Below are 144,179 nucleotides of genomic sequence, written 5' to 3' on the forward strand. Positions count from 1 at the left end.
CAATCATGCTGTCTATTCAGAATAAATGCTCCTGGGAGCTTTAAAAAGTTGTTTTCAAACTGATATGGAATATTGCTATGATTATAGGTAAAAGTAGTGGTAACAGAGTTGATGTTGGAGCCATAGTCGGGCATATGTTTGCTGCATTAGCCTGTGTCGCTCTCATCGTATGATTATTACCTTGTTTTTTGTCTACATTGAAAAAAGGAAAACTGAAGGTAATATAAATTTATTTGTTATTTATTACATTTCCAAAGTATCATGAAATGGTTTGTTGTTCCTACAATCAAAATTGCAGTTTACGGGTAGACACATTTAACCCTTAACAAAAATTCGGCTGACAAATATTGAAATATTGCTTAAGAAATTACATCTCTCTGACCGGTTTTAACCGGCTATTTAACACATTTGTGACGTTTCATACACATTAAAACTCCAAACCAGTGTTGTACAGCCAATAAGTGATGCTCAGATCAATAATTCTTCGATTTAAACATTATTACGAAATGAAATGATAAAGATAACTAACGCAACCGCTTTTTATACATAGGTATTCTATTTCGCATACTGTGGTCGCTAAATTAATAAGCAAAAAAAGTTAAAGTACGGTGGCATAGAGGGGAACATTAGAAATATTTTTCTATCACGTGCGCACGCGATGGAGGACATCGGAAATATTTTATCTTTCACGTGCGCACGCGATGGATGACATCAGAAATATTTTATCTATCACGTGCGCACGCGATGCCACCGTAAATGAGGGAAAAAGCTGTTTAATTTATGTATCGTTGTTCTATTTTTGACTGTTTGATATAAACAATGTCTACCAGAATTTACGGATTTGAGTCATGCAATAGCAAATGGTTACTAAAGAAAAATCCGACAATTTTGATATTACAAAAAATTATATTTATTTACAAAGAATATATTGTATACACGATAAAAACGATCCCATGACTTATAAGAATAGATATATTAATACATAACTTATTTAAAATGTTTTTTTTTTTTTAAATGATGAATTATTATAGTAGAGTAACATTGTATAACGTAAATGGCAAATAAAGCTCACTGTTGTTATGAAATGATTTCGAACTTTGATATGACGTTTTAAATCCGTTCATTCATATATATATTTTCAGTCAATAAAAGTATGAGATACTCGGACAGGGAACAGTTGCACCTCACATTTTAATCTCCTACGCAGTGATATTATCACCTTATCAGTACAGTTATCTATGCGACCACAAACATATTATAACAATATTTTGTTAAAAATATTCTTCAGCTTCTGATTTTTTATTTATTATTTTGTATACTTTGGATTATTGTTTCCATAATGTAGGTACGAAACGTGAAAAAAATTAGATAAAAATGACTTTGGATTTTCTATGTATCGGTCGCTATTTACATTTTAATTTTAATGATACGTCATGTGACTTTCATCATCATATCACGTCTGTGAAAGCAGTGATTACAATGTGCAAAGGGAGGCAATCACTGTGAGAAGTTGTTTGTCATAGATGTAAAACATGGCCAAAAACATTTGTTTACATAAGTGACAACTGTCTAGGACGTCTAAGATTTTTACTTTACATACTTAAACAACCTATATCTTACCTATGATTTGTTCATATTAAATTGTAAGGTTCTGACAAGAAAATAATATGTAAATGCATCTATTTTTGTTTTCAGGCATTCAAATCATCTTTATAGAGTGATAAGATTATAGTTTTAATAGACCTGACTGTGCATTATTTTACTTTAAATTAATAAACATCTTAAGTCTTAATATACGAAAAAGAAATTGTTTAAGGACTTTTTATTTTGATGTTTGCATAATATACATGCTTTTTGTGACGGTTAGTTAATTTGGTTAACAACCTTCTTTGTCCAATTTTTGACATATTACAAATAAGGTTTATATTTATTATGCTTTAAACATGTATTTTGCTGAATAATATGCATGCATTATAACCAAAAACTTTTTCTATTTATTCATTTACATATTAATTAATTGATTAATTAGTTATTTTTATTTTCTTATTTTTTTTTGTTGTTGCTTTCCTCGTGAAACATTTTCAGGTGTCATTATTTTATTATAGAATGTGTATGTCGGTGTTTAAGATAATTCAAAATCATTTTACACTCATGTAACTTATATTACGGTTTATTTGTGCTTCAATAGAGCAATACAATAAGTTCGCTCTGAACCAAATAATTTAAAAAGATTTCCAGCATTTAATAAATGTTATAATGTTACAATAATAATAGAATTTTTAGCATAAATTGCAGGATTTTAAAACTTGCTTGTTGTATTTACCTTTTGATTTACGGGAATATCAACTGCAGTTTATAAACATTCAATCAAATGTTTTGTACAGATATACAACAAGCCTTTTAAGGGTCTCCAATTAGGTCAATAGTCTTAAAATATAACATTAGAAACTCTGGTATAGGTAAACTGGTGTAACGTCAACGGAAGAATTTGGAATAAAGTCAAGAAATTTGTTTTATCATGTAGAATTTAAATCGTTTTAAAGTTTAATGTTTATTCTTCTACTTAGAGCAAAAACCATTTATTAATAAACTCTTCATATTTTGTCATTTTCACAATAAATAATTGCTATGCAGAAAGAGAAAACATCATATGAAATCTTGCATGAAAGTAATAGGGTTATGTCTGCATGAAATCGTATACAAATCTCGAAAAAAATATTTTCAGGTACTTAATGTAAACAAACCTCTATTGAGTCCCTTTTAGTGCATTGCGTTTGATTGTATAATTATGATTGAAGAGAGATTTGTCATTCTGTACAAGAATTTTGTGAGAAATATTTCTAGTGTATTAATTTAGATGTTCATATCAATAAAACTAATCAGAATAAAGTGTTTTTGTCCTTTTTTGTCCATGTATTGTTTAAAAGAACTTCAGCAGAACAATACTGAAATTCACGAATATGTATAAAGAAAATACAACACTCAAATACTTGAATTATGTCAACACACATTTTTATGACTAAACGTACTAAACAATTTTGTTTTCTACGATTATTCAAAAATGTGTTTTTTTCAATGTTCAATACAAAACAGTTTTAATAAACATATGAGATAAATACTTTATTAGATATACTCTGTACTAAATCATTTGAGTCATTTTTGCTGATTATGTCATTATAATGAGCTTTACTTCTCTTATAAGATTAACATGAACAAAGAAAAAGATCTTCTCAATGTCACAATTTCTTGTTGAAACAACATGCACGTTAACAAAGATGTACTTAAACTGTACAATAACAAATCAGCTTTTGTAGACACTGTTCTTGATGATATAAATTAACACGCATTTGTAAGTCTTGGCAACATCACTTTCTTAATTTTGAATTTTCATGGATTGTATTTGCAAGGGTTATACAGACTAATGCTCCCCAAGCAGAATTATGTTGGTTTATTTTGTTGTTGTTTTTTCATTTACATTTCAATCTGTATTCAATTCTAATATCGGTTTGTTCTAATTGACTTTCAGCTATACTATTCCGGTAACTGTGATTTGTGTTTCTGAAACGATTTTTTAATTTTATTCAGAATATATGGATATTGAAAACATGTCCAACAACTATTTATTTGATATCATATACTATTGTCATTTTTCCTGCACTAATAACCAAGACATTCAAAAATGCATGAAAAGAATAGCTTTACTTGGTGGTATAAGATTACTAATACTTTGTTTTTCTAACAGTTAATTATTTAAGTGGCACCGTAGAGTGTATATGGTATATGCAGTGTTAATTTAAACAATTGTATGGACATCTTGTTATAGACAGAACTACCATTAGACTTGTCTCTCTTTTTTTTGAAAATCAATGTGGAAGCTATTTCTTGAACGATGATATCTTAATATGTTATAAATCGCCTATTGATTATAAACATCGTACTTTAATCAAAAGGGAATGCTGAGATTTTGTATGAAAAAAAAAATAGATATAGATAATTCAGTAAGGAATATTACGGGCAAGAATGGAAGGAAAAGAATACTTATCGTTAAGGTGAATTAAAACCTGTGCACCAAACCTAACATATCCCGAAATACGAGGTAGTATACATATAATGAAGTGCCGTCATATTAAATTCTAACAATTGTATTGGTAAGAGCAAGCTAAATGATATTGCATGAAAGTAAAAAAAGTCACAAAGTCGTAGAAAGTCGTTAAAGAGTTGTAATAAAATTTGGTAGTAATTCTGAATAATACGATGGCTAAAGGAGAAAAAATATGATTTGTACAAATCGTTACAGACATCATCAGTAGAAGATTGTTCTCTGTATTTGGTTAAATTGTCATTGCAAACATCTGTTTCAGTAAGAAAAAAAGGTAAGAAAAAAACTAAAAAGAATAAACTTTCATGTTCAAATTTTAGAAATATCTGTATACACATATGTTCAAACGTTAGTGATTATTTCACCTTAAGTGCAACATTATAGTGCTCTTCTACTAATATCGTCATATGCCTGTGTTCAATAAGGAAACTAAGTAGAATGACCTTTGAAAAAAGTTCAGAGTCTATAAAGCCTGCATATTACAGACGTCAAAGTGCAAATAATGAAATCAAGCGCCATATCACATAAATGATAATATAGTGCTCAATTAGGAATACTGGAACCGCCAAAGAAGAATAACAATTAGGATCAAATGAAGAAATTTATATAACAACTAACTCAACAATAATGTCGTGCTAAATTATCATTACGGGTTATTAGTATAACATCCAGAACTGATTGAATAATTGGTGTGATTTTACGGGCTACATACGGCATAAACAAAAGCTGACGTGACATTCAAATGGAAAATCTGCCATCTCTATAAATATAAAAAAATGATGCAGACTAAGCTTTATGTGAAGTTGATACAAAATAAATGTAGCAATCTGACCATCTTTATCAATAATTACAGACATATTGTATTTCCAACATACTCGTACCTTAAAACATCAACATTTCTTCCAATCTGTAGTTTTCCATTATAAAACCTACATCTGTACTACACAAACCAGGAAAATATTGTTATTAAAGTTGAATAAAATAAATTATATAATCGGATTAAGAAGATAAGAATTCTGAATCGAAACTCATCGAAAGAATTTTTTTGACATCAACATTAAACATTTACTAATATTCGCTGTTATAGTTACTGTAACGTTGAAACATTACTCTTTATATAAACTATATGAACAGTATGTTCTTGACATGACGTAGCAGGTAATTTGCTAGGTTGAAATTGCAATACCACTCCTCCAACATGGTTCTTAACATCCTATCAACTATTACGGGAACTTAATGATACTGACCAACATGCCAAGGATACGTACAAAGTACAAACCATTTTAGTCTTTCATCAGTACTTTTAATTAATTCATTAATCACTTTATCTATTTATTTATTTATTTATTTATTTATTTATTTATCTCATTACATAATTGGCAAAATTATATAGTACAGAACATCAATTACAAAATGTCTTTAGACAGCGCTTATGTGATATGATGATTTCAAAAAATCATCAAAACCCAGGATTTTTAACTCAACGGTGGAAGTGTAATTAGCCCATTATCTGGTTTTGTCTCGAAAAGTATAAGGAAACTTTCATGTGGCGAGTTCTATTTTATTTTCATAATTGTCCAAGGCACTTGTAATTAGGCCTAATCGTGTAGTTACATCTCAATAATCAAATATCTTTAACGCAACGAATGATCTCGCGATTATCATTTTCAATATTTTGTTCATCCAATCAATATTGAGATGAAGTGATAATTTGTAACTGAATCTATAGTTGACAGCATTGTTATAACATAGTTGATCTTGAGGCATTGTTGTGTTTTGGGATTATTTTGATAATGATATTTTCCTTGTGTATCAATGTTACACATATTATTTCCTCAATCCGTGACCTTTGGCAGACAAACACCAGTAAAGGATTAGAGATCTTTAATAATGAAATTATTACACCTATAACAATCGTTGTCCGATTTCTATTATCAATGATCTAAGATATTATAATATTCGAACGAAATAACAGTGACACAAGCATCACTTTTTCCGATCATACTTAAATAACAGCGGAAATATTTAAGAAGTCACAAATTATATTGCTCTTATATCAGCAAGTAAATTTATGATAGAAACAGCGGATATTAGCCAGAAGACCTCATGTTAATAATTCATATGTAGTCTTAAAATGTTGACATGTTTAAGATATTTATTTAATGACTGTATGTTTAAAATGAAAAGCATCATTCGTTTCTCTTTCGGATTGTTTACAATCATTTTGGAAATATGTGCTATCACGGAATCGAGTAGGTAATTAATATTTTAAAGAAGGCTATTTCAAATTATCCTATTTCTACGTTTAATATATTTAAAACTGAAATAATGATGACGGTGATGATAAGATGATGATGAGTATTTTGTCAATATCATTGCCCGATTGGTAATCTTAACGATGACGATAACTGTGATACTAATACGTTGGTGGTTCTGACACTTGTTACCAGTCACGCGTAACAAGAAAGAAAAGCCAGCAACAAATGTTTAACAATTACTATTATTATAACACAATTTATTATAGAAAAGTTACAAATAAATAAATCAAAAGTACTTAAAGTCCACAACAACATGAAATAATATACAAAAGCTGTAGTTTGCTCCTAAAAATATCTCAATATCCAATGAGCAATAAATCAAATATCCTAAACACTTTTGAAAATATTTCCCACACAATATTAATCCTCACGTGTGTTTTTCTGTCTAAAGTGTGTTTTTCACTTGACATCCAAAAATAACCTAAAGATACCCCCTTGAAAAATGTGCACTTATATATACCAATTAAGAACTTTCCAGAACTTTAGATAATATTCTTTTCCTCGAAGCATCCATCAGATTCTCAATTATTTGACTGTTAATCTTGAATATTCCTTAGAAATCTAGATATCTATAAATAACTTTTATTGTTAAATATAACTACATGACATCAAACATGGATAAAATAAAACAATACAACATAACACACTGGTCATCTCGGTGTGGCGATCATGATGGTTGGAATACATTAACGATGATGTCGATGCTGATGATTTTGATATTGGTAATCGTGATAAAAAAGATTATCACAATAGCGGTGTTTTTATTATCAGCAATGATAACAAAAGGCATAGTGATAATTATCATTATTTAAGTGCTTGTGACGAAGATGATAATGTAAAAGAACTTTCGATTTTTGATTAAATGATAACAGCTTCAAAACCGTGTGTTTATGTCGATGTTCTTTTAAAAAGCCTAAAGTGATTAAAGCGAAAAGTATAACATATTGATAACTACATAAAAAAAACTTTCAGGCGTGTTAATAGACTGCTATACTACAACGCCAGATAAGTACATTGGACACCAGCAGACGACAAAGACCGGGAAGCCTTGCATGAGATGGGATTCTCCTGTTAACAATTACACAGACAGTCAATTCCCTGATGCCACAGTATCAGATGCAGCCAATTTTTGTCGTGCTGTCGGATCGAATTATGTATGGTGTTGGACGTCAAATGCATTGCTTCAATGGAGCACCTGTGGAATTAAAAAATGTGGTAAATGAATAATTGGCAGTAACTGACTACATATAAAAATGTGTATGCATTTGCTCAGTGAATATATTTTTATTCCATAATGTATCGTTTATAAATAAATGTTTAAGGTTTTGCGATTCCTCCAATTCTTATTACTGGACACTTGTAATCCTTTGAAATCAATTAAACTTAATAAAATAGTCAATTTCTGAAGAGTATAAGTTACGAAATTTTTTTTTTCAAATTCTATTGTAAAGGGGCGAAATTGTGTGTTTTTAGTTACTTCACTGCTTTTCATATCTTTAAATCCATATTTACAGACGCTAACGGTTTAAGCAAATTTGGAACTTTAAAAATCCAACGACCTGTTTTCCTAGGAGGGATCGTTAATTTTACCTTTACCCCAGATTCGTATGATCCAAATGCTATTCTGGAATGGCAATATGCGCGTAAAGAAGTTTCATGGTTTACCTTACCTTTGACATATAAATACAGACAATTTTATGAAAATAATGCGTATGAACACATCTGCGGATGTTTCTAAATTCAAAATTTTACTATTTCACGTTTAAATGTTGAATTCTGCTTAAGCCGGTGCTAGGGGGCGTGGACGGTTACTTGCACTTTCCACTACCGTCCATGAACAGGCTCAATCTAACCGAGCCTGCAACATTTTCAATTTTGCCGTGTTGGGCTTTCTTTAGGGATTCTGTATTTATCTATTTTATGATCACATCCCTGTTATTTGTGCCGTGTGGCGGCTGTAAAAAGTCTCCCCGTACATTTAATCAATGATGTTATATTTTCGATCCTTGAAGATCGTTCAGCACGGCATTGTTGTTGTGCTTGGGTATTTTTAGTTTCAACTTTTCGGCATTTTCTAGTTGGTAGGTTCCAATATTCCTACTTGAATAATGTCGAATCGCCCTTAGGATATGTTGCCTGCTTTTTAAACTTGTCTTTTGACGTCTTATCTGTGATACGCAGGCTTTATAACCTCTGATCCCCTTTCAAAATTCCATTTTATTTAGTTCCTCCCATTGTTTTCTCGTTTAGGGCACACGCTTTTTATTACTTGGGGACCATACGCCGCTTTTCATGGAATGGCACGGAAGTGTCACATTGAAGGTTCCATGATAACCGCCGTATGAACACATCTGCGGATGTTTCTAAATTCAAAATTTTACTATTTCACGTTTAAATGTTGAATTCTGCTTAAGCCGGTGATAGGGGGCGTGTACGGTAACTTGCACTTTCCACTACCGTCCATGAACAGGCTCAATCAAACCGAGCCTGCAACATTTTCAATTTTGCCGTGTTGGGCTTTCTTTAGGGATTCTGTATTTATCTATCGTATGGTCTTATCGGACAGTGTATCCGGGATTGATGAAGTGCATTTCAGAATACATTATTATAACGAAAGTATGCACTTCTGGATGAAAGCAGGAAAAATCAAACTAATTGGTTTGTAAATAATAATTTCATATTAATTATCCCTATCTAAAGTGCTATCAATATTGTATTTTGTTTATTCAAATTCTAAAATGAATTATGAATATAATAACATAATGACAAAGCATATGTTTACATTGTAACTCTGCTTGTTACCTAACAAATGTGATGATTACGCCCAAATTTGTTACTACATATATTTCATCAATTCTGATTCTCGTAAATCGTGCAAATATAATAAAGAATTTCCTGTCTGCATGTTTAAATTCCTCATATTAAAGTATTAACAGAAAACGACGCAAGGAGGCGAAATAAGGATTTCAACGTCAATCTTTCATAGCAGCTTCGTCATAAAGTGCCCTTGTGCATACTTTCAGCATTTCGAAATTCAAACTTTTGTGCGGAAATTATGGCTTTTTATCATTTTACAAATACATGTATGATATATGGATACATATTTATTTCCATCTTTAATGTTTGTACAGTTTTAAAAAAGGTTGTTGTATCTTTTTAGATGCATAGTATTACAAACAACGAACTTGAAAACAATTTCATTTCTTTGATAATACTAATCTATCTATTAGATTATAATACTATATTATGCTGCACGGATATCATGCATTGGTGTGATATACTAGCATAGCAGAAATTCAACCGGAGCTATAAGTGAGAGTGACTTACTCCTATAACAGTAACCACGTCTTTAAACCCCACTTAAAATCCTGCGCTGAAATATTATATGATGATTATACAAATATGATCTGATTTTAAAGCTTGAGTTGTTTCTAAAATCAAAGAAAAGTTGCACACAGACCGTGTATAAGTATTTTCCATAATTTATATGTTATACAAAAAAGTGGCCTAATTCTGCCAACAATATACTCTAGGGCTCTTAATAATAATGTATGTGTAAATGTTGAGTAAAAAGCTTAAGGAATGTTGTAGGAGTTGAGAAAAAGAACGTAGGTGTATTTGATATGTTATTGTTCTCCCCTTAAAAGCAAAATTCTGCCAAAAAGTGTGCAGCAAAAAATCGACAATTGCGCCACACCAGGGCAATTTATGACAAAACTACTGTAGAAAGACGAAGAACCTTATTAGACTGATGTTAAATGATAAATGCTTATGGCGATTGACAGTACGATTGGCAGTGCAGCATACTGTAGAAAAATACCGTGAATACCCACTCAAGAAAAAAGAAGAAAAATTAAATAAAAACGACACATCGAAACAAAATATGTCAATGTCATAAATGACATACACAATGCTGTCTCTCGTGTGAGGAATATTCCTACGTCGTACTTGAAAAAGAGATAGTGCTGCTTCAAGTTAAAACATGAAACAAAACTACACAGAATGATCTTAATTTTCAGAACATGGTTTTCTTTTACAGCTTATCCAAGCGGTGGCACAGAGAGTACAGAAGGTACAAATTTAAAATTGTTCAGTACACTGTGCTTTTTTTGTTTGCAATGTGTTATTGATTGTGGATATTTTTTTTAAGTTATTCAACTGTGATATTAAACACAATGTTTTTCTATAGCTTTCAACAAAGAACAAACTTCAAGGAAAAGGCTTTAAGACAGCACATCTAAATATGTGTGATAAATTTTATGGAAACTTATAAAATGTTCTAAATGAGGTTACATGTGGTCGAATGTTCAAGATAGAAATTCATAAAGCCTATTTTGCCATGTTACAGATAATAAATTTTACACTTTCGATATGGGCCTTTGTCAGACTGTTCAAGAGTAAAATTTGAGACATTCTGGTTGCTAGAAAAAGATATTAACGTATAATAAAAATATGTTTAATTATAACGTGCTGACATGTTATTTATAATTTTAACATTTGGCACATCTTAAGGCCAGAAGTGTATAATCACGTTTTCTACAGAAGTTATAGCTACTTGTTGTATAACATGTGGTATAAGAGTTGAAGAATAAGATTGGTAATTTTGAATCAATTGGCCCGTTTTGTTTTGAAATATGCTACGTACCCTGCTAGCTTCAAAATCGGCGGTTCTACTCATAAAAAAGACTTATATACCTTTAGTCTTCATCTAACAGTTCATAAGGTGGAAGATCATTTGCATGTATTGTAAGTAACTGCCTATCTATAACTGTCTGTATTTAAGACATTAATACAGATGAACAAGCAAGTTACTTGAAAACAAGATGTATTTGTTTGTTAATCTACAATTACATCATATCAAATTATTTTGACAGGTACAACGCCACCTGACACTCTTATCACAAAGGTACATTGTAAAACATCTTAATCTGATAACAAGATATTCTTACTTATCTTAATTTCATAAGTCAAAAAAGGTTTAATATTAGCTACGGTTAACTTTACTTAATATATCATTAAAGATAATTGTTACACGTGTGAGGCTAAACATAGCGAACACTAATAAAATCTATATCACCTTGTTAACCGGGAAATACCAACCAACCAGTGTTATAATGTTTAAGTTGAGTCAGTAGAGACAAACATAAACAAATCGTCGCACTAATTCCATAATGATGTAAGTAGTATTTTTACCATTTTGAGAAAATCGACTTCAAAGTTTTAACAGGCTATATCTTCACACTTACTCAACCAATTTTAATATAAAAAACATCATATTGTGCAAAATTATTTTAACCTTTACACTTTTAATTACTAAAAGTTCCTGTAGATAGTTTTTTCCAAACGCAAAATAAAAAAAAACACGAAAAATCACTGAAAAATATATTATCTTGACAAAAATACAAGAACCAGAATGCTGTAATAAGTTACAGCAATGTGACCCTAAAATAACATTACATTTAGGGGTTACAACAGTGTGAAATAATAACTATTTTACTGTTTTATACTAAAATTATATTAAATTTAGACGTAACTAGAAATTGAATGCTTTAACGAATAGTCTGGATCCACATTTATTTAGGCACCAGAGAGCATGTTATATGATCAGGATCAAAACAGTAAATTTAGTCTTAAAAGTCAATAATAGAAATCCAGACAATGCGGTGAAGTGTGAATAGCCACGAACAGGCATTTTAAGGTTGAAATTGAACTCGGGTTTCATTATCTTATGACCATTTACATGAAATAGTGAGCCTTGCAAATGTACAAAAAATAAAATATCACTGATTTTGTAAAATTAATGTATCACATTGAGTTAAACAAAACGAAATCAAAATTTAGAAACATCGTCATTGTACTGATATTTACCACATTGAATAGCAAAACTTTTATCATATGATATGTTATTTTCACATTAACACTGTACACACTTTAAAATATTTGGAATTCAGATTTCCTTTTTGTTTCGTTTATTATTTCATTAATTAATTTCAAATTCAATTTTGAATACCTGTTACTTGCAGACAAACAGCATGTTGAACACAATTTGACTTACAAAAATGTTTGAAAGATGTAACTGCTTAAACTTTAATAAACAACATCAACAATGAGTTCATTTCTCTGTAACATGAAAAAGAATAAACCTATGTATTTTAATTTTCTAAGAACAGCATTACTTTATGTTTTGTTTAAAAAAAATGAAAAATATGAAACACAACTCAAAGCTCAAAAATTTTCAAAGATGCTACAGATCTGGATTTTGTGTTTCAATGAACTACTGTACTTCAATTACTACATGTATTTATATATCAAGTGGCATACACCTTCTTTACATACAATAACAATTAAGTATACGTTTGCTTTTAATGTTTTTAACTGAACTGTTTACATCAATAACTCATTCGTTTAAAAGCAATGCTCAATATCTAAGAGTTTCAGTCAAATATTAATTCTATTTTATTTCAACAAACATTTGATGAAACAAATGTGACAATCTAAAGATTCCTTAATGTTTTATAGGTCTTAAGACTTTGTAACATTTTTTTCACAAAATCATTTTTCTACGTTTCAATCGAATGACAATTTTTAACTAAGCATATATTTTTTTTCTTTTTAAAAAATAGTTTTGGTAATGGATAATTTTCAGTTCAAAGGTTCAAATCACTTGATAATTACAGGTAGTATTACCTTACGAGTTTGAAGTAGATGTACAAGAATTATTTTTAACTTAGAAACTTAGATTAATTTTGCTTTGCATGTTCCAATTACATAAGAAATTTTAGCATAAGATTGAAAATGATTATGTTGACAAAATTGTATAGACTGACATCCTGTTGATTTATGCAAAAATTACTGAGTAGGTCAACAGGGTGGCATTCTGTTTAATAAGTATTTGTTGTGCAAATGACGTCTCTTATTCAACGCTAAATGGTGCATCTGAGACAACTCTCAGCTTTTAAACCTTTGTTATAGGGATATTGTCAACTTTAACCCACCATATAGTCTTTGACGTTTGGACGTACTGTTTTAAAAACACAAACGAGTGATGTAGGACTGAACACTTCTGTCATTTTAAAAGTGTTTTGTCTTTCCTTCTTTATGACAGTGGGTATTGTAAACCACTCTGGATTAATAATGCCCTTAACAGCAAAACTTTTGATATTTTTGTGATCGTTATATGAAAGTCCAGAATCTTAAAATTATGAAAATTATGAAATTATGAATTATGAAATAAACATGATTAACTTAATTTAACATCAGTTATGAGTGGTAAAGTTATATGTGTAAATTTTATTCGAATCACTTAGCACCAGTACGGTAATTTGTCTTATATAGTTAAAAAAACATTGTACAAACTGTAACAATGGCAGAAGTATGTTTCTATTTGATGAGTTTTGTTTGTAAGTTAAAATTATAAACAATCTTATGCAAAACCTGATTGTCCGTTTTTAACGGTAACATTGATCAATCAATCATATAATCAATCACATATCAAGTTATTAACAGCTTATACTTGTGAATATTGAACGTTTGTATCAATTTATCCGATTTCCATGCTATCCGAATTTCATAACACAGCATGGTGCTTTGAATTTAGCTCAAGGGTTAATAGTAGTTATAATTTCTTTTTAAGGTTTGAAACAGTTCAATAAAGTATCAATGTATAGATAATTAGATAACATCTAAAGCAAAACACTTACATGTTATCAAGAAATATAAAACGTAACATGTTATTCCTGATACCTTGAAAAATCTGCCATTTTGTCAAAACAGTATCACGTGACTAGAATCTTAACAAACTGTTGGTTCAGAAGTTACGATATTATGGACTGTATTTTTATCACAATTTTTGGACTTACAGCACTCTGACCCATTCAATATATTGTTACAGGCAAGAACCAGAGATAGAGAAAAAAATTACGAACATTTTGATACCAAACACTCATTTTTTATCAAAATTGGAGTTACGACACTCTGGAATTAGGGTGACGAAATACCTTAAAACTACAAAACAATTTGTGTGTCACTCACAGTTATGTAATAATTATCAAAACAAAGTTCAGGTACAACTACGTGACCGCCGCCGTGGTCGAGGGGTTAGAGTCGATGACTTCTAATCCAGTTACCTCTCTGGCTTGGGTTCGATCCCCGGCAGATCCTTTGGTAGTTTAGCGCAGAGGAAGGTAGTCTAGTACTGGTGTAACTCTCCAGGAACGATGGTTAGGAAACTACCCATCTATATGACTGAAATACTGTTGAAAAAGGTGTAAAATGAAACAAACAAACAAACAAAAGGTACAACTAAACAGGAGACCTCAATCACAAAAGATAGATAATAAATAAATATAAATTGCATTAATGGGGTTTGTTCTTATCATGGGAATGATTAACACTCGTTAAAATTTAGATTTACCAAAGAATGTTCAATAAATTATTCGAAATTCCAAATTTAAATTCTATAACTATTACTTATACATTTATTTAGTTATATATGTTAATGATTAAGATATGATATTTACGCATATTTAATCAGAAAAAATGAATACAAGTTACCAATAAAAACCACGTTTAGAGTTTTACTGTATGACATGCATATGGTATATTCAGCATAGTTCTCCTCAGAAGTAATAAAGTTACTTCCGATAATTTTGTGATTGTAGGCAAAAAAGAAGATGGTGAAAGAATCGGAGCTGTGTTAGACTATGTGTTTGCTGCATTAGGTGTTGGTATTATTATTGGGTCGATTTGTACTTGGCTTGTTCTTCACAGACAAGGGCAAATAAAAGGTATACTTATTCAATTTGTTGGTTCTCTTTTCTACGATGTTCTTATTAGCTTAAAAATATTGAAGAATTGCAACGGGAAAATTGCACTGGAACATTAGTACCGGCTGTAAGCTGTTTGTTTTGAAATTAATTTCCGATTCCGATAAATATACTGGCTATTCACAATAATGTTCCCAGTATATTCCGGACACGAACTTGTGCGGGTTTACAATATTTTTTTCAGCACCGACGGTCTATGTGCATTGCCTTTATTGATATCCAAAAACTGAAGTGCAATAACGTTTATAAACAAATAATGAGACATTACTGACAGTTATTACTTGGTTTAATTATCATGTTAATTCGTTGACAATATTCAGATAAACTTTTTTGAATATAGCATGCATTGTCCCTTCCCTCTAAATATATATTATTTCTTCCCTCTAGATATATAAGTCTGTTATTTCGACCACCTATAACCCACTGCAACACTTAACGACTAATTGAAGTAAGTTACGATATCAGGTTTAACTGAAGTGCAATAACGTTTTTGTGTTAATAAACAAATAATGAGACATTACTGACAGTTATTACTTGGTTTAATTATGTTAATTCGTTGATAATATTCAAATAAACCTTTTTGAATATAGCATGCACTGTCCCTTCCCTCTAAATATATATTATTTCTTCCCTCTAGATAGATTAGTCTGTTATTTCGACCACCTATACCCCACTGCAACACTTAACGACTAATTGAAGAAAGTTCCGATATCAGGTTTAGGTTTAACAATGTTAATCTCTTTGTTCAGAAAAATGCTCCAAGAACAGCTTGGCAAACTGAACAGAAATTTGTTTGTTATGACATTACATAGACTTTTTGTAAATTTTTATTTCTGTCAAATTCTGTATCAACAATATTGTCCTGCTTTGAATACTTTGGGCAGAATCTTTCACAACAGGGAATATCTAGATGAAACTAGAACTGCCACTGTCGTGGTGTGAATACCCCCGCATATCACTTTGTCAGAAGTTTTTTTTAAGTCAATGCCCCCGTGACCTTGAACTTTGACCCAGTGACCTCAAAATTAATAGGGGTCATCTACTAATCAGGACTAACCTCCATGCCAAATATGAAGACTGTGGATCAAAGGAATCTCAAGTTATTGGACGGACTAGCTTTATTTTAGTCAAGGCCCCTGTGACCTTGACCTTTGACCCGGTGACATCAAAATCAAAAGGGGACATCTACTTATCACGACTAACCTCCATGCCAAATATGAAGACTGAGGGTCAAAGGAATCTCAAGTTATTGGGCGGACAGGCTTTTTAAAGTCAAGGCCCCTGTGACCTTGACCTTTGACCCAGTGACCCCAAAATCAATAGGGGCCATCTACTAATTATGACTAACCTTCATGCCAAATATGAAGACTGTGGGTCAAAGGAATCTCAAGTTATTGGGCGGACAAGGTTTTTTAGTCAAGGCCCCTGTGACCTTGACCTTTGACCAAGTGACCTCAAAATCAATATGTCATTTACTAATCAGGACTAACCTCCATGCCAAATATGAAGACAGTGGGTCAAAGAAATCTCAAGTAATTGGGCGGACACGTATTTTAAGTCAAGGCCCCTGTGGCCTTGACCTTTGACCCAGTGACCTTAAAGTCAAAAGGGGTCATTTACCAATCAGGACTAACCTCCATGCAAAATATGAAGACTGTGGGCCAAAGGAATTTTAAGTTATTGGGCGGACAAAGTAAAAGCGACGGACGGAGAGACGTCCGGACGTCCGGACCGCCGGACGGACAAGCTGATTCCAATATTAACCCCCTTACAACTTCGTTGTGGGTGGGGGGGGTATAAAAATATTAGACCATTTAATCCACTTTTCCAGCTTTTATTTTATACTTGCCAACGCATAATGTCATTTATCAGACAGAATGATCTAGTATCAAAACATTTTTATGATATTGAATTTAACATTTCAATGATTTAAATGTACATAAACTGATAACTTAGAAATAAATAGTATGCAAGTAATCAAGTTACACGGTACCTTAAATTCTTAACGGAAATTTAAGCATACCTTTCAATTAGTCAAGAAGAGCAGCTTAATGTGCTTGACTAAATTCTAGTCATTAAGCATTTAACGTTTACAAAATTGACATAGTATAAAATACAATCTATCAAGATATAAAAATATAAGAATTTTTGATCCGCTTTTCTTTCTTGCTATTATTTAATTTTTGCTAACACAAATGTCATGTATTTATTTGTCAGGCAAAATGATACTGCCTGCTTAGAAAGAGATCTTTTAAGAAAACATTTGTGAAATAACCTTTTATAGCATGGCAATATAACCAGAACTATTACGAATAAGTTTCTGTTTTAAAAACTGAAATTAAAATATTTATTAGGTTACCCGATTTATGCAGCACCACCGAGGACCATTTTCATATGAATAATAATGTATTTAACACTGATCTGACTTATCTAATTTATTATTTGCTTTAAACTATTTTTAAGCTATGAACATGGCTTTTACTTCAATATAAACAGTTCTAAAAATGTTGCTTTCTCTGTCGTATGTTAAAAAAAAACGGGAGATTAAAATATCAATTACGTTATCTCATTGCTTATGGGGGAAACAGCTTTTTAAGAATTTGTTTTATATTTTAAACATTTTTGATATGCTTTTTCATTAAACAGGCTCGGAGAAACAAAATCAACCTCAGCCAACAGTGTCTCAAGAAATAGGCTTTACTGGAGCGACATCTACACTGTAGGTTTCAAATTTCATGTTGTTAAAATATTTGAATTAACGTTTCAAGTGGATAATTTTTTTGAATGGTAGTTACCACCATTATATCCATAATTGATAAAATCTAAAATGTTTATTTTTTTCTGATATTTTTGTAGTTGTCATCGCATGAAGTAAAATGATTCTTTGAATCTGAAATTGTAATCCACTTAAAAAATTATTTATTCTAGGAATACCTACGAACAACTGCAAGACAGAACAGATACTGAACACAGAGATGCTTATGATTCCCTTGATGGTATGCTGTCGTTTACTGTCGCGATTTTAATTGCATTCTTGAAAATTACAGACTGACTTCAGCATTAAATAGATTTATGATGATTTTGTGGATAAGACATTTCAAAAATATGACACGTATGATATATACAGTGAAATGAAGTATGATATTATATAACTTATTGCCAAAACCGATAATAGTAATTAGAAATATTTCAATTAAAAACAATTCTTAAAGCATAATGCAAGGGTGCTCGATGATTACGCTGTTATTTATATTCATAACTGATGCAAGTGCTAGGTAGCAACACTTGAAGTCATTTTATTTGGATTATATTCCACAATTATGTAACTTTTCTTAATTGCCTTTTCACTTTAAACGCAGTTTTTATTTTTAATTAATAGGAAAAGATCTTAAATAAATTCCATTTCCGTTTGTATTCATTGCAAACTTCGGCGTATTTAATATATAAATGATTGTCTTATTACTTATGGCCAACAGCTTAGTTTTTTAATATTTCTAACTTTTTGATATGCTTATTAGTTTTAGGCCCGGATAATCAAAGTCATCCTCCACCAACAGAGTTTACTGGAGCGATATCTACGCTGTATGTTACAAATTTTAAAATATAGTATTAGAATTAACGCTACCAGTGAATTTCTCTTTTGCATCGTATTTGCCACCATTATATCAATAATTAATAATATCTAAAATAATTTTTATGATATATGTTTGCAATATTCATCACATAAAGGAAAATGATCATTAAAAACTAAAATTGTAATCATATGAAAATTATTTATTATAGGAATACCTACGAACAACTGCAAAACAGAACAAATACTGAAAACCGGGAGGCGTATGATTCACTTGATGGTATGATGTCATTTTCATTCGCGACTTTTATTATTCTAGGTTCTTAACAATTACATACTGACTTCAGCATTCATTTTATTAATGACAGGTTGGTTTGATACGATATCATGAAACTATAATATGTAGAATAATTATATTAATGGATAACTTACGAGCAAAATTAAGATAATTCGCTGTACATGTATTTTATTTTTTCTATAACTGACCTTTAGTTTATTTCAAATTATCTTAATATATTATATATTCAAAGAAATTCAAATTGGATTGAACATTGATTCTGAAAATCAATAGTACGTAAACTGGTCATGAAAATAAATAACACTGATGCCATGAAATGGATATAATTCAAGATGTTTTTATATGACAGCTACTGGCTATTTTAATTTAACGCTTTAAATGTCTTTTCTTTCCAGCCAATCACATTATGAGTGTCTGGAACAGGGAGATGAGAAATTGCACACTTATACAGATCTAAATCAGAGTCGATAAAACATAAATATGTTAAATGAAGAAATCAACCTCAGTCGCTCGGATTACAGCCGTCTTATCTTTGATAGAGAAATAACACTGTCTAATGATAAATCAAGACTATCTGTATGCTTAGTTGTGTAATTAAAATAGGCTTTATCCATTGTCCTTCTATGTACAATAATTCTAGCTTTCAAGGACTATTTTTTTAAGATTTCATTCTTTAGCTTTGTTTAACTAGAAAATATCATGAGAGCCATTTTTGGCAGTTAGAGTAAATAGAATAATAAAGGCTTTTGCTTGCGCATTAATTATCGTTTGAATTTTTTGAAATTTTCATTGTCTTCGAAGGATATTTCCAATTTCAGATTTTTACAAGTTAATTATCGGTTTTGCTCTTCCAGTCAGAAAACAACTGCATACATAGGTTTATTACATTAAGATATTGTATTGCGTGTTCCGTTGATATGATAAACCATTATAATTGTATGTTAGGTCAAATATATAATCGGTAATTAAAAACCAAATGTCTTTTTTTGCAATAACAAAATGTTATTAATAAGTTATATAGTTTGCAATTATCATAATTTGTGTGATATTTCTATTTAGACTTACACATACTAAAAGATCCTGTTACTCAATCGTTATGGTTTTATTACACAAATGTGATGCTCAAATGAAGATTGATCAATATTATAAGTTCCATGAAGCATTACTTGTAAAGATATTACCGAATTTACATTTCATGTAAATAAAGGCAGGTAATTAGAAAACTATTTTCGATGAAGTCTAAGCCAAAGTTTAAATAAGAAATGAATGTATGTATATAAACAATTACTTATAATGCGTGTAAACATTTTCAGTACATATCTAACATATTCTTGGATGTTTTGATTTTTTTTAGAAGAACGTACATTTATAAACTTTCATTTAAACGTTGTTAAACCCTTAATCACAACATACAGGATCTGTTTTACATCTGTTAATTTATTAACTTACCTGCATTGTAAAGCAGCACGCACCAAGATTCATGTTAATTTTTATGAAAATTTTAAAATGTATAGAAAAGTAAAATATTGTGAGGTGATCAAATAAAGTTATTAATATATTGCAATCGGCACTAACAATCCACGAAACTTACCAAAAAGTGGTCAACATATGCATAAAAACAGCCCTACTGCGATAGTAATGCTGTGTTCTCACCGATCAGATCAACTCGATTAAGCACGATCAAGCGATCGGGTACCGGTCTAGCTCGGTCTGCATGCGTGATCGGGGGTGGTCGGAGCGGTCTATCTTAGTCGGCATGACTCAGGTTTCCTACCAAATCTTTTTTGGCATGTTAAATTAATCATTATTTTATAACTCGATTTTTGTAATTGTATGAATGAGCTGTATTACATTTGTAGAATTTCGATTGCGTTCTGCCTGCTTACCTTTAAAAATAAAACGACTCTTTTCTGCGCTTAAATCATTGTTTCATCATCTTATCAACGTAACTGTTCTATAAATTTACCCTACACTTGTGGCCAAGAATATTCTAAATTTTTAAATATAGTAAAAATTTAAGGAAAAAAACTTTAGTAATACCAAATGTACTCCTCCCACTTCTTATGAGGAACTTTCATTCTCTTTTGAAAACACACTGAAATTGTTCTTTATTTTCAGAAATAGTAAAAAAAACACAATACCAATGGTTAGTTCGTTAGTTTTGAAATTTAGTTAACTTTCATAACTCAAGTGTATTTTATTCTGAATTAGAAAGTATTAAGTACAATTGTTTTTGAAAAAAAAAAAAAAAATGGTTTCTTTCTTTCGTGTGACTTTATTTCATATAAGGCATGACGGTAAAAACATTGACGTTCTTTCAAAATCAACACAAAATTGAAATGTGAAATTAAAACACAAACACATACATCGACGTAGTTCTAAAGAAATCCAAGTGATAGCTTTATCATGTTCAAGTCATTCCAAGGTTATAAGAACTTCATTTTTTTTTCAAAACATGCATTTTTACAATTAAGTATGTATATTCAAAGCATTAAAGATATATTTTGATCATTTTTGTGTAAAATAATTTTATTGCAGACATTTATTGAAATCATGAATATGTCTTATATGAGTAAGTATACTATAACCTATGTTTCTTTTCTATTACTTGTCAACTTAGTTTTGTCTATTCTTATAAAAAAACTGTCAATTTTTGTAATGACACTGTTATCATACTGTTGATGCCTGTACTTTGTATAGTTTAAAACGTATCATATTTTCTCTTTGTGTATTAAAAAGGTGTTTATTTAACATTTCTAAAACAACTAAAAAGTAATTAAATGTATCAGTATTACAATAATCATATTTTTAAACTTATAATGTTGATAATGATGATGAAAATAATATATTTTCAAACATTGAACATGGTCGGATTATGAAACAAAAAAACAAAACAATATTGGAACTGCTTTCCTGAATCATTCAAATAAATACGGCAGAAAAAAGACAAAGCCGTGACGTATTATATACATTTGTATCTAGAGACACCAATTACACGATCTCTACTACAGTTAACAAATACCTACCAGAGCGAAGAAACCTACGATGGCATCAGAAAAATGACAACATCAACCATCAGCTACCTCCATTCTATATCAAAGAAACATTGCGTTTTCGAGCAGAATTTGAATTAAACTAATATTATATATGACAGCAATATTATGACATAATAAAATAATGCACTTTGTTTAATTCATTTAAGTACTAAAAGGCCTCAATATATGTAATATCAAATTGTTGTGAAAGTATAACAAATAAACATTAAAATCTTTAGTTTTTTTTTTATTTTCCTTCATACAATTTAAGCAGAAATAGGCAACAAAAACTATCTATAGATTATTTGTTTACCTGCTGCCTTTCTAAGATCAAATTCAACGGTGTTTTGGAATATGCGCTGATTCGCATGTCAATGAAACTATTCATTTTCAATAAGACTACTCATTTTTATGAATAAGTAAAATTTACAACCGTTTTACAGTATTCTTGAGTTTCTTTGTGTGAATATGTCCATAAAAAGATATGGCATTCCATTTTAAATTTAAAAATTGGCTAATCGTGCAATAAAACTTGATGTATCAAGACCCATCAAACTAATTTAGATAAACACTTTTCAAATATATCTAATCATTTACATGAAAGAGTAAAGAAAGATGAATGAATATTATAAATTTTCACATATATGAGATTAAGATAGCGTTGGAAACAATTTATATTTTGACAGTGAAACTTCTAGAGCCGTCTTTGCACTATGCTTTTTAACATAGTGAATCAAACAATGCATGTTTCTTCTCCGTTAAAAAAAAAATTAAAAAAATATCATTTTGTTCTTTGTGTTGCTAAGTACATATAAATTACAAACTAGAAGTGATATGTATCATTACTTAAATATCAATTAAACAATTGCATGTTCGGTAATATCAAAGCAGAATTGGCAGAATTTCTTTGCTATATGTCTTTTTTTATATTGTTATGTTTTCATTTGCGTGATAATAAAAAGATGATAAGTATGTCTTTTAAGTTTATTTTCTACTAAAAGCTGGTCTTTGGTTTTAGCTACAATGAGAACAATCAGATCTATCCTACTATTTGTGTCAATTTTGTAATATTGTGTTTAACAAATGAATTATAAAAACGTTACGTAAATAACGGTCATTATTAACTTTTTTCGAAACGCTATGCTATGTGCCGATTACGTGCCGCTCGAATAAACATTAAAAACTCCGGGTACGAACTTCTGCTTATAATTAATTTTATACTATTTGATTATTTGTTAGTTTTAGGAATATACTTTGTAAAAAAAATCAATGTCCTGGAAGGGGTCTGTGTTTTTATCCCCCTTATCAACCACCTTAATATTACACAAGTGTTATTTATTGGTTACATTTTTCTTTGTAAATTAAGTGATTATTTCTGAATAATAATAAAGCTGAAAACTAATTCTTTGGTTGAAATTAGGCATGTCATATAAAATGCTGTAACATTCGTTTTCATTTGCTGATAATAAATTCCGATTTCATGTTAGGTATACTTAAACTTATCGCTGTTTTATTAAATTTCCTCTTTCTCATTTCCTGCAATAATAGCTATTTGTTTTAGATGACATTTCGTTAGAATAGATTTTTTGAAGTTGTCTCGAAACTATGCACAAAAAATTTAAAGTGTAAGCCATTCAGTCAATTCTTTGGTATATATGAACCATCCATCTGTGAAAGGGTCATCATTTTAGCGTTAGAAACCTCTGCTGATGTTTTATGCTACAGGTGCGGTGTGGCACATTGTTCAATTTATATTCCTTAAAGAGAGAAGTAGTATAGGGGTCGGTTTGGGGGCACGACTGCGCATGCGCGACGCCATATTGGATTCTATTTTTAGAATGACATCATCGTTCTATTTTAAGAATGACATTTTTTTAAACATTAAATGGGTATCACACCATAAAACAGCGAAAACTATAAACTTATAATTTCAGTCACTTCCTTACCTATTCAATTCATTATTATATTGAAATAATTTTTTTTTTATCTAACCACCTATTCAAGTTTAATCAAACCTGTTAAATTGTTTCCAGTGTGTTTTAAATGTGAAGAGATTTTCCAGGTATTTTTAAAATCACATAAAACTTACCATATGCTGAGAAAGTGGCATTCCTTTCAACACTAGCAATAGTTCCAGATGTGGTGCTTTTATATGAGAAAAAACATTTATAAGTCCTAGCTTCATCACAGACTAGCTTCTCCATGTTCAAAGACAATGTAAGAAACGTGTTAGCAGGTGTGTCAGAATCCCATAATCCTCCAGCAACATAATCTTTAGTATCAGCTATTGCTGTTATTTCTGGTGCTAATGTAGGACTTTCATTGTCTTTTAGCTGCATTAATGCTAATGTTTGCCAATCATTAGGATCTGATCCAGAACTTGTTGTTGATTTAGTTCGTCTTATCTGTATGAGGTAGACAGTATCAACATCTGTTTCAGAGACATCGCATGTCATAGTTAATGTTCCTGTGCTGCCTAGTAAAACTCTCTCCCTGCTAATAGTAAAATCCACACCAGTTACTGTAAACGTAACAATTGAAATGAATACAGTATTTTAAAGTATGAAAAAGTGGAATTGTAATTTGACTCTATTTCTTGTTCTAACAAGATAATTGTTTGTAAAAGAAAAAATTGCTTGCACTCATTAAATGTACTTTTTTAAACACTCAATGAAAATGAATCAATATTTCAAGAGAGTTTAGAAAAATATAGTATAAAATAAAGAGATATACATGAAAGATATTGTCTAAACATACAGGTTCTAGTATTCTTAAAAATATAATAGTATTAAATATAAGATATACACAAACATATACACGCACGCAATATATCCGTTAAAAGTTGCACAGTTAAACAATGGAGATAAACAATGAATATAACTATTATAGAATTTAAAGTGAATTCAATATAACATCAGACTTCTTACCTTTAAAATTAGTGAAAACGATAACAAAGACAACACTTTTAAAATAAATCGACATCTTTAAGATTTAAATAATCCACGTTCCCTTTATAAATCTCACTTTAACATAAAATGTAATTTTAGATTGGAAAAGGAAGTATCGTTATTGAAAAATATTAGTATGAAATAATAGCAATATATCTATTTACATATACGGGATAAATATAACATTTTACACACATCGACGTACAGGTAGGACTTGTGTTTACCACGGTTGATCCAGATTTTTGTTTAATAACAAGGAAGTACTCCAAAGGAAGTTTAAATATAAGTTCAGAAGTTTTAAATGAAAAGGAAATTGTTAATCTTAAATTGCGCACAGTCTATTTAACATAACGCTTTATTATTTCAACTGCACATATTTGTTTATTCGGAATACATTTTTCATTGTTATTCAGACATAAGTAACTTTGTATACAGAATTTGTAATGAATGCGACATAATTTTTATATAAGATTGTTTTAGCAATAATAACTAAGAATCACCTGTTTGAATTTATTTACTTCACAACTTCACAACAGCAGATGTCATGTACTGTGTGGCAGCTCCCATACTTTGACGTAGTTATATTTTCCCGGTCCTCCGGGATCATTGATAACGTGAAGAGTTAATGCCACCCAAGATCATGCTAGGGACCTAAGAAATGTTGAACTTCTACGTTATCTCTCATGAACAGACTCAATTATACAGAGTCTGCATTTTTTATATAATTTTGTTGATTGCATTGCTCCGAAGGATCATCCCTTTTCCAGATTTGATTGTTAATTGACAATTTATTTATAATGTTTTAGTCCTTCAACACAATTTAGATCATATAGCCGTGACACAAAATCCAATCAAACAAAAAAAACCCGAAACAAACGATAATTAATGCATTAGTCCAAAAGAATAATGAACACGTTAACGCAGATTAAATTAGACTATGACAGGTTGTTTTTTATAATAACTAAGCACCTCCTAGCCACGGTAGTATTATACAAACAGATTTTTAGAGCTACAGAGAGACTTTTTAATACCATATATAAAAGCTAATCAATAAAACAATAGTTCTTATAATCTCTCAGTAGTATAGGGGTCGGTTTTGGGGCACGACTGCGCATGCGCGACGCCATATTGGATTCTATTTTTAGAATGACATCATCGTTCTATTTTAAGAATGACATTATCGTTCTATTTTAAGAATGTGATCATCCGTCTATTTTTATAAATTTATTTTTAATCTCCCGGAAGTATACGGAGCTGACTCGTTTACACGATTGAGGGCTTGAATCGCGGACATTGAGGGTCAGGTCCTCGGCCCTAGACGGAGAGATAATTACCATCATGACAGATAAAAGAAATGTTTGTAAATAGATACGTACTTAACATTTTAATTTATAAAAAATAGTTTTTTAATAGGTTCAAAATAATATTGATACAAATATAACTCGTTTACTTACCTACATTTAGTAAGGAAATGACTGTCATAGCGTAACGTTCTTGTAGACTGCGCATGATCTATTTTTAGTCGCGGTATTTCACAACCACCAGGAGCTATTTCATCAGCCCCACGCGGGTGTCATTGAAAGAAAAAGGCATTAAGTACAGTCGCCGCTCAGTCTAGATTCACAATACCTAGCGGCACTATGTTGAACAAAAACCCTTTATCCTTCGTTACTAAATATAACTTTTTATTAATCACAAAAGAATCTATTATCCTTTCAAACGCAGCGACCGTCAAGTACAGTCGCCACTTAGTCTAGATTTACAATACCTAGCGGAACTATGTTGAACAAAAACCCTTTATCCTTCGTTACTAAATATAGCTTTTCATTAATCACAAAAGATTAATAGAATTGACGGACCTTTTTTGTTACGGTTGATAAACCGGAGGGGATGAATTAATTGAAATATGGACCAATGAAGATGGTTTATTTTTACAACGCATCAATTATACAGATTCTGCCGAACTAAGGCGTGTTTGGTATCAAATGAAACGTCTTAAGCCGCTCTTTATGAATACGGACTAAAATCGAAATTAAAATCACTCATGCGTAAAAATCATTAAAATAACTAAAATAAGCTTACCCCCAGTCTTTACTCCTTGCCTATCAAACTATTTATGACAAGTTACTATAGCCTATCGTTAAACGGTCCAGTTACGACAGGTTTAAACCGGTATTGCTATTTTTGATTAGCCAATGAAATTGAAGAACGAGGTTTTTAAACCATTTTTTTAAAGTTCATAAAACCCTTAGATTTATATGCCGTTTGAAAGATCTCTGCCAGTAGATACAGAAAATGTATTATTATATAGATCTATCTTTTACTGTTTCTGAGATAGGAGAGTTTCAATATGGCAGACAAAATCACTCATGCGGAAAAACGCGCATAACTTTTTCGTTTATGAACGAAACATAGTCATGTTTGTTATCAAATTGAAGGTCTTGACGAGTACATTCTGACGCTGGCGATAGTAAAGTTCATACTGGAAGTCAAAATCACTCATGCGTAAAAAATATATATTTTGGTTACTAGAGCAACCGAATCCGATATGATTTTTAATTGTTGACTACCAATTGAAAGAACAGTTCATTACCTTTAATGTACACCCCATTGTCGATTCGATTTTCAGCCGTTTTTGAGTTATGACGCAAGAGCGATTTTAAACCCTAAATTGCGAAAGTCAATAAAAACGTTACAACTGTTTTCCAATCGATTCGTCTCGTCGCGCTGATAAAGAAAATATATAGTTTTATGGGTTTATCTTTTACCGTTTTTGTGTAATTCGAGTTTAAAGTCACCGGAAGTGACGTCACAGAAATTTCAAAATCGATTTCTTCGTTATTACTTGACCGAATATATACGTGTTTGGTATCGTTGGAAAGCATTTTACCACACCTGTTACCTGACGCTATTTAAAAAGCCATTGGACCGGAACTGAAATCACTGAAGCGTAAAAACGTGTTTTCTGTACCACGCCTGGACCGATCTTAGGCGTGTTTGGTATCAAATGAAATGTCTCAAGCCGCTCTTTATGAATACGGACTAAAATCGAAATTAAAATCACTCATGCGTAAAAATCATTAAAATAACTAAAATAAGCTTACCCCCAGTCTTTACTCCTTGCCTATCAAACTATTTATGACAAGTTACTATAGCCTATCGTTTTCGGTCCAGTTACGACAGGTTTAAACCGGTATTGCTATTTTTTATCAACCAATTAAAATGGAGAACGATGACGTTCTTACCAAAAAATAGATATGACTTGCCCAGTGGAGAGTATATAAGAGAGCACTTTAGCCCCTTTCGTCATTCTGACTTCAGAACTCTAGCGGCGGTGATTGGCAACCAGAAACACTTAATGATTGGCTATGACAATGCGTCAAATCTTGGAAAATGTTGACGTTGAGGAAAGTGTTTCATTTCGAAACACATCCCTGCATTATCATTTAAACTTTATCAAATGGATAGGGATTATTGTGATTGCCTTGATATGTACTATACCTGTTTTCTTGATTTACGTGTACTCGGATTGTGGTGTACCAGCCAACGATGGAAACATACGACCAAACTTGAACCAAACTGTATGTACTTTTGTTGAGCAGTTTCATCTTCAAGACAATTTATATGCTACAGTGTGCAGTCAGGCTAATTATGTATTCCTAGATATTAGAGAGTTCATTAATGGAACGGCTACAATTCGCGGCATAGACTTGAACCTACTTCAGTGGATAAGCCTAAAGAGGTTTACTTCAAGTATAGACAAGGTCATGACACTACGGAAAGAGTAAAGTATAATAAGTAAATACATATTTCCGTTTATATTGTAGCGGAGAGATTACATGAATTAAGAGTGTAATTCTTTTAGTCACCGCTGCCACCGCCGCCGCCGCCGCCGCCACCGCCGCCGCCGCCACCTCCACCGCCGCCATCACAAAGAAAACTGTCTACAGCGTAAGAAGGATGATCATATCAATAGATGGAAGAATACCGCAGTGTACTTCTGTGACCACTTTAATAATGAATCAGTGTTCTGTTTGCCAGCAATCTTTCTCAAGACGTGACGTCATGCTGAGACATCAACGTTATGTACATGGGAGTGATGACACTGTTAAAAGTGATTCTTTATCGCAACAAATCACTCATAGGGACACTTCAGAAAAGATGAATTTTCAACACCCATTTTCCATGGTCGTCTCCGGGCCTAGTGGTAGTGGAAAAACTGAATGGACTAAAACACTGCTTTTATCCGATCTAGTAAATCCGCCACCAGAGCGCATCATATGGTGTTACGGGCAATGGCAGCCTCTGTACGATGAACTTCAACGTAGAATACCCTGGATAGAATTTGTACGAGGTATCCCCGACTACTTGAATAGTCAAGAGTATATTAATACCCGTAAAAGGAACTTGATTGTTTTTGACGATTTAATGACAGAAGCCAAATGCGATCAAAGAATTGCTGATCTTTTTACCAAGGGCAGTCACCACAGAAACATATCTATTATATATCTCACCCAGAATTTATTTCCTCAAGGAAAAGCTTGCAGGGACATATCTTTAAATACCCAGTACCTGATATTGTTCAATAATCCTATCGACAGACAGCAAGTGGCGACATTGGCCAAAAGAATATATCCCACATCAAGTGCCATTTTTATGAAACGGTTCGAACAAGCTACGTCGAAACGTTACGGTTATTTGGTAATAGATCTTAAATCCAGTACACCTGAACATAATCGTTTACGTAATGACATTTTTGAGGCCAACAATCCTGAACTTAGAAAACGGATGGATATACCTCCGGAGAACCAGTTACACGGTGAAGGTAATTCGTTTGACACGACGATAAATGATGATGATGATGATGATGAAGATGCAAATGATGATGAAGATGCAGATGATGATACTGATAAAGAGCATATAGAGGGTGGTGATAGAGGTGTAAAGAGACAAGCTTTTTTTATGGGACCTCCTGGTAAGCGTATAAAAGAAGAGCTCAAAGAAGAACGCAAACGTCATGACATATGGGATAGAAGATTTCAAAAGCCTTTACGACAGTCTTGTAAAGAACAATTTAAAGACGGGCTAAACAGTTACATAGATCAAGAGTACTCTTTTGATGAGGCTTATGCTCGCACTGCTAATGATGCGTTGCCACATTTGAGAAAGAAGATGAGACAAAATTATGCCCAGTTTCTGATTGACTTTTACGCATTACAAGAGGACCCCACTCAGCAACAAATTCTCCAGTCAGCGAAGAAACTTAGACATCAGCACGACATGACCATTGAAGAATCAATCCGACAAGCCGTTAAACTTAGAAAAGACCGGTTTGAGGCGTTATGGCCTAATCACGACATCAAGGATTTTAATGGTGAGAATAATAAAGATGATGACAATGAAGATCACAAATCAGATGGAAAATAAAAATATCGTAAGAATGATCTTTGCTCCTTTACTTTCAAAACACAACATGGGTTCCATAGAGGTGTACGATCATAAACAACAAAAATGGGTGCCGTATATAAATGACCCAGATAAATGGTATCAGCATTTTAAAGATTTGAGAGACGGTTACGTGACACCCGATCATAGAGGCCGGTACATTATAGGTAGCGGTAATTCGCGTAGAAGGCTCGTGACACTAGAAACGAAGCTCAAAGAAACGGAGAAAAAGCTTAAAGAAACGGAAGAGAAGCTTCAAAATGCACAACGCCCTGTGGTTAATATGGTTAGCCCCGTGGCTCAAGCGGTTGAAATGGCAAAGTCGGAAGTAAAACGATTACGTGATTCCAATATAGAAACGTCGGCACCTAAGAAGCGTAAAACGGATATTGACTGGACTCGGTTCACTTTCTAAAATGGATAATTACCAGCTAGAAAATATATTGAAAAGATACCCAGTGACAGTGTGTGCGGCTGATGAAATTCGTAAACAAAACGGAAGATTTGTGATTTCAAACACAGATACGAGTAACGGACCGGGAAAACATTGGGTAGTTTTCTATTTTCCTAGACACGGACCTTACGAATATTTCGACTCGGTTGGAAATAGTCCAGAAAGCTATGGCGTGGGATTTGATAAGATACTTAACAAGAAATATCTCAGAAACTACGGCCAACTACAACAACTTTCGTCTAATGTGTGCGGCCTCTACTGCGCATACTATGTCATAAAACGATATCAGGGAAAGACTTTGAAAAACATCGTCAAAGAATTTGATCCGTATCAGAAGAAGCACAATGATCGTTCAGTAGTGTCTAAAATGAAGAAACTAATTAGAAAAAAGAAGTGACAAAACAAGTATATCACTAGTTTTAAAACAATGTTCTGTATGAAATAAAAATATAAATTACCATGTGTTTTGTTTTTATTTATTCCCATAAGAATAGCCTTATGCTACTGCTATTGCCCCGTAATACAAGACAACTAGTCCCCGCCTCTCTCTGTTTAGTCCAATCATGTTGCAGTTAGACTAATGAAAATGTGCAAGTACTGTCTTATCAGTGACTAATCAGAACGCTTCTTTTACTCCATTTATTACGATTAACCGTAGCGATTCATTCATTTCCGATTTAGATTGCGAGGAGTAAAGACTGGGGGTAAGCTTATTTTAGTTATTTTAATGATTTTTACGCATGAGTGATTTTAATTTCGATTTTAGTCCGTATTCATAAAGAGCGGCTTGAGACATTTCATTTGATACCAAACACGCCTAAGATCGGTCCAGGCGTGGTACAGAAAACACGTTTTTACGCTTCAGTGATTTCAGTTCCGGTCCAATGGCTTTTTGAATAGCGTCAGGTAACAGGTGTGGTAAAATGCTTTCCAACGATACCAAACACGTATATATTCGGTCAAGTAATAACGAAGAAATCGATTTTGAAATTTCTGTGACGTCACTTCCGGTGACTTTAAACTCGAATTACACAAAAACGGTAAAAGATAAACCCATAAAACTATATATTTTCTTTATCAGCGCGACGAGACGAATCGATTGGAAAACAGTTGTAACGTTTTTATTGACTTTCGCAATTTAGGGTTTAAAATCGCTCTTGCGTCATAACTCAAAAACGGCTGAAAATCGAATCGACAATGGGGGGTGTAAATTAAAGGTAATGAACTGTTCTTTCAATTGGTAGTCAACAATTAAAAATCATATCGGATTCGGTTGCTCTAGTAACCAAAATATATATTTTTTACGCATGAGTGATTTTGACTTCCAGTATGAACTTTACTATCGCCAGCGTCAGAATGTACTCGTCAAGACCTTCAATTTGATAACAAACATGACTATGTTTCGTTCATAAACGAAAAAGTTATGCGCGTTTTTCCGCATGAGTGATTTTGTCTGCCATATTGAAACTCTCCTATCTCAGAAACAGTAAAAGATAGATCTATATAATAATACATTTTCTGTATCTACTGGCAGAGATCTTTCAAACGGCATATAAATCTAAGGGTTTTATGAACTTTAAAAAAAATGGTTTAAAAACCTCGTTCTTCAATTTCATTGGCTAATCAAAAATAGCAATACCGGTTTAAACCTGTCGTAACTGGACCGTTTAACGATAGGCTATAGTAACTTGTCATAAATAGTTTGATAGGCAAGGAGTAAAGACTGGGGGTAAGCTTATTTTAGTTATTTTAATGATTTTTACGCATGAGTGATTTTAATTTCGATTTTAGTCCGTATTCATAAAGAGCGGCTTAAGACGTTTCATTTGATACCAAACACGCCTTAGTTCGGCAGAATCTGTATAATTGATGCGTTGTAAAAATAAACCATCTTCATTGGTCCATATTTCAATTAATTCATCCCCTCCGGTTTATCAACCGTAACAGAAAAGGTCCGTCAATTCTATTAATCTTTTGTGATTAATGAAAAGCTATATTTAGTAACGAAGGATAAAGGGTTTTTGTTCAACATAGTTCCGCTAGGTATTGTAAATCTAGACTAAGTGGCGACTGTACTTGACGGTCGCTGCGTTTGAAAGGATAATAGATTCTTTTGTGATTAATAAAAAGTTATATTTAGTAACGAAGGATAAAGGGTTTTTGTTCAACATAGTGCCGCTAGGTATTGTGAATCTAGACTGAGCGGCGACTGTACTTAATGCCTTTTTCTTTCATTGACACCCGCGTGGGGCTGATGAAATAGCTCCTGGTGGTTGTGAAATACCGCGACTAAAAATAGATCATGCGCAGTCTACAAGAACGTTACGCTATGACAGTCATTTCCTTACTAAATGTAGGTAAGTAAACGAGTTATATTTGTATCAATATTATTTTGAACCTATTAAAAAACTATTTTTTATAAATTAAAATGTTAAGTACGTATCTATTTACAAACATTTCTTTTATCTGTCATGATAGTAATTATCTCTCCGTCTAGGGCCGAGGACCTGACCCTCAATGTCCGCGATTCAAGCCCTAAATCGTGTATACGAGTCAGCTCCGTATACTTTCGGGAGATTAAAAATAAATTTATAAAAATAGACGGATGATCACATTCTTAAAATAGAACGATAATGTCATTCTTAAAATAGAACGATGATGTCATTCTAAAAATAGAATCCAATATGGCGTCGCGCATGCGCAGTCGTGCCCCAAAACCGACCCCTATACTACTGAGAGATTATAAGAACTATTGTTTTATTGATTAGCTTTTATATATGGTATTAAAAAGTCTCTCTGTAGCTCTAAAAATCTGTTTGTATGATACTACCGTGGCTAGGAGGTGCTTAGTTATTATAAAAAACAACCTGTCATAGTCTAATTTAATCTGCGTTAACGTGTTCATTATTCTTTTGGACTAATGCATTAATTATCGTTTGTTTCGGGTTTTTTTGTTTGATTGGATTTTGTGTCACGGCTATATGATCTAAATTGTGTTGAAGCACTAAAACATTATAAATAAATTGTCAATTAACAATCAAATCTGGAAAAGGGATGATCCTTCGGAGCAATGCAATCAACAAAATTATATAAAAAATGCAGACTCTGTATAATTAAGTTTGTTCATGAGAGATAATGTAGAATTTCAACAATTCTTACGTCCCTAGAATGATCTTGGGTGGCATTAACTCTTCACGTTATCAATGATCCCGGAGGACCGGGAAAATATAACTACGTCAAAGTATGGGAGCTGCCACACAGTACATGACATCTGCTGTTGTGAAGTTGTGAAGTAAATAAATTCAAACAGGTGATTCTTCGTTATTATTGCTAAAAACAATCTAATATAAAAGTTAATTTGCATCCATTACAATTACTGTATACAAACTTTCTTATGTCTGAATAACAATGAAAAATGTATTCCGAATAAACAAATCTGTACAGTTGAAATAATAAAGCGTTATGTTAAATAGACTGTGCGCAATTTAAGATTAACAATTTCCTTTTCATTTAAAACTTCTGAACTTATATTTAAACTTCCTTTGGAGTACTTCCTTGTTATTAAACAAAAATCTGGATCAACCGTGGTAAACACAAGTCCTACCTGTACGTCGATGTGTGTAAAATGTTATATTTATCCCGTATATGTAAATAGATATATTGCTATTATTTCATACTAATATTTTTCAATAACGATACTTCCTTTTCCAATCTAAAATTACATTTTATGTTAAAGTGAGATTTATAAAGGGAACGTGGATTATTTAAATCTTAAAGATGTCGATTTATTTTAAAAGTGTTGTCTTTGTTATCGTTTTCACTAATTTTAAAGGTAAGAAGTCTGATGTTATATTGAATTCACTTTAAATTCTATAATAGTTATATTCATTGTTTATCTCCATTGTTTAACTGTGCAACTTTTAACGGATATATTGCGTGCGTGTATATGTTTGTGTATATCTTTATATTTAATACTATTATATTTTTAAGAATACTAGAACCTGTATGTTTAGACAATATCTTTCATGTATATCTCTTTATTTTATACTATATTTTTCTAAACTCTCTTGAAATATTGATTCATTTTCATTGAGTGTTTAAAAAAGTACATTTAATGAGTGCAAGCAATTTTTTCTTTACAAACAATTATCTTGTTAGAACAAGAAATAGAGTCAAATTACAATTCCACTTTTTCATACTTTAAAATACTGTATTCATTTCAATTGTTACGTTTACAGTAACTGGTGTGGATTTTACTATTAGCAGGGAGAGAGTTTTACTAGGCAGCACAGGAACATTAACTATGACATGCGATGTCTCTGAAACAGATGTTGATACTGTCTACCTCATACAGATAAGACGAATTAAATCAACAACAAGTTCTGGATCAGATCCTAATGATTGGCAAACATTAGCATTAATGCAGCTAAAAGACAATGAAAGTCCTACATTAGCACCAGAAATAACAGCAATAGCTGATACTAAAGATTATGTTGCTGGAGGATTATGGGATTCTGACACACCTGCTAACACGTTTCTTACATTGTCTTTGAACATGGAGAAGCTAGTCTGTGATGAAGCTAGGACTTATAAATGTTTTTTCTCATATAAAAGCACCACATCTGGAACTATTGCTAGTGTTGAAAGGAATGCCACTTTCTCAGCATATGGTAAGTTTTATGTGATTTTAAAAATACCTGGAAAATCTCTTCACATTTAAAAACACACTGGAAACAATTTAACAGGTTTGATTAAACTTGAATAGGTGGTTAGATAAAAAAAAATATTTCAATATAATAATGAATTGAATAGGTAAGGAAGTGACTGAAATTATAAGTTTATAGTTTTCGCTGTTTTATGGTGTGATACCCATTTAATGTTTAAAAAAGAAAGGCAATGTATTAAAGAACAAAGCGTATGGCGGTTATTCGTTGCCAAACATCCAGCCTTGTTGATCTGAGTTGAACAGTTTGTTTATAGGCACACTACCACTGTTTTTTCTAAGTATGTAAATTCCAATGTTACATTCTTGGATTGAGTTTGTTAACATTGTAAACATGTACCGTATAAGAGTTTTTTTTTCTGCGGGCACCAAATTCTGCGGTTTTTCCAAATTTATGAAAATTAATATAAATTTTGAATAAATTAGACAACAATTAAAGTATACGACGAGTATTACGCAATATAAGGGTTAAAAGATTTTGAATGATTTAGTGGTAAACAAACCATTCAGCGTCCTGGCAAACACTGCATTCAGGTATGATATTTAAAGAATTTTAATAAATACATCCCTACAAACACATAATGAGCCAACAGCAATTTTATAAAACTCGATGACCTGCCAACCGTTATAATCCGTAAGTCGTTAATACTTTAGACGAAACTGGTAATAACGTAAGACACATATCGCAAACGTTTGAAACATGGAGAAATATTCTGCGGTTTTTATTTCTGCGGTGCTGAAATTGACCGCAGAATACGCAAAGATAAAGTCACCGCAGAAAAAACGCTTATACGGAATTCCATTAAAATACATCTTGTTAAACGACGAAACATTAACTGGTTTTCTGTGAGTAGCAATACCAATAAATAATAAAGAAAAAAATGCTCTTTCTGCAGTCTAAAACACAGGGAAGAAAGCAAACAAGAACAGCACCAGCGTAGTGTCCGCTAACCATGCATTTCAATACGGTGTTCCGTGGGCCAGCGAGTTTTCTCTGAAAACGTTTAGCGCAAAACATGACAGTACGGTGGTATGGTGACAATAAGACAGTACGATGGCGAAGCACGACAACACGATGTGGACTGTCCGTTGTGCTGTCGTATTGTCACCGTCGTACTGTCACTTTCGTACAGTCCTACTGTCAAAATCGTTCTGTCGTACCGTCACAATCGTACTGTCGTACTATAAACATCGTTCTGCCGTTCTGTCACTATCGTACGGTCCAACTTTCACCATTGTACTATCGTACCGTCACAATCGTACTGTCGTACCGTCTCAATCGTACTGTCATATTGTCACTATTATACAGTCGTATTACCATCGTACTGTCGTACTGTCACCTTCCTGTTAGACATTGGCAAAATTAAATAAAAACATGGAAGAAAACGTTGACCATATCATAAAGTCTCATTCTTAAATGGCTTACCTACACGTACATTTTTGTATTGATGATAAGAGTTTGAAATAGAAGCTGATAAAAATAATCCAGGTCTTTCAAGGAAATACTATATTTTAAAAATAAGTCAATTACAAAATTTCTAGATTAGGCATATCTGTTGAAATACAAATTATGGAGACATATGTGTACATTTAAGAAATAACATTGGCCCGAGAGGTGTATATCGGCTGCTATTTAACACCGGTTTGGAGTTTTGATGCGTAGGAATTGACCACGAAGGCCGTTGCAGTCAGTCCCTCCTTGCACCAAAATACATTCAGGAAAAAGGATTAAAAGGTTTATAGACAAGTACGTTCAAGCCCCAGACAAACTTTTTCTTAACTTACAGTCATATCCTCAGTACACTATTATCTTTCCCCAATTGTTTTTCCAGCCTAAATTTAAGTACCGTCCAGTGACCCTTGTGTATTTGTCGGCGGTCAAGCTTATTCATGAACCAAGTGTACTTAGATAACTGTGCTTTATTTATAATAAGCACACTTTTCTCTAAAGAGGTTTGTTTTATCTGAGATATCGCACTGTGGGTTATTACCAATAAGCAAGTTACTGGTGTATAACAGCTGAGGATCATCAAAGACCAATCGTCGCACAATGCGAAAATTAGAACTAAAAACACACTTTCTGCCTTTTATGCGTGTTTTTTTATTGTACGAACTATGCAAATCATGAATGGAAAAAGATCTAGAAAATCATACTTTTTTTCGTTTTTCTTTAAATATCAGAATAATTTCAAGTCCAATACTAACAACTATTTCTACGATACAAAATAAGATAAGAATTCTATACCTGTGTACCCTAATTAATGTCAGTTTCATTTAGCCAGGTGAACTGTTTCAATGTCTACATCCAGACTGACCTTCATTGTTTATTAACTATTTCAGTACAGTACTAGTATGTTGTTTATGTTTTACTATATAGTGTATGTAAGAAGACGGTATGTCAGTCAATCAACAACATCTTGACGACTTAATCTGTGTTTACAAATATTTACTTTCATTACCTTCATTATAGCATGTCACTCACGATTATCATGTTTTTGTCATGCTTAACTGATTCAATTCATAAAGTTAACGACTTATCACTCATGGTAAACTACAGGTATTATGTAAGTTAACTGTTAAAATGTTTATTTTATTGTACACACAGGCGCTTCTGTCATTTGTATCTTTATGATATAACAGGGGATACAACTAAAAATTGCCCAATTCACGAACGCAGTGTACGACAGCTGTTTTACTTTTGATTGTTGGAAATTCATGAAAGCATCGATAATTTCAAAACAACAATTGCCTCACTTTGATACATGGACAATACAAATATTCAATTAAAAAATTTAAAATATTATTAAAATAACCTTCCGTGTTTCATTTTTACACACGTTCGTAAAATTTTGGTTTGTAAAATTATACGTGTACAACGATATCTTATGCAAACGTATGGTCATATAAAAAGTGTTTAACCATGTAATTGGTTAAATATCAATCATCCACCATCATCAATGTTTATCTATTTCACGCGTTTTGTTAGTAAAGCGTGAAATATTTGTCTATTCGTAACGTGTATAGTTTACAATGTAAATTATTGGTCAGTACTTGTGCACGAGTTTTACGTGCTTGATAGTGTAGTATTTAAAGGTTTATGTTTATGAAATATTCATTCTACCAGACGATTCAGTACAAGCAACATTTATTTCGTTTTTACTGCCGGAAAGCAGCCATGCTGGATCAGCAAAATGAACTTCTTTCGAGCATGGAAAGAATGATATCTTCCAAATTGGCAGAATTGGAAACCTCTCACAAATAATGCTCTCAAGCTCAAATCTCGAGGATTCATCAGAGTTTGGCGTCGAACGGAAGTAACACTTTTTCCTTAAAAATGGGAATGAAGAGCAACACAAAGTCAACGTGCATGTCCTTGACACGTTGAAGAAAGCTTATGGTTACCTTCAGGACGCTGTAAACCGGTTCCATGTGAGGAAATTACTTCAGCGCAGAGAAAAGTTGCCAAAGGTATTGACATTCTTAATCATAGAGAAAAGTTGATAAAGACAGCAGATTCGTCCGATAGTTGGTTGCGAGTTGTACAAGAATATGAGGCACATCACTAAGCTGACGATTGCGACGACCAAATAAAATTGTCATAGCTCAAATGAAAGCAGATCGTGAGCTGAAGAAGGAAATACGATCCAGGAGTTTTCGTTTTTCGCCTTTTCAACGAAATCCTTTTATCAAAGGATTCGTCTGCTCTGTCAACGTCTCAGTCTCCAGGAATACAGTCATGGAACATGTCTTACCAAGAGAAAAGACCGGACACCTGTTTCCGTTGCGATAGACCAGGGCACTAGGGCGCTGAATGCAGAGTCATTGATGACGTCACACGAATAATTCAAAGAGAAGTAGAAATTTAAATTTCGTATTTGAGAAGTCTGAGCTTTTTAAAGAAAATTTAGTAAACGACAAATGTACAATTTTGTCACCAGTTGGTAAATTAAAATGTTCTTTGAAACATTGGGAAAATGCTGGTGCAAGTCAATACATTCTTGACATTGTAAAATTTGGTTATAAACCAAAAATGTTTATGTGTATGAAATATTCATTCTACCAGACGATTCAGTACAAACAACTTTTCTAGTAAAGATAACAGGGTGGAAATATATGTATATGCACATAATGTTTTTTAATTGTCGTAAAACATTAGCTGAAAATGTAAAAGTAAAAATCAGACTTTATACATATCTGTACATCAATCGTTATTGTATAATCATTAAGAAACATCTTTGTCGTTTTTGATATTTTAGAAACTTATCTTATTTGAAGACAAAATAACTGAGTATAATTTTCTTTTATATGTGTATTGACTATAAGCACTTATATGATGATATAAGGTTGTTTAATTTAACTGTTTTATATTATTCATAAGTAAAGATGTTTACACTAATAATAAGATAAATCTGTTTATGGTTTTCAATGGCAAGATTTGTCATAATGAATATTGAACTTGCAATGTTTATTACTTTATATCCACAAGGAATGAGGTTCGACATCCAAGCGATCTGACATTTGACAAACCGGCACAGGTTTTTCAGAGAAATTTCATTTATTTTAAATGTTTTTGACCTGTGCGAGTCGGTTCGCAAACTTAATATTTTTGTCTTTCCTTTCCGGCGTAATAATTTTCAAAACAGTTATACACAGACTAGTCTATGTGTTTTTCTCACTTGAAAAGGCGACATATAGGGGTTAATTTTGTCGGCGGTGTCGGCGTCTGCGTTGGCGTCCCCTTAAGCTTGTCCGGAGCATAACTCAGTCAATATAAGTCGGATTAACTTCAAAGTTGGTATACATGCTTCTTTTAATAACCCAAAGTGCAGTGCCTAAGGACCGGTACCCTACATTTCTTATTTCTTGAGTTATTGCCTTTTGTTAATTTTCATACTTTATTTTTGTCCCGGTCATTTCTCCTCAAGTATTAAAGCTATGGACATGAAACTTCATATGATGATAGATCTCATTAAGAAAAAGTGCAGTGTATAAGAACCGATACTTTGCATTTCTTATTTTTGAGCTATTACCCTTTATAAATTTTCATACTTTATTTTTGTCCAGGCCATTTCTCATAAATTATAAAAGATATGGACTTGAAACTTTATAGATTGATCTTATTGATAAGAAGTGCAGTGCACAGAAACTGCTGCTCTGCACTTATTATTTTTTGAGTTATTGTCCTTTGTTAATTTTCATATTTCATTTTTGTCCTGCTTATTTCTCCTAAACTATATTGTTCACAAGGTGACACATCCGACTTGCGGAGTTCTAGTTGTTTTAAGAAAAGAAAAGTATACATTTACTTGAGATCTCGTGGATATTTGGTTATATTATTGTTTTGCAATATCAAAGCTGCTTAGCTTCATATTGTTGTATTTGTTCCTCTCTGCAAAATAAATCGCACTTCTGGTGTTGCATTTATGTTTTTGTTATTTCTTTAAACAAATGAAAGTGAAGAAAAGACGTAATCATTAACTTCTAGAACGAATTATTCTAATCCATTCACGGCTTCCCTTTTAAATGTAGCCGTATTTACCAAGCGTAAATCCAACTTTTATTAGTGACTGTCAGTTTCATTGGCTAATGAATAATAATAATAATCCGGATAATAACGGCATATATCCGTGACGAACAACGGGTTTTTTATATTCTATTTCACAATTTATCTAGGACCTGTGCCTCAATGGGAGATTGGAAAATAAGTCAATAAAATAACCGCCGCACATGTGCCAATATTTACATCGCTTATATGCAGTATTGGGGCTAAACCGACGCATATACTACTTATAATGGTAGTATCATTAACGTCTTTCTTTTATACTTTTGGAGACAATTTGTTAACACAGTTTTGTACAATCTCTTTACAATACATATATGTATGGGAATGTGATATAATGTATTTAATTAGAATTATTTATAAGTTGTCCATCAAGATATATTTTATACCAGTGTACGCTACTATACCATAAGTGGGTATAATACGTCATAATCTCGGTCTCGTCTTACTTGCGAGAGTAAAAGAGTGTAAAAAGGCGGCACCCATAAACTTTTACTTAAGTAAAAATAGTGTGTGAAAAATACAATATTTTCTGTAAAATGGTTGATTTCAACAGAACACTGTCACGGTACCTCTTTTTTAAAAGACAGGTATTGATTATATAAGATAAACATCAATATATCCGTTCCTATTCATTATTATTTAAGTTTTACAGTGACATACAGTGACATACAGATTTTAAAGTGTATGAGGCTATATTTCTGCTTAAACATTATTGTTCGAATTGTAAAGATGAATACTTCCAAAATGAAATAGAATTGGTAGTCAATTGCCAGATAGTGAATGTCTTATGTACAAAATCATTGCTAAACGCAACAATCGTACTTAAAAAACAATATTTTTCCCCCGCAACATCTTATTTTCGGTTTGTGTCATATTCATATAACTGTTTTATATTATTCATACGTAAAGATGTTTACACTAATAATAAGATAAATCTATCTTAATTTTATGTTATTACTATTTTCAGAATCAACCATTATGGTTTTTATGAATTACTGTTGAAATATTTATGAAACTGTTTCCAAAATGTTGAATAATAAAGACAACTCAAGTAGAAATTATTTTTTTATTTTTAAATAAATATCGTACAAGTTTCAACTATACACTCTTCTTTGGTATGAACATTATTATATTTTATATATTTATATCTTTTACACATTATAAGATAAATAACATTATTTAAAGAAGAGCACCTTAAATTGGAATCTGGAAGAGAAAGTAGCACTAGAAAAGTGTCTGTTTTATTTTAATATGTTAGTACAATGACTACATAAAAATATAGCTTTATACATTTCATTACATGTAAATGATTTTTGCTGTAACATTCCAGTAAAACCTCAAGTGACATCATTAGTTGTAAGGAAGAATGGTTTTATAGTAGAAGGAATGTCACCATCTAACATGGCCACTGCTGAGGTAGGAGATGAGTTGGAACTTACATGTACTGCTAATATAGGAAGCTTACCAACTACAGATATTCGATGGCATAGAACATCGGAAACATCTTCAAGCAATGACTTTATTGGTTATCAACCACCTCAAGGTACATATGATGAGGGCACCGCAGCAAGTGACAATCAGTGTGGATATACACGAGTAGCTAAAATCAGATACAACGTAACAGCGGCTGATGCCAATAGAGATAACAATCTGGCATTCGAGTGTTATGTTACAGTTAGTGGAGATCCATATGGGAACTCGTATACCTCCGAAAACAATCCGAGATTTTATACTGATGTCAGTAAGTGATCGTTTTAAGTTTCATTTCTCTCTGTGAATGTAAAATATGTAAATAAAGTTAAACCAGGTTTTATCAGAAAACATTTGTAAGCCTGTTTTAACGAAACTAAAATCTAACGAAAATATTTTCATAAATTTTTTATAACAGTAAAATAATTTTGTTTTAATAATCTTATGGTCATTTTTTAAAAAAAAAAGCTGTAACTTAGTAACTGCGCACAGTAAGGTTTGTACAATCTTAAATTAGAACAGTCTTCATGTAAACCCACTTATCATTTAAACACTGCCTATGGTGGCATATTTCTGCCAACAGTTAACCATATAATTATTACGTTAACTATCTGAATAACTGGTTAGATTTCGTGTTATCACTATAATTTCAGACATTTATCAGACTAACAAGATATTTTTCTGTTAGAAAGATAAGTAACACAACAGAACAGAACATATACTTTATTTCTGACTTGGGCTCAACACAAATCATCATAACATACATAATATTATACATGCGTATTTATTACAATGTATTACAATGTTTAAGTCGGCGTAGACAAATAAACAAATTAGTTAACTTACTGTGTTTTTATATAGTTAAAATATCAAATTTGACAATGCAAAGTGTTTCGTGTTCAAATATAAACTAATTAACATGACAGGCAAAATTCTTAACACGCAATGAAACCAAAATTTTAAAAGATTTTCGGAAAAAATTAGTCATATCATAAGATTTCTACTTCCAGCTAAACCAGGTGATGGAATGACAACCAATACTATGATTACAACAGGTAAAAATTATAAAAAAAACTTCTTTGAATTGCTTCTGTACGGGTGAATGTTACAATGTGTTAAGTCAACTTTAAGAAAGTAAATATCTCTATCTTGCGATGTTTGGGATTCTGTATGTTGTAATTAAGGTTGTAACCACACTTGAGTGGAATTTATATATAGAGGATATTTGTTTAGTTCAGTGTAAGATCGGAATATATTTCACCGAGTGAGCACCAAAAGGTATATTTCACGAGTGGCGCAGCCACGAGTGAAATATGAACTTTTGGTGTTCACAAGGTGAAATATATTTCGATCTTACACTAAACTAAACAAATTTTCTTTTTATTACATGCAAAGAAACGTTTTAAAAAAACATTAAACCTAATACTGAATGAAAAGCGCGCCAAATAATAATACAACGTGACGTCATTTACAACGTCACGTCATTAAGTTGGTACCCAGTACTGTGTACGCTGGTAATTCACCGAAACAACGTAAGGGGCTTAAATTCAAAACAGTGAAATTATCAAAGTGGTAATTTCACTGTTTCAGACAGTGAAATTACCAGTTTTATATCACTGATATATTTCTATAAACCACCGAAAAGCATGTAATAAATGTATATAATTATGCTTGTAAAACAATTTTCAAACAGCGGAGAATATGTTAAATATCTACTGCAAATATTTGTCCACGTTATATGTAATCATTAAACTGTATGCATTCATTTCTTATTTAAAAAATGACTTAGAATTTATTAAAAATAAATGTCTAATTACCTCCCTTTACTACAATGACATGTAAATTCGGTAATATTTTTACAAGTAATGTTTTTTTGAACTTACAATATTGAAAAATCCTGATTTGAGCATCATATTTATGATATAAAACCATAAAAAATGAGTTAAAGGATCTCTTAAGTTCGTGTCTTAAATTCTTGAGATCATTTTATTTAATTCGTCACTTTGATTTAATTTTTAAACCGACTCCTCAAAAATTCTTGCGTCTCAACACCATTAAATGGAAGTTAGGAAATTATTAGTCAGTGAATATAATACGTCAAGGGTGATATTTTTATAGACGGGGGGGGGGGGGGGGTCAATGGAAGTTGATGTAAATGTCATTTACAGTTCAATTTCTATAACATACTACGCAATCTATATTCCAAGAATATTCCATAGCCAAATGTTCTTGAATAAGCATTAAGAAATTTGGAAAAATAAGCGATACCGCCAAATGTTCTTGAACATGAAAAATACAAATCGAACTGTTTTTAATAATGGTTAAATTATCATTTAAACTATATATGCTTCATATCTTTGTAAACATTTGATATCAACGATTTCGTTTAATATGTGTTCTTTCTTCATCTTGGATTAATTACTAACTCTTCATCTTGGATTAATTACTAACAAACTAACCTTTTTGTCAAGAAAAACCCAAATCGCATGTTGAGCTAGACATTCAACTATCAATGTCTCGTGATGAACAAGACAATCAACATTTAGCCCAACATTCGTTTCAAACTATATTGTTAACTCGCAAATATCGAATGTGGGACCTAATGTTGTTTGTCTAGAGCTCTTAACATTGAAATTTTTAACTGCTGGCTAATTGTATATGTTCTAGTTCAACATTCAATTGAAATTATATTGAAAGCTAAAGAATATCGGGTGTTGAGCTTGATGTCAATTGTCTATGTCATCATTGGTAATTTGTTATGTCAAGCTGATTGTTGATTGTCTCGTTCAAGATTTGTTTTGAAATTATATTGTAAACTTACGTATATCGAATGCTGAGCTGAATGTTGTTTTGTTCAATATCGGAAATTTTGAATGTGTAACATATTGTTGATTGTCTAGTCTAGCTATAGCTCAACATTCGATTTGAAATTACATTTTTGTATATTGAAAAGTAACGAATATCGAATGTTGAGTTAAATGTTGAGTGTTTGTGCTCGACATTGAATGGTTGTTATTGTTGATTGTCCTGCAAAGTTACTGCTTATTGTATGTGGTTTACGTACACTTAAGACTGCATTTTAAAAATGTTTTTGTTAACTGCAAGCCATTGTCAAACCAATATCTTTATTATTGTCATTGCAGATAAAAACGAGGAATGCTTGACAGCGGGAGTTATTGCTGCAATTGTGATTGCCTCTTTTACGGTCGGTGTTTTAGTCGGGGTGGCGTTAACATGGCTGAATCTAAGTAGGAATCAAATAATGAAAGGTATTTTAAATTAATTGAATGACATTTTTTGTGATTGTCTTTACTTTGCTTTTTAGAAAAATGTTTAAGCAATGGTGCTGTGTGGGCTGCATGTACAAATTAATTGATGGATACAAATGACATTGAATAAAATTGTAGGAATAGCGAATAATCTCAAATATGTTTTAAGAATCAGGAATACATCTTGCGACTGAAATGTTGTTAATTTCTATAGTTAAAAAGATCCCAATGCTTGTTTAAAAATAGTGATAAAGTATACAAACACGAAGCACAAATTCTAATTTCTAGATTTACTTGTTACTAACGCTCGCTTTTATACTACTTAACCATTTTGTGCATTCTTCCCCCAATTTTGCACTAGATATTTAGTTTTTAATGATGTCATAACAAATGTCTTTATATATGGACAAGGTTCATTAATAAAAATGTGTTTTAATGAAAAAATACTTAAACAAAACAAGAAAGATTGAACCAAAGTCTTTATATACTTTTTATGTTAAAATAGGTTGGACAGAGCAAAATCAGCATCAGACTACATCAATATCCCGAGAAACAGAATTAAACGTTGCGTCACATTTACCGTAAGAAACCGTCAAATGTTTGTTTGTATTGATAAAAATGTGAATTATTGTTTCTCATGATTTAAATCACTCATAATTAGTTATTTTTGGTGTGAACAAAACTGATATAAATACTACATACATTATAAAATCATTCCAAATGAATATAATAGCTTTAGAAAAAAATAGAATAAAAATAAATTGTCAAACTTAGCCGAAACCCGGTTTTTGTAAGCATCAACACTCAATTAACTGATTTAGTGACCGAAATTGCAAAGAAAACTATTGTTTTAACTATAAAATATTATTCTATATCTAGAAATACCTATGAACAACTTCAAAGCAGAGCCGATACTGAAAATAATTTGGCTTATGATTCCCTACATGGTACGTAAATTATGTTCTTACTGTGAACAACTTTCCTTCCTTGTATTTAATTATTTAACATGTTTTCTTTTACCTTTAATTTATCTGTAACTTTAACATTTTCATATCGATATGATGTCAAATTGATTTTTTACATTTAATTTAAGATTGTACAATGAATCAGTTCATTATTAAATAATTTTTGTATAAATTTTGACACATTATGTATACTTTTAAAAGTTGTTTGCCATTCAACCTTTGGATCGTGAGTTCTAACTCTACGTAGGTCACGACTTAGATTTCTCACATGTCTCCAATTTTGATTAGTTTCAGGCTGTGGACGTGAAAATTATTAATATAAGTTTTATTTAAATGTTTCACAAAAAGCTTTATCTTGCTGTATGACCTTTACAGTGTTGGTCAACCAAAACTGAAAACCAAACCAAACTAACAAACAAACGAAAGACAGAAAACGAATGCTTCTTACCCAATGCTTCTTACCTTTTAACTGTTATAATATTTGTTTGTTTTAATTTGCAATCTACTTTTATATAGATAAAACATGAAAGGACTAATGAGAAAATAAGAGTTTCGTATTAAGTAAAATATATTTTTATTTTTCGGGTATTGTTTTTATCAATTAATCAAAAATTCAACCTTATTAAATAGATTGTCAAGTGTTTATATACGTGTTAGAAAAAAAAATCGTAGTATCTTTAACCTCCAAAATAAACTGAGTTGTAAGTTTAGAAACAAATTTTCAAGCTAGAGTGATGTATATAGAACATGATTTTTTTTAAGAAGTGTTGTCTTTATAAATATATTTGATCACAGAGATAATACGTATCAATAAATAGCTGAGTATAAACTTGTAGTCCGTAAGGAGTATTCATTTGCAAATGAAACACCGAGTATTTTCTGTTGACAGTGGCAAGATCAAGCTTGAAAAATGAACGGTTTAATTATTGCTAATTTGCCTATTTTAAGAGCTGTGGAAACGTTTTGATTTTTCATAACATTTACTTTATAAAAGCTTACATGTCGTCGTATGTATAACATATAGAAATTCCCATTGCAGTTGCCCTTTGTTACGTACTTGTTAAATAAATTTAAACTAATATTCTGTTTCATATAATATTTCAGCAAATACCAGTGCAGCACAAGACAGGTAATGATATATAGAAAGTGTACGAAAATATTTAAACCATGGAATGTCATGTGCTTTCAAATATAAAATAAGATGAATGCTGTCACTAAATGTATTGTTGTATGTATTGTTTAAAAGATCGTAATTGATATTAGGTTCATCTAATACTTATTCTAAATTTTGCTATTTATGAAGAAGCATTTGCAAATATTTAATCAGTCAGATGATGTCCAAAGCTAAGGAAAGGTTTTGAAAAGTTCTTTAAACAACATACATTATTGTCATAAAAATATTGTAATCTTAACTTTTTTAAAACATTTTCCTCTTTAGTAACGTGTCATTTTTAGAAAATTCATTTATATGACTACTTTCAGCCATTCACAGTATGAGAGTCTTAAACAGGAAGCAGGGACATCTCACACTTATGCAGGTCTAGAATACAACCGATGAAATTGTTTGCAGATTTAAAAAAAAAGATGCCTTTACCTTTGTTTAAAGGACATACAAAAACAAACTATAAGCACAAATGTTTTTTGACGTATTATATATATATCTTTCATGTCGATATTAACTTGTTCATAGTTGTACTGGTTAGACGGAACAATCAATTGTAACATTACCTATTTTTAATTTCTCGTTCTAAGGAAAAGCCGGCTTTGAATGATTTTTATTACTGGTTAGTTTTCATTGCCGTCACAATTATTCTAACAGTCATTGTTTATTGCAAATTAAATTGAAATTTATCTCTTGAAATTTATTTTGTGTGATTTGTAATTGCTTTTTATTATACATTCAAGTATTTTTTGTCATCATATAATTTTGAGCATAAATATATTTCTTGTATCTCTGGTATTCCAATTACATCAATATTGTTGCCATATGGATATATGAAAACTTGCAAACTTTGAAAAAAAAGACATATTCATATATAAAGGCATATTTACTTGTCAATTTGTATGAATATACTTGCACACAGATGTTAAAAACATATTAATAATGTTAAAGATGGTGTCTATCGGATTGTATACCTCATTCCGTTAAATACACTACTACTTCATTTAAATTGTTTAGATATTTTAAAAATAAGATTAACTCACGTGTGCTGTTCAGATGCTAGGGCAACTTAGTTACACACAGTGCTAAAAAACTGGCAAACACTTTGAACTATATTACTTATTCTTGCATCACAGTCATATACTACAAATACGGGACGAGCTTGCTATAGTAAGTATTTCTGTACAATTTGCAAAGCTTAAAGTTATCTCGATGAAAATACGTATCTTTTTATCCTGAAATGTGTATGGGTACATTTGAGACATCCCTCGTACAAGCAACAATTAATTTTTAATTGACGTGTTTTAAAATATCAAACTTAACTTTTAGGACGCTCTTAAATTTTCAATCATTAAACGATGTCTAAAGAATTACCACTGTCACTGTGTCACTGGTTCGGACAGTATTTCATCAAAACGGCATTATCTTGTATACGTTTAGCACAAGGGCAATAGTAAAGATACAGAAATGGTTATAAACCGGAGAACAAGAAGAGAAGCTGATCGTACCTTTAAATATATTGATTATAGCGACACAAAACTTGTAGGCATAAATGTTCCTGATATCAAATAACTATTTATTTCTCATGTCCCTCAGTGCAAAATTGCACTCAAAACTATTTTACAAGGAAAATCATTGATCGCCCAGCGGCACTCGCATTCACCTTATATTCATTCTTTAACATACTAACAATAGTGCGTTGTTTGCTTTAACATTGAATTGGTTGTAACTTACCGGATACTTTAAACTTGAATAATTACAATACGTAAACTGAAGTTCAAATATATTATATGTAGCTACGAGTTCCTTCCCTTGCAATACTTTAGAAAGGAAGCGAACGAGACAAAACTATTCGATGATTTTGTAGTGCAATAAACATTATAGATTAGCCCGATTTGACGGGGAAGCACTTTGTAATTACAAAAAACGATGAAATTATTAAAAAAAATAAGAATGGCATGTACATTATTATTAAGATAAAATGTATGATGAAAAATAACATATTTGTTATTATTAGTCTCTTGTTTTTGCTCCATATTTGTCTATTTCTTCTTTTCTTTCGCTTATATTTTTCCTGAAATATTCAGTGTGTATCTATTTTGCGTATCTGGTTAATATATATACTTAAAATTATTCTGGTTCTAATCATGCAGGCAAAATGTAAATAAAATATTTCTTTCTCTTTTTCTTCAGATTGATTACGCTATGAATTTTGCTTTTTATAAATTGCAATAACTGAAAGAAGACTCTAATAAGCTTAAAATGTTTCTGCCCAAGCTGTAAATAGTGTTCACATGTCAAATTTATGTTGAATAAATATGTTTAAACCAAAGATAAATCGATGATATTTCTAATCAATCTCGAAATTAAAATGACAGATTCAATGCATGATGGCAGTTGGTTAATGTTAAGGTTGGTCATGTTTGTTTAGATGTGGTCATTTAGTTGTCAATTCCCCTAACATGTTATAGTTATAGTATATGAAACGAGTTTGTTATGAGGATATAACACTGGCTAGGGCGACATCGAGGGGATTTTTCTACTAAATAAAATGTCGAGGCCGTTAGGCAATCCCCGCAATTTCACAATTCTTTGAACTAGAAAAATCAGCAAAAAAAAATTAAATAAACAAATAAATTTTAAAAAAACATGTGCACTTCTTACACTTGTGCCCTTTCACCTTTGTTTCAAATTGAAACCAAGATTAAATGAATCAATAACCGCTTATGCTGTCATAAGCTACCTTTCAGCTATATAATTATGATAAAGAAGTTGTTTAAAGTAGTTTTTGCTGCTGCCAAAAATAAATAAACAGGAAGAAACAAGCAAGAAAACAAAAGAATAAAATAAGATATACAAGCCTCAATGTAAGTTTAAAACTTCAAATGTTAGAGGCGAATTGTAACCTTTTATCTTGTGGAGAGAATAATGTTGATTCAAGATTTTAGGGTTTTTTTATCAGTGGAATTAATTCATTCAGCAGTACCTTTTGATTTTAGCAGCTGTATATAAGATTTTTTTATTTATATTTGTTTATTTATTTATTTATTTTTGTTCGTTTACAATGCCCCATTGGAGCCTCTGTGAAAAAACTACACTAATATATACAAGGTGGGGGGAAAACTCAACTGTTATCTATATATTAGTTTTTAAGTTGTTTCTTTTTCCTATATGAATAAATGAAAAAAACTGCACTGCTATATATCAATACAGTTTTCAAATAAAAATTGAAAGTGTATTGAGTATAATGGGTTAGTGAGAACAAAGAAAAAGTTCAAAACCATGCAATGATAGCATATATTCACAAGCGTTACAAGGTGCAAATCATTTATGGTTATCACTATAAGAAGATTTCTGCCCACGGACACGATATTTCTGCAGAAAAAGATATCGTTCCTTCGCCTATTAAAATATCGTTATTTCATCTAAAGTATACCGTGGCGAAACACAAAGACACGATAAGTGAGCATATTATCGAAACAGCAATCAGTTACCATACAACAAGGCTTAAGCATCCAACAGAATGTAATGTTAAACAGTCAAAATCAGATTCAGTCTGAAATACTCATTTATAGATATGCTAATAAAACTGGAAAAATAAAATAGTTACATAAAAATAAATTGACTATCACATTGCAAGTTAATATTGAAAAAAAATATTTGTTTATAAGTTTAATAAATCCACTGACAATGTGACAAGGTAGAACATTTTCGACCTGATATAATCTTCAAAAGTAAGCATGTCTCAAATAAAAAAAACAACTTACTTATATTTACATACATCAATCGATCTACACAAATACGAACGATAAAAAATTAACAGGAATCAAATAGTGTTTGAGAAAAAAATAAAACAAAGCAACAAATGTTAAGTGTTTTAAATAACTCATAAAGGGTGAATAGCATAACCCATAATATATAAGAAATATCTGATTGACTTCCTTCCCTTGGTCTAATGTTAACGTAGCTGTCCCATCGTCAAATAACATTTAAAAACATTCTTTAGACAATTTATATTTTTCAAAGGTGTTTTTTTCTGTTAATAATATGGACGTTTCAATACTTGTATATAACATTTACATTTTATAAACCGCGTAGATTGTAATATATTATGTCTTTAAAGATATACTATGCTCATCCTTGAGTAAAATACTTTAATCAAAAAAATTTATGGACTTCTATGCAATTCTTACTGAGCATGTCTAATTTAAATCAAAGAATGAATAAACTATGTATGGGTGACTGCATTTCATTTTACAGGTTAAGTAATTTTTTTAAACTGCCAGTCGTTTTAAAGACACTGCAAATGTAAAGCAACACCATGGTTCAAAATCAACTTACCAGCTGGAATTAAAATTGCATGGTTGCCATTGATTTAAATTCATTTAATCTCTTCTAATGAGATGGTTAATGCAATTTCATGTTAACGATTAAATGCAGCCTACAGCCATAAGTGGGGAGTTGTTACGAATAATCACTGGCGCTTGTAAAACGGTGTGGCCTTTCCGCTATGGGAATGCAAAAATGCAGAAACACAAAGATAGACAAAGTGAAAGTGTGTTGAATCTTTGTCAATTTCGCATTTCCTTTTGAAGAAATAGCCCAAAACACAGTAGAGAGAAAATCAGCCACAACTGCAATAGGTACGTTTGTAAAGAATGATTATAAGATGCGCAATAAATATGTTATAAGACAAATAAAATAATTTATGTCGAAACGATATTTATATTGTTATGATTATTTCCAAAGATTTACTGAACAGTTTAAAAAAGATCATTCAACATATTTTGAAACCTCTAGATAAAGTTTTAAACTTGATTTTAAAAAACTTCTTGTGACGTAAGGTATTTATAATGTGTCTATATTGATGAAGCATATCCAAAATGTTCAAAAAAGATTAAGTACTTTAATTTGATATTGCTCGAACTAACCTTTCTGTCATTATGAATGAGATTGATTATCAAGACGTATCTTTAAAAAAGATAATCGGCCGAAATAAAACTGCATAAGTTTTGTTATTTCGTGACATGTTGATATGTTGTTTTTTGTGGGGAAAGGGAGTGTTGTTGTTGTTTTATACAGATAAAAATCTTGGAAATAGTTTCATAACATTGACATAATGTCTTGTTGCTAAGTATAAGAAAGCAACATTATGTCAACATAGAAATTATTAGCATATTTATGTCTCTCAAAAGTAAGGCAGCTTTTATATTATTTATTAAACTGTCCAAATGCTTGTTTGTACAATTGTCTTTATAAATTGTGTAACCATATTCAATATTGACAGTATTATAATAAAATATTTTCTTTCACATAAATTATTAATCAACTAATCATTTTTGTATGTTAATAAAAAAACTTTATAGTTGTAGCAAAAACAGAATGAATATTTATTTTTATAAACAAACATATATATCGACGACATGTATAAACGTTTAATTATAATGATGTAAGTATGCATTGCTCCTTCAAAAAATGACTGACAGCAATTTATATTTACCCCCACTCAGCCAAAATCACACCTAAAATATACCAATATAGGCAATCTTCATGAAGGTGCAGCATACTCCAGAATCCGCCTGATTCCTTTAAAAATATCAGTAACACGCAGTGCAAGCGTTGGCATTTTCAGAAATGACCAATGAAGTGTCTGTCATTTAGATTTTTCACAAAATTTATCTGAAATTTCTTACTTGTTTGGCGCTAACTGTCAAAGCTTGATTTTTAACTTTTTCACCTCCATTCGGAGAGTCAGAAATACATACAAAGCTACCAAAATGCTTAGTTTCGGATAAAAACCCAAAAATACTTCTCAGTTCCTACACACAAACAAGAAAGAATTACAATGACAGAGAAATATCAGAAGTTATCAGTACCTTCAAAACACCATGTCTGAGTTATTAAAAAATTTGACCGGGGCCATCATTAGAATATGCCCCCTTATGTAAAGACATACAGTGTTTTGTAGTGACTTACTTTTCTCCTATATATATATATATGAAGAGGAACATAAAGCTTCTACATGATCGCCTCGGTCAATATGTAATCTGGCGGTGAACATAACATCATATTCAATGGCTCACTAGTCAAAAATTGTATACTATTAGATAGTAAAAATCAGACAATAATTTGCAACATTCCATGTATTGTAACTCGAATGCCAATCATTTATACTTTGCCAATTCATAAAATGCAATACTTTATCGGTACAATAAAATCCATATCACACATAAAAAGACATATTCTTGCATATCAGACTGGCGTTTCCGTGAGTTTTACCCATGCCGGAAATTTCATCTGGCATGGGGGGGGGGGCAATTCCAGATGAGTCGCGTGCTGTACGATGGCACGAATAGGATGACGTCATTTTACCGTTATGAATTAAGTTCTAATTCATACGCTGTTGTAAGAAAGTAGTTACGGTTGTAATGATATTAATTTTCATTGAAAATAAAGATAAAGAATTTAAAGTATAATGGAATATGGTAGAATATGCAAGAAAAAATATCTGACATATGTTTGCGGTTCGGATCGGAATATCCGTCCCTCGGTGACCCGCCCATGGGCGGTAACTCGCCAAGCCTCGTTACCGCCCAATGGGCGGGTCACCTCGGGACTGATAATCCGATCCGAACCGCAAAATATGACAGATATTATTATTCTTGCATATCAGACAGGCGTTTCTGTTAGTTTTACCCATGCCGGAAATTTCATCTGGCATGGGGGGTTCCAGATGAGTCGCGTGCTGTACAATGGCACGATAAAGATGACGTCATTTTACCGTTATGAATGATTTTGTAATTCACACGCTGTTGAATGAAAGTAGTTACGGTTGTAATGATATAAATTTTCATTGAAAATAAAGAATTTAAAATATAAGGGAATATGGTAGAATATGCAAGAAAAAATATCTGACATATGTTTGCGGTTCGGATCGGAATATCCGTCTCTCGGTCACCCGCCCATGGACGGTAACGAGGCTTGCCGAGTTACCGCCCAATGGGCGAATCACCTCGGGACGAATATTCCGATCCGAACCGCAAAATATGACAGATATTTTTATTCAGTATATTTCACCGCCATTGACAAGTATATTTGGCAGGCGTTTCAACTTTTATAATTCCGTAAATTCACCTTATATTCATCATTGCGTATTGTTTTATGTGGCATATTTAATTAAAATATAGACAGAAATTGCTTTTACTTGCGCAGTCTTCGCGAAGTCGTTGAAAGTCTTATGTGCGCCTTTTTCCATGCGCTTCGATGAATCAGTCAAAATGCGGTGTTCATGAACTGATATGAAATAGCATTTATTTTTCGCGAACATGATGAAGATATATTATATAAAGGTGAGACAATATCCTTATTCCCACTCTTGAAACAAGCCCATAAACAATTGTATGTCCAGTCGAAACAGGACGTTACGATGGAACTTGGTATAAAGATCGCATGTGCCCTCTGTGTAACTTGAGAATTTCAGCGCTAAAATAAAAACATATCTAGGAAATTACCATTTAAGAGATAATGAGCAGTTTTTATTAACTTTATGTTGACAACAGATGAAGGAAAATTATTGAATCTTTGCAAAATTGTAAGAGCTATACTTAGTTAATTCCAAATTCCAAAGTTATGTCGTCTGATAATCAAATACTTTAAGTACTACTTCTCACCTTAGCATGGTAACTTTGCTTTGTTCTTCGCTTTGTACAACCATTTGACCATTTACACACTTTTAATTGCCATCCTTACCTGTTACTTGGCTGTCTATATTTAGAATCTCCCTTTTTTCGTGTTTTATTTTTAATTGAGCAAACTACGCAAATCACGAATATTCCGCGAAATAAAATAGATCTGGTAAATCCTACTATCATATTTTTTTGTCAATTATAAGAATAAGCAGTTCAAGTCTCATCAGCATGTCATTATAACAGGGATGTAGATCAATGTCTCTGATAATAACAACAACTATTTCTACGATTAGATTGAAATCCTTTATTCAAGATTATATATACACCTTAATTCGTGGAAATCCGTGACTTATGTCAATTTCATTTGAGCATTGAGCTGATGACACATGGATTTGACGCTTGATCGTTTTGTTTTCTATTTCAGTACATATGTACTCTTTGTATTACTATCTAGTATAGAGTATGTATGCACGGAGTAATAACTTGTATGTATGGAGTGAAATCCCTGATGATACAGGATACTGAATGCGAGAAAGATATTTACTCTTTTTTTTCTTTTGCCGATCTTTACCAGAAGCATATGCTGCTTAATTTGTGTTTGTTTGCATATCCTCATGTTGTATATATAATACATTGAGTTGAAATAAAGTTTCCTGTTTGTCTGTAATCAGTAACTTCATTAAAAATACTGGAACATTTACGTATACAGTCGTGTTTACCGCGATTGAAAATTTATAAATATTTTTAAGAAATACAATAGATTTGACAGTTTATATTAGTTGTATAATCAGAGAATATACCGATAAACAGTGTCTGAATTAGCAGACGGGAATATCATTGAAAAAGGACTATGGAGGCTATTCGTTGCCAAAAATCCAGCCTTGTTGATCTGAGAAATACAATTGTATTTTTTCCATTAACAAACTGTTCAACTCAGTTTGTTAATGGAAAAAATACAATTGTATTTCTTTGTATGCAAACTCCAATGTTGCCTTCTTGGATTGAGTTTGCCGATTTAACATTGTAAACATGCATGTCAACAAAATACATTTTGTTAAACGACAAAACACTAACTGATAGTAGCAAAACCAAGTGTTCGAATACTCATTGTTCGTGTATACGCCGACAAAACATAAGTTACATTCTCAGCTTTACATTGTCGAACCATCATGATTCGGATCGGTATAATCCAGCTTTACACGTTTTTCGATAGAAGATAAAATAAGCTCCGCCCATTTTCCCGCCCACTACATCATCGTAAGTAAACGTATTTATCCGCTCATTTTTGGTATTTACCGTCGGCGACAAGAAACGGCGTAGTTTCCGTTTACCGTACCATACCTTTTAGGTGTTTAGTTTTTCACCAAACTTAATTCACTTGCATGATCGCCATTCTATGCCTTTTATACAATCAACATCAGCGGACTTTAAAGGACTATAGGCATATAAGTTTTAAAACGTTGTAGACACCACATTTTCTAGACAAAGAAACACAAAAAAAAAAAAAAAAACACAAAAAAAAAACAAAACAAAAAAAACAAAGAACAACAACAACAACAACAAAAAAAACAAAACAAAAAACAACACCAGGTAACTTACTGTCTGAGGTTAAATATTTTTCAAGGAAGTAAAAACTATTGATAAGACTATATTCAACGACAAATAAATTTTTCTGATGGTATTCCAATTTGCATAGGAATGAATAACATTTACAGTTAAGCTGCTACCTTACCACTGCATAGGAATGAGTAACATTTACAGTTAAGCTGCTACCTTACCACTATACATGTATCAGAAAACAAAGAAGTAAGTCAATTTAATTGTTGTAGAAACCGTCCATATAAAAAACTAAAGAAATTTCATAACATATATTATTATAAAATCGAGGCTACTTATATCACTCTGAAAAAAAGTCGGAACACGTGATAATGTTTTTTTGTTTTTGTTTTCAGCTTTCCTAAGTTTATCGTGAAATTTTTCAAGCACATAAATATATCTAAATAGTTTTTCAAACTCTTGAGAAGTTAAGATGGGTGATGAAATAACACACATTTTATCCGTTCCTCGTAACACATTAAAATGCACGTCACGTATACTAATTGTCACTTCACAAAATTAATAAACATTGATGAGATTGGTATAAATAAAAGTAACTTAAATTATGATTTTTGTAATTTTAAGCGATTAACTATGTCATGGTACTATAACGTCCCGGTTGGATGATATTGTGGACGAGCTGGCAATTCACAGCTGGCCACGTGCCAATCCGTTTGGCACTTACTGCCTTGTCAATCCACTTTTAAAGGAATACCAATTATGTAAGTAATAGAAAGAGCATCGAAACCCGAGGCTATCTGATTTGTACGAGGGGGCGTAGCCCCCGAGTATTAATCAGATTGCCAAGTGTCAAACATAAAAGCGCGTTCCCTGTTGTCACAATATGAAACCCCGGAGAAAAGTAACCAATGAACGAGCATTTAAATATCATATTTCTGTCGCTTTCACTTTCTCTGCCGTCACAATAAGTAAACCCCAGCGAAAATGAGCCAATCAATGGGCATGCTCTGAAGTGCGGATAACTAATACCTGCACTCCAGTTAACGCACGGTGCATGTATATGTAAACGATTTAACTCGGACACATTTTCAAGAGAAAGGTCCCCAAACTATGATACAATACAATAACACCCTGCTGTTTCAGTTTAAATTACTGATGCTTAAGTCATTTAATGATACCTTGAACAGAAACTCTGGTCATTCAATTATTAGTCCGCTAATTTTGTATGGCTATTATCAATATCAATTCACGTTTTAGTAGTCTACTAACTGCTTTGATTCATCCCAAATTTTCTGTTCTCTGGGTGTCATTACTTATAATCACGTCCTTTAAAATCTGGAAACAAAGTGATCCCTCGGAAGCATTAATCACAACAAAATTACAAGAGAATTGCAGACTCGGTTTGATTGAGTCTGTACATAAGGGGTAATGAAAATGTGCAACATCCCTAAGGCTCCCTAGCACCGGCTTGAGCGGTACTCAATTCTCAACACTTAATAGTGTTGGCATCAATGATCCCGAAGGACCAGAAAAATATAACAACACTGAAGTGAAGTACGGGGCAACTTTTTACAGCTACCACACAGCACTTGACACCTGCTGTTGTGAAGTATAAAAATCTGGAAACAAAGTGAAACAAAGTTAAAGCCTTCAAATGCGCTAAATGTAGTCTATCTTTATTGCGTTTTTGCCCTACGCAGAATGCGCTTGCGCAAAATGCAACATCGGTTGCTATGGAAAAATCGTACTGTAAAAAAGGTCGATAGCAAAATTACTAGTATTTTTGGTCAAAAAAATATATGAGAATTTTTGTATCACATGTGCAGATCCATATTATATGTGTAATATATTGTATATTGTGTATTGCTGTATTTATATTCATTAAAGATTCTGTATTTATTTGACAAAGTTTTTTATTCCCGCGTTAACGTCACGTTCTGTTTTATTAGCATATAGTTAAACGGACGTTGCGTCATTTGTTATTTTATAAACGTCAATTTTTTCTGAAAAAGACTAAACGTCGTTGTGCAAGTTAACATCCAGTCTCTAGCACCGGCCTACGCGGTATCAACCTTTTAACATGAAATGGTACAAATTTAAATAAAGGAAGAAACTCTTGTGACAGTTTAATTTTACAACTGTACAGATGTACAGCTATATGTGACGCCTAAACTAATTGAATTTATCTACATGTAAAATCGGGTTTATGATATGCTATCCTAAAACTGAGCATTCCTGTCCTTCGTTTTCAGTGCTTTCAGCATTTTGATCTATCATGGTGATAAATTACGGTACCATTTTGTTTAGAATCACCGCAACTTTTGTATTAAACTATCTTATTCCAAAACATTTTTCAGATAGGATATTAAATGCTTAAATTCAAATAATATTATAAACGAAAATAGTTGCTAATTTGCTCTAATTGTCTGAAATTGTCTGAAATTGTGAGATGTTTAGGAATAGTGATAACGATTTCATGACGGGCTATGAAATTTCCGAAGATAACTTATTTTTCAGGAAAAATCTACAAGTACATTTCAAAAGACGATAATAACATCTGAAAAGATGCTACAAAAGGGGATTGATTGGACAATCCCTTTTGATTTTGGAACTAGATTGTGATAGATGTTTTATTTGTTTAACCATCCTTCCTTATATGTTCTATTTGAATCATAGTTTGGGGACATTTCTGTTGAAAACGTGTCAAAGTTAAATCGTATACACATAGTACAGTGCGTTAACTGAAGGGCAGATATAAGAAACCCGCACTCCAGAGTGAGCCCATTGATTTGCTCATTTTTGCTGCGGTTTACTTATATATTGACGGCAGAGAAAAGGAAAGCAATATAAATATCATATTCGGATGCTCGTTCATTGGTTGCTTTTTTCTGGGGTTTCATATTTTGACAACAGGGGACGTGTTTTTATGTTTGACTATGATACAAAAGAGAAAGAACATCAAAACACTCGGAAATCTCTCTACCACGGTAAATACAGAGTTGGGCAAAGAAAAAACAAGAAAAGGTAACTTTAGATATGTTTTTTCTTTGTTCATTAAGTATTAATTTCATAAATAAAAATAAAGCCTAAAATTAATTGTTTGCTTAAAATAAGGCAGGGATTAACTTTTCTACACAAACGTGCTGACATCAATGATCCCGAATGTTTTGAAATGATACAGCGTAATGTTCATTAGACTCTGCGCAATTTAAGATTAACATTTTCCTTTTTCTTTCAAACTTCTGAAGTTATTTTTAAACTTCCTTTCGAGTACTTCCTTGTTATAAAACAAAAATCTGGATCAAGTGTGATAAGCACAAGTCCTACCTGTACGGATGTGTGTAAAATGCTACATTTATCCCGTATATGTAAATAGATATATTGCTTTTTTATCAATTCATACTTCTATATATTTCAATAACGTTACTTCCCTATTCCATTCGGAATTTACGTTCAATGTTAAAGTGAGATTTATAAAGAGAAAGTGGATTATTTAAATATTTAAGATGTCGATATTTTTTAAAAGTGTTGTCTTTGTTATTGCTTTCACTAATTTTAAAGGTAATAAGTCTGCTGTTATTTCGAAGTCACTTTAAATTGTATAAAAGTATATTTATTGTTTATCGCCATCGTTCAATTGTGCAACTTTTAACTGATATTTTACGTGCGTGCATATGTTTGTGGATATCTTTATGTTTAGTACTCTATTTTGTTTATAAATATTCCTGTACTACTTTATTTATACAATATCTTTCATGTGCATCTCTATATATTATTTTATATTGATCCAAACCTTCTTGCATTCATTTTTATTCTCATTGATTGTTTAATCTTTAAATTTAATGAGTGCAAGCAATTTTCCCGTTACAAACTATCATTGAGATAGAATAAAGAATAGGGTTGCATTTTACTTCCACGTTTCATATAAGATTGAAAATACTATAAAAATACTGTATTTATTTCAACTGTTACGTTTACAGTAACTGGTGCGGATTTCACTCTTAACAGGGAGAGAGTTTTACTAGGCAGCACAGGAACATTAACTATGACATGTGGTATCACTGAATCAGATGTTGATACTATTTACCTTATACAGATACAAAGACTTAAATCAACTACACTATCTGGATCAGATCCTAATGATTGGCAAACATTAGCATTAATGGAATATGGTACAGATGAAAGTCCTACGTTAACCGATGATATTGCAGCTGTCGCAACTAGTAAAGATTATGTTGCTGGAGGATCATGGAATTCTGACACACCTGCTAGCACAGTTCTGACACTGTCTATGAACATGAAGAAGTTAGTTTGTGATGATGCAAGGTATTATAGATGTGAATTGACATATAAAAGCTCCACAACACAAACAAGTACTGATGTTAAAAGGAATGCCACTTTTTCAGCATATGGTAAGTTTTATGTGATTTTGAAAATGCCCAGAAAATCTCTTCACATTTAAGACAGGTTGAAAATTTGATAAGACTTCATTAGATGGTTACATAAAAAAATTAATTTCAATAATACAATATATTAAATTGGTAAGAAATATGTTTAGAAGTGTTTATAATTTTGCTGTTTTATGGTGTGATTTCCATTTTGTGTTTAAAGGGAAAGGCAATGTATATTAGTATAAATGAAAAATCAATATCAGGAAAGCAATACTATAAATAGTGCTTGCTGTGCTCAAATAATTATATTAAACGTCATGTTTGAATATTGGCCGTTTAAGCGTATGGAGGTTATTCGTTGCCAAAAATTCAGCCTTGTTGATCTAAGTTAAATTGTTTGTTTACGGACAAAATACAATTGTATTTCTTATATGTTTATTCCAATGTTGCAATCTTGGATTGTCATTGCAGATTTTTACATTGTAAACATTATTTCAACAATATACATCTTGTTCAACGATGAAACATTAACTTGTTTTCTGAAAGTAGCAATCAATACCCAATAAATGCGGAATACTGATGGTTCGTGTGTACGCTCATTTTCGAAATTTACCGTCAGCGACTAGTTCTCTTTCTGTGGTCTGAGATCACAAGAAAGCAAGAAAAGAAGAACACGTACCGGCGTTATTCCCGCTTATTACCACACATTCCAATAAGACCAGCGCGTTTTCTCTGAAAAAGTTAAGCGCGAAACATCACAGTATGATGGTGACAGTGCGACAGTATGATGGTACGGTGACAATACGACAGTACGATGGCGAAGCATGACAACACATTGGTAACAGTCCGTCGTATTGTGGTATTGTCACCATCGTACTGTCCTACTGTCACCATCGCACTGTCAAACTGTCACCATCGTAATGTCGTACCGTCACAATCTTACTGTCGTACTATAACCATTGTTCTGTCGTACTGTCATTATCGTACTGCCGTATTGTCAGCATCGTACTTTCGTACTGTCGCCTTCCTGTTAGACATGCGCAAAATCAAATAAAAACATGGAAGAAAAAATTGGCCTAACATACACGTAAATTCTTGTATTGATGAGAGTAGTTTGAAATTAAAGTTGATAAAAATAATTCAGGTATTTCAATTATACATAATTTCTAGATTAGGCCTGTCTGTTGAAATACAAATTTTGAAGACACAGGTGTACATTTTTATCATAAAGTTCTTTATTTATGTAGATAGATTTTAATTCTGTTAACTTTCGATTTCCTTGATAGTTGATCTTTGATACAGTAAAGAGTTTTTCATAAAACGACGGTATAAGTTTCGCAAGCCATGTTGAGTGAAATATTCGCTCGACAGGGAGGCGACAGTACGATGGTGACAATACGACAGTACGATGGTGACAGTACGACAGTGCGATGGTGACATGATGATAATAGGATGGTTTGACACCATCGTACTGTCACCACCATACTGTCTTATTGTCACCATCGTATTGTCGTCTTGTGATGTTTGGCTCTTTTCGTTCTAAGAGAAAACGCGCTGACCTTTACGGAACACCGTATTTCAAGCTAAAATATTTGGAGCCTTAAGGTGTTTGAAGCAAATCATGACAGTTTTTCACCAAACAGTATTCACTTGCGTGATTGCCATTCTATGCCTTTATTCAATCAACATCAGCGGACTTAAAATGTTTATAGGCCTATAAGTTTTGAAGCGTTGTACCCCAAGTTATCATTTCCGATCCAACCTTTAAAGGGGTTGCTTGAGGGTAAATAGTTTTCAAAGAAGTTAAAACTATTATTATTACTGTATTCAACATGCTTTTTTTAAGGACAAATACATTTACTGAAGGGATTCCAACTTGCAAAGGAATCAGTAACATTGACAGTTAGGCTGCTACCTTACCACTTTAAAATTTTCAAGTCAACATCTGATAGAGATTTTGCTACGGCGAAATATTAAAACAGACCAAATTCTGGCTGCTACATTTCCCAGTAGTAGCATTTACTATTACATTAGTAACCTTAATACTAGCTTGTGACTTGACTAAAAAAACTTTTAACAATAATAGTAAATTTAAAACCAATCTACCCCTTCGTACATACCTTTTTATTTTTACCATACTGTTAAGATACATTTGGTCCATTTTACCCATTTTTTTCAATAGTAATATTAAAATGAGTCCAAAGGTATCGACTTGTGAATACCTTGTTTATTTTTATCACTTACAAAAATTGATAAAAATATTTTGTGTGGTATTTCTCGTACACAAAAATAGTTATCTGCTTTTGATCAGAAAGACAGCAAGTCTATGTAACAGCTATTAACAGTATGTATACACAGATCTTTGAGCTGTCCATGATTTAGTGAAATGACTAAAAAGGGGTTCGCTGAAGACGTTAAGCTATATCAGCTTACGTATATTTATTGATAAAGGGCTAAATCATATCCTTAGAATCAAAATATTTCCCAAAAAGATGTAAACAGAGATACAAGGACACACTGAATATTTATTTCAACATTAAAGTGGGATAAATTCAAGAGCTTTTGGTTACACTAAGGAATTATCAATACATGTAGTAAACTTTGTATATTTCCATGGTTATACAGTTGGTCAAAAATTTAGGTTCTTCTACAACCAAATATAGTCCTTAAAAGAAAGAAGGCACATACTTACTGTTCAGTTCTCTTTATTTATGTTGCCATGTATCGCATTCTAGAACTGCCTGCTGAATGTAAAATAATGACTAAGGATACTTCGTGAATATATTTCTGAATCACTTTTGTATTGCTTGATAATCCTGTGCTAGAATACGTTTTAACAAAGCCAGAGCATATTCAAAGTCAACTGTAATGCAGTTGATGTATGTGAACAGTTTTATTCAATTTGAAATATTTTTGTACTCATTAATTTTGTACAGTAAGAGTTGCCTCTCTTTATATTCTGCTCTCGTGAAAATTGGCTCCGTTTTTAAATCTTCGTCTATTTCCGTGATGATGCAAATATTCCGTAGGGTTGCAAATCGTTTACAAAATTATTCTCAATTGCGTTAGAGTGTAAAAGGAAGGTGTGACGTTGTCAACCTGAGAGTGTCAACAGATGCTTTAACATTCTCAACGTCACGATGTACGGCATTAAGCGTGTTGTGTACGTTCTATCGTTTACATTTCGCCATATCGCTTCTAAATACAGTTTGTTATACATTTCTAAATACAGTTTGCAATTTATCTTAGTTGTATGTTACCAGCGTTCATTTTGTCAAATCGAGATAATCAAAACGCATAATACCAGTGTAGTATGTAACTTTCGAATCAACAATTAGATTTTTACTTATCTGTTTAGTAGAACCGAAAGTATGAATTGTCAAGTTTCAAAGGCTTGAGTTTTGGCAACGAGTAGCCTCAATATAAGCGTAATGTCATAAACCAACATATTGCAATTAACGATTATATCATAAATAACTCTCGTATCGACACGAAAGATAAAGATATTTACAAATATAGACCAGAAAAATCAATTTAACCATGGTATTGTAAAAAAAATATTAGACCAGACGGGAAATACTTTTGTTTGGGACAATAAAAAAATCTTAGATTTACAAAACATACATATTTTGATTGATAAATCACTAATTGACAAATGTTTACAAGATTGGAACAGCAAAATGAATATATCTTCAAAAATTATATTGAATTAGAAAAGTACCATACCAATCAAATTAAGAATATCTATATTTAAATTTCGGGCAGGAAACAACCGTTTACCGGTCGAAGTGGGGAGATGGAGGCAATCTTTTGTTCCGCTCGAGTCTAGAAAATGCACGTTATGCTCTTTAAATGATCTAGGAGACGAATATCACTTTACCCTAGTCTGTCCATTTTTATCTCATTCCTGACAACTATATATATATATACCCCGTCAAATTTTATATAAGGCCAAATTCATTACTTTTCAATGAATTACTTAATACAAATTCAAATAACCTTTTTAAACCAATCGCTTATTTTTTTCACAATAATTCTTAAAGCACTGCAATAACTTTCACTTTAAAAATTGCTATTTGTTGAGGTTTTTTTTCAATGCGATAATTAGAACTAAAAACACACTTTCTCCCTTTTATGCGTGCTTTTTTATTGACCGAATTACGCAAATCATTAATATTACGCGAAAGGAAATAGATCTAGTAAATCATACTTTTTTTCTTTTATTTTACTTCTTTCTTTAAATATCAGAATAAGCATTCCAAGTCCAATATTTTTTTCATACTACCAACAACTATTTCTACGATACCAAATAGGATTAGAATTCTATACCTATGTACCTGAATTAATGTCAAGTTCATTTAGCCAGGTGAACTGTTTCAATGTCTAAATTCAGACTGACATGTGAATTTAATCCTTCATTGTTTAATTACTATTTCAGTACAGTACTAGAATATATTTTACTATATAGCGTATTCAAGCATACGAGTATGTCTGGCAATCAACAATATATTGACGATTTAATCATGTTATTGTCATGCTTAACTGATTCAATTCACAAAGTTAACGCTTTATAACCCATGGTAAACTACAGGTATAATGTAGGTTAACTTTAAAAATGTTTATTTTATTTTACACACAGGGGCTTCTGTCATTTGTTTCTTTATGATATAACAAGGGATACAACTCAAAATTGCTCAATTCATAAACGCAGTGTACGACTGCTGTTTTACTTTTGATTGTTGGAAATTCATGAAAGCATCGATAATTTCAAAACAAAAAATGCCTCACTTTGATACATGGACAAGATATTATTGAAAATAACCTTCCGTGTTTTATTTATACACACGTTCGTTAAAATTCGGTTTGTAAAGTTATACGTGTAAAACGATATCAAATGCAAACGTATTGTCATTTAAGAAATTTTAATCATGTAATTGGTTAAATATCAATCATCCACCATAATCAATGATATAATCATTAATTTCTAGTACAAATTATTCTAATCTTCGACTTCCCTTTTAAATATTGCCGTATGTAAACCCAACTTCTATTAGTGACTGTCAGTTTCATTGGCTTATGAATAATAATAATAATAATCCGGATAATAACGGCGTATGTCCACCACTAAAAAGGGGGTTTTTATCAGCCAATAAAAATACTCCCAACATAAACGCACCTGCATAAGGGGCGACAATTTGAAAGTCAATGTAAATATTGAAATATTAGTAATTTCCTGTAGTTACTGGTTTAATGAAGAGTTTGTAGTAGAACTTGGGTAAAGACAGGTTCATATATTAACTTCTACAATAATTTTCATGGAATAGAGGATAGTTTATACAGTTTACACATGTGAATGCAGTTTACGAATCCGTTCTAGTATTGCGAGGCCACGACTAGTATCCCTTTATTAAATATATTTCATTAAATCAAGTTTACATTTAATTTAGTTAATTGTTGTTTACTTGAGTACATTTAGATGTTCCATCATTGTCCAATGCTAATAAACAGTACCTTATTTAAAACCTTGTTTTCTGTCATGTTCTTCTGTATATGAGCCAGGCATGAATAAACTTATATGTTGTTGTTGTTATTGTTGTTATAAAATACATAAATCAATTGATGCAATAAGGTAACAAATGCACCAACAAAAATGGCATGTTAATGATTGAATGGTGATAGTAATCCGAATAAAAAGTTTTCTAAATAGTAATTAAATACTAACAGTTAGAACTTCATTTAAAGATGTGTGAATGTAGATTCTTTGATGTACATTTTACAAAAATATTAGCGACTACTTTGAAGAGTAAATAGTGCACCTGTCGATCAAAGGTCAATTGTGTGATATCTATTTACATTTTACGTTTAGAACTTTAAAACATTTTTTTCATATAATTTTGTTTCGAAAATTTTGGTCATTGTTGATGTCATAGCATGTCGATAAAGGGTATACATATATTACTGGCATTAGTTGAGTTTATACGCAGAAAAATATATATGACTGGCACTGTACACGATACACATATACAAAGGACACAAAGTGTTTCAAAATGAAATGATTTTTATCAATTGGAAGGAGTTCCCCATTCATTTAATTACAATACCAAAATTAAAATGACCAGGTAAATCAAATCGTTTAACAGCCATTGCTTAAATCCTGTGGTCAGGAATCATCAGCAAGCTTGATCATCCGACCGGTGTTAAAAAATGTCGAGGCTTATACGTTAATGCAGTTCAGTCTTATTCTTTTACGAATGGGAATATGTTTTCATACACTTTATTTAGTATGATATATATTATCAAGAAATAATTGAATGGACGATACTGGTAATTAAAAAGTGGACGAAATAGCTCTCAATTATTCACAAAACATCCATATTATGTCTGAAACATTTGGTTATTTTAATAATGGTAGTAACATTTACTTCTTTTGTATATTTTTGGAGAAAAATTGTCAACGCAGTTTTGTACAATCTCTTTAATACATATATGTATGTGAATGTGATATACTGTATGTAATAAGAATTCTTAGTTGTTCATCAAGATATATTTTTATACCAGTGTACGCTACTATACAATAAGTGGGTATAATAATACGTCAAAATCTCGGTCTCGTCTGTCTTGCGAGGGTAAAAGAGTGTAAAAAAGGCGGCACCAGTGAACTTTCACTGAAGTAATAATTAGTGTGTGAAAAATACATTTTTGTTCTGTAATATGGTTGATTTCAACAGAATAGTGCCACGGTACCTCTTTTTAAAAGACAGGTATTGATATAAGATAAACATCAATATATCCGTTCCTATTCATTATCATTTAAAATTGAATGAGGCTATATTTCTGCTTAAACATTATTGTTCGAATAGTAAAAATGAATACTACCAAAATGAAATAGAATTGGTAGTCAATTGCCAGATAGTGAATGGCTTATGAACAAAAATCACTGCTAAACGCAACAATCGTACTTAAAATGTCAGAACAATATTTATTTTCCGCAACATCTTATTTTCGGTTTGTATCATATTCATTTGTGTTAAATAACAGATACATTTTATGTTATTACTATTTTGAGAAACAACCATTATGGTTATTATGAATTACTGTTGAAATATTAATGAAAATGTTTTCAAAATGTTGAATAATAAAGACAACTCAAGTAGAATTAAGTAAATAAATATCGTACAAGTTTCAACTATACACTCTTCTTTGGTATGAACATTATTATATTTTATATATTTATATCTTTTACACATTATAAGTTAAATAACATTATTTAAAGAAGAACACCTTAAATTAGAATCTGGAAGAGAAAGTAGCACTAGAAAAGTGTCTGTTTTATTTTAATATGTTTACTTAGTACAATGACTACATAAAAATATAGCTTTATACATTTCATTACATGTAAATGATTTTTGCTGTAACATTCCAGTAAAACCTCAAGTGACATCATTAGTTGTAAAAAGAAATGGTTTTATAGTAGAAGGAATGTCACCATCTAACATGGCTACTGCTGAGGTAGGAGATGAGTTGGAACTTACATGTACTGCTAATATAGGAAGCTTACCAGGGACTAGTATTCGATGGCATAGAACATCTGAAACTTCTCAAAATGATGACTTTATTGGCTATCAAGCACCACAAGGAACATATGATGAGGGCACTGCAGTCAGTGACAATCAGTGTGGATATACACGAGTAGCTACAACCAGATACAACACAACAGCAGCTGATGCTAATAGGGATAACAATCTGGCATTCGAGTGTTATGTTACAGTTAGTGGAGATCCGTATGGGAACTCGTATACCTCAGAAAACAATCCGAGATTTTATACTGATGTCAGTAAGTGATCGTTTTAAGTTTCATTTCTCTCTGTGAATGTAAAATATGTAAATACAGTTTAACCAGGTTTTCTTCAGAAAACATTGGTAAGCCTCTTTAAACGAAACTAAAATCTAACGAAAATATTTTCATAGATTTTTTATAACAGTCAAATAATTTTGTTTTAATAATCTTATGGTCAATTTTTAAAAAGAAACTTGTTACAGAGTAACTGCGCACAGTAGGGTTTGTACAATCTTAAATTAGAACCGTCTTCATGTAAACCCACTTATCATTTAAACACTGCCTATGGTGGCATATTTCTGCCAACAGTTAACCATATAATTATAACGTTTAACTTAACTATCTGAATAATTGGTTAGATTTCTAGTTATCACTTTAATTTATCATTTAATTAGACATTTATCAGACTAACTAGATTTTTTTTTCTGTTAGAAAGATAAGTTACAGAACAAAACAGAACATATACTGACTTGGGCTCAACACAAATCATCATAACATACATAATATTATACATGCATATTTATTACATTGTATCATAGTTTGGAGACCTTTCTGTTGAAAATGTGTCAGGGTTAAATCGTATACATATACATGCACAGTGCGTTAACTGGAGTGCGGGTATTAGTTACCCGCACTCCAGACCATGCCCATTGATTGGCTCATTTTTGCTGGGGTTTACATATTGTGACGGCAGAGAAAGGGAAAGCGACAGAAATATCATATTCAGATGTTCGTTCATTGGTCCATTTTTGCCGGGGTTTCATATTGTGACAACAGAGAACGTGTTTTTATGTTTGACTATGATACAAAAGAGAAAGAACACCAAAACACTCGGCAATCTGATTAATACTCGGGGGCTACGCCCCTTCGTACAAATCAGCCTTGTGTTTCGGTGCTCTTTCTATTACATGTATTACAATGTTTAAATCGGCGTAGACAAATAAACAAATTAGTTAACTTACTGTGTTTTTATATAGTTGAAATATCAGATTTGACAATGCAAAGTGTTTCGTGTTCAAATATTAACAAATTAATATGACATGCAAAATTCATAACACGCCATGAAACAAACAAATTTTAATAGATATTCGGAAAAATTAATCATATCATAAGATTTCTACTGAATTTGTTTGTTTGTTATAATTACTTTCTTACTTTCAGCTAAACCAGGTGATGGAATGACAACCAATACTATGATTACAACAGGTATAAATTCAAAACAAATTAAAGCTCTTTGAATAGCCTCTGTACGGATGAATATTACTATGTGTTAAGTCTATATTGAGAAAGTAAATATTATGATCTTGGTATGTTTTAAAGACCCTGTATGTTGTAATTAAGGTTGTAACCACACTTTAGTGGAATTTTTATATGTATATAATTATGCTTCTAAAACAATTTTCAAACAGCGGAGAATATGTTAAATATCTACTGCAAATATTTGTCCACGTTATATGTAATCATTAAACTGTATGCATTCATTTCTTATTTAAAAAATGACTTAGAATTTATTAAAAATAAATGTCTAAATTACCTCCCTTTACTACAATGACATGTAAATTCGGTAATATTTTTTACAAGTAATGTTTTTTTGAACTTACAATATTGAAAAAAATCCTGATTTGAGCATCAATATTTATGATATAAAACCATAAAAAATGAGTTAAAGGATCTCTTAAGTTCGTGTCTTAAATTCTTGAGATCATTTTATTTAATTCGTCACTTTGATTTAATTTTTAAACCGACTCCTCAAAAATTCTTGCGTCTCAACACTATTAGATAGAAGTTATAATCGACTATAGACAGATCCTTAGACGAGGGACATTCATTTCTTAGAATAGGGCTTGTTTTGTACCAATGCATTTCTATTGGCAAATATGGAATTGATATAACAGCCAAAAACAGGTCTAAGGAATAATATAGTTCCAACATTAAGTTTTTCGTTGTATACGGAAATTAAAGACTGATGACTAAAACTAAATAAAACAACGTTTGTTTCATTCTACTTATACTTTCATATTGCAAAGTGTATGATGAAAAAGCTTAATTTCTATATCGTAAGTTTTTTTTGCAATTTCAACCAATGAAGAAACAGTCCTCTGAGTGAGTATTTCAAACTCAAATAACAAAAGTCAATTAAATAACAGAAAACGTTTCAAAATATAATAATTAATCTAATCAATATTAAAAGAAACGGCTGTAAACTATTTTATTTTTAATATAACTAGCATTTTTCATGGAATTTGTCCAGCGTATGCATTTGTTAGAAAATTATTAGTAAGTGAATATAATACATCAAAGATGATATATATATATATATAATCTATATTCCAAGAATACTCCATAGCCAAAAGTTCTTGAATAAGCATTAACAAATTTGGAAAAATAAGCGATACCACCAAATGTTCTTAAACATCAAAAATACAAATCGAACTGTTTTTAATAATGGTTAAATTATCATTTAAACGAATATCGAATGTTGAGTTGAATGTTGATTGTCTAGCTCGACTTTGAATGATTGACATTGTTGATTGTCCTGCAAAGTTACTGTTCATTGTATGTGGTTTTCATACACTTAATACTGTACTTTAAGAATGGTTTTGTTAACGGCAAGCCATTTTCAAACCAATATTTATATTATTGTCATTGCAGATAAAAACGAGGAATGTTTGACAGCGGGAGTTATTGCTGCAATTGTGATTGCCTCTTTTACAGCCGGTGTTTTAATCGGTGTGGCGTTAACATGGCTGAATCTAAGTAGGAAACAAATAATGAAAGGTACTTTAAATTAATTGAATAACATTTTTTGTGATTGTCTTTATTTGCTTTTTAAAATAAATGTTTAAGAAATGTTGTGGTATGGGCTGCATGTGCAAATTAATAAATGGATACTAATGACATTGAATAAAATTGAATGAATAGCGAATACTCTCAAATATGTTTAAAGAATCAAGAATACATCTTGCGACTGAAATGTTGTTAAATTCTAAAGTTACAGAGATCTCAATGCTTGCTTAAATAGTGATTAAGTATACAAACACGTAGCACCAATTATAATTTCTAGATTTACTTGTTACTAACTTAAGCAAAGTACACAATCACGCTTTTATACTACTTTACCATTTGGTGCATTCTTCCCCAAATTTGCACTAGATATTTAGTTTTAAATGATGTCATAACAAATGTCATTATATATGGATCAGCTTCATTAAAAAAATGTATTTTTATGAAAAATTACATAAACAAAACAAGAAAGATTAAAACAGAGTCTTTATATACTTTGTATGTACAAACAGGTCGGACGGAGCAAAGTCAGCATCATACTACATCAATATCCAGAGAAACAGAATTAAACGTTGCGTCACATTTACCGTAAGAAACCTTCAAATGTTTGTTTGTATTGATAAAAATGTGAATTATTGTTTTCTCATGGTTTAAGTCACTCATATTTAGTTATTCTTAGTGTGAACAAAATTGATATAGAAGAAATATAGGAATACTACACACATTATAAAATCATTCCAAATGAATATTCTGATATGCTTTAGAAAAATTACAGAATAAAGATAATTGTCAAACATATTCGAAATCCGGTTGTTGTAAGCATCAACACTCAATTAACTGATATAGTGACCAAAATTGCAAAGAAAAATATTGTTTTAACTAATAAAATATTATTCTATATCTAGAAATACCTATGAACAACTTCAAAACAGAGCCGATACTGAAAATAATTTGGCTTATGATTCCCTACATGGTACGTAAATTATGTTCTTACTGTGAACAACTTCCCTTCCTTGTATTTATCATTTGACATGTTTTCGTTTGCCTTTTATTTATCTGTAAATTTAACTTTTTCATTATCGATATGATGTCAAATTGATTGATTTTTTTACATTTAATTTGAGATTGTATATTGAATCAGTTCATTTTTTTATAAATGACATAACATGTATACTTTTGAAAGTTGTCTTCCACTCAACCTTGAGATCGTGAGTTCTAGCTCTACTAATATAAGGTCACGACTAAGATTTCTCAAATGACTCCAATACTGGTTAGTTTCAGGTAGTGGACGGGAAAATTATTAATATGAGTTTCATTAAAATGTTTCACAAAAACTTTATCTTGCTGTATGACCTGTACAGTGTTGGTCAACCAAAACTGAAAACCAAAATAAACTAACAAACAAACGAAAGTCAGAAAACGAATGCTTCTAACTCAATGCTTCTTACCTTTTAACTGTTATAATATTTGATTGTCTTGATTTGCTATCTACTTTTATATAGATAAAACATGAACGGACTAATGAGAAGATAAGTGTTTTGTATTAAGTAAAATGTATTTTCATTTTCGGGTATTGTTTTTATCAATTAATCAAAAATTCAATTTTATTACATAGATTGTAAGGGTATTCATTTGCAAATGAAACACCGAGGATTTTCTGTTGACAGTGGCAAGATCAAGAATCATGTAAAATGAACGGTTTAATTATTGCTAATTTGCCTATTTTAAGAGCTGTGGAAACGTTTGGATTTGTCATAACATTTACTTTATAAAAGCCTACTATAACATATAGAAATTCACAATGCAGTTGCCCTTTGTTACGTACTTGATAAAAATTTGTTAACTAATATTCTGTTTCATATAATATTTCAGCGAATACCAGTGCAGCACAAGACAGGTAATGATATATAGAAAGTGTACGAAAATATTTGAACCATGGAATGTCATGTGCTTTCAAATATAAAATAAGATGAATGCTGCTACTAAATGTATTGTTGTATGTATTGTTAAAATAATCGTAATTGATACTTGGTTCATCTTATTCTTATCCTAAATTTTGCTATTTATGAAGAAGCATTTGGAAATATTTAATCAGTCAGATTATGTGCAACGCTAAAGAAAGGTTTTGAAAAAGTTCTTTAAATAACATACATTATTGTCATAAAATTATTGTAATCTTAACTTTTTTAAAACGTTTTCCTCTTTAGTAACGTGTCATTTTTAAAACATTCATTTATATGACTACTTTCAGCCAGTCACAGTATGAGAGTCTCAAACAGGGAGCAGGGACATCTCACACTTATGCAGGTCTAAAATACAACCGATGAAATTGTTTGCAGATTTGATAGGACTGCCTTTACTTTATTTGAAGGACATACAAAAACAAACTGTAACACAAATGTTTCTTGACATATTATATATCTATCGTTTATGTCGATATTAACTTGTTCATAGTTGTACAGGTTAGACTGAACAATAAATTGTAACATTACCTATTTTAAATTTCTCGTTCTAAGGAAAAGCCGGTTTTGAATGAGTTTTATTACTGGTTAGTTTTTATTGCCGTCACAAATATTCTAACAGGCAATGTTTATTGCAAATCAAATTGAAATTTATCTCTTGACATTTATTTTGTATGATTTGTTATTGCTTATTATTATTATACATTCAAGTATTTTTTGTCATCATATATTTTGAGCATAAATATATTTTGTGTATCTCTGGTATTCCAATTACATCAATATTGTTGCAAAATGGATATAAGAAACCATGCGCAAACATCGATATTGTGATATCCAGACAATATTTAAAGTAGTATGTTGCAGTTAAGCAAAAAAGACATATTTATATATAAAGGCATATTTACTTGTCAATTTGTAAGTGAATATACTTTCACACGGATGTTAAAAACATATAAATAATGAAAGACAATGGTGTCTATCGGAACGTATACCTCATTCCGTTAAATACTCTACTACTTCATTTAAACTGTTTAGATATATAAACATAAAATTAACTCAAGTGTGCTGTTTAGTTCACATGCTGGAACGTTATCATTGCTGGAACTTTGGTGTATATTTTGAGCACGTTTGTTATGGTAGATACTTTGTAGTCCACCCAGGAGGGGATCGATTTTCTATAAGTTGGATATCCGAAATTTTCCTGTATAGGTGTTACAAATTAAATGTTGCAAGATGAAATATAAATATCTCTATAAACCCTATAATAAATTTATTAACGCTGGTGCTTAAACTTGTAGATCTCTATGCAACTGCCTATTTACAAAAAATGAACAGAACACAACCACAAAGTGCTTAAAAACTGGCGAACACTTTGTACTGTCACTTATATTTGAATTACAGTTATATACTACAGATATGAAACCAGCCTGTTATAGTAGGTATTTCCGTACAATTTGCCAAGCCTTAAGTTATCTCGATGAAAATACATATATTTTTTAAAGTGAAACTTTTATGAGTACATTTATGACGACCCTCGTACACGACACAATTGATTATTAATTGACGCGTTTTAAAAAATCAAACTTGCTTATCTTTAAGGACGCTCTAAAATGTTTAATCATTAAACGATGTCGAAAGAATTACCACTGTCACTCTGTCACTGCTTCGGACAGTATTTCATCAACACGACATTATCTTTTATACGTTACGCACCACACCAAAAGTTAAGATACAGAAATGGTTATAAACAGGAGAACAAGTAGAGAAGCAGGAAGCTGATCGTACCTTTAAAAATATTCATTGATTAAAGTGACACAAAACTCGTATTGATATCAAATCATCATTTATTTCTCATGTCCCTCAATACAAAATTATACTCAAAACTAATTTTCAATGAAAATCTTTGATCGCCCAGCAGCAATTGCATTCACCTTTTATTCAATCTTGGATATACTAACAACAGTGCGTTGTTTGTTTTAACTTTGGTTGTGACTGACCGGGTACATTAAACTTGAAAAGTTACAAAACGCAGTAAACTGAAGTTCAAATACATTATGTGTAGCTACGAGTTCCTTCCCCTTGCAATAAGTTAGAAAGAAAGGAAACGAGACAAAACTATTCGATGATTTTGTAGTGCAATAAACATATAGATTAGCCCGATCTGACGGGGGAACACTTTGTAATTACAGAAAACGATGAAATAATTAAATAGATAAGAATGGCATTTACGTTATTATTCAGATAAAATGTATGATGAAAAATAACATATGTGTTATTATTAGTCCCTTGTTTTTGCTCCATAATTGTCTATTTCTTCATTTCTTTCGCTTATATTTTTCCTTAAATAATCAGTGTGTATCCATTTTGCGTATCTGCTTAATATCTACAACTTAAAAATTATTCTGGTTCAAATCTTACAGGTAGTGTAAAAACAATATGTTTTTGTCTTTTTGTTCAGTTTGATTATGTTTTGAATTTACTTTTATAAATTGTAATAACTGAAAGAGGACTCTCATAAGATTAAAAACTTTCTTCCAATTGTAAATGTTTTACATTTTCAAAATTAAATGTTGTTTAAAATATTTTTTAAAACCCAAAAATTTTTCCCTAATCAAATTTTTCAAAATTTAAAAAATAAAAGATTCAATGCATGAAGACATTTTTGGTTTTTGAAAAAAAGGGGTCATTTTTGGGTTTCATTGGGGTTTCCCAATTCCCCTAACATTTTTTAAAAAATAGTAAAATGAAAACAAGTTTTTACGAGGATATAACACTGGCTAGGGCGTCATCGAGGAGATGTTTCTGCTTAATAAAATGTCGAGGCCTTTAGGCAATCCCTGCAATTTCATAATTCTTTGGATTAGAAATCAACAAACAAACAAAACGAAAACGACAAAACAAAAACATGTGCGCTTCTCACTCATGTGCCCTTTCACTTTTGTTTTAAATGGAAACCGATATTAAATGAATCAATAACAGCTAATGATGTCATAACCTACCTTTCAGCTATGTATGATAAAGAAGTTGTTTGAAGTTATTTTCGCTGCTGCCAAAACAAAAAATAAACAGGAACAAACAAACAAGAAAAAAAGAAGAAAAAAAAAGATATACACCCCTCAAGTGTAAGTTTAAGACTTCAAATGTTAGAGACGAATTGTAACCTTTTATCTTGTGGAGAGAATAATGTTGATTCAAGATTTTAGGGTGTTTTCAGTGGAATAAATTCATTCGGCGGATGTACCTTTTGATTTTAGCAGCTGTCGATATATATAAGATTTTTTATCTATATTTATTTATTTACTTTTGTTCGTTTACAATGCCCCATTGGAGCTTCTGTGAAAAAACTACACTAATATATACAAGGTGGGGAAAAACTCAACTGTTATCTATATATTAGTTTTTAAGTTTTTTTTCTTATATGAATAAATGAAAAAAATGCACTGTTATATATCAATACAGTTTTCAAATGAAAATTGAAAGTATACTGAGTACAATGGATTAGTAAAGAAGAACAAAGAAAAAGTTCCAAACCATGCGATAATAGCATATATTCACAAGCGTAACAATGTGCGGTTCGAAAATCATTTATGGTTATCAATATAAGAAGATTCCTACCCCGGACACGATAATTCTGCAGAAAAAGATATCGTGTCTTCGCCTATTAAAATATCGTTATTTCATCTAAAGTATATCGTGGCGAAAACACAAAGACACGATAAGTGAGCATATTATCGTGTCTTTGTGTCTTCGATTCGACATTTGAGGGAAGAAGACACGAAGGACACGAAATGCCAGCAATCAGTAACCATAAAACAAGGTTTAAGCATCCAACAGAATGTAATATTAAACAGTTAAAATCAGATTCAGTCTGAAATACTCATTTATAGATATTCTAATAAAACTGGAAAATATAAAATAGTTACATAAAAATAAGTTGACTATCACATTGCAGGTTAATATTTAAAATTTTTATTTGTGACAATGTGACAAGGTAGAACATTTTCGACCACGATAATCTTCAAAAGTAAGCATGTCTCAAATAAAAAAAACAACTTACTTATATTTACATACATCAATCGATCTACACAAATACGAACGATAAAAAATTAACAGGAATCAAATAGTGTTTGAGAAAAAAATAAAACAAAGCAACAAATGTTAAGTGTTTTAAATAACTCATAAAGGGTGAATAGCATAACCCATAATATATAAGAAATATCTGATTGACTTCCTTCCCTTGGTCTAATGTTAACGTAGCTGTCCCATCGTCAAATAACATTTAAAAACATTCTTTAGACAATTTATATTTTTCAAAGGTGTTTTTTTCTGTTAATAATATGGACGTTTCAATACTTGTATATAACATTTACATTTTATAAACGGCGTAGATTGTAATCTATTATGTCTTTAAAGATATATGTTCAACCTTGAGTAAACTACTTTAATCAAAGAAATTTATGGACATATATGAAATTCTTACTGAGTAAGTCATTTTAATCAAAGAATGAATAAACTATGTATGGGTAACTGCATTTGATTTTACAGGTTAAGTAAAATTCATTTTTTTTCTTTAAAAAAAACTGCCAGTCGTTTTAAAGACACTACAAATGTAAAGCAACACCATGGTTCAAAATCACCTCACCAGCTGGAATAAAAATTCCATGGACGCCATTGATTTGAATTCATTTAATTCTTTTTACAAACATGAAGGGATAAATGGTTAATGCAATTTTCATGTTAACGTTTAAATGCAGCCCAGAGCCACAAGTGGGGAGTTGTTACGAACAATCACTGACGCCAGAAAAACGGTGTGGCCTTTCCGCTTTGGAATGCGAACATGCAGAAACACAAAGATAGATAAAGTGAAAGTGTGTTGAACCTTTGTCGATTTCGCATTTCCTTCGGGGAAAAAGCCCAAAATACAGTGTATAGAAAATCAGCCACAACTGTAATAGGTGCGTTTTTAAAAAATAATTATAAGATGCGCAATGAATATGTTTTAAGACAAATAAAATAATATAAGTCAAAACGATACTCATTTTGTTAAGATTATTTCCAAAGATTTACTGAACAGTTTGAAATAGATAATTAAATTCAACACATTTTGAAACCTCGAGATAAAGTTTTAAACTTGATTTAAAAAACGTCTTGTGATGTACGGTACTTTAATAATTGGCATATCCAAATTGTTAAAAAAAGATGAAATACTTTAATTTATTTGAACTCACCTTTCTGTCTTAATGAATGAGCCTTATTATAAAGACGTATCTTTAAAAAAGATACTCGGCCGAAATAAAACTGCAAAATTATGTGATTTCTTGATATGTTAATATTTTTATTTTGGGGGAAAAGGGTGTTGTCGTTTTATACGTATAAATAAACAACATTTTGACATATTTTAGCATATCGATGTCTATTAAAAGGATGTCTCTTAACTTATATTTTATATAATTTATTTAGCTGTCCCAATTACTTGTTTGTACGTTTGTCTTTATAAATTTTGTAACCATATGCAATATTGTCAGTATTATAATAAAATATGTTCTTTCACATTAATTATTTATTAACTAATCATAAATGTTATAAGAAAAAATCAATCACTTTATAGGAATAGCAAAAACACAATGAATATTTATTTCTATAAACAAACATATGTATCGACGACATGTATGAAAAGTATACTTATAATGATGTAAGTATATGTGTCCGTGCACTTAACATTAAATTTTCTGAAGAAAGTTATCATGTAAAATCCTAGGTCAGTAATCCATTTTCTCCAATTCACATGAACATTTCTGTGGTTCCATGAACCACTACCCATTTCTTCTGGATACATCGTCTTAACATAAATAAAAATTAAAAAGGTTATAAAAATACTCCACATTTAGAACTACTTCACTCATACTTTGTGTCCATATTTGTGAAGACAATAACAAAAACTGACATCTCGAAAAAAAATTAGAACCTCATTACATTTTTGTTTTAAAAACAAAGCTGTGATAAAGCGTGGGTTGGTGGGAAGGTAAATTCAAATAAACGTGTCGTTCAAAAGCTCCGATAGTGATAACACGCCGTTACTCACTATTTATACTAATTGTTTGCTGTTTACTTGCAAAGCGTCTGGTATATCTCCATTTAAAATATTCGTCCATATACATATCTTGAATAAATATGTGAATTGTTGGAAATGAAAAGTAAAAAAAGATATTAAAACGCTTCATTTGCATCAGAATTAATAAACTCGTTAGGAAACACACATGAATCGCTCATTTTATTTATTTATTTATTTTAAACTCCGAGGAAACGACCACCAAACAATTAGCTAAAATATAAACATATGCATAGAGAAAACACTTAACATTAAAATGTAAACCAAAATTTACATTTAAATACGTGTATATCAAGTAGCAGCGTCCCTATTAAGCAAGAAAAATATAATCAATGTTCATCACAAAAACTCATTAAAAAGCATTAATAAGGTATTTATACGTCATTCTCTTTTTCCCATTAATCGGTAACAACAATCTTTGATTAACAAGACATGTGTTTCCTATTAAGCAGGAAAAACATGATCTATGTCCATACAAAATTTTCATTTTTAAGCAGGAACAACATTACAAAATTGTTTCACACAATCTGTTCCCTGTTAAACAGTGACAACACAATCTATGTACAGCACAAACATTTCCCTATGAAACACGGACAACATTTGTACATCAAAATCATTCCCTATTAAGAAGGGACAAAAGTGTTCATCACAACATATTCACTATTGAGCAGGGACAAGATATGTCAAGATATATCAAAATCTTCTCTTTTTTAGCACTTGAGCACGGAAAACATATGTTCATCAAAAACTTTCTTATAATGCACGGACATCATATGTTCATCAAATCATCTCTTTTAAGCATATGGTTAAAAAAAAACTTTATTAATTTATTAAAAGAGGTACTATCCAATTTAGAACACCAGTATTATCTTGGATAAAAGCATCAACAGTCTCTGCCGTAGTGTCGTAAAACTTTTTAATTAAATCGATAAAATTTAGTTTAAGCAGAAGTAGCAAATCTCTATAAAATGCGGGGGCTCCATTTTTTATCCTTTAACTCGAAAATAAAGAAGACTCTTCTCAACTGTCTGTATATGAGGTTTTGTTAACGCTAAGATAAATAAAGTTTTCTTCTCTTGGTACCCATTGAATGCATAACTCTATATTATATTTCAAACATAATTAAAAATACTTAAAGAGGCACTACATGTATAAAAGTCTAACGTAGAACCTGTATTATCAGTATTTGTATTACAGAAATGTAACTCTGCGAATTGGAATGAAACTTAACTGACTTATTCGCTAAAATTGAACAATACGCTTTCATAACTAACAAAAATATCTTTAACTTCGCTTAAAATTGTTTTTTAGTCTATTGTACATGTAGTTTGTCCAAACATGGTGAAAAGAATGCTTTTGTTTAAGCACATGCTTAATATGTTATATATCGTATCAACATTCTGTCAACAGAATTTAAATTCTGATCAGCATTTCTGATCTTGTGGAATGATAACAAGACAATCCCATGAATCGTTTTAATCAATTACCAGTTAAATTCTTCTAGTTATTACATACTACAGGCGGCATCTTAGAAATAATTCTGCACACGCATTTTGCTAATAATCTGGATGAAATTTTACAGCTACCTAAAACAAATTATAGTATTTCTTTATGATCTTGAATTTTTCTTTCCTGTATAGCTAACTTAAAATTTATACTATTCCACGGTATACCTAACCATTCAATAAGCTGAACAAGATCCCCTATAGACTTTTCCATATTTTTTTTATACAACCCGCCCTAATAAGACAGTTTTCAACAAACTGTAAATTCCTTTCTGCTTTTTGTATATCGACCATTGTCAAGAAACGTGACTATTTGATTCCATGTCCACGCCAATATTTAATCATTTACCTGAGAAGTTAAGTAAATACATTGTATAAAATGGACAGTACTGAAACCAAAATGTAATTTTAAATTCTGTTTAACAGAAATATTTAACTTTGATAGAAAACCCTAAATAAGTTTTGTGTGGTGGATAATATCAATATGACAGTAGCCTTGAGATAAATCAACATTATATTTAAACAAAACTATATTTTTTGAAAAAAAGTGTTAAAAACAGTCTTCCAATTTTCCAATCTTATTTTGCTGTTTCCATAACATTTTATTAACAACTTCTCAGATGTAAAATCAATCTTTTCTTACCTTGCTTATTTACAAAAACTGTTTGCAACATATGAAACAAATGGGGTTTCTACAATTCATCAATTCATTTACTTTAAAGTAATTCTTCTATGGATTATTTTACAAAAAGCAATTTACCCGGCCTTTAATGTTTTCATTCTTAAAACAATGATAATACTTGTACATGAAAACATTTGAAAATCACAGAAACAGTTATTTATGTTTGATTCTTAGATAACAGTGAAGTAATAATTATAAAAAAAGTAACTCAAAATAAATGCGCTGCTTTAGCATAAACAATAAACTTAAAATTCAATTTGATATAAGCTTAAAATAATAGAACAAAATCTACGATTAGTGGATAAATTTTGAACAAGAACCATTAAAAATTGAGTTGCTAGTGTACGAGAATAAGGTAAATGTATGAAGCTTTATTAGGGTTTCTAAGGGTATGCTATTATAATTATATTTGAGAAAATCACGCTAAATTCATAAAATGGTGTCAGGAAAAAATCTAGAAACAAAGTGATCCCTCGGAAGCATAAATTACAACAAAATTACATAAGAATTGCAGACTTGGTTTGATTGAGTCTGTACATGAGGGATAATCAAGAAGTCTGAGTCACATGTATAGTGCATTTGTATTGACCCTTAAATATAAGACGACATGTGTCGAAACCCTTCGACTCAGATCTTTTAAATCTGCAATAATTTTTTATCGGCTGTGCTTTAAATCTTTATAAGTGTGAGATGTCACTGCTCCATGTTCCAGACTCTCATACTAAGGTTGGCTAAAAGTAGAAATATGCGTGAACAGACAAATACGTCTTATAAATGATATTACGACGTGTAGGTCGTAAAGAAATTCAAAATACTATAATATATTTGTCTATGTACTATATGTGCCAACGATATATGTCCATATATCAATTTATTTTCAGTCATTCGGACACAATAAGCAGATTATTGGATATCATACTTATATGCAAAACATTAATGACTTTATCTTTAAATAAGTATTCTTTTCTGTTCACTTAAAATGTTATGGTTAATAAAGTGTGTGTGTCTTTTATTACGCCCGATTCTAACACTTGTTGGTCATTTACTAGCGATCGATCTACCTAATTGTGTCTTTTTCTGTATAACCTACCAGAAGTTACCATTTTTTTTGCATGTAACCACCTCTAAACTGACATTTTTCCCAAATCAGTAGTACGAATAAGACGAATGACCAATTGTCTCGATGTCCGAGATCAATTTTTATTCAGCGATTTTGCCTCGCACGGGGTTCGAATTAGGAATCCATGGATTTCAAATTCGATTTCCTCATATTTTTACACATAATGTGTTATACTGATATCAAACCATTAAGCATTAAGGCTTTATCAGATTAAATAAGTATTTTTACTTTTCATTAATTTTTTTATTGAGTTTTGTACTTATTTATTTTATATATTACCTGTTGGTGTTTGCTGAAACATGATTTTGACATAGATATTAAAATTCGTTTTTTGCCGTAAACGTTTCTTTACACTTATGATATATTCTACATCAAACATGATGAAATATATCAGAATATTAAAAGTTCATTTTAAACTTTGAACTAAAATATATGTTTTATACCTCGATATACATGAATTTTGATATATTGTCAAATCATATGGACCCGAATGATCATACATACAATTAATGTTGAAGTTCAAATGAAATTATAAACGACACGAACTTATTGGTTCGCAATGGAAAATATAACATACTATCCAAGGAATCATATGTCTCCCTATTTTCAGTAATCGTTCTGTTCTGAAGTTGTTCTTAATTGTTCCTAAAATAAATAATTTTCAAACGATAACAAATCAATTTTGAAAGAAGCAATATAAGTGACACGGTCACAACAACAGTGCTGATGTATGCGCTAATCATACTTCAATAGTATCTCGTATTTATGTTGTGTATTTATTGTGACGCTTAAACAATTTTATAACCATTATTTTAACTTTCATAAAAACATGACTAGTGTTTAGTTGGAATTTGGTGTGGCAAAATCTATGCAATTTTAACACAAGAAAATAACATAAAATACCATAAGTTACTTATAATGTCAATGGCGGTTCAGTAATCACTGTTTTTGGAAACACTATTGGCTGAGGTTGATTTTGCTTCCTAGAGTCTGTTTGTCAATGATCAAATAATATATAAACATTCTTTTTTGACAGTCTGAGCTGTCGTTCACATCAGTAACGAGAAGATCTTAATTACGTTTCTAAAACACAAGTCTGCAATACATTACGTGATAAAACTGATAAAGATTAACGTAATAGTAAAGCCTTTAAATAATGGTCTGTGTTATAAACATATAACTTTTCAAAAACTAATTTTACTTGTATGACTTTAATATTAAAAACAGATGCGGACGAATATAAATTCCCAAAATATATCTTGTTAGAATGGTTTTAAAATCGTTTTAATTATCCTGGAGTATTTTCAACGTAATTTGCTGAGTTCCGTTAAAGTACGGAAATCAATGCAACATAGAATTGATACCTCAAGGGCAGAATATCATGAGAGGATCATGACAAATACAACTAGTAGAAATCTACAAAAGCTACATTCCAAGTATTTAAGCTTTTGGCTTCATATTTTCAGAAATTAAGACTTAAAATGCGTTTTCCTCCTGAGAAGAACCAATCCTGACTGATATATCAGTTTTGCAGAGGTCTACAAGGTAATGCTACATGTTAACTATCTTAGCAAAATATTGGCATTGCAATAACACGTTTTACACAATAATAGTTAAATATCTTTCTATAAAAGTGTATGTAAGTTAACTCCCGAGAAAGCAATATATTGACTCACACACAGTTCATCCTTTATTGTGCAATATATCTGCAAAAGTGTTTGAATTTTAAAAGTTTGAAGTTTAAATAATACGGATCGGACACAAAAATTTAAGATTCATGCAAAGTGACTTTGACCGTAACACGAGGTAGGTCAAACCTGTGCTCTGCATTTCGTCTGATTATGGTTAACATTTCTGCCAAAAACTGAAAATGTTAATTGTGAAACTACATAATTAAGACTGAGGACTATGCTTTGATGGTTGCGCAAAGAAATTGAAGCCACTATTTATCCCTGCGTGATAGTAAGAGGCGACTATATTTGTTTGAAAAACTGAAATCTATGCGCCTCTTAGCTTCAGCAGGTGAGCTTGTTGCGACCCCTGATCTTGCTTTGCAGTTTGTAACACCCAAGGTTAGTCAAAACCACCTTTCCTGTTTCGGAGGCAATGAACTATACTTAGATGATGCACTGTCAAACAACACAAACAAAATATTTGCAATGTTGTTATTAAGTCTTATGTATAAATAATCAAGAACATATAAAAAATGTTACCTTTTGCCATTCTTTTCCTGCTTAGAATAAACCAGTTACACCGATGATAACCAAATAGCTAATGCACCAAAAACCGACCCAATAATTGCTCCAACTTCTACATCGTTTTCATGTTTGCCTGAAAAATATCAATGCCGTCTTTATTTTACGCCAACCTAATAATACTTTTTCGGACATTCATGCTAAATAAACCACATGCAGGCCATGCCCTACAGAATCTGTCGTAGGTAGTTGTTACTTAATTGATAGTTAAAAGCTTTCACAATACCTTCATCATGCTGATTCAACTATGTTAAATGCAATATACGCAATCAACCCCAAAATACAAATGGGACAACAATGAACAATTTCTAAATGCACCTGTTGTACTCACAATATCGCCTGACTCTCCATAATCTTGGTCAGCTATAATATAAAACGAAAAACAATTATAACATATACGCAGGAGCTTAAATTATTTTAAAAGCTCATACATCATAATGTGCGTATATGTGTGTTTGTGCGAGCTAGCTTGCGTGTTAAATTTATGTTTTTGTTAGTCTTTGATCTGTTATATTTCTGAAAGAGATTAAACAAGAAGTCCGAGATTGCACTATATCACTCACTTATTTCAATGTAACATCGTTTTAGAGATGTTTATAATTTTACTATAACCGTCTTTACTAACAGGTTATTTGTAAACAAGTAGACACAATATTCTTTTTAACATGAATATCGGTAACCAAATTTTTAAATAAAAGAATGACCATCAATACGAGGGTTGTCCAAATTGTTATGCAATTGCGGGCTTATCTCATACTTCACAAATAGCTACTTAGTTATCAGTTCAGTCTACTTTTGATAAAACAACGAAAACCAGGTAAAAAATCAAGAAATATGTTCCATTTATGGACATGATACATCACTGTTAGAAATTTGCAAGCGATTCAATGTCTTTGGCAGATGCCCCTCGATGGCACCGTAAAAAGACAATATCATCCCTAAATCATTGCAAAAGTCATAAAATTTGTATCTTTTGATTCAAGATTCACAGTCCACCAAATAGCTCGTTTAGTAGGAATCTAAAATGATCTGCTCCAATCATTCTAAAACGAGATCTAACAATGAAGAACAATTGTGCGCGATAGATATTCCGGCAGCTGAAAGAAACACAGAAATGTATCCGGATAAAACAGCCAAAACAGTGCTTAAAATATATCCTAAATACAACAGTCGATCTTTTGCTAATATCGTCAATTGTGATAAGACATGGGTACATGTTTTTTTTCAAATCAAGATATGGACTCCCAAACATGCAAAAGGGTCATGTATAGTCCACGATTTTAGGAAGGTCATGTATGCCTTTTATTCTTTACAAATGAAAGTCCTGCTTTACAAATTGCTGTACCTAAGGACAATCTGTCAATAGTGAGTTGTTTGGGGTCCTTCTGGGCTCCTTGCCACTGGCTCATGTTACTGGGTCGGGTAGGGGTTGCGTTCATTGAACGCCGCCTTTCCTTGTTGGTCTTGTTTATTATATTTTACATAGGGCCTGTTTTAAAATTGAGGAAATACTTCAACGAATGCATTTGATTGAATGAAAAGGCTGGAATCGTGCAGAGCATATGATGGAGAGTCTCTGAAGGAAAGCGTTAATCAGTTTTGCTCAGTTTGAAATCCTTATTACAAAACCATCGTATTTCATAACAATTTGGTCACACCTCGCAATAATTCATATTGAATTATTGTAATCCTTCCATCTATTGATTTTAAATCTTATTAAGTCTTATTAAGCTCTATCCCGTTCTTTTACGCATTGTAAAATGTTGAATATATTGAAAGAATTCTTTGATTGCGTTCATCTATTAAAAGTTAATGAAAAGTGGTATTTATTTTCAGTGGGCCCCTTAACGTAATTTAATAGAATTGTAAATTTTCTAGCCATTGGAACTGAAATAAGATATTGGAAAATATTGAATTCGTAGACAAATATGGCAGTCTGAAGATAAAAAGTAAAAGTAGAATAAATTGTTTAAACTAAATTATGTTGTTACCTTTAATATAATATTTCATACCTAACATTAATATAATAATTCAATTGGAAAAGATGAAAATCTAAGAATTCTTCATACAAATTCGAAAATATATTTTGTGCAAATCAATATTCACAAAACAAAAACATAAACAAATAGAATAAAAATAATGTACATTTTCAAATTTTAAGTTTTACCTGTTGTACTCATTGTAACCCCTGTTTCTCCGTTATCTAGGTTAGCTGGAATTTAAAATAAAAATAAAAATATATGCGGGAACTGATAATATCTAAATGACTAATTAACCACATAAGGTGCACACTTGAGTGTGTGCGTGCGCGCATAGTGAATGCTGGGAGTGACGTTTGTTGTTTGTGTGTATGTCAGTGTATGGGCGTTTTTGTTTATGTTAGTTTATGTTTAGTTATATCTATAGAAGGTGTTTAATCTGAGGTCTATGATAATTGATGTTAGATGTGATACTGCCGTATTAATATCCTGTTAGGATAATAGATGATTTATTCTACTATAAATTACATATCTAAATTAGTAGTTAACCAAGTTTGAAGAATGGCCAATCAGTAATGCTTGATATCGAGTCATTATAATCCTTCTATTTATTGGAAGCTAGCGATGAATTAAATGTAAATTTAATTTTGTTCTATCGGGTTCTTTAACATTATGGTAACGTGTTAACCATAATAAAAGAATGATATTCAAATTTATGAAAAGTCGTATTTTTAGTGGACCCAGTAGCCACAGAGAAGAAAGACTGGTAGTCTGAAGAAAGAAAAACAAATGGTTTTATCTTAAATCTCTTGATACCCTGAATATATCCAATCAACCGGAAAGGATGAATATCTAAGAATCCTACAATCAAGTTCGAAGATATCTTTTGTGCATTTCAATATTCACAATAAAACCACGTAGACAAATATAACCACAACGTACATTTTCAAACATATACCTGTTGTCCTCATTGTATCGTCTGCTGTTTCTCCATAATCTAGTTCAGCTGTAATAAAATTAAAGAATCAAATAAAAACAAGGTATACAGGTTCAAACTTTATTAAGAATGGCCAACCAAAGCATTCTGTTTATTGGAAATAAATATGAAATGTAAATTTATGTAATAAGTTCTAAAACATTAACAACGCCTTAATCATATTGCTTTGTTTAAGGTCGATGAGAAGTTGCAATTTTTAAGGTGCTTCTTAAAAGTAATATGAGCCGTGACATGACATTTCCAATATTCAAATGACGTAATCATAGAAACGCGACGTCAAAGTTGACGCCAATATTTCTTTATGATATGACGCTTGCCTTTTCAATTAGCGCTGTGCATCTTTCTGGGAAAAAGTAATCTGATCTATCATTTTCAGACATTTGCAAGAATAAGCTTTAAATCGATTTAATATCTGTATTTATTAACATATCAAATGCGTACTGATAATACAGTCAGTGAACAGAACATGTAAAACTTCGATAGATGTTTGTTCAAACGATAAAATGCTTACAAATATCACTTTATTTGTATAAATATGTACAATGCACCACGATCAATTACGCTTGGTTCGTTTTTTTGCTCATTCATTTTTGCTGATTCATTCTTTTAATACCTGCAGACATGTATTTATACCTTAACAGCATATTTCATGTCAAAACTACAAATATTTTGAATTTTACTGTTCAAAATAAATTTTACCTGTTGACCAATTGAGTAGAAGATGACTTGGTCGGAAGGTTTTATATTCTGCTTTTATGGTGAATCCTGTTAATTTCAATTTAACGTGATTGCTATCTTTATCATGATAATATTTTAAAATGATAATTAAAAAAGAGAGATACTGTATAAATGATGTTTAGTAACTTCAGAATTGAACGTGATACCTCTCTAATCCAAAGACTACAAAGCTACCGTTTCAAACATTACTGTTGATATGAAGCGTATATTTAATTTTGTCAATATTTACTCTATCAAATCGTTTTAATAGTTTTTGCTTATAAATGAAACCCTGGATTTTTATTAAGTGACATAAAACATATTATTACTCAGAGCATATAACTCATAGTGTTTGTTTAACATAGCTTTGCCGATTGTTGTGTGGCCTAAGTATTTCTTTGTGTTTCCGAAAATTTCCAAGTGTATTGTTTATCTTTGTTCTATAAAGTATATTTCTCAATTCAATGACAATTACTACACTATAAAAGTCATCGTAATGTTATTCCGCAAATGAACTCATTCTTAAGTAACAACTGCATTGATAAACTTGTTCGGATAAAGAGAATTTGAAGGAAAATTATGTGAGATGACAATTTTTCTTTTTAATCTTTACAAGCACGACTAATTCAATATTATCCTTGCAACAGGAAACACTTTCAGTGCATACGTACTTTAAATAATTAAACAATAATCACACTCATTCTTTAGATTTTTATATTATTTTCCGTGTCAAGATGTTTTCCATGTATGTTTTTTATCCATTGTTCTGTCGTGGGTGATACATATAAATCAGAGTAAGCACTTTAATGTAAATAGAATAGGGAAGATATAACATCACGTTTATAATTACGAACACTCCAAGTAAGACAATTGTTCTGTGCAGTGGACGTGTGTGTTAAACCCTTTAAATTGTTGAAATCCCGTACTGCTTTATATTAAATCAAGGGGAAAGGTAAACCAAGATGTTTTTGTCCTTTTTTAAAATAATTTTGCAGTTAAACTCGTTCATTGAAAATGCCAGTTTTGGTTACAAGTGGCTCTGAGTATATGACATCTTAAGTTATTGAAAGAAGCGGGAAATGGATGATTATCAGGTAAAAACTGAAAACAAAATGGATGGACTGTAACAAAACGGGATAGTTTCAATAAGGTTAAATTGCAGCAACGTGTTGCATGACCCCCATTAAATATGATATTGAAAGAAATCATGAACTGTAATAGCATAATTTTTTTAAATACATCATTAAAATCGTAAAAGCAGCATGCCTTAGAATCCATGCATTTTCGTAACAATTTTGAAAATTTATTTAATACTAAAATATTGTGAAGTAAATAAAAGAAGTAGATATACATTGCATGACCCTCATATCGACCAATGTTCCGGAAATAATTGTTGTTAAGACGACGAATATCACCGAAGCTTGACCTGGCATTCAGATAGGTTATAAGGTTTGCATAATTGACAGGCCGGTAATATCGCACAGTAATAATTTATTGTATAATTATGATTTCGTGAATCGTGATTCGCGGATTAAAGCTGCATGCCTCCATACGAGATAAAAAATTTGAAAAAAAAATCAAACTTGAGAAAAATGTACTGAGATTTTAAGAAAATTCAAAAGATTCGAGATAGAAGTAATAATGTCCATGCCCTTTGCGACTAATGACCGGTTTTGCAATATTTTTACCATATTTCTACTGCGTTACTAACACAGCAATGGCTATTTTGTATATTTTGACTTCGTTGTGGTAATTAAAATCGGTTGTAAGTGCCATTTGCAATGTGTAAATTATTTCTCTGTTCACTTCACTACATTTTACTTTTTAATTTAATTTCAAAAATTCATGACAGTTAGCAAAACCTGGAGCGTGCCGTTTTATGGAAATGCTGTCATATCTTTGCAGTAGCTTAATTGTATGTTAACATCATGTCATGGCAATAACATGATTCTTGAATGTGTTCAAAAAGTAATATATCATTTTTGGCCGGGTTGCACAGGTACAAACCCGGGTTATAGTATGGTGAAAGTCGGGCCGCGGCAGGCGGGTGATCGGTCGGGCAGTCGGGGGAAATATTATCATACCAGTTTGATTTTTGGCATACAGCATTGACAGATGGTTCCATACCGTGGGATTTGATTTCAATGCCTTATAATGCATACATGCCATACCTAGATATTATTCCTTTTACAATTGCAATCATTTTGTCATAATAACTAGATACAATGACCACATTACATAATCCTATTATCCGATTCGGATTATAAATGCTGATTATCACATAATCTCATTTACGTGTCCACATTAATGAGATAAATTTCAAGTTATAGAATCCAATATATTTTTATTTACTGTAGACTATATTTATACCGCAATTTCACAATTACTATCATTAGGTTGTACCGTTATCACACAATGGTCCATGCCAACCAAATTTGCAGTTTAAAGATCCGTCAACGGCATTACACATGCTGTTATTACTACATCCACACTTTTGTTCGAAATTTACACCATAAAAACCTCTAGAACATTCTTTAAAACAAAAGGAAATAGTTTGAAGATATAATTCTTACCAACATGAAACTATTTTACGAGTTTTTTTGGTAAACATAATTTAACGTTATCCGTCGAATATTTGGTAATTCTGTTAATGTAAATATGATACATATCTTATAATACTAAGAGAACAACCCTTTATGTGAAATAAATATATTTAGTTTTAACATTTTAAAAATTGTTTAGGCTTGAAATCACCTGGACAACATACCTTTCGTACAATTGTAACCTAAGTACCTGTGAAGCAAGTAACTGTTGTTAATTACGCAAGAAGCTAATTATTTTTGTCGATTGATGCACTGATTAAGTACCGCATATGGTCTAACAATATGGTCTCACGTGTGTATCATGCCTAGGTGTTGATCCCGAGTGTGATATATATATAACTGGAGCAACCACGGGTGTTATGAAAAATCGCACAGAATTTTACGTTAAGATTTCATGTATCATAGAAGGTTATGCACGTTTGAGTTCAGGTCTACCCCCTGCATTATATACCGTGGGTAATTGCACTGCAAAACTTTGAACTCAGATTTTCTTTTTTTTTGGGGGGGGGGGGGGGGGGGGATTTCGATTTACCCTTGTCCGTCCGTCCGGGCGAACATCCAATGGTCTATGAGCTTCATTCCGTCCATAATATTTTAGTTAAAAAGGGTGGAAAACCAATATACCGACCGGTTTATGTGACGATTTTTACTGGTTTATGAGGAAAATGTCACATGAAGATCAAAGAAAAAACACATAACCACAAATGTTGGCACTTCCGTCCGTCCGGCCATCCATCCGTCCGTCCTTCCATCTCATTTTGTGTTGCACGTAGCTCAAAAGGTATTTGACCTAGAGTCATGAAACTTTACAGGAATATTGATCAGTATGTGTAGTTGTGTACCTGGGTATTTTCGAGTGAATATATTTAGATTTTTAGAGTTATTGTCCTTGACTTAGTAAAGAAATTGCAATATTCAACATGTGTCGCAGGTTACTCAAAAAAGTATTTGATCAAGTCTTGAATCCTTACAGGAATGTTACTCAGCATGTGAAATTGTGCACCTGGGTATTTTTGTGTGAAAATATTTAGTATTTTTAGAGTTATTGCCCTTGACTTAGTAAAAATTTACAATTTGGGTTATGTGTTGCACGTAATTCAAAAAGCATTTGACTTCGAGTCATGAAACCTTACAGGAACGTTGATCAGCATGTGAAGTTGTGCACCTGGTGTTTTGCTTGTGGAATTTATTTTGTATTGTCAGAAATAATTGCCCTTGGCTTAATAAAAAATTTGCAATTTTCAACTTGTGTCGCACATAGCTCAAAAGTTTTTGACCTAGGGTCATGAAACTTTACAGGAATGTTGACCAGCATATGTAGTTGTGCACCTGCAGTGGGTATTTTCGTTTAAATTTATAAAGTATTTGTAGAGTTATTGTCCTTGACTAAGTAAACATTAGCAATTTTCAACATGTAGCTCAAAAGGATTTTGACATAGGGTCATGAATCTTTACAGGAATGGTGATCAACATCACTGTGAATCAATGCACCTGGGATTTTGTATGTTTTTTTCAGTTTTGTTAGAGTTATTGCCCTTGACTAAGTATAAATTTGTAATTTTCAACTTGTGCGTGCATATCTCGAAAAGTATTTTACTTGTAGTCCTGAAAGTTTACAAGAATGTTGGTCAGCATGTGTACTTATGCATCATGGTTCGCTTGTGGATATATTCAGTATTTATATAGTTCTCTCCCTTTACTTAGTAAAATATTTTTAGTTTTAAACTTGTGGTACATGACCCCAATAAATATTTGACCTAGAGTCATAAGATTGACAAAACAGTGGAGTGTTAGGGCACCCGTGTCCTATGGACACATTTCTGGTCTTAATTATAGTCGATTAACAAACATTGCAGGTATTTTGGATCCCGTCATTTCGTTATATTTCATTATAACTTATAATTCATGATTTGGCCACGGTATATAATATAGTTTATTATACAGAATATTTGTGGGTTTATTGATACAATTAGTACCTAATACTCCGGTATAATTATGAAGTCTCACATGCAGAATGAAATGTTTGACATTGTGTATTATTAAATGTATTCGGATACTGACTGTGTCATGTGCATAACCTATAAAATTCATTAACATTTTTTTATTTACCTGGCTTACATTCATGACTAACAGTAACTAAGCCAGGGCAGCATCTGACAATCATATAACTAGTGCGTACAGTAATTATCCTCGTGACTTTTCTGAAAGACGAAAACACATTTCTCATATTTTGGATGTTTTGACCAATTATATCTCTCTTTCCTCACGACCTCGTGTGAAGTTATAAACATAGTAAATATGAAAGGGGAAATCCTCCATAGCAAATACAATTCAATTAATGTAAATAACTTATTCTTACATGTAAAATACATTGATATAATTTTAAATTAACATTCAATATTCTTTATCCCTAATTCTAATTTCTGTGTCCCATTTCTTAATGCGTTTGTATATACATGATATAAATCGCACTTAATAATGTTAATTATGCTGTGAATTTCCGACACAAATTATTCTATGTGCCAATTTCTTAACTAAATATTCACGTTTGTAAATTGTTTTTATAAAATCACTCTTATTTTGTAAAACGTAATATTTGTCAAAATGTGTATTACAACTTGTTACACACCACCTCTTTTGTTTGTGGCGGGTCTATAATTTTCTGATAGACTTATCACGCAAAAGATAATCCGTTATGAGGTCTATTTTTTTGCACTGCAGAGATCTTGACGGACAGACCCCGTCTTGTAAACCAAGTGAAAAAATAGATCTGCCGTTGCGCAGACAAAGGAAACATTAAATGTAATAAGAAAATAAAAATGAAAAAAAAAATTTAAACAAGATAATATATATTGAATGCACTTGCATATAGCAATCATTCCAACATCCCTGTATTGAATTTTTGAATAAAAATAATGGACAGTACATCAAAGTTTAGACACATTTTTAAAGTTATAATAATCTGAGCAGTTCTTCTGGCATTAATTAAAATCATAGTATGACAAAAAAAATGAACGCTTCAAGTAAATTTTATGAATATATAACAGTTATCATATAATCACGATTTTAAATTACAAAAATATGTCTGTTTAAAACGCCTTTGTGATCCAAATGACTTTTGATATGGCTTTGCATTGAAAACAGCAGCCACTACCCACAGTTAATAGCGAAGTCCCTGGTAAAGTCCGTACCATCGGGATAAATCAGATTGTTAAATCCCAGTTAAACGAACTTCCCGAAGCTGATTTTCCCCGAAAACTTCCGGAGCTAGGGCTTAGTTACAAAGAATGCTACACAACAACGTAAAAGTAAAAGTATTGATATAAATGTAGTGACAGCAAGTACATACTTAACGTGGATTGGTCTGTAATTGATACGTTTCCAATAAGTATTTCAAATATCGATGAAAACAGTAGAAATGTATTACTTTGATTTTGTTAAAAATATTTCTTGAAAAATATTGTTAATGAAGTTTATGGTGATTTTGTATAATTTTCTTATGATGAACACTTATATATTTTGTTCTTTAACAATTTTTTATCATATAATAATATTATATCGGATCATGTAACCCACATTTTCTAGCAATATAGACGTATTTGTATAGTACGTAATTCGTGGTCTGATGCAATGTCACATACGAATTACTATCAACATAATAATTCGTTCTTTTAAACAACTTCCATTACAGACCCAATCACTTTAATATTGACAAACTGCATATTTTTTACTATGATGAAATTCGATATAATGAAATATTGATAATTACAACACAGTATCTTTCCTAATATAAACTAATCATGTTTTGACTTCACACAAAGTAGATATGTTACGTTTAAAACTATACACAAAAAAAACGTTTTTAAAGACCAACAATTGACCTGTTAAAGGGAACTCAGCTTCCTATACACATTTTATTCATTATATCATTCAAGTAAGAATTTCATACATTTCTGTGATTTAAATATTTTACTCAAGGATGAGCATAAGTATAGGTTGAAGTTTATTAGTACGTATTTACAAAATTAAATTGGTCAGGCACGGCGCGACCAATTTAATTTTGTAAATACGTACTAATACATTTTAACCGGCTTAGTATTTTAAATTATTTTTGGACACTCTCACTTTATATGTCTCCGCCCTCTTTCGTCACGCGACCTGTCAATATCTGCGACGTCTGATCTTTTACTGCCTCATGCAAATTAGAATCTCTCTTCGCTGGCCTCTGAATAGTGAAGGTCAAAGAATTATGTTTAATGTTGATAGTTATAATGTTTATAAGGACATTGGGATTCGCATTCATGAAGAAGGGTTGTGTTTACTGGTTTAACAAATAAAATAAAAGTCGTCTACGAACGAATAATTTGTTAGATAGTATATAAAATATAATAACTCATAATGGTATTTATTTTATATATTTATCAAATTCGAGAAAAAGGTGCCGAAAAGACCAATGTTTTGAGGCCCGAAACGTCCAGGAGGTGTAAAGTTCTGAACTTAGCCATTGTCTTGAAAATATGATGCACAGCGGGTCTGCAGTATATGTTTCGTTCGCTTCTATGTAAATGATTTGATGATTTACTCGATGATATGCTAAAATTTCTACCATTCTGTTTATTTTGTTAACACCGGAAGCAATGTCGACGTAATAAACGTCTATCTATGACTAAAATATTCCTGGGCTACAGCAAAGTATTTTTTCAGAAATGCGTTTAAAGACAAACTCGTTAAATTATTTTTTAAATAAATAATAGCTTATCATTTCAAATATCGTTTGTTGAGGCTGAACGACAACAAATAATTTTGTGCCAGGTTGAGAGCATTACAGCTCTAACATAAACCCGTTTAAAATACATGATTATCTAGCTATCATGCATTAAATCAAATCGCTAAATGATCCAGCTGAAATTGTTAAAAACTTATATGATAAGGATATTTTATTAAATGCTTAGAAACGTTTTTATTTTGCGTGCGCTTTATCGTGCGTTTTGCGTGTACACTGAAACGTTCACCCTACTGTATAATGAGTGAGAGAATTATTAAAGAAAACAACATGCTTTCTTCTTCATAAGTGCATGGGATATCAAGCTTAGGGATTCATCATTTGAATCTTGAGTCGGGTCAGGCCTTCAGCTTTGGATTAAGAGTGGTAAATACTCCAGATTCGGACAGAACATATATAATGTTCCTCACTCATTAGATGTCACATGGTGCTTATCTCACAATTCAATTGTACAGAAGCATAGTTTTAACATTTATGTTTATATACATACTTGCTACCACATTGAAGAAGTTCCAGGTAAGAATTGAATTGCTATTTATATCATTTGGGTACACCTGGAAAAACGATTGTGCCATTGTCAAGATTGAAGCGCCGTCTGTTTTGAAACGGAACCGGTATTGCTGGTTCCTTCTATATTGTAATTTCTAAGTAGCTGAATACTTGTATTATTGGTACCCTTTTTAAATTCTAAATTCTAACTTTAGAATGTTATGAGGCAAGTTTCCTATTATTACTTCTAACTTCTAAATGATGTTGTATAGAAAATGTAATAATGACTCGTCGATGCTAAATAGAAAATTTGTAAAGTATATTATGAAAATCACAGTAAGTAATTAGTAATTAGCAAGTTAGGACATAGAGAAGAAAATACGGCGAAAAAATAAAATTTCAAGCATTAACAATTTAAACTTACAATATATTTATAATACATTTTGAGTTCAGGATTTGTGTGACAAAATGATATGATTCACATAACTGATTATCTAAAATTTCATACAAACATATAAGAAAATGTCAAATAGAAATTAAAAACTAGGACAATGAATATTAGAATATAAATTTGCCAAATTAACCATGTAATGTACATTCAAGAACAATTAAGTCATTTAAATGAATAGCTTTCACTTTAAAATGTAAGAAAAGTTCATTTACATGAATGGATGTTAATTTACAAGCAAGAATAAGTTAAGTTCCATAACGGCGGATATCCCATTCCATAAGTAAAAGCATAACAGCACTTCAAATTTGTAGAACAAAAATTGTTTCAACATGAATGAATCTAAGCACATTTGCCTTACCTAAACTGATTCAGTGCAAATGGTTTCCCGTTTGTAAGTGTTCACTTCCATCAGACGGGGAAATTGAAGCCTTTTAATCTTATTCTTTAACACATTTTCACAGTCTTTACCCGACAACCTTCCAATTTTTATCCATGTGCACGAAAGGAAAGGTGAGAGAGAGCATTAACAAATAGGATCTCCACATGAAAATCTCAAACATTTCTGTCAGAAGCTAAGTATGAATTATAATAACAGACAGGACTTTAATTACGAAAGTACTTAAAATAATAAAAAAAATATATGAAAATGACACAACAAGCTTAATCATTGACTACTCAATTTATCTTGCAAAACCTCGGGGTAAAGTTGATATATATGACTTAAATTAAAAGTGTACATATTACTATCGTTTCTTTGAAAACTTTGAAAATCAAAAGAAATGAGTGAGATCTTAAGAATTCACAGTAACGTAAGCAAACAATATTTAGAATTATCAAACATCACATATATATGTTCAAACAAATTAATTTGGAAATACACGCACGAGTAGAAAAAAACGGAATACATCTTCAAAAACTTGCAGCAATGGCATTTTAAAGTTTTTTAAATAGTACTCACCTATAGTTTGTCGAACATTTAAAACCGTAAAAGCTACCACTCTTGTGAGACACGATCAAAGGTACTGTTTTGTATTTGGCATTGCTGAAAATGAATTATGATTTATTCAATTAGGTGTACAAAAGACAAAAACGTGTCTAGAAAATTAATATTTTAGTTTTATTTTGTGCTTTATCTCATTTGTGATTTAATATGATTATACGCACTAAACAAAATGAATGGAACACAAATCCATTGCTGTGTGTTGATATGTGGGCAATTTAAGTTGATTGTAACGGAACATTAGAGTGGCATAGTGTTAACAGAGAACCGGATAAATACTTCGGTACCAAAACGGAAGTGCCGTTTGTGTGTAATTAAACAAAGAAGTCACTAGACGTTGTTATAGGAACAAAGAAGTAGTCAACAGTCACATAGCAATTGTGTGGACTTAAATGTATCTACATTTGTATAAAAAATATTATTTTACATTGTCTTATTATAAAACATTATCGATATGAGCTTTCTACTGTTTACACGTTCAAAGTTTGTAAGCGTACTATATTCTGTATTTTGCATCTTACTATTGTTACTTATAGAAACATTAATTCATATGTTTATTTTCTAAAAATTGTGACTATGAGCTATAATGACTGTGTCAACTGTGTTTTTTTGATATTTGTGAAAGAATAAAGTTTCATTTTCTTCTACATGTTTATCTTTCCATATTTCATAATTCAATTTTTTATGTGGTCCGTCAGTTTTATTCAAGAGTGGGAGCAAAGAAACAAGGGTTTAATGGGGTATTTTTTGTTTCACACCGCTGATTTATAAACCAGGTGTAATCAGCGGATAAATTTGATATTACTGTTTAGATATCTAGAAAAGCCAATTAGGTAAATCTGATATTGTTAGAAATGTGTTTATGCTTAAGTCAATGTAGCAAGCACTTAAAAATGGTATAAACAATAGTTCATTACCACTGAACCTCTCCTAACCTTTTTAGTTTTATTTTTTCGTTTGACACACGCATCATTTATCGTCGCCGCTTTTTTGTCATTAAGTATTGTTAAAGCCATAACTGTATTTATATACAAGTAGAATTTATATTTTAGATGATTATGATGGAAAACCGCATTCCATTCTGACATTTCTGGCACATTGATCTTGCATGGTCTCCTGTTCATTTTTAGATTTACCCATTGAAAAGTAAAGATAATTACATAAAGAGTTCTCCGCATTGTCATCAACTAAAATCGTCAAAGTTTGTGTCTGTTATTAGGCAGCAAATCAAATCGATACTCGTGTAAAATTAAATCTATCTCAAATATGATTTGATATAAAACAACGTGGATGCGTATTTGAAGACTTAATGTATCTTTTCACACACTATTCAATTGCATCCATTTTTATCTAATTCAGTTCTTTATATAAAACCAACTAGGTTATTCCATTTCATAATGCAATCAGAAAATTACAGAAACGAAAAATTGTCTAGGCATTGAGAAAATGGAAAGTTCGTTACCTGGACGTTACCAATATATTTGCGACTCTTGAGCACATTTGTCACTAATAAAAAGTACGTTTGTAAGCGTAATACACTTAGCGGCTCAAAATTGAACATCTTGTAATCATCCATTGTATAAATAGATTGATAGAGAAAATGGCAGAAGTTATCATTCTGTGTTCAACATTTGTATCCATTTTAAGCATGTAGAAATTCATAACAACCGGATGTATCAAAGTTCGATTTTTAAATATTTGTAATTTGGACATATTGTTTGTTTAACGTAACGTTCTATTTTATTGGTCTGGTAACACACTATTTCCTGTTAAGTCACTTTCGATTAGTTTCATATGCTTTATTGTCACGCTTTATGATGTAATTTAAGTCTCGAGGTCAAGGACACTTTCTATTGGCCTTTAATCGTGAGTCATATAATAAAACGAAATATTTGAAATTGTCCAAATTTGTTATTCTAAATATCGTATAGATTTCATCATAACAGTGTTCGAAAGAAATAAACTTCCGACATTTTCAGATGGTATAAATTTCCCTGTAAAATACTTATTCAACTACGCATATAGATATTATCATGGGTGTTGATTAGAGGATAAGCAATCATCTAATACTTATAGTAAGTTTGTTATTTATTTTTTCTACTTCTTAAATTTGTAAATTTTATAAATTGGATCATAGTAAATTTAGATACCTACAAAAGGATCTATCCTGATGAATATGTACAATATCATTTAAATCTCGAATTTTAATAAGCGTAAAATAAACGAATTAAAATAAATTGAGTGACTTTAAATTGCAATCATTTATCATTTAAACTTTTTAACAAACCTGACAAGTGTGTTCACGTATTAGCTTGTAGTCCCTGCTTTGTATAAATGTCATATCTAAGAGAAAGATATGTACAACCTGTTTTTTTCTCTTTTCATATTTTCTCTACGGGAGAAAATATAACAGCGGATATTCAAGTTGAAACAATCAACTTTTCTATTGATTTCATGTTGTTGCATGGTTGAATATGATTAAAGGGTAAATAGATTAATCTTGCTATATTTTATAAAAGTTATTTACAGTAAAATTATGTTATTTCTATTAGATAATGGTCGATTCTCCAAACAAATAAATGTTTTTATTATTTTACAACCGTCAATATTGTATATTCACTAAATACAATATAGGGAACAAAATATCATAATTTTAGTAAGGTGTTAACCGTTTAGTATTGATTTCTTTCATAAGCAGTAAAATTTATAAATATCAGCCATTTACTAATTTCTCTACTATGCGCTCTCCTTTGTTTTCTTGTTGAAAAAGAAAAAAATGTAACATTTATCTTAGTTTGTTACAATGTACAGTACATGGCGTGTGCAAATAGTTTTGTTTAATGGCGAATTAAGCCTGAAATGATGATATTGATTTTTTAAAACTTGATATCTTGCAACAGATTTCTTAATGCAACCCATTGGCTTAATTGCTAAGTCATCTTTTGCTTCGTTTGTATTAATGCGTCAAGTAAAGCTATGTAGTTTAGTATTTTGCTTTGGAGTCAAAACACGTTTTGCTCAAATTATAAGAAATTATTTCTCAGTCGACGCTTTAAAATACAGGTTATAATCATTCAAATGTTCGAAATTACATAACATTTGCCCTTTCTGCAGTATTTTATTTTGTAAATTTCATTTTGATGTTACACTTAATCTATAAAGCATGAAATGAAGTTAAACACTTAAGCTAATGTGAGTGCATCATCCGTTCAGTATATAAGTGTATCCGTTTCTTACATGTACAAACAAAGTTTGCATGTCAAAGTATTTTGCATGATTAATACACTTCAAAGAGTGATTATAATTTTAGATATGAATAAATCCATTAAAAATTAAATAGTGTTAACATTCACCGTATCATTCAAAGCAAACTTATTTTAAAATGGGTATTATTACCAGACCTTGGTGAGTCCGTATGTTGTTGTTATAATCGTAGTTTGTAGATAAAAATCAATAAAACATCACTAAAATACTGTTTCTGTAGACAATTTAAGAAACCAACTACGTTATATACCTTTATTCGTGGTGGCCAACCTGCGTTACTTTTGGATAAAATAACATTGATCATATATATTTTTTTTAACTTACAGTATTTATAAAACAAATTCTGTCAGTAAAGTTCTTAAGAAACCTTAAAAATCTAAAGAAACTTACAGTCTAAGTCGGCTGAGGAAAGTGCCCTAAACGTATTGTATACCTTTTATTTGAGGAAACTTTAGTTCGTATTTAAAAGAAAAAGACAAAAAAATCTGCTTTAATCAGGGTTATATTCCACCTAACACTAGTTTTTAATCTACTTAGATTCGTCACCCTGTCGTTTATAAAGGGATTTATTCACACGACTTGGTGGTAAATAAAATAATTTAAAATAAAATAATTTAAAATAAAATAATTAAAGTATTAAAGAATATGAGAAAGAAGTCCGGAAGAAATGCAAAAAATTCCTGAGGGCAATGCCAACAATAGTAAAAGGTGAAAAACTCAGACTCATTCTGACCGAGTCTTTCGACTTGGTTTGCAAGCACTATTTGTTTGTGTGTTTTGTTTGGTCATATGGCACCGAAAGAGGAAGGATCATTTTGGCTTACCTCGGGTGTTGCAAATTAAAAGCAATACCATGCGTCAAAACCACCTCACCTGCAGGAGCTAAGAGCTGCATAGACTCTTGATATTCGAACACATCTAGTCGCCTCTTACGATTACGCAGGGATAAATATTGTTTGTATTTTTAAGGCAACTCATTTGTCACTATGGAAATAAACCATTTGCCGATATTTGTTTAGTAGAATATGGTATCATGTTTGATTTTCATAAGACCGTGTGATGTTTGCTTTCCTGAAACCACAATTGTTTACCTTCCATGCCTTATTTGTTGACTTCAGGAGTTTTTCCAAATGTCAAGCAATTAGTTAGGACCAATGTTATCAATATATGTCAGAAAAATCTGAATACAGTGTGATCCCCCTTGCAAGCATTAAAATAATACATGAACGTTGCAGACTCGGTTTGATTGATTATGTACAAAAAGTGCAACATCTCTGACCCCCAAGAACACATAGAGTTTTGTAACACTTGCTTTACCTTCTTTTGCTGTCTATATATAATTTATTCTTTAATTCATTCATTTCAGCTTAATTATTCATTCTTTAATTTATTTATTTCAGCTTTGATAAACATAACATCGGCAACACTCGCCTGCTGCTGAGGCAAACGACAATCATTGTTAGTCAATACTAGTCACTAAATTTAACAAACACATTAACATGAATAGGGGCATAACAAACTGTCATTAAAAAGACCATTGTCATACAAACATTTACTAGGAGAACTTGACAGTCCCATGTTAAAATATGAACTTAAAAAAACATGTCTATATTGTTGTGTAATATTTTAGCACAACGTCGGCCACAATGGCAAGAAAGAGATAAAAAAACATTTAAAAAACTCCTTAATTATGATCTGATAACAAATCATGTTTGATTGTTAAAAGAATTTGATATTAGAATCCATTTAATTTCGAAAATGTTCTTATTTCTTCCTCATGATCTTTTTACATGTCAATAATTTCATTCCTTTACCCGAAATAATGTTCCAAGAAATCGTAATCGAATAAAAGTAAACTTACTCAAATCCTTGTCATAAACTGTTGAACTTTAGAAGCTATTTTTTTCCTTCAATATTAAGATGTATTTACGATTACGATCACGTGTATCCACCATTTATTAAGTTGCGTGCTATTTAAGAAATCAAACGAAAGTCCATTTATATATGCTATGAGCTTAATTCAATATAATCTTATCAGAATGTTTATTAACTCTTTTACTGAGGTTTTATGCATGTAACCCATATTTTAGTGCTTAAAGAATCAGCTAAATAATTCACATTTTTAATGTCTTTTTTCTTTTATGCTTATACATGTTTACCATTTACCTTCTTTATGGAATGAGTACAAAATATGCATTGTAATATACATGCATTAAGAGATTCACTGTCATATAATCTAGGCAACTTTTATGATTTAGGCTATTACAGAAAGGAGTTACTTTTTAAAAAAAAATCTTTTTATTAACTCAAAATTTAAAAAAATAACATCCAGCATAAATATAGGTAACACATTAAAAGTATGCATTATCCTCAACCATCCAATCGTAAAAACATCAGTATGAAATGTTTTTATCATTTAATCATTTTTTATCATATATGTTTTATTCTGTATGTCTATCGTAAATGATATAATCTAATCTATCGCCATTGCCTTGTAACATTCCATGTGTTATTGTAGAAAATATAAACATCCTGAAAATCCGAAGATAACGATGACTGGTATCCCTATGGTAACACTTCTTTTAGTAGGCTTGTCTTTTGGAAATATCTGTAAAAAGGGAGAGACAAATTACACAACTTACCAATAGTAAGTATCAAAAACATTTATTATATAAAATGAATTATTAATACCACATGTGTCTTGTCTACTATTTATGAACAGATGTCTATCGTCTATACGACTTGAAAATAATACCAATATTAAAGTAATAAAAGAAATAACAATGTGCTAGAAGATGTTTCCTTCATTTCAAAAACAACACACAGAGAACACACAAAGAAAGATTGTGTGTTTGTTGGAAGTGCTTTCTACGTTTTGTAAGCAATTATTAAGTTATACTTTAATGTTCATATCAGAACGGCTATTGTTTCATTGGATTCACTTACAACATGATAATCTCTTATTTACACAAATACCTCAGGTTTTCCAATTGCAACATATAAATATAATGAAATAGAGAAAAGGGTCCTTAAAGAACGCCAAAATGGCAAAATTAAAAATCTTGCAGGTTTAGTTTGGTGGACTGCAGTGGTATGTGTAAGCTACCGTCCAGGCCTCGTTGCACCAGCTGGATCAGAATTCAACATTTGTCGTGCCATCTGATCAAAAGCAGCATATGGCCTCACGTGAAAAAGGCATATGTCATTGACGAAAAAACAGTGGGCGGTTCTGAACAAATCGAAATTTTGAAAGGAGATCAGATATTATGAAGGCCGCATATCACTGACAGGCTCAAAAAGAATTATAGTTTAAAAACAGGCAACATATTTTTAATGTGTTTGTAAAGAATTAATAAGTTTGGCATTTATTCAGCCCTTAGGAGGACTATGTTGAAGGATTTAAAAATTTTGATTTCACATTGATCTTTATATTTTTATAGGGGAGATTATTTCGGGGCGTTGTTATAGAAAATTGAAAAAAATATTTGCTCTTTTGTTAAATATTACATATTCCTGCAAGTCCAATTTGAAAGTAAAAAGAGATATTTAATGTATTTCTCTCATAAAAACCTTAGAGTATTATGTTTATTTATGTCAAATGTCACCCCCTGTGAATCTAAACAACGCTCAGTGACTTTCCACATGCATTTACAACAAAGTTTAATAATTTGTCTTATAATACTTTAACGCTTTTGGACAACCAACATAACACATGATGTCTCCCAATGTTTTTATTTAAACAAAAGAAAAAAGAAATTCCTAAAGAGCGCCTAAAATTGCAAATTTTAAATGTCACAGGCTCGGTTCATTGCGTATGGTCACTGATGATAGCGGTAACTGCAAATGCAAAGCTATGTGACTATTGTCTACTTCTTTGTTTCTTTAACAACGTCTAGTGACTTCTTTGTTCAATAACACACAAAAGGTACTCGCGTTTTCTTACCGAAGTATTTATCCGGTTCTCTTTTTACTACCTTGATGTTCCTTTACAATAAACTTAAAGCGCCCAAATAACAACACACAGAAAATATGCTCAAGCTCTTATAATCATAAATAAATTGCACTTGCATGGTAATACAAAATGGTCTGCGGTCCTTGGATAAGATAAAACTACGTTTGTGTAATAACGCTTAACCCTTTCGCTGCCAGAGGGTTATTGTTTTATTGTTCACCTATTTGCCAGAGGATTTTCTAAGAAATTACTATATTATTAATTAATATAATTATTATTATTTGTTATTAGTATTATAATAATTATATATGTTTCCAAATCTGTTAGTATAATAATAATTATTGTCGATGGTATAATTTTCTTTATATTTATTATTATCTTTATTATTATTATTATTAATTTATTATTATTACTATTATTATTATAGAAACGGCTAAAGCCGTCCATATGGCAAATACGCCGAAAATAACAGGGACGGCTTAAGCCGTCCCTATGGCAGTGAAAGGGTTAAAGAATAATTTAGATAATAGAAAAAAAATCAATGGACTTTGTGGATTTCCATATAGATGCGCATAAAAGAATTCAGAGTCTTTAAAAAAAGTTAATTGGCACTTCATGTTATGTTCACATAAACAAGGGAGGTAAATAAGCTCGTTTAAATGCTGTTCATATTTCTTTACTATTCAGATTTTCACACAAATCTGTTACAAAACAAAATAAAACTAAAATATGAATTTTCTATGCAAGTTTTTGTCTTTTTGACTTCTAATTGAAGAACTTATAATTGATTTTCAGCGGTGCAATATACAAAGCAGCGTCTTTGATCGTGTCTCACAGGACTTGTCATAAATTCGTTTTTAAATGTTGGACAAAATATAGGTGAGTACCTTTTATGAAACTTTATAATGCCAATGCTGCAAGTTTTTGAAGATGCATCTTGTTTTTATACACGCGCGTGTATTTCCTATTTAATTTGTTTTAAAAGTTTGATAATTTTTACATAAAATGTCTAAATATTGTTTGTTTCCGTTACTGTAAATTCTTAAGATCCCACAAATTTGTTTTGACATTCAAATCATTGAACGTAACGAAAGTGATATGTGCGCTTTTAATTCTAAATCCATAATAATTGTCATATCACGTTTACCCCGGGTTATTTGCAAGATTAATTGAATAATCAATGATTAAACGTGTTTTGTCATTTTCATATTACTTTTCTTTTATATTGTTTTTGCAACTTTCGTAATTAAAGTGCAATCTGTGAATGTTCATACTTAGCTTCCAACAGAAATTTTCTAGGTTACCATGTCGAGATCCTTTTTGTTAAATAAATGTTCTCTCAATCTCACCTTTCGTATTTTCCCATGAATTCCTGCCGTGCGCATGGATATAAATCGCATGGTTTGCCTAGTAAAGACTGAAAATGCGTTAAAGAATTAAATTTAAAGACTTACTTTTCCCCATCTGTTGGAGGTTAACACTTAAAGATGGCAAAATATTTGTACTTAATCAATTTCAGATACTGTTATATGTGCTAAGATGCATTCATGTTGAAACAATTTTTGTTCTACAAATTTGAAGTTCTGTTATGCTTTCACTATGTTGATAACTTCACAAGAAGTCGTGAGAAAAGAGAGATATATTTGATTCAAATCAACCAAAACTTGAGTATTTTGTTCCGTCTTTCAGAACAGTCACGAGGTTAATTACTGTAAAAGCTAGTTATATGGTTGTTAGATGCTGCCCTGGCTTCGATACTGTTAATGATGAATGTAAGCCAGGTAAATAAAAAGTTCATGCATTTTAAAGATTCATACACATGACACAATGACAGACAGTATTGGAATATATTTAATAATCCACAATGTCGTAAACTTAATTCTGCAGGTGGTTCTGCAGGTGGGACTACATAATTGTTTTGGAGTATAAGATACCCATTGTATAAATGAACCCAAAAAAATTTGTATAACATTATATACCGTGGCAAAATCATGAGTTTTGATAAGTTATCCAATAATCAACGAAATGACGGGATCCAAAATGCCTGCGAACGGCTGAATGCGTGTAAATGACTATAATTAAGATATTTTAAAAGAAAATCTGAATTCGAAGCTTTGCAGTGCAATGAACCAATGCAGTGTGCGAGGAATATATTAGGAGGTAGCCGACTATGGATAGACCTGAACTCAAAGCGCGCATAACCTGCTATTATATAAGTTATTCTTCCCGTAAAATACTGTGCGATAGAGAAAGTGGAGATATTCATAATACCCGTGGTTGCTACAGTTATATAGATCATTCTCGGCATGATATACACGTGACGTCATTCGGTTTTTCATTGACGTTATAACAATTGCATCAAAAAAGAAGAAATATCTTTATCCACATAATTGCTCTATCTATAGATAAAGTAACAAATATTCCTCGAATGTTTTACTTTTAAGAATCAACTGACATTCAAGCAAGTAATTTCTGCTCAAAATATTGTTATTTAATATACTGTATTTATGTCGCTTGCGAAGAGAAACAAAAACGATTTACCAGCTTCTTTGGCTTGGTTAGATCGTGTAAAAAATACAAAGTTTATCCGTTCTTTTAAAGTTAAACGTGAATTTTTTTTGTAGGTTGTGAAGAAGGCATGACTGGTGCTAAATGCACCCATAACTGCAACTCGTGTCCGGCACATTGTGACATGGGAACAGGTTCCTGCTTTTGTGAGCCAGGATACTTTGGTTACAATTGCACGAAAGGTATGTTGTCAAGGTGATTTTAAGGCTAAAACATTATCAAGATGTTAAAACTAAAAATATTTATTTCATATAAAGGGCCGTTCTGTTAGTGTTATCAGATATGGATCAAATTTACATCTAGGGTTTTTAAACAGAATTACCTTATATTCGACGAATAACTCTAAATTATGTTTACCCAAAAACCTCGGAAATATTTTAATGTAAGTTAGAATAATATCTTCAAACTATTTCTTTTTGTTTTAAAGAATGTTCAAGAGGTTCTTATGGTGTAAATTGCGAACAAAAGTGTGGATGTAGTAATAACAGCACGTGTAATGTCGTTGACGGATCTTGTAACTGCACGTCTGGTTGGCATGGACCATTGTGTGATAACGGTACAATCTAATGATAGTAGATAGGCAAACAACATTGTAAAATTGCGGTAAAAATATAGTCTAGATAAAAATAGAGTGGATTCTGTAATTTGGAATTTACCTCATTAACATGGACACGAAAGTAAGATTATATGATAAACAGCATTTATAATCGGACAATGGGACTATGTAATATGGTCATTTTATATAGCTAATAAAAAAGATATTGGAATTGTAAAAGGGATAATATTTTGGGTCTAGCAGAAAATATAGCATGTATGTATTAAAAGGGAATTTTCAAAATGAAGGTTACTAACATCGTAGGATTGTGTGTTACGTGTGGTACGTGTGCTATTTTATTCTGGTTGGTCTGGCATTGTTTATTCATGATCTTATCTTAGTGTATTTGCTAGAATAATTGCTAAATTTTAGATTATGGGCATGAGTGTTGCTTTTAAATCGTCTTTACAGTAATTGAGAAAAGTAGAAATATCTTTAAAACTATCTTTTAGAGAATTTTAATTTGCTTTTCATAAAAATTGTCCCTTTTGTAAAAAATGCATAAACATTTTTTATATGGGGAAGTATTTATAGATCAAAATGGTAATGCATATACGTTTTATGTATTTAAGTCATTTTGAAAAGAAAACATAAATGTTTACGTACTTAGCTTTTAATAAATAACATATATAAATGTCAATGTGTGCAGTAACATTTTTAGTATTACAGATTTTTAGTTGTGAAATTTTCGTTATATGTTATTATGTCATTTTGTTACGCATTTCCTGAATAAACTATTTTTGTGGGCAGATTGTCCTAATGCTGACTAAATTGATCAAAATAGTTGATCGATCATTTGCCACAGAATACATGCATCGACAAACAATTATTGAATAATCATATCTTATAAAAACAATTTTATATAATTAAGATGATGATAGGATTATTATTTCCCGTTTCAGAATGTTTGCATGGTACATTCGGACCAAACTGCAAGTGGCCTTGTAGTTGTAATAACAGTAACAATAGTATAAATGACTCCTGCAATCGTTATAGTGGTCAGTGTGCCTGCAAGTCCGGGTGGACCGGACGGACATGTGACAAAGGTTACTTTATATTTACATGAAAATGACGCTACAAGGTTCATTAAACTTTGATAATCAAAGTTCTTACTTGATTATACATTATTGATAATGACAAAGGTCTGTTTCGCTATCTTTGTTTAATGTTGCAATTTTGTTTTATAACATTAATGTACACTTTTCACAATTTCATGTTGTTAAAGTTAAAATATGTGTTTATGTTTGCAAAGTTTGAACCCGCAAATGTTGTTATTATTTTATTCATTCAATATTAGAGCTAAACTAGATTATGGAGAAACAGGGGGTTCAATGAGGACAACAGGAAAAGAAAACATAGATGTTTACGTACTTAGCTTTTAATAAATAACTTATATATACGTCAATGTGTGCAGTAACATTTTTAGTATTACAGATTTTTAGTTGTGAAAATTTAAGTTATATGTTATTATGTCATTTTGTTACGCATTTCCTGAATAAACTATTTTTGTGGGCAGATTGTCCTAATGCTGACTAAATTGATCAAAATAGTTGATCGTTCATTTGCCACAGAATACATGCATCGACAAACAATATTGAATAATCATATCTTATAAAAACAATTTTATATAATTAAGATGATGATAGGATTATTATTTCCCGTTTCAGAATGTTTGCATGGTACATTCGGACCAAACTGCAAGTGGCCTTGTAGTTGTAATAACAGTAACAATAGTATGAATGACTCCTGCAATCGTTATACTGGTCAGTGTGCCTGCAAGTCCGGGTGGACAGGACGGACATGTGACAAAGGTTACTTTATATTTACATGATAATGACGCTACAAGGTTCATTAAACTTTGATAATCAAAGTTCTTACTTGATGATACATAATTGATAATGACAAAGGTCTGTTGCGCTATCTTTGTTTAATGTTGCAATTTTGTTTTATAACATTAATGTACACTTTTCACAATTTCATGTTGTTAAAGTTAAAATATTTGTTTATGTTTGCAAAGTTTGAACCCGCAAATGTTGTTATTATTTTATTCATTCAATATTAGAGCTAAACTAGATGATGGAGAAACAGGGGGTCCAATGAGGACAACAGGTAAATGTAAGAAAATGTACGTTGTGATTATATTTGTGTACGTGATTTAATTGTGAATATTGAATATCTTTGAAATTGTATGTAGCATTCCTAGATATTCACCCCTTCCGGTTGATTAAATATATATAAGGTTACAAGAGGTTTAAGATGTAACCATTCTGTTTTATTCTTCAGACTGAAAAAATTGTCTATAAATTTAGTTTTCTGTCCTTTATTCTGTTTCGATGGCTGGAAACCATTACTATTCTGTTATTATATTATTTTAAGGAGCCAGTAAAATACGACTTTTCATTGAATATAAATAGCGTTCGTTTATCATACTCTGCATGTTACACAACGTGATAGAATCCGATAGAATGTAATTAAATTTACTTTTATTTCATCTCTAACCTCCAATAAATAGAAGGATTACATTGATTGGATATCAAGCATTACTGATTGACCATTCTTTATAAAGTTTGAATAAACTTGGTTAACAACTAATCATGTAAAGTAGAATTAATCATCTACTATCCTGCCAGGATTTTAATGCGGCAATATCACATCTCAATAACAATTATCATAGACCTTTGGTTGGACACCTTCTAGAAATATAACTAATAGTATACATAAACTTACATAAACAGGATCGCCCACACACAGACATACACACAAACAACAAGCGTCACTCCCAACATTCACTATGCGCGCACGCACACACTAATGCTTACACCTAATGTGAATAATTCGTCATTAAGATATAATCAGCTCCTGCAAATATTGTTCATTTTTTATTTTATATTACAGCTCACCTAGATAACGGAGAAACAGGGAGTACAACGAGTACAGCAGGTAAACTTAGAATTAGAAAATGTACATTATTATTCTTTTTGTTTATCTTTTTGTCTGGTTAATACTGAATTGCACAAAAGATATTTTCCGAACTTGTATGTAGTATTCTTAGATATTCATCTTATATATTTCAGTTCCAATGGCTAGAAACCTTCATAATTGTATTAAATAGCTTTAAGTGCCCACTGAAAATACTACTCTTCATTAACGATAATTTGATCCATGTCTTCATTATACTCAACATATTACACAACGTAAAATAATCTGAAAGAGTCAAATAAGATTGAAATTCAATCTAGAAGGATAACAATAATTAAATATTAATCATTACGAGTTGTGACCAAATTGTAATGCAATCCGATGGTTTTGTGAGAAGGATTTTAAACTGGGCAAAACTGATTAACGCTCTCCTTCAGAGTACTCTCCAACATTTGCTATGCACAATTTCAGCATTTTCAAACAATAATCAAATGCATTTGTTGAAGTATTTCCCCAGTTTTGTTTAAGAACATACCCTCTGTAAAGCTCACCATTGACAGATTGTACTTTTGATACATAATTTGTAAAGCAGTACTTTCATTAGTAATGAATAAAAGGCATACATGACCTTTTTGACAATCGTGGTACGCTTGGCTATATATGGCCTTTCTGCATGTTTAGGAGTCCATATCTTGTTTTAAAACTCATTCATTAGCTCTATGTTTCATTTAAATTAGTGAGTAATATAGTGTCATCATGGACTTTTTGTTTAATCACTGCCAGAAATATTACTATATACTATCAAAAACTTAACTTTACATATACAGGCACGCTAGCACGCGCAAACACATATACACGCACATGATGATGTATACGCTATTTAAATAATTTTAAACACCTGCATATATGTTATAATTGTTTTTCGTTTATATTACAGCTGACCTAGATCATGGAGTGTCAGTCGATACTATGAGTACAACAGGTAAATTTAGAAATTGTTCATTTTTGTCCCATTTGCTTTTTGGGGTTGATTGCAAATATTGCATTTAACATAGTTGAATCTGCATATATAAGGTTTTGTGTGAAACGTTTTAACTTAAAATTAAGTAACAACTTCCTACTACGGATTCTGCAGGACATGGCCTGCATGTGGTTTATCTAGCATAAATGTCCGAAAATGTGTTATTTGGTTCACGTAATATAAATACGGGTATTGATATTTTTCAGGCAAAAATGAAAACGGTGTAGAAGTTGGAGCAATAATTGGATCTGTTTTTGGTGCATTAGCTATTTGTGTAATCTTCGGTGTAATTTGTGCCTGGTTTATTCTAAGCAGGAAAGGAATGGCGAAAGGTAACATTATCTTATCTCGTTATCTCGTGCTCGTTATTTATACATAAGACATTGCACATATTGTGGTTTTTGTCGTGTGACGGTGCACCAACTAGGTATAGGCTATACTCCTCCGAAACAGGAAAGATGATGTTGGCTTACCTCGGGTGTGTAAAACTATAAAGCATTAGGGATCACAACCAGCTCACCTGTTGGAGTTTAAAGACGCATATACTTCACTTTTTCCAACAATTTTAGTCGTCTCTTACGATTACGCAGGGATAAATGGTGGCTTCATTCTTTTGCCTCAAGCATCAAAGGCAAATCCAGTCAATTATGTAGTTTCACAATTAACATTTTCAGTTTCTAGCAGAAATGTTGACTATAATTGGATGATATGCAGAGCGCAGGTCATCATATTGCCTTCCCGGGAGTTAATTTATATAAACTTTATTAGATAAACATTTAAGTATTGTTGTGTAAAACGTGTTACACTGCAATGCCAATATTTTGCTAAGGTATTTAGCATGTAGCATTACCCTGTAAACCTCTGCAAAACTGATATTAATCAGTCAGTATTGGTCCACCCAAGGTGGAAAACACATTTTAAGTCTTAATGTGTGAAACTACGACGATCAGAGCTAAGATCTTTGGAATGTAGCTTTTGTAGATTTCTACAAGTTATAGTTATCATGACCCACTTACGTTATTCTGCTATAAATGTTTCTATTCACTTTAATGTGGCACTGATTTTCGTACATTTACGGAACTCAGCGAATGACGTTTGAAATACTCCAGGATAATTAAAAACGATTTGAAAACCATTCTAACATATATTTTTCGGATTGATATTCGTCTGCATCTGCTCTTAATATTTATTATAAGTCATCCAAGAAAAATAAGTTTTTGAACAGTTATATGTTTTTAACACTGACCATTATTTAAAGGCTTTACTTTTGCGTTAATCTTGATCAGTTTTATTACGTAATGTATTGCAGACTTATGTTTTATAAACGTATTTAAGACTTCTCGTTACTGATGGAGAACAACATCTCAGAATTCCAAACACTTTTTTAATATATTATTTGATCAAACAGACTCTAGGAAGGAAAATCAACCTCAGCCAATAGTGTCTCAAGAAATAGAGTTTACTGAACCGCCATCAACATCGTAAGTTACATATGCTATTTATGTTATTTTTTCTTTTGTTAAAATCGCAAAGATTTGCCATACTAAAATCCAACTAAATACTAGTCATGTTTTTATGAAAGGTAAAAATGGTTTTAAGATTTATTTAAGCGTCATAATAAAACAACAACACAATTTCTAAAATATCAACCAGACAAAGATGAAGTATGATTAACGCATACATCAGCACTAACTGCTGCTGCTGTGACCGTGTCACTTATATTGCTTCTTTCAAAACTGATTTGTTTTCGTTTGAAAATTATGTCTTTTAGAAACAATTACGAACAACTTCAGAACAGAACGGATACTGAAAATAGGGAGACATATGATTCCTTGGAAGGTATGTTATATTTTTCATTGAGAACTAATAAGTCGTTTATAATTTCACATGAACTTGAACATTAATTTTATTTATGATCATTCGGGTCCATATGATTTGAAAGTGTATCAAATATCATGTAACTTTTAATATTCTGAAATATTTCAGTATATAAATATATATACATGATTGATGTAGTATATATCATAAGTGTATAGGAATGTATAAAGTATGAAAAGAGTACGGTAAATAACGAATTTTAATATTTTTGTCAAAATCATGTTTCAGCAAACGCCAGCTCCGTACCAAACAGGTAATATATTGCATAGAGAATAAATAAGTGCAAAAATCAATGAAAAATACAAATGCTTATTGTATCTGATGTTTCTCATAAAGTCTTAATACTTAATGATTTGATATCAATATATCACATAATGTGTAAAAATACGAGTTGGTCAAATTTGAATTCCACGAACCACTTATTCGACCCCCGGGCGAGGCAAAATCGCTATGTAAAAATTGATTTCGGACATCGAGACAATTGGTCATTCGTCTTTTACTACTGATTTGGAAATAATGTCAGCTTAGAATTGTTTACATGCGGAGAAAATGGTAACTTCTGGTAAGTTATCCAGAAGAGGAAAAAGAAGGGTAGATTGAATGCCGATATATGACCAACAAGTGTTACAACCGGCATTATAACAAACAAATAAACGTTATAACATTTTAACTGAACAGAAGAGAAAATATAATAATCAGTTAAAAATAATGTTTTAATGTTTTTGTATAAGTATGATCTTTAATTTACTATGTGTTCTTATTTTTTGAAATTTTATTTTATATATTTTTTTTTATTCATTTTATTTCATTTTTTTTTTTTTTGTAATTGTTTTCAAATGACTGAAATTGACATTTGAGCGTCTTTTGTTTGCAAATGTGTGTAAAATCAATTAAGGATATAAAAGACAGTATTTTTGAACTTCTAAATGACCTTCACCTCGTTATAGCATTTATAAGACTTTTTTACGCATCTTTCTTATTTTAGCCAACCTCAGTATGAGAGTCTGGAGCATGGAGCAGAGACATTTCACATTTATACAGATCTAAACCCGTAGGAAAAAGAAATCATATATAAAGATGAAATATTCTGAAATTGAAAAATTACGATTTAGTTTTGTATATATTTTTATAATAATATATAATAACTTTTATATATTATAACTTTTTTTTTATTACGATTTCTCATTTAAAAAAACAACATCTGTTTCAGATGACATTTCTGTAGAAGATTTCAAGACATATTTTGAAAAATTTATCTAACAGTATTTTTGAATAAAAAAATTTAGAGTTTAAAACGTTTTGTAATGAACATGATTTTAATTCAAGTGATTGTAGGTTTGATGAGTTAGATATACCCATTACATGTGAGGAGATCCGTTAAGCTGTAAAATCCTTAAAACAGAATAAAGCTTTCGGATCAGACTGTTTATTAAATGAGTATTTTATATCATCTATAGATATTTTATGTGGACATATATGTGATTTATTTAATATTGTTTTAGAGTCAGGTTTTTTCCCAGATAAATGGACAGAGGGTGTTATTGTGCCTGTGTTCAAAAAGGGTGACTCAGGTGACGTAAAAAATTACAGGGGAATTACTCTCCTAAGTTGTTTATCTAAACCTTTTACTACTGTATTAAATACTAGAATTGAAAATTTTTGTTCAAACAATTGCATTATATCAGACTGTCAATTTGTTTTCAGGAAAGGAAAATCAACTATAGATGCCATATTTATTTTACAAAATGTAATTCAACACTATCTTAATAATAATAAAAGGTTATATGTAGGGTTTATTGATTTAAAATCTTGTTTTGATAGCATATGTAGAAACTCGCTTTGGTTGAAAATGTATCAGTGTGGCATTCAAGGTAAAATATTGCGAATCATTAGAGATATGTATAATAAAGTTAAGTCATGTGTAAGATGTTGTAATTGTTATTCTGATATCTTTAAGTATGACGTGGGCTTAAGACAAGGGGAGGTAATTTCACCGATACTTTTCTCCATTTTTGTAGAGGTTTTAGAATTACATTTACAAAGCAACATAAGTTCTGGTTTGTTAATTGACGACATTATATTAATCTTGTTACTTTTTGCAGATGATATGGCTATTATAGGCAAAAGTCCGGATGATTTACAAAATAGCCTTGATTTATTGTATACTTATTGTATAGAATGGGGATTAGAAGTTAATATTGAAAAAACGAAGATAATGATATTAGAAAAAGGGGAAATATCTTTAACAATGAAAAATGGTTTTATAACGTTGGGCTTTCTTTAGGGATTCTTATTTCACTCGACTTTGTGTTCATACGGCGGTTATTATATAACCGTCAATGCGACACTTTTGTGCCGTATAATGAAAAGCGTCGTTTAGTCCAAAGTAAAAGAAAGTGTGTACCTAAACGAGAATAGCAATGGGTGGAGCTAAACAAAATTGAATTTTGAAAGGTGATCAGAAACCTATATATCACTGTCCAATTATCTATATCAAGATGATTCGACGAGTACTAATACAATTATTTGAAATATTTTGCGTCAGTTGATTTTTAGGATGTTTTAAATTCCCATCGTTTTTATATGGTATTAAAATTTTACAAGTAAAAGAAATCCTCACTTTCCAAGCATAAGCAAGAACATGAGAGGAACAATACTGAAATACCAAGAGTAAGCTTTTTTTTAAAAACTTGAACATACAATGGAAGGTTTCAAATCAATTAGAATGTACTCTTTGTAAGCTTTTCTGAGTTCAATATTTCATAAATCAATTGATCAAGCCGTTTATGATCAGTCTCATTTATCGAATGTATCTATGCATAACTGACTCTTTATTATCCGTTTTGATTTTTCATTTTCTACTAAACTGACAACGTTTCAGTGGAAGTGATGGTAGCGATGGTTGAAACCCGTTAGATTTATGTTCTGATAGTGAATCCCTTTCAACTTATATCAATGTTTATAATGTAAAATAATTATATTTTTCACTTGTTTAATAATATTTTCCTTAATCTGGTACTTATGGCAGAAATACATGAGAGGGAAAGAACGAGAACAACGAGGAAAAAATTGTGCGTATCAGGAAGTCTAATAAAAAGTGTCATTGCCTTTATTAGACTCATCATGTATTGATATTAATTGTGAACATAACTTCCCTTTAGTTTTTAAACATAAATATTTTATACTACATGCTTGCAAATGAAGAATAATATCAGTTTCTCTTTCGGATTTTTTTCAATCATTTTAGTGGCACGTGTGGTCACTGGAACGGGTAAGTAAATCGCATCCTTTATCAATTTCACATTATTTAAGGGCAAGGGTTACTTTTTTTACGTGCTAGTCTTTACGATTTTGATAATGATAATATTGATGACTGAATTGTGAAAACAGTAATGATGATGGTGGTGGTGATGATGATTATTATGATGAACATGATGCTGATGATATAATGGTTATTCTTTAGAAGATTATGATCCTTTGGATAATTTGGCAATGACAACATCGATTATAACTATGATTATAATCTATACAACTACGATAATTTTGATCACAATAGTGCTAACGATCATAACGAGAACTATGTCAATGATTATGATAATTTGAGATGTTCCGGTCCTGATGATTATACAATGCAAATCAGAATTATTAACTGTTCCGAAACCACAAATTCCGTCAACTTTTGATTTAATTTGAAAAAGGAAAGAAAAAATAATTACAGAATATAGCAACCAAACACATAATATAACAATGTTTATTACAGGTATTTAATGTAATTGGTTTATTGAAACCACAATATCCATCAACTTTTGATTTGATTTGAAAAAAGAAAGCAAAAATAATTACAGAATATAGCAACCAAACACATAATATAACAATGTTTAACCTATAGCTCTTCAGCGCTTCTTATGTAAAATTCTTCCAAGTATAATTTCCAATAACCGTAAATTATACCATACCCAGACTATGGTAAAATTGTCAGTTTTGAAGATCGAAGGAGTAAGTGTTTCTGGGCGGAGCTATAGGTTAAAACAGATACACCATTGGTGCGTTGACGATTTCTGCGTTTGCGTAAATTATACCATACTCACGTGACCTTTCTTATGCAACCTCACTCGAAAGGTCACGTGATTATGGTATAATTTACGCAAACCCAGAAAGCGTCAACGCAGCATTGTATATCTATTACTTATTACAGGTATTTAATGTAATTGGTTACTGCATAGTCTATATAAGACACTTTTTTTCAGGCGTGGTTATAGACTGTTTTAGTACAACGGTAGATGACTACATCGGACACCAGCAGACGACAGAGAATGGGACACCATGCATAAGATGGGATTCTTCCTCATACAAAAAAAATTACACAAATGACCGTTTCCGTGATGCTACTGTATCAGATGCAGCCAATTTTTGTCGTAACGTTGGAAAGAATTTTCTCTGGTGTTGGACGTCAAACATTGGCCATTGGGGCCTATGTGGAATTAGAAAATGTGGTAAATAAATAATTCGCGATAACTTACAATATATATTACATCAATGCTGAATCTTAAAATTATTTCCGGTTTAGCATTTCCATACGTTATTGATATCAATGTAATAATATGAATGAAATTGTATATGAATCTATGTTGATAAAATATTTGTTTTCCGGCCTTTTAAATTAGAATCTTTAAAAATTCCTAGCCTTAATTTTGTTTACCTCATAATAGCTAAGTATTTAATACTTCTAATTTGATTTTCTATGGAATAAATCATATATATATAAATACTTTAAAATTGGTATTATTATCAGACCTTTGGAGAGTCGATGTTGTTGCTATAATCGTAGTTTGTAGATAAAAATCAATAAAATATCACTACAATACTGTTTCTAAAGACAATTTAACCAACCAACTACGTTATATACCTTTATTCGTGGTGGCCAACCTGCGTTACTTTTGGATAAAATGCATGACAGACAACGGCTTAAATAGCATTGATCATATATATTCTGTTTAAACTTAATAGAGTTTTGTTCAATAAATGCATAATCCCTTATAAATATGTTATCGACCAACACTTTTCTTGTGTAAATTATCATTTTCTACAGTATTTATCAAACAGATTCTGTCAGTAAAGTTCTTAAGAAACCTTAAAAAATCAACTGCTGAATCTAAAGAAACTTACAGTCTAAGTCGGCTGAGGAAAGTGCTCTTAACGTATTGTATACCTTTTATTTGAGGAAACTTTAGTTTGTATTTTTTTTTAAAAAGACACAAAATCTGCTTTAATCAGGATAATATTCCGACTAACACTAGTTCTTAAAGGCATTATATATTGGAGGTGGGGGTGGGGTTCAGTTATATAGTGATTTTCGTTTTTGTTTGGGAATCATAAAATTATTGTGTTTACAGTTTCATACCTCTATAACAAATTGTTTCGCATTAAGCACTATTTTATTCAGGCATTAAGCCTATCACGTGTTCTGAATAAATTATTACAAACATTATCAAGCACATGTTTGTTTCTACAAAAAGAAAAAATAATTCAATACTTAGGTTCAATGAGCCTTTCATTATCTTGAAAATCAATTGATGAGCTAAGAATAAATAAGATGCGAATCACTCATTTATGAACGCAAAACATTGTCTAGAATAATTCTAATTATGCCCGTTCCACATAAAATATACGATACAAAATCCATCGACATAAAATGTCAGTTAAACTATAACGTGACATCATAGTGTTGGTATGAAAACTATAACATATCCTACAAATTACAATGTATGTCCTGAGTAAAACGTATTATGAATTCATTCTCTTCATTACTTTTGCTAATTCATTTATAAGTTTATAAATGAATACCATGTATTGTACTGTACTGTACTGCAATGCACTGTACTGTACTTTCCTCCACTGAACTGTATCATACTGTACTGTACTATATAATACTGTACTTTACAGTAGTCTAAGATATTAGTCGTATTCCCTTATTGTAGTTTATGTTGCGCAAGAGTAATGTATAAAATGTATTCTTCTTTAACCCATGGCAAAATAGAAATAATAATTATAAAATTGTCTAATATCTTTCCTATAAAAGCTTAGCTTTATTCAATGGTGTATCCTGTATTTGTTCAACTGCACTAAAATATTGAACAGAATATTTTCCGAATTTGAATTAAATATAAACCATTTCATTTCCGCCATGTCTCTGCTGTTAGCAGTTAAAACATTGATTCCGAAATTTGTGAACGAAATGAAAATTTGGGCTGCGTCATGACAAAACAAACATAGTGCGTTTGCGACCAGCATGAATCCAGACCAGCCTGCGCATCCGCGCAGTCTGATCAGGATCCATGCTGTTTGCTCTCAGTTTCTCTACTTGTAATAGAGTTTGTAGGCGAACAGCATGGATCCTTACCAGACTGCGCAGATGCATGGATCCATGCTGGTCGCAAACGCACTATGTTGGTTTTGTCATGACGCGGCTCAAATATCGTTTGTTAGGAAAATGAATATTAATTCTCGCATCCAATCAATCAGATAACTTCTGTGGGTAGGTCAGATGGGAAAAGACGATAGTGATGTTATAGTAAATAAGTGAAGAAAGGCTTACTACGTATTAGTTTAAAGCTGCATGCCTTCAGATGAGCGACAATATTTCAATATAATCAAACTTGAATAAAATGTACTAAGATTTTTGGAAAAGTAAAAATGTTCAAGATTCAAGTACTAATTTACATGTTATGTACGATTTATGACTGTTTTTTTCAGTATTTATAACTATATTTCTACTGCGTTACTGCTATTTTTGCATGTTTTGTCCTCATTTTCGAAATTTACGAGGGTTGTTAGTCATGTAAGTGCCATTGATAATGTGTAAATTGCTTCCTTTTGGTTATTTCATTAAATAATACGTTTAAACACATTTTCAAAATTTTCATGAAAATTAACATGAATCTGGAGGCGTGCTGCTTTAAGCTAATGAAAAACTGCGAAGTATGCATAAACATGCTGACTTTTGTAGCTCAATAGGCTTCAAACAATTCCGATAACATGTTGTGTTGTCAAGATAACACACGTCATATTTACACGACTGCTGGACTACGCAATAGTGTACTATATTGTACCTTTTGGGTAAACTCAAGCTTGCATGTCTGTTGTTTTTAACTGGATTATTCTGCTAAGAGTAATCAAGGTACTTGAAGGTACTTGAAGGTACTAACTGAACGTGTTTGTTTTAAATATGGAAAATTAATCATTGTATTTTTGATTTTTGAGTGGGGTAGGAGTGGGGGATTAGGTCCAAATGAATTTATTCAAACTTCTTGATTCTATAAATCTCATAGTAACGCTACTGTTATGTCAACTTCTGCAGACTGTATAACTGCTCGATAAAAAGAGATAAATGCACGCTTGAAGCAATTATTAAGAGTGTTTTCCCCTATACGCTCACAATTCCTTTAATAATTCTATGAAACGACATTAAATGAATTGATTACTTATGATATAATTTTTTAAATCCTTTACATCTGATTTACTTAAAAACATCGGACTATATTGTGACGCGTGTACATGATAAAGCTTGATGTTTGGCATATACAATTGACCAAATGCCTAACGTGTTATCGCTCGGCCTTCTTAGTCAAGTGGTAAAGAAAAACCCTTTCTTGGTGCGACCCCCGATGGGATGGTCTGCGAAAATGATCTGTATGGAATATTGGAATTAAATGCCTTTCTGTTATCAGATAAATATTGATGTGGTAGATACATATTCATGATAATCTAATGTTACACCTTAAACTTTGTACCGATGGCTATTTTCTTCTACACTGACAATGTAAAGTCAAAGCACAGAAGGCGCTGAATTTGTTTGGGTCTCAGAATGTCAGAAAGGTGAAGGTTGTGAGATTATAAAACAATTTGTTTTTGTATAGTGCCACCAATGCTTTCCAGCGTTTTAATTGTAGTAGATTGGCTATAAGACTAATTGCAACACTGATATTCGATCCAATGTTTATTTGACTTAAACAATTTGAAAAAAAATGAGTTGCCTTAACTGGGATTTGAACTCCAGACCTCTCGCTTCCTAAGCGAGCGCGCAAACCCCTCGGCCACGGTGAATTTACATGTTAACGGCCTGAAGAAAACCATATTATTCTAGTTAGGGTTTGTAACGACGCTAACTGTTGTATAACACGTGTGTAAAAATAATCATGGCGCTTACTATAAGCATGTATATCTATAAATAATAAAACAATATTAGAAATCTTCGATCATTCGGGAATTATTTTGCTTGAAAATTAATCTGCTTGTCATGTGACTATATTTACGCAGTGATCTCGCCTAAATTTTTCGGCGGACTACTTTCGGCACTTGCAATTAACAGCATTAGAGTCTGAAATTTCGCTACCATTATTTGTTTGGTCTGACGACCCAAACAAATAAATAATCAAATCTAATATATTTAGAATAACTTGGTTCATTAGACTATTAAAAACCCAGTATAAAATAGACATTTCATGTAAATCAATTACATCTATCATGTATCTAATATCTTTTGATCCGTATTGCTATTATATTTACGCAAACTTGACACGTGTACACTGTTTAAGAAACACAATAATAATTATAATGTGCATATATATATGTGTCAGTAATTACATAGTTTTAACTTGTGACAGAATTATGTTCCGCATTTTGTTAGACATATGTCTAGTTTTTTTGTAGGGCTTAGTTGGTGTGTGCTTAGTTGTTGAACATGTTCAACTGTCGGGTAAAGGGTCAGTGAATTGCTCAAATGGCGCTACTTTAGGGACATTCTACAATACATAAATTGTTAAAGCGTATATCAAAGTTTTTTATTATGGTTATAATTTTTGCATATTTTTTATTTTAATTATGTTGTTTTATTTTCTTTTTTATAGATTTCTAAATATTAAAAGCAGTCGTCATTAGAGCTTTATAATTAATATGATTTTATAGCTTGGTGATTATCTCACATATGCTTCTAGCTATGTATAAAATTATGGAGAAAAATAAAAAATATTATTGCATTTATTCGCATAGTGTAACGTCCAGAACCTAATTCAGTTCAATTTCAAATATTTTAAACTTTGCTCATGGGAATAACATAATGTAGTCAATTCAACACATGTTCATCAGCTTTTATACATTCAAGTATTTCAATTTATATATATTCAAGTTAGAACTTCGAACAATTACACAAAAACAATAAAAAGTAGGCATGTTCAGTTTGTTCATACCTTAGTTCACACATAGAAATGATAATTCCCGTCAATTTTCTCTACATTTAGTTGATCGTGAGGACGCACACAAGCCTTGATCTAGCGTAAACACTTTTCCAGGTTTCTTTTAGGTTTCGGAAACAGAGAGTTTGGCATATTAAGCGCTCGAGAAAACGAGAACCAGAATTGCACTAACATCTTTTAATCATTTCCATAAAACATTTGATTTTTCAAGTTAAATTGATGAAATTCAACTGCAGCTGATAAATCTTTGCTATCATTCTTGGAACCGCAATGCCCAGGGGTAATGTCTAAGGTAAAACCGGACATGGGTTTGCGAAAAACATTGATTGGCTATTTTTTATCAAATTGATTGATAGTAGGCCTCTAGTCATTTGAACATGGTGGTATATGAAGACATATCGCCTTCAAATATCATATTGTTGTGCTTTCTAAATTTTCGAAATTATGTGATCCTCATTATTATTGTCATACTTCGACCAACGTTTGGGTACAGGCATTAAAATGTTGTTTGTTGAGTTAGCACATTAATTACATTTTCATGTCAGTAAAGCAACACTTACTTAGATCACATATAATCCGTAATCATTTCCACTCCTTACTAGTCATAATCCCGATGCGTGCCTTACGATTCGTGTCTTTTTAATACTTTTCTTTAACCCGGACGAGTATTTATAGAATGTCAAGTTTTCGACACTTCCCGTCAGTCTTCACTATATACAGAACGGATACGGTATTTCGGTCTAGCATAAGCTAAGAAATAAAACATGTAAACACATAGTTATTTAGTGCTAGGTTTGTTGACAAGTTTTGTTTTCCAACATTTTAAGTAAAAGTTCACTTAAAATATGTGAAATCATAAATGTAAAAGCAAACAATACATTATGCATGTATATGTTATTAGGGTTGAACACATGTACAAAATGCCTACCTAATACATTTAGTCGGATTGTTTAAAATTGTACATCAGTGGACATATGTTAATCATATTTTGTTGTCAGACATATTTTCAAGAAGCAAACTTTATCTTACGAGTCGTTTGGATGTCAAATATACGCATTCGCTTTACATTATCGAATATTACCCTCTCTGTTTTTGTTTTCATCTGAGAACACAAGGTAGACCTACTTTCAATCCGTATTAACTCTGAAGTTATTATAAATAATAGTCGAGGACGATCCGATTGGTATTTATATACTGATTATGTGTTCATGATAATGCACTATATATATATCAATCAAAATTAATGTTTTGTTTAAGCTTTATTGTGTAGAATGATACATCAAATATTCACCAATAGCTATTCTTGCATTTACAATTTAAATCGTTTTTTGGGTTGTTATTGTTCTCTTATTTTGGCTCCTAACAGTCAAATGATGTTTTATGTATATGATACTTTCCAAGCGTCAGTTTACATGTATATATGCCGTTGTGTTTTTTTCTTTACAGGTAATGACTTTTTAAACAAATGTGGAAATTTGAAAATTAAGCAACCAGCTTTACTAGGAAGGAACGTCACTTTTACTTTTACCCCGGACTCATATGATCCAAACGCAATTCTCGAATGGCAACGTGCAGCTAAAGGAAACGCATGGTATACTCGCCCTTTGACATACAAGTTCACACAGTATAATGAAAATGGAACATACTACATGGTCTTAACAGAGAGTTTATCTAGAATTGATGAAATAAATTACCGAATACATTATTACAACGAAAGTAAGCACTGTCGGATGAAAACAGGAACACTTGTACTAGATGGTAGGCCATTTGTTAAGTTATTTCCTATCAATAATATTATGTAAGCCATTTAGAAAATCATTGCTAAATGAAGCTTTTAGAAAAATAAAAAATATAAATTCGATTAAAGGATTTAATAATTACAAAGCACAAATATTAAGTTATAACGACAGTCCATATGAGTTATAGTCTCTTCGTTTCGAATTAATACAATTAGTGTCAGATATATTCGCGGATAATCAGTTATATGAAAAATCATTGATATAATAGCAATAAAAACAAATTGCAGTCTGAAAAACAGCTAAATCCCCTACCACAGTGGACAGTAATGTGTACTTCTTGACCTTTAACCAACCATGACCATGCTGTTGTGCCATACATATCATATGCACATTTGCTCACAATAAAATCTGTTTCAGTTATTGACCAATTATCTTCCATATCCAGATGAAAACCTTTGCAGATCTTCTTATTTTGATTATTTTTTTAGGTCAAGGTCTTGGTAAACATGGGTGATTTCAGACATCATTTTTGCTTATTTGTTTGTATCATACTAAAGCAAATTTTCTATTACTTGGGATCTGGTAATATGTCCTGTTTTAACTTATAATACTTTGATAGTGAGTTAGTGACCCTTATTTGTTATTTGTTATAGTTTTCATGTTTTACAAATCATTCAGTCGAGAATTACAAGACTTGTGGCTATGTTTTAACCTTGACCTAGTTAATGCCTGCTGTAGGTGATGGTGATCATTTGTGCCAATATAATTTCAAAATTTCAGTAGCTAAAAAGTTATGAAGAGGACACAAAATTGTTGAATATTAGTTTTTGACCATATGTGTGACATACACCTGAATATTGCGCAGCCTGACCATATGTGTGACATACACCTGAATATTGCGCTCCACACATCATTCCAATATGGTGACCATTTGTGCAAAGTCATTTTGAAAATAGTTTCAGAGTTAAGGAGCAGACAGGAAAATGTTGACCTTTATCATTATACCTTTAAGTATGACATTGACTTCGTGGTTTGTAATCTGGATATACCTTGAGGGTAGCAACCTAGACGTTGCGCTCTGTAGATTGAGTCATGGTGGGGATCATTTGTGCCAAGTAATTTCAAAACCTTTCAATTGTCAATAAGTCCTTAAGCTGACATGAAATTTAAATGTTTTAAATGTAGAATTTTGAACACTTGACCTTTGAGTGTGCCCTTGACCTTGGCGGTAGCAACATAGTAATAACAGACTGCACATCGCCTTATAATGATAATCACTTGTGCCAAATTATTACAATTTTTTCAGCGGTTTAAACTATAAAGAGCAGACACGAAATTCAGACATTTTAACACTTAACCTTTAAGTGTGACCTTGCCCTTGGTGGTAGCAACCGAATTATTGCGCTCTGCAAATGGTCTCATAATGGTGATCACTTGTAACAAGTGATTTTAAAAACTTTTAAGCGGTTTAAGTTATTGAACGGACACGAAATGTAGATATTTTAAGACTTGACCTTTAAGTGTGATCTTGATCTTTGGATATCAACCAGATTTTCGCGCTCTGCACATCGTCTCGTATAGGCCATCGCTTGTGCCAAGTTATCTTAAACTTTTTTCAGCGGCTTAAAAAATGTGGAGCCGAAACGAAAGTGTTACGAACATACAGTCGGACAGACGGACCAACGGACGTTCTAACGGGACGGTTATTATGTGGCTACTCTATTGTTCTTTCTATTGTTCTTTTTAGCCACACAAAAGCATTACAGAATGAGTAACATCAAAGAGAAAGAACAGTTACCTATTGTCCTTCTAGCCACATTATTACCGTCCCGTGAGAGCGGACGGATAGACAGACGGAGGCCATTTCTATAGTTCCCTCCCCGCTTTGCAGAAGGGGAATAATAAAGCTGAAACCAATATACGGAGATTATCAGTAATATATCAGATCATCAATATAACGGCAAATAAGATGAAACCAAGTACCTATGTTCATACTCATCTTTGACTAACTTAACTGGATAAGATAACGTCACAAAGTTTATTGCTCCACGGTTTTTAATAAATATCTCATGCATGCAATAATGAATAACACTTGCAAAAATGTAAGAAAAAATCTAAAATATCTTATAAGACGCGTATAGACACAACAAGGAAAGTTTTTCTTAAAGTAACACGTGCGGGACAAGGAAGTACTTCACACGCAAACATTCCCAAAGAGAGATGAACCTGTTTCCACCTAAACAGATGTCAAGTGATAAATGTTTGCAGAATATCCACCAGCGAGAAAGCTTTTTGTTCAAATATGAAATTTTTGACCCGACAAGTTTCAAAACACAGTATCCGACACTATTCTTTAATATATTTACATATACCGGTATGGCATCAAATAACTAAATAAGTTTCAAATAGCTATAAAACAATACGACAAAAGTCTAACATACTGAAATGAAGTGAATATTAATTGATAATTATTTGGATTCACATTAACAAAGAAACAGAAGGTTCAGTCATTAAATTTTATTATATACATTGTAATTTAAAAATATATGTATGAATGAGTTGCAATATTTGGTAAAAGGGATTATTGGTTTATTGGTTTATCAACTGGTTTATTACTTATTTGGCTTCATAAAGTGAAAAATACATTTTTCGTTCTGTTTTTTGATATAAGTTATAATTTGTCTAATTAAATCTCATGTACTTTTTTCAGATAACCCAAATAATCCCTGTGGGTTTGTTTACCTAAGAAATGAACGTGTACTTGAGGGCGGTAATATATATTTAGAATAGTATCCGTCTGAAGATGCAATGGCAAACCCTGTCAATTTTAATTTCAAATGGGCTCACTCAGACAATGGATATACGCCTTTTACGAAGTTAAGGGATGATATTCACAAAACAGATAAGACAGAAAATGGGATGAAAGTACTTACTATTCCCATGGCTAACATCAGTATGAACGGATATTACAAAGTTGAGTGTGGCGCATATGCGGGGTTTACAAATACTGTCTCAGTGACTGTACTAGGTAAAACAAATAAAGTCATCTTTTTTTAATTATAGTATTAAGATTAATTTAATGATTAGTAATCTGTAAATATGTAAGACGTGAATAAACGTTGTTTTATGAGGTTATTATTTTACATTAATATATAGGCACTTTACTACACATCTAAAATATATACAATATCCTTTGTGAAATTGTTGGCAGTTAATTACTAACATAATTAATCGTAATAGAATTGAAAAAAATACCTTACATTTGTGTCGTTTCACATTGATAATTTTACAAACACGGTGCTTACACATGTTTAAGTGAAGAGAAGACACGCATTTACAAATCTGTCAACATGTCGAAATTGAGACAATTGCCAATTAAATTATCATTCTAAGAAGCAAAATCATGAACGTATGAGAATCTAAAAAAAATATTTAAAATTATAGATCCTGTAACACAATTTTTGTTGGGTTTTATATCATAAATATGATGTTCAAATCAAGATTTTTCAATTTTGTAAGTTCCATTATTAAAAATATATTACCGAATTTAACATTCCATGTAAATAAAGGGAGTTAACAAAAAATTCTATATAAAGTGTAAGTCAAATTTTTCAATAAGAAATGAATGCATACACTTTATTGATTACATATAATATGTGCAAATATTTGCTGTACATATTTTACACATTATCCGATTTTGAAAATTGTTTATAAGCATAATTATATACATACGATATATAATTTCACTTTAGTGTAGTATACAACCTCAATTACAACTTACAGGATTTTTACAAATTTAAGCAAACTCACTTATAATGACTCTATGTTATTAATGTAAGAGACTGAATTTATATTATCATAAAATGTCTACATGTGTTTTACTATATATATGTTACCATTTCTTTTAAACATGTTTTAGCTTTGAACAGCAAACTGATTCTTTTTGCATTTCACTGCTTCCACAACTCATAGCATCCACTTTTATACAAATGCCCAAAAATACGATTGAATAAGACTATTGTCATCTTTTGTGAGGAAAATGCCTTGGATATAAACACTCAAACAGTTTCTCATGTTCACTTGTTTCTAGCACATGCACATTGATATATAGTATTGCATTCGATTCAAATTAAGTTCAGTGTAAATGACACACAGGTACGAATTGTGTTGTTAACATACATGTATATTTGATTTATACCTGCATCTATTGACTAACATTTTGTAAATGCTTTTGCCAAATTAAGTTCAGTGTAAATGACACACAGATACGAATTGTGTTGTTAACATACATGTATATTTGATTTATACCTGCATCTATTGACTAACATTTTGTAAATGCTTTTGCTTAACATTAGTTATTTGTATATGTTTTAGTGCGACCAAGTGCACCAGCATTCATAGGTCTACAGGACATTGATGAATGTAAGGAATGCATTGTTGGTTATGACAAAGGGAGCATTGAAGTTTATTGCAAGACAAGTGGCGGGACACCACCCAATAATGTGACAGTGACAGTAGGAGACAAGCAAATCAATGCCCTGCAGTATAATACATCGGTTTATACAGCACGTATCACACTTGATAACCGTTACCACAACAGAACAGTCACTTGTTCTGTAATGAATAGTGCGTTAATATCACCATTAATCACTACTGCCAAAGTATATGTTATAAGTAAGTAATATTTTATCATAGGCACATGAACCCATTTATATTGACTCAAAGATGATTTTCAGTTCTGAATTACAACATTGATTAGGAATAATGCATCTTAACAGAGCTAAATATTTTTCCATAAAATAAAACTAAAATAAATTTTAACTAATCGGAGACACGTGTATTTTAAAAGACATGTGTAGATAATTTACAACGTGTAGACACAATGGTAGGATACTACGTCATTGCGCACCTGCAAAATTCTACCAATCGATTGTTTTTTGTTGTGTTTTTCTTTTTGTCGACTCGAAGATAAATATATTTTGTTGTAAGAAACCGTTAGAATATCAAAAATAATGTAGCACACCAACAATATATGGCTTTGATATTTGATATAATGTTAAAATAACGTTTAATTAAAGTTTTACTCTCTGATTAAAGCCTGAAAATGGGATAAATTTTGTCCGAGTAAGAGCATTTAGGAAAAAATACCTATATCCAGTTTACAGGACTACAGTAGGCAGTAACACCTTTTAAATTATATCAAGTACTAAAGCCAATCTTTGGTGCGCTAGATTAATTTTTTGATAATCTAACGATTTCTTAAAATTAAGACATATTTCACTTTCGAGTCGACGGGATGTTAACAAAAAAGCAGCCACCCCCACCCCCCCCCCCCAAAAAAAAAAAAATAAATAAAAGAAATCAACAACCAGTCTAATTGGGAGCATTTTGCACGTGCGCGATAACGTAGTATTTTACACTTGAGAAAGTCGTGACAAAATTAATCAATGTTCAAAGATCAAATTGCGACAACATTGAAAATATTTGTCCAAAAGCAGTTTTCAAGCGCTAATACAAAGTACTTTTTGTCTGCATTTTTAAACTCTTTATAGTATGGAAGTGCAAAGTTTAATTCCTTTTGTCACATCACTTTTTTGGAGTGAATTGAACTATTATTGTTTGGATATATTACAATTTGTTATTTAAATACTTTAGATCTTTGTTATCATTTCATTTCTTTAAAGTACTTTACCCGTATCCTATTATTTATCAGACGTCATCATAATTAAGACATAAAGTTTGTGATAAATAGGTTTTATATGTTTGATTTGAAATTTTAATTCTTAATTTATTTTAAAATTTAGAATATGTGTGTTTACTCTAAATTTCTTATGTTTTCTACAGAGCCTCCTGCTAAAGTTGTGTTATCAACACCAAGTTATCTTAAAGAAGGGAGTCTTGTTAACATCACATGCCAGAGTCAAAGCTCAAGACCTTCACCGATTGTTTACTTAACCATTTCCGGTATAAATGTGTCGTCTGCTGACGTTAATACAATACCTTCATTCAATAAAGAAACTTTGTTATACAACACTGCTACCACCTTGACAACATTTAAACGAGAATGGAATGGAAAGGACATCATCTGTTGTAGTTATAATAAATGGTACAGACAACCTAGATATTGTTCCAAGCCGGAACAAGTGAACTTTCTATGTAAGTGTTTAACGCTAAATTTATTATATAAGAGAAAGACATGTTCATGTTTCTGATCATTTACGAGATCTTATGACAGAAAATAAATGAAACGGACTTTTAAGATGAATAAATGCTAGCCAAGTAACTAGTAATACATAAGTATCATAAAATAAATTTATTTTCCCGCCGTTTGCTTGGCTTATCTTTTATTATGATAGTAAATAGATAAACTTCTTAAAAGGGTTTTTGGTAGCTTGTCAAAAATGTTTGTATCCCACTGAGCTCATTTAATTAACATAAGTTTTACAACTTAAACAATATATTCAAAGTATACCTTATTTGCGTTTAACTACACACAAAAATATGGAATATGTAATAAATTGAGCAACAGTGTTAATATAGTACATGTAGTTGCAATAACATCAGATTGCAAATGAAAGCCTGGAGGCCTTTTTCCAAATAAATACTTCGGATATATACCTACAGTTATAAACAATTCGATTATAAAACCATAAATACAATGAAAACCAGTTTTAGAACATTTCATTTTAAGCTTTCATGACAAAAATACCAAAATAGCAAGTGCAAATATTAATTTTCAATAATCTTTTTACATGAGCTTTCAAAATATAGTATTAAGTGAAGCATATACAGGGTTAAAATGTAATTGTTTCATTTATTAAAGACAAATTATGTAAGAAGAATAACACTATTCACATCTTTTCTGCCTACCATTCTTTTCAAGACAAATTTCAAGATAGTTTTTTAAAACAGAAAACGAGACTCTGGTTTCCCGATTAAGTATAATGAGTATAGAAAAAGACCGGTACTAGCGTAGGTGCTTAATCATGGAGTAATTTGATCCATCGTACCCTGACCTTGGTTTCTTTTTAATGTAGTGATTAACTACACCAGCAAAACATGGTCACGATAAAATTCGATACTACACAGTGCCATCATTCTATGACGTTCAAAACATAGAGTGTACATAACTCTTTTAACGCTCCTGCTACGTCGAGCAACAACTAGGCAATCGCTGTTTTCACTACCCACATTTTGTTACAGAGTTTAGTGTCGGGCTAAAAATGTCACTTTTCATCCCCCGTGACAATTGCTCTCAGGCGTCTAGGGTCTCGATCTTTAAACCTAGTCAATAAGGCCGAGACTTATACAAAAACTCACTTTTCTGGTCACAAGTTAGCAAATGCGGGATCCAACAGGCGCCCACTTTCTTTAACTGTAATTTTTCTTTCAAATTAAAGATGGAAAACACATATAGGCTCGATATATCACTTATCTCCTCAATGGTATGGTATACCTTGCATCTTCATCAACAATTGCTTAGGGTGGGGATCATCAGTTTACATACATGTATATTTGATTTATACCTGCATCTATTGACTTACATTTTGTAAATGCTTTTGCTTAACATTAGTGATTTGTATATGTTTTAGTGCGACCAAGTGCACCAGCATTCACAGATCTACAGGACATTGATGAATGCAAGGAATGCATTGTTGGTTCTGACAAAGAGAACATTGAAGTTCATTGCAAGACAAGTGGCGGGACACCACCCGTTGATGTAAAAATGACAGTAGGAGACAAGCAAATCAATGCCCTGCAGCTTAAGACATCGGTTTATACAGCACGTATCACACTTGATAACCGTTACCACAACAGAACAGTCACTTGTGCTGTAATGAATAGTGCGTTAATATCACCATTAATGACTACTGCCAAAGTATATGTTATAAGTAAGTAATATTTTAATATCATAGGCGCATGAACCCATTTATATTGACTCAAAGATGATTTTCAGTTCTGTATTACAAAATTGATCAGGAATAATGCATCTCAACAGAGCTAAATATTTTTCCATAAAATAAAACTAAAATAAATTTTAACTAATTGGAAGCACGTGTATTTTAAAAGACATGTGTAGATAATTTAAAACTTGTAGACACAATGGTAGGATACTACGTCATTGTGCACCTGCAAAATGCTACCAATCGATTGTTTTTTGTTGTGATTTTCTTTTTGTCGACTCGAAGATAAATATATTTTGTTGTAAGAAATCCTTTGAATATCAAAAATAATGTAGCACACCAAAGATATATGGCTTTAGTACTTGATATAATGTTAAAATAACGTTTAATAAAGTTTTACTCTCTGGTTAAAGCCTGAAAATGGGATAAATTTTGTCCGAGTAAGAGCATTTAGGAAAAAATACCTATATCCAGTTTACAGGACTACAGTAGGCAGTAACACCTTTTAAATTATATCAAGTACTAAAGCCAATCTTTTGTGTGCCACATTATTTTTTGATATTCTGACGATTTCTTAGAATAAAAACATGTTTTACATTCGAGTCGACGGGATGTTTACCCCCCAAAAAAAAAAAAAATTAAATAAATAAAAAAATCAACAACCAGTCTTATTGGGAGCATTTTGCACGTACGCGATAACGTAGTATCTTACACTTGAGTAAGTCGTTATAAAATAAATCAATGTTCAAAGATCAAATTGCGACGTGATTGAAAATATTTGCCAAAAGCAGTTTTCAAGCGCTATTACAAAGTACTTTTTGTCTGCATTTCTAAACTCTTTATAGTATTGTGTTGTAGTAATGATGTCAACAAATCAGATGACGTAAACATAATTATGTCAACTTGTCTGGAAGTGCAAAGTTTAATTCCTTTTGTCACATCATTTTCTTGGAGTGAAGTGAACTATAATTGTTTGGATATAATACAATTTGTTATTTAAATACTTGAAAAAAGATCTTTGATATCATTTAATTTCTTTAAAGTACTTTACCCGTATCCTATTATTTATCAGACGTCATCATAATTAAGACATAAAGTTTGTGATAAATAGGTTTTATATGTTTGATTCGAAATTTTAATTCTTAATCTATTTTAAAATTTAGAATATGTGTGTATACTCTAAATTTCTTAAGTTTTCTACAGAGCCTCCTGCTAAAGTAGTGTTATCAACACCAAGTTATCTTAAAGAAGGGAGTCTTGTTAACATCATATACCAGAGTCAAAGCTCAAGACCTTCACCGATTGTTTACTTAACCATTTCCGGTATAAATGTGTTGTCTGCTGACGTTAATACAATACCTTCATTCAATAAAGAAACTTTGTTAAACAACAACGCTACCACCTTGACAACATTTAAACGAGAATGGAATGGAAAGGACATCATCTGTTGTAGTTATAATAAATGGTACAGACAACCTAGATATTGTTCCAAGCCGGAACAAGTGAACTTTCTATGTAAGTGTTTAACGCTAAATTTATTATATAAGAGAAAGACATGTTCATGTTTCTGATCATTTACGAGATCTTTTGACAGAAAATAAATGAAACGGACTTTTAAGATGAATAAGTGCTAGCCAAGTAACTAGTAATACATATGTATCATTAAATAAATTGATTTTCCCGCCGTTTGCTTGGCTTATCTTTTATTATGATAGTGAATAGATAAACTTGTTTGGTAGCTTGTCACAAATGGCTGTATCCCACTGAGCTCATTTAATTAACATAAATTTCACAACTTAAACAATATATTCAAAGTATACCTTATTTGCGTTTAACTACACACAAAAATATGGAATATGTAATAAATTTAGCAACAGTGTTAATATAGTAGTTGCAATAACATCAAATTGCAAATGAAAGCCTGGAGGCTTTTTTCCCAAATAAATACTTCGGATATATACCAACAATAATAAACATTACGATTATAAAACCATAAATACAATAAAAACCAGTTTTAGAACATTTCATTTTAAGCTTTCATGACAAAAATACCATAATAGCAAGTGCAAATATTAATTTTCAATAATTTTGTTTACATGAGCTTTCAAAATACAGTATTAAATGAAGCATATACAGGGTTAAAATGTAATTGTTTCATTTATCAAAGACAAATTATTTTAGAAGAATAACACTAGTCACACCTTTTCTGCCTCCCATTTTTTAAGGACAAATTTCAAGATAGGTTTTTAAAACAGAAAACGAGACTCTGGTTTCCCGATTAAGTATAATGAGTATAAAAAAGACCGGTACTAGCGTAGGTGCTTTATCATGGAGTAATTTGATCCAGCCTACCCGGACCTTGAATTTCTTTTTAATGTAGTGATTAACTACAGCAGTGAAAACATGGTCATGATAAAATGTGATACTACCAATCTCGGACACAGTGCCACTATTCCATCATTTTCAAAACATAGAGTGTACATAAGTCTTTTAACGCTCCTGCTACGTCGAGCAACAACTGGGCAATCGCTGTTTTCACTACCCACATTTTGTTACAGAGTTTAGTGTCGGGCTAGAAATGCCACTTTTCATCCCCCGTGACAATTGCTCTCAGGCGTCTAGGGTCTCGATCTTTAAACCTAGTCAATAAGGCCGAGACTTATACAAAACCTCACTTTTCTGGTCACAAGTTAGCAAATGCGGGATCCAACGGACACCCACTTTCTTTAACTGTAACTTTTCTTTCAACTTGGAAAACACATATAGGCTCGATATCTCCTCCATGGTATGGTATACCTTGCATCTTCATCAACAATGGCTTAGGGTGGGGATCATCATGAACATTAGTTCTACCTTCCTTAAACATGAGATCCGCCTGGCAATTGTACGATATGAAAGGGAATTTTCTTCATAAACTGATGAGAATTTACCCAATAACCCACGAAATTTGCAATGAGCTCTTTTCTTCTCTCTCAAATCACAATGCAACCCAGCCATTTTTTTACAACCAGCACAGAAAACCACATTTTTTAAATGACCTAAAATTTATAACACGTGAAAATCGTTCAAAAAAAAGACTGGTGGTTAGAAAAATCAATAACCTTTCCAACGATATCTTTTACCTGTATTTTAACGTGCAAATCATGGTTAAATTAAGTTGTTGCCACTAATTAACATATGCCCCTCGTAACAGTGAGATTTTTGTGAGCGAAAACAATTGCCTTGTCATCAGCATAAAGGATAACTAGCATCTGTGTTAACACCAAGATACATGTTGTAGATTCACCTTATCTGTTCTGTAATTAATTTGAAGTAATTGTTTTTATGTATCAAGTCAAACAATCAATTTACGATATATTTCTTATGTGATTTTTTTTCAGTCCCTCCATCTGACATCAAACTTGAGATCAATTTTGACTCATTAGATCCACTTCGTATGTATGCTGTATGTACCCTAAACAATTCGAATCCGGCTTGCACGGTAAATTTTACTACAGCCGACAGAATCATCTGTTCAGAAAGGAACTCAAGTAACATTAGACTCCCAAATGGTGCGTGGAAAACAAAGTATTTCGTCCGCTTGGATGTCAATAAAGAAGACGATGGTAAAGATGTTACATGTGCTGCCGTTTGTACACACTTCCAAGACCTGGAACTTAGAGACACAAAAACAATGAAAGTCCCACGTAAGCTGATACACACCTCTTAATACAAAAGTTACACAGCTTAATTGTTGGTCACTTATATAGTTTAAATTGAAAAAAAATCATTTCTTATATATATAATGATTGCATTGAAGTTGAATGTGTTGAATGTTTATATTTTTCGTGTACATTTGTAATTGTCAATTTGTATATTATCGCATAACGCTGCTGCTTGTGTCTATGCTATGCAATATTTATAAGCATTACCTACGTTTTTCTTGCTTTATAATGATTTCTCGAAATCATTTATTAAAATTTTATATGACAACATCTTATAAAATAGTCCAAACCAACTTTCAAAATAGAGATTTAAACGGGAATTTCCAGAAATTAAAGCTATTGATTGAAAGAACATTATGCTTCAGAAACTGGAACCAGTGAATATGACGTGTCTTTCGCGAATCCTCTCTCTGTTTTCTTAAAAAATAAATCCCAGAAAAATTAGCCAATCTATAGTGCGGGTAACTAATACCTGCACTCTTGTTAACGCACTGTGCATGTATGTGTATACGATTTAACTCTGCTAAATTTTCAACAGAAAGGTCCCGTAATTATGATATCAACAAAATTAGATAATTTATACTTGTCAACATAAAATATCATCTCTTATTCTAAGGAAATATATTTTGAAATCTATAAAATGTTATCTGAATAATTATTAAAAAATACAAGTAATAGAAAGAGCATCGAAACACGAGGCTATTTGATTTGTACGAGGGGGCGTAGCCCCCGAATATAAATCAGATTGCCGAGTGTTTTGATGTTCTTTCTTTTTTGTATCATAGTCAAACATAAAAACATGTTCCCTGTTGTCACAATATGTAACCCCAAAAAAAGTAACCAATGCGACCATCTGAATATGATATTTCTGTCGCTTTCACTCTCTCTCTGCCGCCACAATATGTAAACCCAGCAAAATTAGCAACCAATAAATGAGCATGGTCTGGAGTGCGGGTAACTAATACCTGCACTCCAGTTAACGCACTGTGCATGTATATGTATACGATTTAACTCTGATACATTTTCAACAGAAAAGTCCCCAAACTATGATACAATATGTTATAATGTCTTTATTGCCAATGAGGGGTAAAAATTGCTGATAATTTAACAAGGTTTATAGTTGGATTATTAACGTTATGGTAACAAAGTTTAAAAATAAAATACTAAATTATTAAATGTTTTAAGTCAACTAATTGGATCATCATATAACTTCATACAGTTAAACTTCGTTCGCTCGCCGTCGGATCGCTCAAATACCTCCCTTCACTCGAACCGCGAGTCCCGGTAACATTCCTATGTAACAAATATGGAAGACGGACAAAATTCCACAACACAAAATGTTACAGAGTGAACAAAACCCCACTCCACAAAATCTTATAAAATGGACAGAACCCTACACATTGATTTCATAGAGTGGACAAAGCCACACACCTTTGATTTTTTATAGTGGACATAACATCACACGTTTAATTACTAGTTTGTAAAGACCTTTAATTGACAATAAAATAACCGCAATTGTTGTCACTAATTGATATTAATTAAATTATTTGAGTTTTATTTACCAGTTTGTAATATTTAAATGCCATCCCTTTGATTTTTATCTAACAGTGTTTTAATGATTGTATAGTCTATTATTGTTCAATCATATTGAATTGTATAATGAAATATATTTTTTTTCCACCTAGGATTGCTCGAACACCGATCGCTCGAACTCTCAAACCTGATATCTGGTATTAAGTAAAAGTCACACCTTTTCGGCCAAACACAAAAGAGATATTTACGTATCCTGAATAAGTGACAATAGGCGTCACATGTTTTAACACCTCGTGATCGTGATAAATGCGATTAAGGGTAACTGATAAAAAAGAATGGCGTTGTAACCGATTTGTGTTTTATGTGGGTCATGTAATATGTATTGTAACCGGGTTATTGATTATCATTTTATATACTGACACTTGTACACGTTTATTTTAGTATCATGACTTCAAATAGATGCTGCCGTATAAAATTTATTTTTTTATTTTATGAATTCATTACTCATAATTATAATATAAACCATAATGAACAAATAAATGAATTTGGAAATTGGACAACAAGTTTGGAAAATGATTGACCAATCAAATGGAACTAATTACAATATATGACTTTAGATTTAAACATTGTACCGTTAATACTCTTTTGATAAAATTGTATGTATTTGTCAATAATTATTCTGCATATTTAGATGAAATGACGTACACATTATAATTTATCCTGACACAATTCAAATATTAATCTGTCAAACTGTACAGGTTACATAATTACATTGAATATTGAATATGTATGATTTAATTTAACATTTTTAGTTTTTTTTAAACCTAAATTTCGTTTACTACGTAGTGGTGATAAATGTATCATTACATAGATTGTGCATTGGCTATATACATGTTTAGCTCATCCTAATCTATATATTACACTAACATTTATCCTGTTAGCGATATGTTTATGTATAATATTTTGGATTCATAAAGAGGAGAAAGGCTTTTATTCAAATCGTAGAAACAATGTCGGACGTTTTTTAAAGTTTTGTTTTCTTTATCACTTTTACTTTCTTTAAAGATAAGTACATACAATCAACACTTTTATAATGATATATTCCTTAGTCATTGCTTTTGGGCATTTGGGTCATTACTACGGTTAGACTGTGTTTGTTCTTTACCTGTATGTTTATACTTGATTTTTATCAACCATATTAAAATAATATTTTTATTCTCGATAAGTGATTACCTCGAAATCCATGATATCTAAATGCATTCAAGTGTATATTACGCAAAATATAAATAATTAGAAACGTGGTAATGTTGCAAATTGTTTAATGTAAGATTCGGAAAGTTACATAAAATACAGATTCGATTTCTTAATTTTCAAACTTTTTTTAGTCACTCCATAAGCAGGGAACAAGTCTTACTTGGGAGCGCAGGAACAATAACTTTTAGATGCGACATAACTGAAACAGATGTTGTACATGTATACATTATTCAGATACAACTTGTAAAGTCCACTACCGTTCTGGGAATAATTATGATGATTGGCATAGGTTAGCATTTATGAAAATATCCACTAATGAAAACCCAACATTAGATTCAAGTATTACAGCAGCTACTAAAGATTATGTTGCTGGTGGGTCATGGGATTCTCCAACACCTGCTAACACGTATCTTACATTCTCTATGAACATGGAGAAGTTAGTGAGTGATGATGCAAGGAGATTTGAATGTCAATTATCATATGACAATTTACCATCTGCGGAAAAAGTTATCAAGCATGCAACTTTCTTAGCATATGGTAAGTTTATTTCATCTAATAGCAGAAGCATGCACATTTTAGTATGTGAACATTCTTACAACTGAGGTGACTATGAGCCGTATGTAGTAGCCTGTTATTTGAGTCTTTCATTAGCCCACAATTTCTTTTAAAATTCATAGTGAATTTTGACTTTACAGGAATTATTCTAAGGTAGCCCGCTACAAAGATGTTTCAGTGGCCCGTAATGGGATATATATCAAAGAAAACTAAAAATAAGCTATGGAAATTAAAACAAAATATTCTTAAGAATTCCTGAAACGACATAAAAGAGCAGCTTAGATATGAAAACTTATGTATGTAACATTACCTCGTGCTAAAATAAAAAATGACCCTGCTGTTTTTGTTGGAAAGGCTCATTCTTTGACTTGTTAATGGACACATCAATCACCTTGTGTGAAAAGAAATTATATCTTGAGGATAATGCGTTTAATTGACTTATATACAAGTTATACGAATTATTGCTCAGGCGACAACATTTACTCCTTGAAAACTAAGCGTTTAATCAGATTTCTAGATAATTCGTGTTAAATGTACATTCCTCTACTAAAGTAACCTAACAGAACAGCTGATAGTATTTATTTACTTTGTATGATACCATATATGATACCATCTTATTTGTCAATTCAGCAGGAATTTATAGATTGAAAACTATACTGGCAACCTCTGTATTCACTATGAGCTTAGTAAAATTTTGAAAGCATTTTGGAAATTCGGAACAACAGCAAAATCCACATTAATTCAATATTAATTTTTTTTTAAGTACATGTTCTATACAAAAGAAACAACCCCGCCGAATAAGATTGATTTTTCACCAAAAGAATGAACAGGAAGTAATAACTCTCTCCAGGGTCGATAGATTTTGATGAAAGTCTACAAATTAAAGTGTTTCTTGCTTAAATGCTCAAATGGCCGCAGAACAAAATGGCTGCTATAACTAGCGTCAATGACTTGTTTGATTTTGATACAATTTTACAACAATAATTATTTTGTACCTGTTCTCCTTTACAAAAATGTTTAAAATAATAATTTTCTGTTGATTACTATAAAACAAATAAAAAGCTTTAAATTATAAAGCCTTCTGAGTCATTTTTTAGAGTTTGATGAAACTGTCAAAAGTTATTCTTTCACAGACATTCTTTATGAAATATGATAAACAAGATCAACAAGGAAAGGCGGCGTTCAATGAACGCTTTTGTAAAAGTGGAATATGTACTAAAACGTAAAGTACTAAAGCAATGTTTAACTTAATAAACTAATCAAATTAACTTATCTAACCTTATGTTATTCAAAAAACATAATGACACAACGAAACGCATTTCTTAAACGGGCTGAATTTTGAGGATATTGCACTTTTTTATATAAAATGCTGTCTAATAAATATATGGTTTACAATGTACACAACATTATGGTGAGGATAAATAGTTGAAACTAGGAATACGACAGGAACTCAAATATCTTTTTACTTAATACAAATGTAATAGGTTGTTCCTCACTGATAACTCTAGCAAAAGTATGTTCTATAGAATATTCAAGAACGAATTAAAACCAGAAATATCTTAAAAAAGAAGTAAAACTGGTTAACTTCCATATGTTAGTTCATAGTTTACATGCAAAGTCATATCGAAATTTTAGCATAGCCTGTGTAACAATGGCATAATAATTTGTTGTAAGGTTATTAATCTCGAAAATTGAAATTCTTTTAGATATATGTGTTTCTAAATTAGGTCTAAATTTGATCCATTCAGGATGTGTAATATAAAAACGTTTAGTCTCTCCTAAAACCACAAAGGCTAAAGCTTCAAAACTGACGTGAAACATTGCCTAGGAGACCTCTTACAAGTTTTATGAAATTATGTCTAGTTCTTGCGTAATAATCAAATATTAAGCAATTAGTGTTTTCTTTAGAAACCATTTACTTTCCTGTATAACCATTGTCTGGCAGAGCGACCATTCATTTAACTTTGTCATATACAAATGTACGAAGGTTGTTCGTGACGTCCGTGTAAAACTGTAATAACATTATATTGAAAGCATTATTTCTAATGTCTTTTATTTAAGATGTCGTGTCAACCATTTTAAACCGATCACCAAAGCTTTTATTCGATTTCTTGTTTGAATGTTAGCACAAGCCGTGTCCATAGTAACGCGGGTAACGCCGACCGGGGCAACCATTATTTTAAAGCTTCGTCTGTCGTGGCTTTATATTGCCCCTAATTTTGAAAATATTAGGCTAGGTCGGGTTGATATTTTTCTGGGAAGATCTTTGTCGTTAGCTTGACGTCTTGACGTCATTTTTTCAAATTTCACTACTGTAATGCTTCCAGCTGCAAATTTGTCATCAAATTAGTTAATAGCAACAGAGTGATGCTCTGACTTGACGTTAAACGACGACGTCGAAGTGAAAGCGTCGCTTGAATCATGCGTCGGATTTGGTGACACACACAAACAGTCACGGGAAATGGAAGAAACTGGCTTAAAACGTAAAAGTAGTTTCTAACTTGTTTATCAGTGCTACGATTCGTTCCGGGATGATTTGACTTCAATTTCAACAAAGCTGGCAATGTAGAAAGAGTTCGAGTTTAAGTAATAGAAAATCGTCGCCCAACTTTGAGGGCGATTGCTGGGAAACTTGGTGTCTCGCTGTCTGTCGTGTATTCAATTTTTACAAACGATTTAAATGTGTCTAAAATAAGCGCAATATGGGTCCCGAGATAACAACCAAATTATAATTATGACAAGGCATTTTGTCTTGAGTGTTTTGAAGCATTTCTGAGGCGATTAGAGTTACAAGGTGAAATGCATTGTTTCGCTTGATGAAACTTGCTTGTGGCACTACGACCCTGAATCCAAAGTCCAGTCATCCTTATGGAAGAACCCGCAGACACCACTCCTTAACAAGAAGCGACGGCAAGCACATGTTCCTATTCTTCATGGACAGAGAGAACATGATTTTGCAACACAAGATTCAGGACGGGCAAACCATGAA

The 144,179-nt window shown here is 31.4% G+C and overlaps 7 protein-coding genes and 1 long non-coding RNA gene across 8 annotated transcripts in view; 7 read left to right on the forward strand and 1 right to left on the reverse strand.

Moving 5' to 3' along the window:
• The window catches only part of LOC132751727 (vascular endothelial growth factor receptor 3-like), a 4,197-nt gene extending 1,308 nt beyond the window's left edge, over positions 1-2,889 (forward strand). Inside the window, exons 2-3 of the mRNA XM_060741941.1 lie at positions 88-218; positions 1,143-2,889. Of these exons, the coding sequence (XP_060597924.1) occupies positions 88-173 (86 nt within the window). The 3' untranslated portion in view covers positions 174-218; positions 1,143-2,889. The remainder of the gene's footprint in view (positions 1-87; positions 219-1,142) is intronic.
• Positions 2,890-17,904: 15,015 nt separating this feature from the next.
• LOC132751738 (uncharacterized) lies at positions 17,905-18,803 on the forward strand. Its single transcript, XR_009628723.1, has 3 exons — positions 17,905-17,961; positions 18,171-18,238; positions 18,767-18,803. It is a non-coding gene; the product is annotated as an uncharacterized LOC132751738 (long non-coding RNA).
• Positions 18,804-23,659: 4,856 nt separating this feature from the next.
• Positions 23,660-25,283, reverse strand: LOC132751726 (uncharacterized). The gene is made up of 3 exons (XM_060741940.1): positions 25,074-25,283; positions 24,236-24,667; positions 23,660-23,682 (listed from the first exon to the last, which is right to left on the reverse strand). The coding sequence occupies exons 1-3, from the start codon at positions 25,126-25,128 to the stop codon at positions 23,660-23,662; spliced, it is 510 nt and encodes a 169-aa protein (XP_060597923.1). The 5' UTR covers positions 25,129-25,283.
• Positions 25,284-34,612: 9,329 nt separating this feature from the next.
• Positions 34,613-46,032, forward strand: LOC132751735 (uncharacterized). The gene is made up of 5 exons (XM_060741950.1): positions 34,613-34,825; positions 35,232-35,663; positions 42,610-43,020; positions 43,760-43,804; positions 45,893-46,032. The coding sequence occupies exons 1-5, from the start codon at positions 34,771-34,773 to the stop codon at positions 46,030-46,032; spliced, it is 1,083 nt and encodes a 360-aa protein (XP_060597933.1). The 5' UTR covers positions 34,613-34,770.
• A 308-nt stretch (positions 46,033-46,340) lies between these two features.
• Positions 46,341-48,993, forward strand: LOC132751729 (uncharacterized). The gene is made up of 4 exons (XM_060741943.1): positions 46,341-46,599; positions 46,898-46,965; positions 48,088-48,112; positions 48,466-48,993. Exons 1-4 carry the CDS (start codon positions 46,454-46,456, stop codon positions 48,539-48,541), a joined length of 315 nt encoding a protein of 104 aa, XP_060597926.1. The 5' UTR covers positions 46,341-46,453; the 3' UTR covers positions 48,542-48,993.
• A 12,383-nt stretch (positions 48,994-61,376) lies between these two features.
• On the forward strand, positions 61,377-76,890 carry LOC132751728 (uncharacterized). Its single transcript, XM_060741942.1, has 8 exons — positions 61,377-61,802; positions 69,205-69,615; positions 70,780-70,824; positions 72,271-72,396; positions 72,915-72,990; positions 73,308-73,375; positions 74,275-74,299; positions 74,654-76,890. Exons 1-8 carry the CDS (start codon positions 61,436-61,438, stop codon positions 74,727-74,729), a joined length of 1,194 nt encoding a protein of 397 aa, XP_060597925.1. The 5' UTR covers positions 61,377-61,435; the 3' UTR covers positions 74,730-76,890.
• A 24,062-nt stretch (positions 76,891-100,952) lies between these two features.
• LOC132751730 (multiple epidermal growth factor-like domains protein 10) lies at positions 100,953-117,175 on the forward strand. The gene is made up of 15 exons (XM_060741944.1): positions 100,953-101,128; positions 104,836-104,964; positions 107,065-107,148; positions 107,959-108,050; positions 108,894-109,019; positions 109,265-109,393; positions 110,335-110,478; positions 111,100-111,243; positions 112,328-112,372; positions 113,289-113,333; positions 113,579-113,704; positions 114,781-114,853; positions 115,144-115,211; positions 115,479-115,503; positions 116,236-117,175. The coding sequence occupies exons 2-15, from the start codon at positions 104,870-104,872 to the stop codon at positions 116,303-116,305; spliced, it is 1,266 nt and encodes a 421-aa protein (XP_060597927.1). The 5' UTR covers positions 100,953-101,128; positions 104,836-104,869; the 3' UTR covers positions 116,306-117,175.
• A 134-nt stretch (positions 117,176-117,309) lies between these two features.
• LOC132751736 (synaptogenesis protein syg-2-like) overlaps positions 117,310-144,179 on the forward strand; it is a 37,821-nt gene continuing 10,951 nt past the window's right edge. Inside the window, exons 1-9 of the mRNA XM_060741951.1 lie at positions 117,310-118,521; positions 119,498-119,743; positions 125,948-126,259; positions 128,951-129,268; positions 130,615-130,914; positions 132,085-132,396; positions 133,833-134,132; positions 135,348-135,659; positions 137,525-137,830. Of these exons, the coding sequence (XP_060597934.1) occupies positions 129,049-129,268; positions 130,615-130,914; positions 132,085-132,396; positions 133,833-134,132; positions 135,348-135,659; positions 137,525-137,830 (1,750 nt within the window). The 5' untranslated portion in view covers positions 117,310-118,521; positions 119,498-119,743; positions 125,948-126,259; positions 128,951-129,048. The remainder of the gene's footprint in view (positions 118,522-119,497; positions 119,744-125,947; positions 126,260-128,950; positions 129,269-130,614; positions 130,915-132,084; positions 132,397-133,832; positions 134,133-135,347; positions 135,660-137,524; positions 137,831-144,179) is intronic.

This window comes from Ruditapes philippinarum, unplaced genomic scaffold (genome assembly GCF_026571515.1).
Source record: "Ruditapes philippinarum isolate M1 unplaced genomic scaffold, ASM2657151v2 ctg834_1_1_1_1, whole genome shotgun sequence".
In the NCBI taxonomy this organism is placed as follows: Eukaryota; Metazoa; Mollusca; class Bivalvia; order Venerida; family Veneridae; genus Ruditapes; species Ruditapes philippinarum.

Bases quoted from the DNA above. Each gene is read 5' to 3' on its own strand.
- LOC132751726 (XM_060741940.1), bottom strand. From the start codon at position 25,128: ATGTCGATTTATTTTAAAAGTGTTGTCTTTGTTATCGTTTTCACTAAT. The intron at 24,668-25,073 runs GTAAGAAGTCTG...TTACGTTTACAG, and splicing joins CGTTTTCACTAATTTTAAAG to TAACTGGTGTGGATTTTACT. The intron at 23,683-24,235 runs GTAAGTTTTATG...CTATTATTGCAG, and splicing joins TGCCACTTTCTCAGCATATG to GAAATGAGAAAGAGGAAATT.
- LOC132751729 (XM_060741943.1), top strand. From the start codon at position 46,454: ATGAAAAAATACTTAAACAAAACAAGAAAGATTGAACCAAAGTCTTTA. The intron at 46,966-48,087 runs GTACGTAAATTA...ATAATATTTCAG, and splicing joins GGCTTATGATTCCCTACATG to CAAATACCAGTGCAGCACAA. The intron at 48,113-48,465 runs GTAATGATATAT...GACTACTTTCAG, and splicing joins ACCAGTGCAGCACAAGACAG to CCATTCACAGTATGAGAGTC.
- LOC132751730 (XM_060741944.1), top strand. From the start codon at position 104,870: ATGACTGGTATCCCTATGGTAACACTTCTTTTAGTAGGCTTGTCTTTT. The intron at 109,020-109,264 runs GTATGTTGTCAA...TTTGTTTTAAAG, and splicing joins TGGTTACAATTGCACGAAAG to AATGTTCAAGAGGTTCTTAT. The intron at 113,334-113,578 runs GTAAATTTAGAA...GATATTTTTCAG, and splicing joins CGATACTATGAGTACAACAG to GCAAAAATGAAAACGGTGTA.
- LOC132751735 (XM_060741950.1), top strand. From the start codon at position 34,771: ATGTCGATTTATTTTAAAAGTGTTGTCTTTGTTATCGTTTTCACTAAT. The intron at 34,826-35,231 runs GTAAGAAGTCTG...TTACGTTTACAG, and splicing joins CGTTTTCACTAATTTTAAAG to TAACTGGTGTGGATTTTACT. The intron at 43,805-45,892 runs GTAAAAATTATA...TTGTCATTGCAG, and splicing joins CAATACTATGATTACAACAG to ATAAAAACGAGGAATGCTTG.
- LOC132751728 (XM_060741942.1), top strand. From the start codon at position 61,436: ATGACATGTGGTATCACTGAATCAGATGTTGATACTATTTACCTTATA. The intron at 72,397-72,914 runs GTACTTTAAATT...ATGTACAAACAG, and splicing joins TAGGAAACAAATAATGAAAG to GTCGGACGGAGCAAAGTCAG. The intron at 73,376-74,274 runs GTACGTAAATTA...ATAATATTTCAG, and splicing joins GGCTTATGATTCCCTACATG to CGAATACCAGTGCAGCACAA.